The sequence below is a fragment of the Aphelocoma coerulescens genome, chromosome 7 (assembly GCF_041296385.1).
Source record: "Aphelocoma coerulescens isolate FSJ_1873_10779 chromosome 7, UR_Acoe_1.0, whole genome shotgun sequence".
NCBI lineage: Eukaryota > Metazoa > Chordata > Aves > Passeriformes > Corvidae > Aphelocoma > Aphelocoma coerulescens.
Genome location: NC_091021.1, coordinates 2,713,391 through 2,834,748, shown reverse-complemented (window position 1 = coordinate 2,834,748; position 121,358 = coordinate 2,713,391). Strand labels below are relative to the sequence as shown.

Genomic DNA, 121,358 nt, shown 5'->3' with positions numbered 1-121,358 from the left:
TCTTCAAACTCTTTTGCTGGATCACAGCAACATATTATTTAAAATAATCATTTGGAAAATTACCTGGCAAAGGACATTGCTATTATTTCTGCTATGGAAAGGAGCCAGATTTGCTAAAGGCCTGCAGGCAGGCTTGTGGTAATTGATTACCTTGCTCTTTTAGTCTCCAAAGATGACCTGCGACTCTCACCCAGGCACAGCTTTATCTCTCACCCCTTCAACAAGGACACGGTGCTACATTTGTACAACATTTATTCATTAGAGCAGTGCTCAAACCCCAGATGCTCCCAGAGGCCTTGGCAGGGGTAGGTGGAGTCCATGGCTGTTGGTCTCCTGGATGGAGACTGGATTTTCCTGAGCTTTCCTCAGCACAGTTGGTCACTGCTCATGAACACAAGAACTCATGGTTTAGCACAGGAGCTCCCACTGAGCAAGACAGCAACTGGCACAGAGGCCTCTTAGACCTGCAGAGGTACAGGTACCCACTTTGATGGTGGTGTGATTCTCTTGTACACCTCAATGGAGAGTTAGGTGTACAAGAGAAAATTAAAGGATACGGATACTGCCAGAGGAGAAGGCTCCCTGCTATGGGAAGCTCCCCCAACACTCCCTGCATCCCTCAAGCCACCTCAGGAGTTACACCCCTCCCTCCCTTCATTCCCTCAGGAGTTACACAGCTGGCTGAACCAGCTCCTGGTAACCACAGAGCACCAAGGGCAGTAAAAGAGCTCTCTTATCCCTACAGGCAGAACTTCTGGTGTTGGGGCCACAGGACCAAGCATCCACCACTCTAAACGTGTTGCAGGGTAATTATCCTGCTGGCCATGAGGGAAACTTTAGAGCAGGACACTTTAATCTGGAAGCACCGCTGTGTGAATATCCCTGCCGTGTCTGTGGTGTTTGCCCTTTGGGATCACCAATTACAACCCTGCACACATGGACATTTTCCTCGCATCTTCCTCCTGATCTCCCACATCCTCATTCCCATGCAGGGCATTGACTTGCACACCGATTCAAAAATGCACACTACAAACCTCACTGGATTGGTGTCCCTACCAGAATGAAGCGTCAAAGACGTGGGAAGCCATGAGGCCTGGGATGGAGGGCATAGCCACAATGATGTGTAGGAGCTGGGAGGGAAACGGCTCCACCCTTCACTGCCCTCCACATCTACCAATGACCACCAGGGCCAGGAGATAAGCTCATGTCTCTTAGTAGACCAGGAGCAGCTAAAGCTGTGTAACTCCTCAGGGAAAGGCTGAATAGGGAACACAAGGATGGGTCTGGGGAGCACTGGTCTTCTCCAGAGACAGTTTACAGAGGTGATTAACCAAAGAGATCCTGATGAATCCAGAGCAGAGGAAGACTCTTCATTGAGGTACAAACAGCAATAACAAATGTTAGAATTGGACTCAAAGGTGGCACACTTTGAACTAAGTGGGCAATTAAACAATCAGCTGCTCTATCACAAGCGAGGTGTTCAGTGTAAGAGCACAGTGATGATATCGGCTCTTTCTTTTCTTTTGAAACAGCAGCCTCAAATATGAAGAGCCAGGAACTTGTCACCTGAGGTTTGGAAGTGCTGCCACTCGTGGTGGTGGCACAATGCCTGTGAAGACCTCGTTGGCCCATGAGGTTCTGCCAGCTCGCAGCAGATGCCAAGCAGTTTGCTGGCAGCTGGATGCAGCCATGGGGCCTGACCCATCCCTGAGTCACTGCAGGCATGAGCCAGTGTTACCCCATGATGCTCCTGGCACAGGGGCAGTGGCAGTGCCAGGGTGGATTCTTTTGGAAGAGGCCTGGGCTCTGACAGCAGCTAGAGAATTAAGGAAGCTTTTTGAGAAAGACGATGACAGAGAAAATTCCAAAATGTCTGGGCCAGATTTCCATGTGGTGTGAGTTAGAACCATGCTGGTTCTCAGCCCTACATCCTGCAAAGGAAGGAATTTACTGATGCCAAGGTGAGTCATGAGATCAATGCTCTCCCTGCTCCATCCTCCCTCCCTCCATCCCCTTGCTCATGGTGAGGAGAAGTGACCCCACAGAGCCACACGGGCAGTCCTGCCCACACCAAAAAATTCCCTGCTGGCCCTGGAACCACTGCCTGGATGGCCAGGGAGGAAGCAGCTTCAGGAGACCTCTGTAACTACCTGTCCCTGCCCTGGCTGAGGTTTATCCAGCACACCACTGACATCAGTACACAGTGTAAGCACCAGCTAGGAAATGTGACAGAAGGAGAGTTGTACTTGCTCTGCAAATTTTAAAGGACAGTCCTTCCATGGCGATAGTTTCCCAATCTGAAGTGTAACACCCCCACTGGAGACTTTTGCAGTATTTCTACTGTTGGGAATCCCTTAGTTTTCCACAGGCAGCTCCTTCTCCCACTCAAATCTATGGCAATGCCATATCCCAGCCCCAAATTTATGATTCCACATCCCACAGTAGAACATATCCACAACACATGACAACTTTTTTTCAATCTCCCCACTGCCTTTAGCTTTAAACCTCTTAATTTGCTAAAACTACAATTTCCCTTGGGGGGTTTCACTACGGAGCCTGTGAGTCAAGGGGGAGAGATCGCTGCACCCACTGCTGCCACATGTCTGAGCTGAGAGGTCACCCTCTCACACTTCTGGTCAAATTGACACCTCTGCAATCAAAATCCAAGCCCAGATCTGTATCCTGTTAGTAAAGACTGACTTTGGGTCTGCCAGCAGCAGAATCCCAAGCCCAGAGGCTTTTACTGTGCCTTCTCACAGAGAGCTTGGATTTCCTATCCCCACTAAAAGCAGGGCTCCAAAACTGAAGGAAAGACAGGCATCCCAAAGGGCAGAAGAGGCCAAGGGCTTGGTGCTGCATGGGCTGGTTCTCCCTGTTCAGTAGCATCTAACCAGGCCAGCCACATCTCCAAGAGCTGGAAAGAAACAAGGCATGCAGAGCAGTAATAATAAACATAAGATACCAATTAATGCTCGCATGCCACTGGAAATTCTGGCATTTCCCCATCTGCTCTCATTCAGAATAAAAACAAAGAAAATTAATTTCTCCTATTTTTCTGAATGTTGTAAATTCCAGCACACTTCCCTTCAACACGAGCAAAACCATTTTGTTTTCTTCAGGTAAAGGTGCTTGGTATAATAACAATGAGAAATGTCACAGTGGTTCTAAATGCCATACAAGAGGGATGAAAATGACTATTTCACTATGGTCTGTAAGATTAATTGAAACTGACCCAAATGTTTAAACCTAAATGGACCATGTTTCATGTGGCCACATTGATTTTGCTGCTTCCATTGCACTGAGGTTTCTGGCATTTGCATTACAGCTGAGCCCAGCCATTTAGCTGATCCAGCCAGGAATCCAGCAGATCAGAGGCACAGCACCATGAACACAGCAGCCCCCAGCCGAGTTTTTCTGGTTTCTATCCACTCCTAGCTTAGGGTCATATCACCACCACTCTCCTTGGGCATGAAAAAATTCTCTTGCCTTCAGAATTCACACACTCTGACATTTCATATGCTGTAAGTCCTTCCAAATTCCTCCCACAGTTCATAAAAAATCCATACAAACCTCAGCTCTCCTACTGGAGAATTAGAGGCATTAATGAGCAAATGGCTTCATCAGGAAGTATTGTGTTTAATTGAAAATGCATTCAATCTTTGCCAAATCATATGAGGGGACATCATAGCTGGGACTTTTCAGCTAGGGAAAAGATGGCCAAAATGTGGTTTGATAAAGAAATAAATAAAGTCAGGAATCAGTGATTAAAAGGGTGAGAAAATTATCACCCCTCACAAAACGGGCACAGCAGAACACAGCGAGATCAGGAGGTAAACGGCAAACAGGACTGAAAAATACCTTTTTGCAACAAATATCAAAATGTTGTGAAACTTACTGCCATGGGATAGAGACACTGATTTCAAAAGAATTAGACAAATTCACAAAAACGGATTTGTCAGCGGCTACTAAATATGATTACTTGGATTAAACCCCTTCAGCTTCTGGCTGAAGAAACCTTAAACCTTCCAGGACTTTTGTAGTGGAGGGAACACTCTATGCTCTGTGTTCCTACACACTCTCTTCAAATCATCCTTGAGCAGTGGGGGTCTAACCCACAGCAGCAAAAGACCCCAAACTGTTCATAAGCTGTGATCCATATTTATCTCAAGAGTCACCAAAACTTCTGGTGAGAATATTTCCTGCTCTGGTGACCTCCTCCCAACTTTCCATGGCAAATGTCTGGCTGTGCTTGTGTACACACAACCTTCTCGCCTCCCTTCTAGTCTTCCTCATTGTCACACAGCACCACTTTAAACTTTATTCCTCTGCTTTTTCAACAGTCAAAAAGACAAAAGGGCCTGTTTCATGACATGACAAAGATCCTGTTTCCCTCCAACCACGTGCAACTTCCCGTTTCCAGCTTTGTTCACACCTATTTATCAGCAACAACTTCAGCTGCCTGGTTTTTTTGTGGAAACTTTATGCTAATGCTGGGACTTTGAACCTCTCTCCAAAAATTAAACCAAATCATCAAATCTATGGGATGAGATTAATTTTTAAGCAGGGTACTTTTTACACGTGAATACCCAGCTGGCTTATGCCTTACCTATTAAAAGAGAATATTTAATTGCCATGGCACTTCTATTGCTGTGACATTTCAGTGCAATTTTTTTTTTTTTCTAATATCTAATCTGGCCCTCCCCTGGCACAATTTAAGGATGTTTCATCTTTTTACTTGAGACATGGCAGAACAGACTCATCCCCACCTCACTACAGCCTCCTTTTTCATCTCCTGTTTTTTGAAATGAAAGCTCAGCAGGACCCCAGATAACTCCACTCAACCCTCCCCCAGGACACACACGGTGCCTGGGTAAGATTCAAAACCCCGCATTTTTTTATCTTTACAGCAACAGGATCCTTTTTTTCTCATGATGTCCTCAGCTGCCTGCCTACGACAGTGCAATCAAAGCAGCAGACAACTCACAGCCAGGCTCCTCCCTCCCTCGGTGGCCTCCACGGAGGAAACATTTCATTTCATTGCCTAATTCTTCCCCCAAGCACTTCAGGCTCTGCAATAAAACCAGCCCAGAGCAGACAGCATCTACTTCCACGCTTATTAAGACTGGGCAAGCTGGTTTTGCTCGCCCACAGACCTTCCACTTCCACCTCCTTATTTAATAAATTAAAAATCAGCACTTGGATCTGATCGCAACAGGTTCACAGACTGATCAGGGAGAACATAAAGAGCAGAGAGCATAAAAATCACAAAGGAGCCAAAGAGCAGCAGGTGTAAAGGGAGGAGAAAGAATCCCCAAACCAAAGACAAGAACAAAGGAAGGGAGGTGGAACCTGGAACCCTTCAAAGAGGTATTGCAAACTCAGTCAAGGTGGGGAAATGAGAGAGCTGCTGTCTGCACCACGGGGCAGAGCTGAGGAGGTTGGCAGTGCTAGGAAGGGATGCTCCACTGCCTGAAGCACAAACACACCAGGAGAAAGCAGGAACTGCACACAAGCCCTTTTCCTACAGGGCTTTTTAAAAGCAATATTTAATGCAGACAAGGCTAACCTGGTCTTGTAACGCAGCCAGCTTGCTCTTGTCTGTATGAGCAGCAGGGGACTACACAAACAGGACCTAAGAAGAGAGTCAGGACACTGCCCAGCAAGAAGCTGGAACCTAGAAGCTTAAATCCATATCTAGACTCTTGAAAAAATACCTGCACAGAAACTGTGTTTACCCAACCACCATCTTTCAATGCTGAGTGCCTCCAGAGCCCAGGTTTAGATTCTTTAAACAAAAGTGACCTCTTTTCCAGAAACACAGGCACCAACAACTAATAATTTCAGTCTAAGCCAAACTGCTCAGCACCCTTGGAAAAATACTTCTGCCCTTTTAGATCCCAGCACCTGGACTGAGATGTTTCAGGAAGTCAATTAGAATTAAGTGACCGCCCCAAGGCCCTGCTTGAATGGGGAAGGAAAAAACACAGTGGTAAGTCAGGAGTTCCCATCTCCAACTCTGAACATCCTTCAGTCACACCCCAGAAGGCAGAAGAGTCTGTGGAAAGAAAAGGAAGTGTGGAGATTTATGACAAGGGAGGCATTACAAACATCACAGTGCTCTCTTTAGGCAACTGGTCTCCAAGCTAAGGGGAAGACAAGAAACTATGGCTGGGCACTGCTTCTACAGGCAAGGAGATCAATGTGTATGACTGTTCCAGCAAATGTGGGGTTAATTAATACAGTCCATACCCCCTTCAGCTCTATTTTAATGGAACAGAGGGTTATATGGCAGTCTGCTCCCTGGCACAACAGCATGAAACAAAACAAAGGTCATGCCAAAGCCAGAGACCTGATGAGACATTTTGCTAATCACTGCAGATGAGCACAGACAAAAATCTGATGTGTAGAGAAAGGAGGACAATGAAGCAATGTAAAGGAACACAAGCAGTGGGGCTGCTCCACCTCAGGCAAGTGGTGAAAGAGCCTGAAGTCTGATGTGTGCTTGTCTGTGTGCAGAATAGGCTGAACCCTGGGGGTGGATTATGACTTGCATAAATACCCATGACATCCAAATGAATGGAGTGGCCTGTGCAGCTGAGACATCATCCCAACTCCCTGTAATTAGCATGGGAACCTATTAATTTTTCCACATTACTGGGAAAAGAGATGAGTACAGGTCCCTCCAACTATGAGGCAAATTCCTATAAGGTACAGCATATTTTCAGAGTTTTCTCACCTCCAGGTGAGATACCTTCTAAGGCATCGGAGATCTCTGCTCAGGGATCATTTTTCCAGCCAATTCTGGAGCTGTTCAAATCCTAGCTACCCATCACAGTAATACTGAATGAGATGTAGCTCAGAGAGAGCTCCTATCCTGGGCCTTCCTTCTCCCAGGAGCACTGGAGCCAAGAATGAGAGCAGGGTATCTGTTCCTACGTAGTGTTGTGCCACACAGCTCTGGCTCTAAGCTAGACCCAAACAGCTGTGCTGCTACTGGCCAGCAGCCTACTGCCCAATTCTGATGATATTCCCCCAGAATACTGGCTGCAAAGAGCAGCCTCGTGGAGGACTCTGCTGCTGAGTCTCTGACAAACATCTCTGAGTGAATGCAATGCCTCCTTGCAGGCATCTCCACAACGCTGGGGAAATCTGGGTGGAAATTCTGGGCAGAGCTGAAGGGTAGAAAGTGCTTCACTGTGAATCCACCAGATTCCCTGGCAGAATGTGGTGGATTTAAGACCAGACCCGAGAGCACAGCTTCTGTCCATGAAGAAGAACTGTCTGTGAATGAGGCATGGGTTGCACAGCCCAGCTGTCCCTGGGAGTGCCGCAGGAGTAGACTTGGGGTCTAACAGAGTGAGGTTTGTCCCACACCTTCCCCACAGCCCAGCTGAGCAGGGTTTCTGAGCGAGTGGAGGACTCACCACACCCAGGAGAGCTCCGACCGGGAATACTGATGAGGTCGAACTGACAGCAGGGGAGAGGAGGCCAGCAGGAGAGGAGGAAAGCGGGCGGGGAAGGTGTGACAGGGTGTGACAGGGCTCGTTAAAGCAAGGAGCGTAATTGGGCTCCTCTGCAGACTGAGTGGGCTGAGCCCTGAGGGACAGATTGTATCTCGTACACAATTCCCATACCTTGCTAAAACCTGGAGGATAGAAAGGGACTTCTGTCCCTACTGTAGAAAAAGGTGATACAGGCACAAAAGTCTGGATGATACCATCAAACCCAGGGGCTTTCACCTGCAGGCTTCCAGTCCAGAATTTCCTGTTCCACACATACACATCCCAATGCCTCCTAGTAAAGACAAAGGCTGAAATAAAAAGGTCAGAAGTCACAACTGCAATGTGAATAGTAAATTGTGTGGGGATTTTGTTTGTAAGACTCTGGGATCATCACAGAAACTGGGTATGCAATGAAATCTCTTTTTCATTTCTCCTGACAACAATCTCTGCTGACCTGGAAACACATCATCAAACAGAATCCCTGAATAAAGAAGAGAGACGGGTTTTTTTACCTCTTAGATACAAGATGCTTTAGTTGTGAAGAAAATTATTTATCAGATTTCAGCTCCCTGTTTTCCTCAGTTCTTAGTTCTCCTATGAGCATCTCTTGAGTGGTGACATTTATTTGGCATGTCATTTCCCTCTGAAGCTCAGCCTGGCACAAGCTCCCTTTGCATTAAGTGCTACACAATGTAATTCAGCACAAGCAACTTGCTCCTGCAGGAAACCCTTGCCATTTGTTCACTCTTGACTGATATTTGCCAGGTAATTTCTCCACATAATCCTCCATCTACTGAATGTGTATTAGCTGCCCTTCAGAAGAAATTACTGTCTCGAATTGGAGCTGTTTTAATTGAAAAAAAAAAAAAAAAAAAAAGGATTTCATGATATTTCTGTGGCCCTGAATACACGAGATAAGCTTACAGAGTGGGATTTTCTGTGGGGTTATCTCTAAGGCTCCAAACCTCAGCACCTGCGTAGCTTATTCCATCTCTGTGCCATTGATTCTGTGCTTCCTGACTTTTGTCTAGCTGCAATAATCTCTTGACAGCAGAACTGGAAACAGCTTCTTGTCACTACTTAACAACTGTCTTAAGGCAGGCACTGGAACTCAGCATAAGGTGAATTTTATGAATAAAATGAATAAAATCCCCTCCTGTAATAGAGTTCCTAGATGTGTCCACCCCTGCTTGCTTTTCTATCAAAAAGGAAAGTTCCCAAGTGATTTATCTTTTGCTTGTCAAGCAAAAAGTTTGATACATTTTTTCCAGTTGTCACAAAAAAAAAAAAAAAAAAGAAAAAGAGTAATCGTCAAGCAACTGTTCTTATTTAACTAGAACAGCAGCAGAGACTGGGTGTTTGATGCTCTGGTTAACAGCCTTCTCTATCCCCTCGGGATTCTTAGATGGTCTCTGAACATCTGGATCACAAGAATACACCAAACCCATTATTTTCCAGCAAAAAAAACCCTCTCTTGCAATAGAGAGTTCTTATCATCCACTTCTAAGAGAGACAGACGCCTACTCACATACTTACTGAGAATTGTACTAAAATAAAATTAATCTGCAGAAGGAAAGGGAACTCGTCCAAAGATACTGCCCCATCTTCCCTTTCCTGCAAAGCACAACTGATGGAGCTGCTTGCAGTTCCTAAGATTATTCCTGTTAATTCATTAAGGCAGAGATGTGATCATCCAGAGGAAAAACGCTCCAAATAAATACAGATTCAAACTAATAACTGTGACAAATAAAAGAATAAATATTTCCCCATCCCGATGGCTCTCCTGACATCCAACTTATGTGATTTATTGGGCACAGGAACTACAACTGCTGGGGCAACGTGGGAGGTTTGCCATTTCCACACTTGGCAAAATCCAGGGTTTTCACAAAGTACAACGTGTCCTGTCTTGCCTGCTCCAACTGGTTCAAGGGAATTTGGGAGAACTTGGAATATACAACGTGCCTAAAGATGTCTTTTGCTGATGGCAGATGGGCTTGGGGTTAAAAAATGATCCCAACACATCAAGAATGTCCTTTTCCATTACAGAATTCCTACGATACTTTCAGGAAGTACTTGCTCTGGCTCTCCATCCCTGCCTACAGAAGGAGGCACACAAAGTTTCACTGGGATTAGGCTGTAAGCTCTCTGCAACACGGGCTATCCTAACTGCATGTCTGATATTGGCCACTGTGTGCTCCTTTCTCACACCTCACAGAGGATCGAAGAGTTTCTAATCAGAGAATCACACCTGTCACTCACCAGGGTGAACATTCCCGGTGTTCAGAGGCAGATCCCTCCCAACCACATCTGACACATGGGATATAAACACTGGGAGCCAGCTGCTTGTCTCCTCTGCTGCCAGACACTGTCTCCTCTCCTCCTGCCTCAATCTCCCTGCCCCAAACACAAAACCCCAGCATTGCCCATGCCAGGTCCATGACAGCCTGATGTGGGTCATCCATGGCAGTGCCTCTGCTATCAGCCAGGTGTTGAAAATCTTCAAGGTCCCTTCTAAGCCAAACCATTCTACGGCTCTATGATTTGATTCAACTCAAAACTAACACTGTGAAAGGTAAAAAAGCTCCCACCTGGATAAACTCCTTGCTCTGCTTTACTCTGTAACTTCATGAACAAATGTGCCCAGGGCTGGGACATGCTTCTGATGGTGGCAAGGACTCACTAATCAGCAGAAGTGCTGTAGCGCACATCCAAGTGCATCCCTGCTCTGAGATGGGCACTTCCTGACCCAAGGAGCAAGGCCTGCAAGCAAGAACCAGCTTGTGCAAACTCTTCACCCATTTGGCTCCCAACAGCTACTGACCAACCCAAAGAGCTGCTACTTTTATTACAAGGGCTCACCTACACCATCAGGTCACAGGAGCCAAGCAAGTTACTGCTCTTCAACTGAGCCTTAGCAGCAAGATCCTTTAATGTGCACATTTTGCCTGTGGCATTCACGTTGACCAGTCTCATATTTCTACCTCACCTCCATAATCACACTTGCAGCCTCTGCCCTCACTCATTTTACTGAGTAAGATCTCCCCCAGCTACCCTCTTCTCCCTCCATTTATCCTGGAAATTTATACTGCTGTCTACGCAGCAGTATCTGAATAAATCTCGATGAGACAGTTCTTTAAAGTTGTTTTCTAATTATAAAGCTAATTTGAAAAAAAAAATCACGAGCAAAAACAACCTCAGAGGAACACACACATTTTATTTACAGCATGATGCATCCCAGGAAATCTCCACTGGAAACTACATGGAGCCAAATTTGTAAAAGTAACAAAACACATCAAATGAACACATCAGTCACTGAAATGAGAACTAAACCCCACAGACATAAAAACAAACCAGTTACTTACAGTTTTGCTGTGGTTCTGGAGGGAATTTGAGACGGATAATGGCCAAGATTATGAAAACAACCACAGGCCAGGAAATTAAAACAAACGACCATACCTATAAAAGAGCAATGAAAATGTATCGGTTACGTTTGTCACACTGATGTGTCCCAGAGCCTGTCTGGAATGTACAAACGGTGCCCTAAATGAGTTATAAGGTGCATTGTAAATCACACCTGTCTTGGTATGCATACAATTAAAATCCAAGCTTTATCTATTCAGGAAGAAAAACTACCGAAGATTTTAAGAGCAAATAACAAGGCTGGAAGCAGCACAAGGTTTCAGTCTGGCTGATAATTATGGGGGACAGTGTTTACCCAGCTTTAAGACACTGCTATGTCACAGTAAAGGCACGCTGAGAAGCACCAACCGAAAGATTCAGCAGCTGCAGTGTGAAAGGTTGGTTTCACTTTCAGTGAGATTATGGGTTAATAGGACTTTGTTTGAATTATACCCCAAAATTAAAGTGTTTGACAAGCCTACAGCATTTTTTCCCCCAAAATTTTGCTCTTCTTCACAAACAGTTGGGCCTCGTAGTAGAGCTGGAAGGAAGGATTTTCCCAGTGGTCATTTACAAGATGGTAAAGGAAGGGGTTTATGGAGTTGTGCAGCCAGCCTACAGAAGGCACATAGGAACACCCATCATCAAAATAAGATCCCTTATAAGAACTTCTGACCCTAGCAGCCCAAACCCCTGTCACCTTTCCATCTCCAGACTGTAGCAGTCCATACAGGTGAGCTGAGATGAATCCCAGAATGGTTTTGGTTAAAGGGACCTTAAAGCTGATTCAGTTCCAACCCCCTGCCATGGGCAGGGACACCTTCCACTATCCCAGGGTGCTCCAAGCCCTGTCCAACCTGGCCTTGGACACTCCCATGGATGGGGCAGCCACAGCTTCTCTGGGCAGCCTGTGCCAGGGCCTCCCCACCCTCACAGAGAAAGATTTTTTCCTAATAGCTAATCTAAGATGGAAAAGAAATGATGTAGAATTGGTCTAGCGTGTTGAAAAACACATGAACATGTAAAGAACTCTTTTCTCTGACACGAGGGTTGCCCCTTTCAGTGGACAAGAAATAAGAAAACACAGTCTGCTAATCATCTAGTACGGTAAACCAATCTAGGGAGGAGGCCCAAAATCTTAAAATACAAACCTTGGAGTTTTGTGAGCTAGGAAATCACAATTATTCAAATAATCCCCTGCTTTTGCATTAGCTGGCTAGCTTGCTCCCATGCCTACTAGATTAAGAGTTTTCCATCCATCAGTAGTTAAGCTCAAACTACTCTGTGCTACAAAATTGTTGTTCTATCTTAGTGCCAATTTTTGTAACTGCAAAGATGTCTTTCTTCAAAATAATCCCATTTTTCATTGTTGTGTTGCTATTTTTTTCAGATCAGCACATATTACCCAAAACTGTTTTTCCAAAGTAATTCCAAGCCCATAACCGTGTTTTCAGTTCCTGTAACACTCACTGGAACATAAAGCCAAACAGACAGACAAACAAATCCTGGAGAGCAATTCAGCTTAAAGATGGTTGTTCTACAGCAGCTCCATCCCTATCATCCCTGATGAGGTGACACAGGCTTGAAAGTAGGAGCAAATTCATGCCCCAAAATAGGCAAGTGACAGACATCAAACCACAAGGCACCTCCTCACACACCGCTTCACAGGGTGCTCCTGTAATTTCAGCATTCAGCAACATTTTAGCTCTGACAGACAGTACCCTTCCTGCTTTTTATGTATACACTGCCAACTTGTAACAAGATCCATCACTGACACTGACATATTTTAGTAATTTTTTATATCAGATGCTTTCCCTATAATCAGTCCCCAAACACGCAGTTTAACTGTGATTAATTCGCATGCAAATGGTATTATTAATGTGTCTTCCTTGTTTAGCACCACACAGGCTAAAGTAAAATTATGGGGTAACAGCACAGAAACTGATATTAGTCAGAAGCTGCCTAAAGGAAGGGCCAGACATCTGTCACATTCCTGGGACAATAAATGAATACTGATTGTTCCTACTCAGGAAAATCGTTGTCCCTCCCCATTTTGAGCTAAAATGATGCTTATACTCCCCACTTTCCAGACATCTCTTCCCTCAGTATCTCTATCCTTTGACTTAATTGGGTTTAATAGTAGCTGGACACATCAGTTGCAACATCACAGTATTCTCACTGTCCCAGGCATTTCTAGTGAACAAAAACAAGACAACCACCCTGGCCAAACTGCTTGCAGGTGGAACATGTTGACTCGAATGGAACCACAACCAGCCTGGCTCTTGGGACATTAAGAACTGTGATGTAGGTTGCATAATCCCTTAGCTGCTGGATTATTTCACTGCTAAAAGTTGATTTAATCTCTCAGAGCTTCCTTAGGATCTCTGGGTGAGTGCACATTTTCTCTCCCTCTCCTGCCTCTGTTTAAATAATGAAGTGCAGCATGCAAGAGGCACCAACATCTCCAGTTCCCTTTGGCACTCAGGCCCAACTTTGCTCCCAAAAAGATCTGAGTTTTCACTTCCTCACACTCTCTCCAGTCTGAGCAATCTCCCTAATTTGGAGCAAGAGAAGGAAATTAAGGAGGGTTGCAAGGCATACGTGCCATAAAATAGTCAGCAGTGGCCAGATTTTTATTTTAATTGACATTTCAGTTCTACAGAGTTGATATTTCAACTCCACAGGAAGCCAGAATTACAGCAAGTCAGACTGTGGTCAGAAGCACAGGTAGGGCTTAGTTGGCATTTACTCTGGGTACACAAGAGCTAAGAGGGACCCAAGCCTTCTGCTTTTAACGAGGCTGTTACAATTTCTCTTGAGAAATTAGAGGTAATTTATTGGGATTCTTCTGCATCTCAGGAAGAGTGTATTTTGCAGCAGTGAAGAACGCTCTTAAGGTGAACAGCATATCCACAGCTCCAATGGAGCACCAGGAGGAGTCAGAGGCACTCAGCACCTCTCTGAATCAGGCCTCAAACCAAGAGATAGGGCAGGGTGAGCTGGAACAGACCTTGCAGAAGCACACAGTCATACAAGGCCTTTCACTTCACCCTCACATCATGCCCTCCATGGACATTTCTCTTTGGTCAGCATTTCCTGTGCCTGCCAAGGCATCCATTCCACCAAGGCAAGTTTGAAGCCCACCATGTTTGGGTTACCAGAGCACAGGTTATGGTACAGCTCCCTGAACTGCCCAGGCTTCTGCTGAAAATACCACACGCAGCTGTACCAAAACTGGCCTGGGACAAGACTACTCTGCCTGGCCCTGCAATGCCTCCGAAAGAAACATTTGCCTCCCTGCTGCTGCTGCAGCTCAGATCACTCTCTGGACATTGCTGGCAATGCTTTGTCTTTTGGACAGAAAGACCATTGGGGTGTTTGATTTGCAGCATACTGGACTGCATTGGAAATCTGTCCTACCTGCATCTCTCAGAGCTACTTTTTTCTTTATCCATCCTTTACAAATGGCTCTGTGTAAGGGCAGCCCCCATCACCCCCAAATCCCGGGTGCTCCTCAGAGGCTGTACACAGGGTCTGCTCACACAGCAGCAGGTACAGAACTGCAGCCTTAACTCAGGTCTGCCCACGAGTCTGTGCATGGTTTTGTTTGCACAGACATTGTCCCGAGGGAACAAGAGCGGCATCCATGGTACTCCATCTGGACTCCTGAGCCCTCATGCATGAGCTCCAACACAAGATCCACCTTCACTTCCATGCCATTCCCCTCCTTCCTTCTGCCTCTACCACCACCCTCCCATTCTAATAGCACGACCTCCCTCCCTGCAGTGCCCCCCTCACTCCTCAGCTCCCGGTGTTTCCAGGTTCCCCCTCCTGCACTCCTGTGCTCCCACACTCACCGGCTGCCTCTTGACACTCAGCCAGTTCTTCCAGAGCAGGATCCTGAGGTGCTGAGAGAGCGCAGCCATCCTCGGCTGACGCGACCGAAAGTGAGGGGGCTGCGTGTTCCTCCTCCCCGCGCTTAGGAGGCAAAAGTGGAGGCTCTAACCCAAAAGGGCATCCAGTGTCCGATATCCAGGCCTCTGCCTCTTCCCCACAGCATAGCTCTGAAGCAGCTACTCCATCCACTTGTGGCTGCTGTACTCCCAGGAACTGTGGCTCTTGTCCTCACAGCAATAGCTCCTAGCAAATTCAACAGGTTCTTCCTCTCCGGGCGGGCGGGCAGATGCAGCAGCCTGCCTCCACTTGTGTTAATTACAATATCCAGCCTCTCCTGGATGCTCCCTGTCCAAGCCCTAACCGATAAAATGGATAGCATTCCAAAAAGATGCTTCTGCTTAAACAAAAGGTGATGCATGCCTCCTCCTCCCCATGATGAAACTCCCTGTCTGCCCACACACCACTTCTGCTGGAGAGGTGTCATCAGCAGCAGACTTAGGCCACTTGCCAGGCCAGTCTGACTTCCCCGAGTTCACAGGGAATGGCTGGGAAGAGAGCATTCACAGCCACAGCATGCATCTTCCTGCCATTGCTGATTTGGAATTAGGGGGGTTTTAGTTCTTCTGAATATCTCAGTTAGACCTACCTATCCAAGTAAATTAAATGAAAGAGGTGAAAAATACATATATAAGTCAAAATCTCAGGGACTGATCTAACTGCTCAGCTTCCTGCATCTTCCCTTCCCTCCAGGAAATCAGTCCTGGGGTTCTCACTGACTGATTTCCATGAAACACACCAAATCCACCATATGATCCACCAAATGAATGGATCAGATTTCACCAGATTTCAGGGCACTAATCTGTCTTGAACACTCATTATTCAACTAATCATTGAATTTCCCAAGTTAGTGATACCTAAAAAGAACAGCCAGAGATGAGAGGAAAGAGAAAAGGTAGGTACAGAGGGAAACAATGACAGCACAGGGAACTGCTCACTGCACAAAAAGACCAGCACAAATCTGAAATATGGACTTGTCTAACGGGCTCTGGTCAGCTGGAAGAGCTCTGGTTCCCCTCAGGTGTCTGGTAACACCGAGATCGTCCTCGAAGCACTTGGCAAACAATGGAAGACACCACTGTTCTCAACAAATTCCACAAAGGACATCCAAAAATATTCCTGTACAAGGCATTTCTTTCCGCCACAAACCAACTTCATGCCTCAAAAATGAAAACCATCTTGAAGGAGTCCTTGCCAAACTCCACCCAGGGACAGAAGAGGAGCAGAGGAGTTTTCATCCAAGGGCTGCTGAAAGCACCAAGAGGAAAAGAGGAAGAGAGAGATGTGGTACTTGGTGAAGAGAAACAGCTTTCTGGATTGGTGAGGAAGCTCTGGAAAGGTGGGAATGGCAACAGATCCAGAGCAGTCCTTGCCCCACATACCTTCAATCTAAATAGATTGGACATTCCAATGGTGGGAAGTGAAGCTGAAGCTAAAATTAACCTAAAAGGCTTCCCTAGTATAGTTTTGATAGCAATGGGAAGAAACCTAAATGTCTAACCTCCCAGGTCTACATTCCCTTATTTTTTTTCTCTACTAAATACCCTTAGGAGGGAGAGGGATTTCATTTGGGTCTGTGAGTTGAGAACAAGCACTGCTCCTTGGGACATGGTTCTGGTTCAGCTCCACATAGGAGGCACAGCCGGATTCACTGCATTTGGTCCAAACACGATTTGCAAACTTCATTCACTTCCTCTCTGGGGCTGAAAAAAGAAATCCAAATATAGATAATTCTGCTCTGAGGGGGAGAGAAGAAATTTATAATTTCACCATTCACTGCCTTGCCAAAGCCTTCTAAAGCAAGTGTCTGATTGCTTCTTTTTGGTATTCAGTCAAACAACTGTTTCAAAGAGCACTATGATTTGGATAATAATTTTCCCAAGCAAATGTACATCCTTACTTCCTTTGTGAACTGAGTCAACAAACATTCCCCTTGGGAAGTACCCAAAGGATAATTTGTTCGAGATCACCACTGTAAAATCAGAATAACTCAATGTCAGTTGGCTCTCAGAGCACCTGCATTCAACTCCCCAAACACCACAGCATTCCCGTTCCAGAAGACAAGATGAGGACTTTATTAAACCATTATACTCTTCTGCTTTTTAATTCCTTTACTTGGTAATTCCTGCAGATGGCACAGGAGGCTGTGGACAAAGTGACCAGAGCAGGAACATGTCCCAGTGTGCCAATGTGCAAATAGCCCGAGGAGCAAAGGAGGGAAAGGCCAAATTCTTCCCTCTCCTAATACATCCTCAGTTAGTTTATTCCTCTGGTTGAACAGCTAGAGCTCTTCTGGGCTGAAGGGCAAACCCACTGAGGGTGGTTCAGATCACTGAGAAGAAAAGCAGCATCTGTTTCTGTGCCCATGGAGCTGAGGAAACTCTCAGGGGAGCTCTGCTCTGTGATTTTACCCAATGCAAATGATTAGAGCCGTGATTCATCCCCTGTACTGCAGCAGTGGCTGTGGCTCACATCACCCTGCAGGGGCTGCAGCTTACAGGGCAGAAGGACTCTCCCCACACAGCCAGAATTCACAAACAGACCTTTCCTTGGGATGCTCTTTCAAGTAGCAGGAGGAGTTTTTATTTCAGTAGCAATGAGTGCACTTGTGCTTCCCAAGTGTGCCCAGTTACCTCTATGAGAAATGAAAACTGAGGCAAGTGATACAAGACAGAAGAAATCCATGAGTGAACGACCTGCAAGAGTACTGGAAACATTCTTGCAGGAGGACATGTCCTTACGGGTCCTGACGTGTCAGGGCTGGCAGCTGTGAGTGCCACAGGCAGAAACAAGAGAGGGATCCATGAGTGGAGAAAATTGCTGTGGAGGAGCTGCTGCACAGGATCAGTCAGGGAGCTGAGGGCTCTCTCCAGCCCTAACACAGCGGGGGGATGAGAAGAAATGGCCACACTTATCGTTCATGTCTCACTGGTTTCTTGGCCAAAGTGGCAGGTCCTCACAGCAGCACCATAAAATGCAGCTGACTGCTCATGAACACTCCTGGCTTGGCTGTGAAATACAAGGGGAGCTGGAGTAAGCCTGACAGGGCAGAGTATTTACCCCCTTGAAGTCAGTGCCAGTCACTGTTCCTGGAAGTGTTCAAGAAACGTGTGGATGTGGCATTTGGGAATGTGCTTCTGTGGTGAACATGGTGGTGCTGCATTGATGGTTGGACTTGATGATCTTTGAGATCTTTTCCAGCCTTAACATTTCCATGGTTCTAACATCACATGCCCTTGCAGCACCAAGGAAGGTACAATTTAAAAATCTGCAGCCAACTAAAAGCCCTGCCTCCCTCAGGTAGAGCAGCAGTTGCCTGAGGACTTGACAGCATTAGACAACACAGTGCACAGCCCTGGATGATGCTGCAATTGCAGACAAATTCAAACACCACTTGAGTGTTGTAATGGTAGAAATGGAGAAATGGTAAAAAAAAGGCTTTTGTTGAGCAGCCCACGGCATTCTCCAGGAGAGGCTGCACATACTCCCTGAGAATTGCTCCTAATTCCTTCCAAGGGCATGGCAGGAGCCTGGAAATGCAAATTCCTACACATTTCCTGGGTGCCTAATTTCAGGCACTTGACCAAGACACAAGGTTCTGAGAGAGATGCTCACTCAGCACTTTTTTAAAAATTCAGAGCACTCAGAAGAACTAAAATGGGCAGCACTACTATTTTTAGTCAGTATGAAACTGCAGGTGATATGGCACCACCACGGTCCCATTCTGCCACCAAACGCATTTCCACTATTCATTGGTGATTTTTTCCCCCTATTAAAATGCATTTGCAAAGCAGCCCCTCCTGGAAGCAGTTTTTCCTCAAGTGGCATGTCAGTGTCATACAAGGATTACATCACACAGGGCCTGCTCCAAAGAGTTCAAGGAGAACTGTGCAGCTGATTTTTGGCTCAAAGTTCTTGGATATTACCTCTTTATTCCTGCAAAGCAACCTTGTTTCCAGGAACAAGCCCCCAGACCAGAGAGTTTTGGGATACTCTAAGAGCAGTTAAGCACGAAAATAAATTTTATTTTAGTCCAAGCATCCTACAAATGAATTAGAGGCATGACAAGCTGAAACATCTGGGACGGGATTTGCAGAAGAGCTCATCATTGGGGTTTTTCCTCTTATGTCAACAATGCTCTGCTGGAGCAGATTTAGGAAAAGGCAGGAAAATGCAACTTTTGGTTTTAAAGCCATGGTGCCTCTGTTCAGAAGTGCCCTGTTCCAGCCAGTCTTTCACCCTACTCCTTTGCTCCCAAGGTCACCTTCAGCCACATCTGGTCCTAGCAAACCTACAGGTGCATGAATCACTTCCCACCACGCCCAGCACTGAGGGCTGGATTTGTGAGGCTCCCACACGCACACCTACCTTGCCACAGGGTTGCTTGCAGGCTTTGCACTCCCCCTTCTCCAGTGGTTACAAACTCCTGTGATCCCATCGACGTGCAACGCTGGATCAGGATTAAAATTTAGTCAGAGAAGACTTGTGGGCACAAAACGAGCAGTGAAAGGCAGCTGCTGCTGGTAGATCCTGGCAGGCACCAATAACCCCAGTTCAGTCTCTCCCTGCTCCGGCAGAAGGTCACCAGTAGAGCCACCCCCCACTCCATTCCACCTTCCTGCTCGCCAAATAAGCCCAGCAAGGTACAGTTCTTCAGAGAATGCACTGAAGCCGCTAAGCTGGGGTCTGTTGTGCTCACACAGTTAATTAAATTAAATTAAATTAAAGCTTAATTAAAACCCTTCCTCAAAAGCCTTATCCTTGGGGCCAGGGCCCAACTCCCAATCTACACAAACCCACTGAATCCCAAGGCTGGAGCAAGTGGGTGATACGGGAGTTTCATTAGGATGTCCTTTAACCCTTCCTTCAGATCATTAGCAGTGTTAAACCCAGATCTGATGCCAACAAGAGATGGCTACCAGCCTCCAAATCCTGACATTTCTCATTTATCACTCTTTCTGCTTTCAGCTGGTTTCACTCCTGTCCCATCATGTGAGCCTGGACAGCTGACAGATGGACTAATTAGGGATCACACTATTCATGGCAAGACTGGTACCAAGGTCAAATCAAGGTCACTGTGAAAAATAGATTTGACTTTGAGAAGAACAATCGTATTTTTAAGGCTGGGCACAACTTGTGCTTTCCAAACTAAAGTGTCAGCAAAGCTGCCCAAAAAAGCTCCAAAAAACCAGCTTCCAAGCTGAGAGGCCTAAGAACAGACTGTAAGGATAAGGAAACAGCAGAGGCAGGATGTGCTTGGGACAACTGTTTCATGGGTGGGCTGTTCTGTAGGCAATGGAAACACACTTCCTGAAAGATTAAAATTGTATCAAATTAAAAATTAACTGTATTTGCACATCAAACAAAGTTAAATCCTCAGTCTTGGGGATTTAATGAAGGGTTTTTTTCTATGTTCCATAATGCAGTGGTTTGACCCAATACACATAATCATGCAAAAACCAGGAAAAACCATGATTTTTTATTATATTATGGGATAATAAAACACCTACTTATAGGTTTGCTCAGATTTAGTAACTGAGTCATGAGCAATGTTTGTTCCCCCCATAGCTGGGGTGCATTCACACATGTTCCTTCCCACATGGACTTTCTACAACAAGCACAGGACTCCCAGTCCAGGCACTTCTCATATTTTTTCTCTTCTACCTGGTTGCACATTTCAATGAAGTATCTACAGGGCTGATCATTTCTGTGGGATTTATCCATCAACAGGCTTGGGAGCTATGGGGAAGGGCAGACAAGCAACCCCACAAGCTCAATTTCTAGAAGCAAACAGCAATCTGAGAGCACAGTCTAAGGACATGGAGCCACTACACTCCTGCTGAATAGGTTTCTAGGGTGACTATCCATCACCAAGTCACCTGGGTGTTGTTACAAAATCAGCTAATTAAAACCACACCCTGAGATCTAAACGAGCATAGGGAGTGCTGATGAGTAATGACAAGTTACACAAGGCCTGTCAGCCTCCTGGAGCTGGGAACTTGCTTGCTGTAGAGAAAAATACGTGTTGTAATAATCCCTCACGAGCACCGCAGTGATGGAGGAGCACCGACAGGAGCACAGAGGGGCTTGCTTACCTACAGAATATTTCTGTAGATATTTCTGAGAGCTCCTTCATTCCTACCAAAGGAAAGGTTAAAGATCTCTTTTTCCTGTTCAGGTCATTGATAAAAGGCAGCTGTCCCAAAAGAGAGTTTGATTCTCTGACTCACACGGTGGAGATGGGCAATCTTCACTGAAGGGCAAGGGAGGGTGGCTCTGCAATCAGCCTGGGAGAGAGTGCTCACCCCTCCTTTCCCTAATGACTGTAGCACCAGGCACCCTTCCTGGGAGGAATCAGCCTGGTCCTTCAGGAAGTGCAGTGCACAGGAGAAGGGCTCATTATAAGGCATGCCCTGAGTTTATGGCCATTTCAAAACCCGTGTGTGCCTGAGCACAAGGCACACAGGCTGATCCTTGGAGAGCCAGGGAGCAGGCGTGGGACACGTGCTGGGAGAGGCAGCTCCTTGGGAGGTGCTGTAGGATGTGCTGGAAGATGTGCTGCCACCCACCTGGGCCTCACCCACACACCCCGAGTTTGCAGCTCCCCTCTCCCTGCCACCTGCATCCCTCACTGGTGCTTCCAAGATGTGTCCTCACCTTGGGAGGTGTCCTGTGAGATGCACATCCCTGGATGTCCAAGCAGACAGACCCCATCAGAGAGCTGACTTCTGCTGCAGTTTCATTTTTCAAACAGAAATGACAGCAGGATGAAGTCTTGTGTTGATACTGGGACTTTGCCATCACATGAAAGTTATCTTGGGCATGGAACAGAGAAAGAAGAGAAACTGAACTCCAGTACTACTGGATAGATTTGCACAGCAAGTCCAGCAGCTTCTCAATAGGCACAGATGGTCGATCACACCCAAACCAAGCCATGCTTGGTGGGCATAGAGTGATGCACCATGCAGGACCTCCTCAGCAGGTCAGACAGGTTGTGTTTGTGCCGGTCCCACTACGTGTGTGCTGTAAAGCTGAAAGGCAAGCTGTCTACAGACATTGCTCCAGGACCTCTGGATGTCTGGCAGGCCTGGCAGACCCCTCTGACTATCAGCAAGGTAGATTGCTCCCTGTATTCTGAACTCCCTGGTCTGAAGTCCAAGACATCCCAAATACCTTGCTGGGTTTTGCAGCTTCTGGCCTGTATTCCCCTCACTGCCAATCTGGATGTCTGAAAATCTCCAAAAAGTGACCTTGTTACCTCTTGGTTTCTTTTCCTGGCCCCCCAAAAATTTCTGTCTGGAAAAACTTTCACATTATAAAATACCCCCCAAACCCATCCCAAAGGATGAGTGTCCTTTTGGATGCCATTACAACTACCACAATCAGAAATGTAAGCAGCAGGACCAGTGATAAGAGAGGAGCACAGGACAGACACTGTGCCTGTGTGTGAAGATTAACACCTTTGGGCAGGAAGTTACAGTCTGTCTACAAAGGGCCCTGCAGAGATTTATTATTTATGGGTAGTATCATTATTTAGAGTCCAAAGGTCTGCCCATTTCCTCCAGCTTGTTTCAACAAAGATCAAAGGAAGATTCACCAGTGTCTTCCTCTGCATTGCCAGAAGGTAGTAGTAACAATAGTAATTGGGGCTCTTTACAGTCAAAATGCTTACAAAAAACCTTTTCTAATTATTTAATAATGAGACACTTGGTGATGCACTGGAAGCAACATTCATTGCCTCCAAGAAAACAGAAGTAGCATCAGATGTCTGCTTGAGGAAAAAAATGCCACAGAAGAGGGTGCCCTCTGTAGATATTAATCCATGTGACCCTGGGAAGGAGCTAACTGATGCCTGGCTTTCCAAAACTAATTCCAAGACAGACTGTGATAGATATATACCTGTATCTCACTAGAAATGGGTGAACAAGGCTCAGTTTGTGCCATCCTGACAATTGAAAGACAACATTAAGACTACTGAGGGCAAATGGGATTGTGTATTTATCTAGGATATAACTTCTTCCTGGAAGTTAAACCAGAGGATAAATGTGGAGGTAATATCCAGTGTCAGGCAGAGGGCACAGCAAGGCATGAACCTTCTCGCCAGGTTGTATGAAGGGACCTGAAGTGCACAAATAACCTAACAGGTAATAGCAGAAATCAGCAAACAACAGATAATTGTCTCCCATTGGGAACATTTTTCCTCTCAGCCCAAGAACAGCAAATTGGGGACTCCATGATACCTAGACATGGTCTTCATTTGACTAATCCAGCTATTGTAGAATCAACATTTTATCTCCTGCATTTACATGAAGCAAATTGGGCACAGATTCATTGGGAAAAAGGGTGGGCTAGCAATGGGACAAAATACTGCAAGCAATTCTGTGCTGCAGGACTATTTTCAGATTGCTTTGGGCACAAAGGCTGCCCAGGAGCTCATCACTTGGAGGCAGGCAGGAGCCTCGGGGCCCCATTAATGTAAAACACTTCGTTCCTTCGACACTGGTATTTATGGAATCTCCCCCAGTCCCATATGTTAATGCCATTTGGATGCAATTGGATATTTTGTGACAGTGAAGTTATCTTAAATTCCATGGGAAAGATGATGAAAACCGTGATTTAAAACATCCTTATCAAGCATTGGTTAAACAGTGGGTTTGGGAAGGGAGAAAAATTCTGGAAGAAAAACTGCCATACATGGAAGAAGGTGGAATAACTCACATATACACACACATAGCTACACACTGTGGTGTGAGAGCACAGGGATTTTCAGCATCGCCTTGCCCTGAGTCTTGACGAGTGCCTAGTTTTGCTTTGATTTTTAAAGGCATACAGAGCTGTGGCTGTGATGCTGGGAGCTCACTGTGAGCTGAGCTGGAACAGTGTGTCAGCTGACTGATGCCTTTTCCTGGTCTTAAAATCAAGAGTCAAACACGGTTAGAAGGGAGAAAGGGCTTTTACCTCTGTATTTATTATAAGGATCCTTAGCTGCACCACGCCCAGGTGGAATAGGCCAGAATGCGCCCCACAATGCACACACACGATAGATCGAGTATAACATTATAGATCTTACTAATTAACAGATCTATCAAAGATTCCCCAATGAGAGCCTCAAGTGAGCCCCCTCCCCAAGGATCCTTCCCCCTGGATGGTCCAATCTTAGTTTACAAAATGTGTTCTGGAGAGGACCTTGGTGTCTGGTGTTCCTAAGATGTTTAGTCTCCTAGCTTAACAAAATAAGTCTAAGAATGTAGGCTAAAAAACACTAAGAATACAAAAAGCTATAAAAAGGTATATAAAAGGGGTATGAAAGAAAAGGCATCATAACCATGGACAGACTTCCACATTTCCTCAGTTTTCCTTGGAGTACGAGCAGGGCAAACTCAAATCTGCCTGCAAAATCCCTGGAAGAAACCATCTTAAAATGTACAGCCCTTACATAAGCCAAAGTTTAAATAACCCACTTCTACAATCATTTCTACATGTGTTTAAGTCCACAGACAACTGAAAAGTGGAACAGCTCCCCACAAAAGGGAAGAACAGCCTGTGGAAAAAATCCCTGCAGGTTTGGGGCACCAGGCTGTGGGAGCCAGAGGCCTCTCCTTGATAGCAGGAAGGCTCTTGGCACACTGTGGGTGCAATGCAAAGCACCACCAAAGTCAAACCTTAATATAAATATTGGTTAGAACTATTTCATTATTCAGATCTCAGGAAAGCTGGGGAGTCAAACATCTCCTTTTTTACAGGAGAAAATGGGAAAACCCCACACTGCCTTTTTCCTGGACTGGATGCTGGGAACTTCCAGACAAGAGCCTGTATCATGCATTGGCTATGAGCCTTTTTTTTTTACTCAGTTTCTAGAATCACAGAATCACAGAATGGCCTGGGTTGGAAGGGATCTTACAGATCATCTCATTCTAAGCCCCTGCCAAGGGCAGGGACCCCTTCCCCTAGACCAGGCTGCTCAGAGGATGCACAAGCAGCATCTCTTGCAGTAATTTTTTTCCACAGGCAACAATCAACAGCTCTCATCTCAATTCCAAATGCAGCTTGGTTCAAGTTTCAAAAAGCTCTCATGTTCTGTGTGTCTGTGGGTGTGCACAATTTACTGTGGCTGCAGCCCTGCATCTGTAGGACTACATTTAGTTTTTTCTTTTTTAATCTCCAAGGCAGTTATCTCTGACAGTGAGTGTGTCACAGGACACTTCTTGCAGGGATTGCACAAATAAGCCTCCAGCCTCTTGCCTTAACAAGCTACGCGACCCAGCGATGTTGAGCATGACACTCCTTGTGTTTTATTGCTGGCTGCAAAGGTTTGTTTTGAGCCTCTTTCAGTGCCAAAGGTCTTTATTGCTAAACAGCCCTTGCTGTTGAGAAATACGTGAATTTAATGTACTCATACTGGAATGCCTGCTTGGAAGGTCGTGGAAATGCAACTTAAAACTGCAATCAGCTCTTCCTTCCCCTCTTTTTTCATTCTGTCTCTGAGTTTTCTCTTTGCTGTTTGTAAACCACTTCCTGAGCTGTTTCCCATGCTGTAGCAGCTCTTAATGAAGCAGGCTGTCACCTCAGTGCTGCTCAGGCACATGAAAGGGATGATCTGGAGGAGGAAGATGCGGTGGCAAGTCTCACAAAAGCAGCATCCTGCTTGTGCTGCTTTGACAAGATGTGAGATAGTTCCACTCATCCCAACCATTTTATTAATAATCAAAATCCATCCACAGAAGAAAGCAGTGCTGGTAACACTTTCCTTGGCTGTTTGGCAAGATGCCTGTGGGGAGGACATGGAAGAATCTTATGAAGAAGAGCACCAAAGCCTGTCCTGGACTATTTCATATCTGGAAGAGGTCAAGGAAAGTTTCTGGGGACTAGGCTTTGGAGAGGCAATAGAAATCAGGCTTTTGAACATTCTGCATCAAAGCTCTCTTACATGTGCCAGTGTTGCCTCTGTACCTTTCGCTAGGAAACAAAAGGCTTCCATGACAGCTACCAGCAGTTACAGGAGTGGAGCTCTCTCACTATACCAGGAGAGAAGTTTAAGTATGTAAACGTGGCTGTGAATTTTTAAACAAGTCTGGCACCTTTCACGTTGCTTTTCAGCAAGCACTCTCCACTTCCAGCAGGAGCACTGACAGTTTCCTGGGAGCAAATCCTGTGCTGTATTCTGAAAGTACATCTGGAGTTTTATGTTCTCAGGTATTCAATTTTTCTCCCTGATGTGTCTGGTGCTGGGATCTGGGATATAAGTGAGAGCTCTTCTTTACTTGAAGCAAAAGATTAATTTTTAGCTCTCACAACTGAAAAGTAAAGCTGAAAACCATAGACTCTAAAAAAACATGGACATCTGAAAGGCCATCACAATTTTTGAGTGGTTTGGAGTAGGGAAAGTAGTGAAACTTTAATTGTGGTTGTCCCTCTGACTGTTGCACAGGAGAAATCTGAGTCTAAGAGTTATGCTCTCATGGTCAGTGAAGAGAAGCACACGAAGTAGTTAAACTATCCAGTTAATGCTCCAAATTTGATCACCAAATATTGCATAAGCTGCTCTCAAACAAGTTACACATTCAGTATTATCTGCAGAAATAATAACAACCAGCATTTGGCAGCCTCTGAGAAACCTACTAGTTTCTAATGGGCTGTTCACAGTGACCCCAAATAGACAAAATTAAGCTAGTAAGGTGTTCATTATGTATCATTTACCAGCTTGTGCAAGTGTCAGCCTAGAACTCAGGACCACACCTGACCTTTTAATAGACACGTTTTTCTAACCACTGATTTCTAGCAGGATGTGCTGTAAAGCAGCTTAGCTTTTATCCCAGTGCCTGATGGAAATATCCCTCCTCCCCTCCAGCACTGAGCATCCCGCCCCATCAGTGCTCCACAACTCTTATCACACCTGCTCACTCCTGTTCCTGTGATGAGGTGCACTGTGTCTGCTGGGCCCTCTCAGAACACCTCTATTGCAGGTACAGGCCATTGGAAATGGGACAAAAAAAGGCACCAAGCACAGAAGCAGTGGGGTGATGAGAGGAGGTGGTATCTGGCAGGGCAGGGGTGTTGGGATGGCCCATACCCGTCAAGGCCCAGGGATCAACGTGGAACATCCCCCAGGTCAGGGCCCTGACTCACACGCGCTGACGCAAACAACCGCAGCTGCTCAAGTGTCACCGCCTGTCCTGCCCCTGCAGCCCAGGTGACACCCGGCAGGGAACAGCAGCAGCCTCTGTGCCAGCACTGCAGCACACCCGTGGCACTGCACATGCACAGCAGCCAGCCTGAAATCACGAGCTGGGAACACCGAGATGAGCTCCCTGCTGCAAGGAGAGTCCCCTTTGGTGGATGCTTTGTCAGCAGCTGGGACTCCTCAGTCCAGTCTGGGGGCTTCCATGGTGCAGTGAGTTCAAGATGCTTCAATACCCTTAAAACTAATCTCAACAGCAAAAAGTGGACAAGTGACACACCAGTTTCCTATGAAAGAAATCATCACACTGTCAGGAAAACTGACTCCTGAGCCAGGGCAGCAAAGCATGAAGCCATAACCTAGGTTTGCCAATACCCAGCAGCCCTGAAAATCTCGGGGCCTGTTTACAGCTACTGCACGTGGTTTAGGAAGTTCTTCTTTTAAGGCTTTGAGGGGGGCTCAAAGTATCTTCCTCACTGTGCAGGAAGAGAGAACTGTGTGCTCTAATCTGGTGAGACCCTGCCTGCAGAGCTGCCTCCAGCCCTGGGGGCCCCAGCACAGAAAGGACATGGAGCTGCTGGAGCCAGTCCAGAAGAAGCACCAAGATGATCAGGATGGAGCACATCCATGGGGAAAGGCTGGGAGAACTGGGATTGCTCAGTCTGGAGAAGAGAAGGCTTTGGGGTGACCTAATTGCTGCCTTCCAGTGCCTGAAGGAGCTGACAATGAAAATGCAGAGAGACTATTTACAAGGGCCTGGAGTGACAGGACAAGGGGGAATGTCTTCAAACTGACAGAGAGTAGGTTTAGATCAGATGTTAGCAAGAAATTCTTCCCTGTGGGGGTGGTGAGGCCCTGGCACAGGGTGCCCAGAGAAGCTGTGGCTGCCCCATCCCTGGGAGTGTCCAAGGCCAGGTTGGATGGGGCTTGGAGCAACCCAGGACAGTGGAAGGTGTCCCTGCCCATGGCAGGGGGTGGAACTGGATGAGCCTTAAGGTCCCTCCCAACTCAAACCATTCCATGATTCCATCTCAAACCCAGGACAAAACTAGAACCATTCATCTGAAGTGATGCTATGAGGTGCTCCCACTACTTGTTTTGAACTCTGTGGTCTCCTGCATCACCTTTCCAGAGTTCTCCCTGGCCCTGTGTGTCTGCCTTTACCTTGGCTGCTCTGTGAGGTGACAGTCAACTAACTCCTAAGTGTGCTGACCAGCAGAGACACAGAATCATAACCAGCTCGATCTGTGGCACACTAAAGACCAGCCCACATGGGCTGGGGTATTTTTACTATGGAAAGTCCTTTCCTTTGGGGTACAGTTTCCTCTCACTTGAATCAATGATCATTTGTTACATTAATTCAGAGACAGAAATCAGCTACACTGCATTCATGCTCTCTAATTGTCCAGCCGGAAAAATCAATGCTTTTATTGAATTAGCCAGTTGCCACAGCAAGTTTTCTTTGATTTCTATGGTTCCCATGAATCAATAGGAATCTGTCATTGCCTCTAAGTGGAGCAAAGTCAGGCCCCAAGTCACATGGCTGGATGACAACATAAATCTTCCTGCAGAGTTCTGTGCATTAGGTGGATATGGGACTGCTCGGCAATTTGCCAAAAAAGTACCTCCAATGACTTCCTCCCCTGCCTCACTGACCGTTCCCAGCTCATAACTCCACCCCTGCTTATCAATTCTCATCTCTCACACTTCATATCTTCTGTTTTCCTGCTTCCTTGTCAGTTTTTTCTGTGCCATAGGCAGGACCTCCTGCTGCTGTCTCTGTATTGTCTTAGTACAGGTGTCTGTGCCAGAAACATCTTTCCCTGCATCTGATAAACCCAAGTGCCTCCCCAGCACTCCCTTCCCTGTGCTATTGGCAGTCAAGTTCATCTTTAATCAAACTGCTGGTCCAAATACTTTGGTTTGGGTTGGCTTTTTTTTTCAGAAAGGTAATTTTGTTGTTCTTTTCCAGCCTTCCCATAAAAGTGGCCATTTTTTATCGGCACAGCTGGCTGGGAAGCATGACTCATACATAAATTACCCCTTTTACTGCCTTCCTTCCTTTTGTCAGCCCTTCTGCTGTCAGCTACGTGGGACAGGACCATTATTCTTCAGTGTTTAGCAAACACTCTACACATAATGGGCGATGCTGTAAACAAATGAAAATCAGACCTGAAATCAAAAGCGAGCTGACTGACAGGACTTTTGTGAAGCCCTCTGAGCTTTGCAGGGGTTTAATCAGCTGTGCTGCACCGTTACACGGCGCTCACAATGGCTCTGCCTTACTTCTGTGCTTAGACAGGGTCCCAGGGGGATGGCCACGGAAATCAGGTCTTTAGCTCTGTTACCCGTGGCACACTCGGGTTGATTAAGAACGATCTGTGCTTTCCAGGCTGAGAAGCACCGTGTGCCTTGTGACTGGCATGAAATGATGGATGGCCCAGCACTTATTGCCTAATCAGAATTTCTTCCAGGGAAATTGGGGGAAGCGATAGAAATTAATGCTAAGGAATGGCAGGCTGCAGGAGATGTCAAAACTGATGGGGGAAACTTCCCAAGACAAGTTGGCCCTTTTTTTAATGAGGGCAGAAGCTCATAAAAATCCTGTGCAAACAAATTTTGGTCATGCTGTAGAGAAGAGAACACAGGGAAATGCAAGGATTGTAAAGATGACTAAGTGCTAATCTGAGCATGAGTGAAAATCAGGGGGAAACAGGAAAGCAAGTTCAGAGGGCTGCAGTATTTCAGCTACCAAGTGTGAATACAAGAAATGAGTAGCTGTCCTGGGGTGACTGTGTGATACTGTATTCCCTATCATCTGCCCTATGCCAGATATGAATCCTGTGCCCTTCTGTACTTTCAAGAGAGTGGGGGGGAGAGCCAGTGGAATTCTTTTGGTGGCTTGTGTTAAAAACAGAGATAATCTGCTGCTGCTGCAGAGCGGAGGAAAGCACCTTCCTGCTTTTTTTCCTCAGCTCTCAGCTCTCTGCAGCAGGGAAGAGGGTGGCACTCCTTTTGCTCTTTAGCTAGGTTCTGGTTCATTAGCTAAAGCAAGGAGTTTCCTGGGACTTTGGCTTCTTCTCTTCTGGGCTGTTCAGCAACACCAGAACATCACTGGGAGGCCCTACACCGTGGTCCGGAGAAGAGAGAGTCACACCCAAAAAGGACTTTGAAAATCTTCCCAGGTCTTCTCCACAGCGAGAGGTTTCATTATTTAACATTATTCATTCTTTTTTCCGTGCCTGTGTGCACTTTGCTTGTTAAAGAAATAGTTTTTTTCACTTTCCTCCAAGGAAATTTCTTTCTGAACCTGTGGGGGAAGGGCTGCAAGAAATCTGCCTTCTATTAGAGGATACGTTCATTTGGGACGTTCCTCCAAATTTGTCTCAAACCAAGACAGTAGCAAAATTGGTGCGTGGCATGACACAGCTCAAACTGGGGCATCAAACCAGTATGAATAGTATCACATGGTATTATGTGTAGGAGAAACAGCAATGCTTCCACAGTAGCAACAGTGAGAGGCTTGTGAATATTCGTGTGTTGGAAGTGGATATTGTTTGTGTGATATTGCCTACCCCAAACATTCATAATTTTCAAGTTAGGCTCGGGAAACTGGGAAAGTGGCTTGAAAATTGATGGGTATATAACAACACTCCATACATTCTAAATGTTTCTCTTCTAGTTTTCAACCTTCATGGTTTCTTTCTGTTGTGCAAGGGTAGAGTCTGCTCCAAGTGTCACACTGGAGGTCTGCAAAAGAGCCAGATATCAGACTTCAGACACTGGACTTCCCACAGGCTTGCTGTTTATCCCTTCTTGGGAATTCAAGTAACCCCATAAAATTCAGCATTTAGGGTCTTCCCAAGATGCCTAGAAGAGGATCTCTTTAGCCTAAAATGTCTGTGAAGAAAAGAGCCACCCTCTTTCCAGATGGGACGACGCTGATAATCCAGTAAAATTATGAATGGTGGGTCAGCAAAGGGGGCTTTTGGCAGGGAAATGTCAAACCTGACCAAAAATACAGGATGTGAAGAATTAACCATCCTTTCCCCAAACCATAACATTAGACCCAAGTCTCTACCACTAATTCAGGAGTAAAAACCCTTTCACATGATTCAATCAGGTCCTTAATTCCTGCTGTCAGTGTGCTCCTTGCCATGGCTTATGGCATCAGTGGAGTTTGATGCTGCCTAACACTGGGATTTCAGTCCCTTGCTGTGGTTAATCTATAAAAGGAGAAGTTCCCATGTTCTATTTGAAGGATTTTTATCTGACCCAGTGGATTAAGCTGCCTCTTGCCTGGAGAAATCGTTCTTCTCCCCGTGTGTTTGTTATGATGCCGATGTGTGCTCGTGAGATGAGTTAAAAGGACTCTGTTCCCAGGTCTGACAAGGTGTGTATCTACATGAAAAACAGTGTAACTGAAACCAACCAACAAGTCCTACTTTCCAGCTCTCCAGACAAAGCTAAATGTTGCCTATTGTCAGCAGAATTTTGTTTTGGAAATTCTGTCCCCAGCATGTTTGCTTCTTTTCATCTAGTCAATAAAACACAGCAACACAAACTGAAGTGTGACCCTGTCCTTATTTGTCACCCAAGTCTTAACAGAGAATGAGATGAGGTCATAATTATGTGATTGATTATATTATCATGAATTAAAAAGCAGGGCTGGAGGAGACATTAGTTAGGTAAATTGAAGAAAGTCAATTGAAAGTCTGTAGCTGTGTTTTGCAGGAAGTCCCATTAAATTCCCTCTAGCCTTGCTGCCTTGGCCTGAGTCCCAGGCTCAGTTATTACCACCAAACTCATATGGGGCCAAAATTGTCACCCCCATGCATCTGCTAATTTAGCCCAGGAAAACAGCTCCACACAATTAAAGCTCCAGTGGCTCCAGAGCCACTGAGCACAGATGGGCACAGGGACACAGTTTCCATGCCTGAAATGCATGGAGACAGGTGGAGGAAAACGGGGGGGAAAGCTGCACCAAGCAGAGCCAACACTGATCCTGCCCTCACCCCAAAAGGGTCAGGAATGTTCACGACGAGCCACGAGCAGCACCACTGCAGCTCCAGGTTAATTAGTACCTGCCTCAGCTCTGCCTAACGAGGGGTGGTGTTTGTCATCCCCATACTGAAGGCTCCCTGCAACTTCCAGGTGGATTTGCCACATGAACACAGGAACTCTGTGCCCAGGATCGATGGCACTCAGTCCTGCCCAGGGCTTTTCACCAACTGTGAACAGGCTTTTCCCCCCTGTTACATGCAGGGAAACACCAACACTCCTCACCAAATTTGCACAGGCTTATCATAACCTTGCATTTCCCAAAATCCAGAGCTGTACTAAGCTAGCTCAAAATATTTACCTGGGAGGGCCTGAAGTTAATGGAATAGAAGCTACATGATTAAATCCTACTTTCCTGAAAAGTAGTATCTGGAAAATGACAGTGTTTATTCTAGAACCTGGAAATGTTCATTTTAAGGCCTCCTGAACAATTTCAAATACTTGGTTTTTAATGAAAAGCTGAAAAACTTGGCTTTGATTGAAGTGAAAAATGAAAAGGCTTGATTTAATAATGTTTTCTGGGGGGAAAAAAAACCCCTTCTTTTTCTGGCCATAAAGTATCAGGAAGATGATTCTCAAAAGCCAGACTTTGTCCTGTTGTGACTCGAGACTCTGAGCAAGGAAGGTCAGAACAGAAAGAAGGAACCAGAACTGATTATGAATGCATGGCATACAAGGTAACAGCATTTCCAGAAAGCACAAGAAGCTCCTGGAGAATCCAAAGCCATTGGGTTTTGAACACAGAGAAGGGATAACATTTATTTTCAATTTTTTGTCTCCACAATTCTCCAATAAAATGTTATCCATGTTTCTAAGGCCAAAATACAGTGACCTAGTGCAGTTACTTGGGAGAAAAAGAAAAAGGAAAGGAATAAGTGATTTATGAAAAAGAAGTCTCACTCTTTTCTTCTGTTATTAAAATTAGACTGTGTAAAATCAGCAAAATCTGAAAATGGATGATTTGCTGCAACTAAACCCATCTGCCAGCTAGAGACTGCTCCAAGCCTCGCCGGCTGTGGCACTGCCTGCTGTGTGATGCTGGCCATGCCTTCTCACACAACTCTGTCTCTTTTCCCATCCTCCAATTTAGCCATGATTTCTATTCAGCTCACAGGGTCTTGCGGCAAGCCCTGTTTTTATCCTGTATCCCGGCTCTCCGGGGTCTGGATCTCACTTAGCTCTAATGTAACAGATAAATAACCACCTATGGCTGTCTTTCCAGGAGAGCCTCCTCGTGCCACCTTTGGCAAGCCGCTGTTTTCTCAGGCATGGTGGCAAATGGCAGCTCTGCCTGCATTTGCTGACAGTCTCCTGTGAGCCCAACAGTGTTCCCAGGGTCCCCCAGAGCGCTGGAACTGAACACAAGCTCACAGCACTTCCTTCCCTGTAAGCCAGCTCCTGGATGTCAGACAGACAGATGAGTCTCATGGAGTGATGGGGTTTGTGCCTAAACCCTTCACAGCCAACATGGGCTTGTCTTCCACTCAGGGAAATCACTGTTTCCTCCCTGCCTGGAGAGTCTCTCTTCTCTACATAAGTGTGTCGAGGGCTTTCTGAACCAGAGATGACTGGGGCTGGATTGCTGTGTAAAATCACTGTGCTCCTTCTTAATCTGCTCACCGGGCTTCAGTGATTTCCAGATGCTTCTCAACTACAGAGCCATGACTCTTATTTGCATTTTGTACTGAGAAAAACTCCTCATTTAGGATTTTTGCTTTGCTTTTCACCTTTGCTTTGCTTTTTGATGTAGATCTACAGGAGATGATGCCTGGTGGACAGTAAAACTATGTCACCTATCGCTCCAGGCTCTCACTGGGACACAGGAGAACACCCCGCCCATTTCATCATCTCCCAGATCCTGTTGGAGCAAATTCCAGCTATCAGGGGAACCACAATGAATTAACATGCAAATTGAAACCTAAGCCAAGATTCATGTCACTGTCATCTTTATGTATTAGACTGTAGATCATGAAAGGAATTATGCACCAGCTGGCTAATTAAGTAAACATGAAGCAAACTAGGGTAGCAGACAGGGGTCTAAGAGCTTGGGCTGAGGCAGGAAATTCTCCTGTGAAGGTGGGCAAGTTTGTTAGGGGTGGTTTCAAAATGCACAAATGACAACAGCAGACCAACAATGGGGCTCTGAGGTGGACTGCTGTCCATGTCCAAGTACTCCACTTCCTCTGCCTTACAGAGCAGCAAAGGGACTGTGAGATAGGCCAGGGCTTGAGGACAAAGCTCCTCCCTGCCCTCCGTCCAGGCTGGGGCTTCCAACAGGTTTTTGCCAGTACTTGACCCAGCCCAAACCTCAGTGCTCTCAGGCAAGCTACAGCTGGCTTTGCTGCACACTCTTCCAGGGAAAGCGTACCCAAAAGATGGGGAACCCAGCCAGAATCCGTGCTGAGAAACAAAAGTGCCATTCCTTACACAGGCGTCTTTGATGGTTCCGCCCTGATGCCAGCAGAAAACCAGCCCCATTTTAACTGTCCTAGCGCGCTCTAGTGGGAGCCGGCTCCCTGCACATCCGGCAGCATCCCGGCAGCATCCCGGCAGCATCCCGGCAGCATCCCGGCAGGACTGCTCTCCCGGCAGCAGCCCTCTCACCCAGGGACACAAACGCTGGTGTCCAAAGAGCTGGGGGCAAAGGGAGACGCTGATAAAAACAGCTCCTCTGGGAAAGAATCAGTGATTTCAATTTCCCAAAGAAGCTGTGGCTGCCCCATCCCTGGAAGTGTCCAAGGCCAGGTTGGACGGGGCTTGGAGCAGCCTGGGCTAGTGGAAGGTGTCCATGGCAGGGGGTGGAACGAGATGAGCTTTGAGGTCCCTCCAAGCCAAGCCATTCTGGGATTCCATGGTGCTATGAAAAGGTAGAGCAGCCTGTTTATTTGTGGATAAAGTAATTTCTTCTCACCTACAGCAAAAACACCCGAACAAAATATTTCCTCCTCTTTTCTTTTCTCTGGGAATTCTTCCTTTCACACAAATAGCTCCAAGAAGCCAAGGAACCTCAAAGTGGATGGGATTCTTTTTTTTTACTGCAAACCCCATATTTGCAATTGCAAACAGACCTGCTCAGCCACAGCCTACATGTGGGTTCAGCCCATAGAGTAGGCACTGAGTCGCCAACAGGAGAAACTATTTCTTACTTTTTTCATAGTATTTTTCCTTCTATGCTTGGATAGGAACCAGCCTGTGGGAGGAAAGGAATGGGAACGTTCAGAAAATAAATCATGGTTCGGTTTATGCACCTTTGGGCCTCATTCATAACCCAGAGCATTAGGAGAATAACTCAGGCTGAAATCTGCAATATTTATTCCATTAGATGGAAATTGATTCTTTTGCAGGAAAACCATTAGACATTGATATCACAGGTTTGGGAAAACCAACCACTGGTGTTAGTGAGTGAAGAGGGGATGTAACCTTCACACCCCAGGTCAAATTGAACGTGCAGAGCTCTTTGGTGTCTCTGAACTTTAGCTAAAGGCTCACTGTCACCTCAGCAGCTCCGTGGGACCCTGAGCGGGGATTTACAAGGACAGCTGACAGCTGGCATACCACGGATGTGATTTAACTGGGACCTCCAAGGAACACAGTAAAACAAAAGCTGCTCCAAGCTGATAAGGGCTGAAAAAGAAACTCAGAATAGATCAGGGCTCTTGAGCCTCTCTGTTATTGTGGAACACTCCTGGCCAGCCTGTTCATCAGCTCAGGGCTGAAGCTACCCCAGAGTTAACTGGTAGCTATCGGCACAGGCAGTGTGATGCAGTTCTTGAACAAGGTTCAACAGAGCAATACTTAGCAGCTCTTTTTCTCCTGGAATACACCAAAGATTTTATCCTGCAGTTCTCATGAACCCTGAGAGCAAAAGGCAGACAAACCAAAAGCCTGGATATAGCAGTAACCCTTGAGAAACAGCCTGGATTCAATTCCACTCCCACCTCTACTGTTGTGCAGCATGAGACAGGGCACTTGAAGCCCCCACAAGACCTTTGCAGTAAGCAATCCCATAATACTGAGTGAGGAGCATAGAAAAGTACTTGCAAGGCTGTGGTCTCTGGGAGACTGGAGAAACTGAGGCCCAGTACTTGGCAAACAGCATTCAAGGGAGATACGAGATACCAGAACAATGCAGAGGAAGCAGTGCCCCTTGTGAATGTAACATATTGCTCATCTGCACTTCTTTGCTTCCCATTTAATAACTGCCAGGGGAGAAAACAGGAGTTTGAGTAGGACAGAGATGTATTTGTCTTACATCATGCTGAATACCACAACCTTTGCTTGAGGGCAACACAGAGCATAGCAGAGGCAAGGGGTTGTTGAGGAAAAGCGTGGGGTGGTATATAAATGAAAGCAGGGCCTGGTTAAAGAAGATAAGCTTGGCATGATGAGGAATTTCAAAGCTGAGGACTGTGTTCATACAGGCAGAGATGCCCACAATAACATGTTTTTCCAAAGCAGCCTCATGGTGATGAGACACCTTTCCTGAGCTAGGACAGATCTAGATCAGACCACTGGTGTAACACTCACTACTCATGGCACTCCATCTCTGAAGCACCAAACCAGGCCAGCCACCGACTTCCACTTCAGATAGAGTCCTACATTTTGGCTGGGTCTTCCTTGTACACTGGCAGGCCCAGCCCACCCTCTGCTAGCCCACAGACAGCTGCAGGTAGCTGGAGAATCCTACCTTGTTTGCTTCCTACCCTAACAGATTAACCAACAGCCAAACTGACCTGTTTTTCTACACTCTTCTTGGTTTGCTACATGAAAAAAACCCAACAACTGAAAACAGACTCACAACAGAGATTCAGAGCCAAGCTAAAAAGCATTGCTTGCTCCCTACAGTCTCAAGAGAAGGGAATCTAGGGTATTGTCCTAACAACAGCAACACCATCCCTTTTGTATGCTTCTATTCAGCTTCATCCTCTTTTTACTTATTAACACAGCAGAGCACACTGCATATTAAGCCTGATTTTTCTTTCTTGGATGTATGCCCTAGCATGATTTAGAAATAACCTTAATGTGGTATTTGTAATTCTAGCATTTACCTCTTCCCATTATTTCCAATATGATGTTACTGCATTCTTGGCTCAGGACGAGCTTCTGTAATGCTTTAAAACACCGGGAAAAAGCTCCAGAGAGACCTCATTCCTATTGAATAAATGATGGGACATGAGCAGAGCACAGGGTATTTGAATATCCTCTAAACATCACCAAAACCAATTAAGCTCTATAAAGCAAAACTAAACCTCTGGGGAGGCAGACTGTCTGATTTCCCCTGCAAAGCCACCCCCAAACCAGGACCTATCAATCACATCCAACTCCAGACACCCCTCTAGCACACAGCCAGAACATCCCTTCTCGGATGCAGAATCCCAGAATGGCTTGGGTTGGAAAGAACCTTAAAGATCATCCAGTTCCAACCCCCTGCCATGGGCAGGGACACCTTCCACTATCCCAGCTTGTTCCAAGCCCCATCCAACCTGACCTTGAACACTTCCAGGGATGGGGCAGCTACAGCTTCTCTGGGTAACCGGTGCCAGGGCCTCACTGCCCTCACAGGGAAGAATTTTTTCCCCAACATCCAATCTAACCCTGCTCTCTTTCAGTCTGACCCCATCTCCCCTTGTCCTGTCAGTCCAGGCTCTTGTAAGTTGTCTGTCTCCATCTTTCTTGTCGGCTCCTTCAGGTACTGGAAGGCCACAATTAGGTCACCCCAAAGCCTTCTCTTCTCCAGGCTGAACAATCCCAATTCTCTCAGCCTTTCCTCATAGCTCCATCCCTCTAATCCTGCTGATGACCTCCTCTGGGCTGGATCCTCTGTCCTTCCTGTGCTGGGACAGGGGTTAAGCCCAACCACCCCCTGCCACTCTTGCACAAACAGAAACCTCACTTCAGGCACCAAGGGACAACGAACTGCTGGACAGGCAACAGAGCCAATGCCATTATTGACACTGATAACGTCCCTCCCACTGTTTGTCCAAAGGCAGCAGCATCCCTGTCCTTGTGCACAGGCTGACAGGGCCACCCTGCTGGAATACACAGTCGCTCTCTGGAATACACAGTCGCTCTCTGACGTTGGATAAAAATGCAGCGCTCTGTCAAATTGTTCATTTGCTCATACATTAATCATCACCAAAGCCCACCTCAGCTGTACTCTTTGCACAACTTTTATTCTCTCCATGGTGTGTATTTTCATAATGATAGTGCTCATGTACCACTTAGCAGTATATTTTCATTTGGCCCCAGCCACCCTCCTGAGCAGTAATTTATTACTGCTTGTCACTTGCTGCTACTGAGAGTAATACACACACTGGGTTTACTCAGCCTGTTTGGTATTTCTGGCTTGACTCTTCCTCACACAGACAATACTGCTCAAGCCCAGAGACTCACAAATCAAAACAGCCAGCAGTCTGGGCCTTCCAGCTACACTTGCACTGTACTTCCCACCTTTTTGCCTGCAAGAGCTAAAAAATTTCATTTATCCCTTCTTTTTTTTAATGCAAGTGGAGAGCTTAATGCAGTTTGAGTGCTCTGGGAGCTGCAGGTGTACAGTGAACACCTGTGTGGTCGATGAAAACGCGACACAAGTACGCAGGGATGCCTCAGGGGCCTGCCCATGCTGACATTATTGCTGATTCAATATTACAGGTGGGGCCAGGGCTTGTGCTGCAAATTAATTGCAGAGCGCTCTACTTGCAAAGCACTGCTGTCCCAGTGCTGCACCTAAACCCTGCTGGGGTGTACAGGGGCACTGCACAGATTTTAACCTGTTAAAGCCAACATGTTCAGTCAGTGTTACCTGTGAACCACAGGCTAGAAGGAAAACAAGCAAAGCTCTTTTGCAAGGATTATCAGGAAATTTGGAGGCCCACAGTGGAAAAAAGCTCCCCGTGATAGCTCTCCTTATGGAGAGAAAAATAAATAAATAAAGAAAAGTATAATTTTACTATTTGCAAATGATTTTTTACCTCAGACTTGGTAAATGAGTGTTTTGCCTCTGCCCGTGTGGAAGCTCTGCAAGAGGATTTTCCACAGATGAAGCTCCTGTCCATACTCCTGGAAAAAATTAATGGTCCTTACTGCACCACCTTCCACTACGATGAGGTATTGCCTCACTACACCTCGTTTTTCACCTGTGTACTAAACTGGGTTTCCCACCAGGGAAAACTCTGTATGTCTGCACACGCGTGTCCGTGCACATACACGTACCTCTGCGTGTGGGTGGTGCACCCATGTCAGTGCACGTGTATATATATATATATATATGTGTGTGTGTGTGTGTGTGTGTGTGTGTGTGTGTATGTTTGGTGCACCCGTGTCGTGCACACTTATGCACTGAGCACATGTGCAGCAGGAACACCCGCTCGCACACCCGTGGCGCACACAACACCATGGGCCATCCTCACCCTCCAGGGCACCGCACCCCGCTATCGCACCCCGCTATCGCACCCCGAGGACACGCGTGTGTCCCAAAATACACGTGCCCGCCACCCAAACCGGGCACCGCCGCCCCCCTCCATTCCCCGCCCCGCCCGGGCCGCCCCCTCCGGCTCCCGCCCCCGTGCGCCCAAATCCCGCCGGGCCGCCGCCGATCGTCCCTTCCGTGCTTCCGCGCCCTCCTGTACCCACCGACGGCGCCATGGCCGCGCGGCAGCAGCTCGGTAACGCGGGGCGGGCGCTGGCCGCCGATGGCCGCGGAGAGGGTGGCCGTGAGGGGTGGGGGGGCTGCCCCGCCGCCGGCCCCGCAATGGCCGCCGGTTCGCCTCGGCAGGGCCCCGGAAGGTGCCTCAGCGGCGGTTCCGCGGTGTGCCGGGGGCGGGCAGGCGCTGTCTGTGTCCCCCGGGCCGGGTGTCCCGTGTTCCCGGTGCGGGCCGCTGCGGGGCTCGGGGAGCGGGAGCGCGCTGAGGCGATGCAGCTCCGCGCTGGGCGCCCTGAGGCCGCGGCCTCGCCTGAGGAGAAGCGCGAGGCTCTGGTGCTCCCCTTCCGCTCCTCAGGCACCCGGGGCCGCATACGCTGCTAAACTACGGAACTTATAAAAGCTTCACTCGCTTAATCCTGTCGTTTTCTCTGTTCCACTGTTTAAACCCAAACACTCGTGCTCTTCCCGTGTGCCAGCTTTACTCAGCGTCTCTGACAAGACCAACCTGGTGGAATTTGCGAAGAGCCTGAATGCACTTGGCCTGGGTTTAATTGCCTCCGGAGGAACAGCCAAGTCGCTCAGGGATGCTGGCTTGCCTGTCAGGTACACACACTCCCCCGTACATCACCACCAAAAATGCTCTTTTGGGCCCTGAGGTTACTTAAATTGTTTTCTCTGTGAACAAAAGTGGCTGAAAACTGACATGAAAGCAAGTCTTCCCTTCCAAAGGAAAAAAAAAAAAAAAACACAAAAAAAACCAAAAACAAAACAAAAAAAAACCAAAAAAACCCCCAAAAAAACCCAAAACAAACAAACAAACAAAAAAAAACCTACCCCAAAGCAAACTTCAGAACCTTCTTACTCGGGGGTCTGTTGGCTGAAGCTGAGGAGTGTTACTGTGCAGAGAGGTGTTGGAGCTTTTTGTTGGGATGCCTTGTCTGCCTTGAGCCAGCTTTGTTTCCTTGGGAAATCTGTTACCTTGCTGTTCATAATCTGCCCTGAGTGCAGCTCCTCACAGCCAGGTGAAGGCTGATCTTTGCCTAGTCCTGGGACAGCACTGATGTGTCAGGAACATGTTAAAGCTCACTGGAGTTCATTGGTCACAAATAATTTTTCCAGCACAATCACTTAATGCAGATGGAGCCTTTAAGTGTTGTTCATCCACTGTTAGAAAAAGGTCAGGTACAGTCACTGGCTGTTTTAGCCCATGGTTCTGGGGAAATTTGTTCTGGTTTCTTCCATGCTGTGATTTAAAAAACAGCTCTGGCCAAATAAAAATGGGTTTCAGTGCAGTGATGAAAAAAATGACAATTATTTGGCAGGACAGGTGACTGACTCCATTTTTGTTCCCTGTGAACACAGTGGGTGGCTCCTGGGACGCACCAGCACAAATCTACATCACCCCCAGAGCTCACTGTTACCCAGCACTTGGTTGTGTCTCTCCAACTTCTTTCCTTGGCTGTGCTGTCAATGAAGCCTGAAGCAAAGGATGCTCACATTTCACCTTCCCTCATTATTGTTATCTGCCACCCTAAACAGTCACAAGGAGTGGTGAAACTAAGCTGGGAGGAAGAGCACCTCCACACGGCCTTCCATTCTCTCTGCAAACCATTCTGACTTGGGGTTTGTTTATCTTGGTTATTCCAGTGTGTTCAAAAAATAACTGCACTTCTTAGCTGGGTGTGACCCATGAACTCCATTTCCATTCATGGGAAAAGCAGTTGTTGTCCCTTTGGCGTAGGTGGATTTTGTAGTGAAATTTATACACTTTTTTTGGCTTGGGTCATTCAACCTCTAGATAAAGTCAGTGTGGCACATCTGTTACCCTGCTGTTTTCTTCTTGGGCAGAGATGTTTCGGACCTGACAGGCTTCCCTGAGATGCTGGGTGGACGTGTGAAAACCCTTCATCCTGCAGTCCATGCTGGTATGTGTCTGCTAATACATTTTTCAGTCTAAAAGAGGGCAGGGAGGGTGGGAAGGAGGAGTTGACAGATGTCTTTTTTAAGGGTTGTGTGGAAGAACCGAGTAATGAGAACAGATTTGCTCCAGGAACAGAAGGAGAGGTGAAAAGCCAAGGGGTGGAGAAGTGCAGGGTGGCTGAATTACCTCCTTGTTGCTATGCTGGCATCTCTGCAGTTAGCAGAGCTCTCTCCCCGGGGCTATAAGTAACAGAGCTTCTCTGTGAATGCCTTTGCAGAGTCAGCTGCAGACGTGCTGGGGCGGGGAGCTCCACGGGGTTTAACCTGTGGGTGGGTCTGGTGAGCAGCATAAGGAACACAACAGCGTAGGCTTTGGGGGTGATTTCTGCATGCTCTGATGTTCTCTGACTCCTCTTCAGCAGGGAGGGTCTCTGATCAGTGGTCTGTCAGCACATTAATCCACCTGCTCTCTCATCTCCCGTTGTTGTGCTTGAGTTACCTCACGTGGAACCTGTTGCCCATCTATGTGAGGGCTGGAGACAATCTCCCATGACCCTAAACACAGGACTGTGCTGTTCCTTACACTGTGCCACCCTGTCACCCTCGTGTTTCTCTGAGTTCCCAGACCCCACCAGCCACCTGCACTGCTCATTCTCTCTTGCTTCCCTTGTCTCAAAGGGCAGGTGCCCTTTTTCTCTCCCATGAAGTCCTTAATGATGGTTTCAGTGTTTTAAGGGTAGCAACTGAGTGCTTAGAAAGTACATTGTTGAGGTTGCTGGTCAGTACCTGGAATGCTCTAGGATTTGGCCTTCAGGGAAGAACACCTGTTAGTGTGGAATTTGAACAGCCAAAGACTCCCTGAAGTGGAATAGAAGCAGGGGCTGAGGGTGCTGTCTGAACTAGAATGAAAATGTTACTATAGAAAGTCTCTGAGGAAGAAAGCACAATGTGAAGGGAGATGTTGAATTAAAAACCTGTTAGTGATTTAGTTCTTTTTTAATGAAGATGTTTTTTGTAACTAGGCATCTTGGCTCGCAATATTCCAGAGGATAATGCTGATATGAAGAAACAGGATTTCAGCCTTGTAAGGTAAATGTTGGGGGATGTGATGTAATCCATCAGTGATCAAAAACCAGAATTAGAGCCCAGTCAGCACCAAGGAAGGGGAGCAGTAGAGATTGTAACATCTACACACCAGCAGATCTGCAGTCTCCTTTCTTTGCCCTGGCAGGACATACTATGTATTTAAAAGTATAATTTTCTACAGGCACCTCTTCACCATTTGGAGCAAGAGAAAACTAAACTGGGAAGGTTATGTTGTGGTTTCCACAGGGGACTTGGAGGTCAGAATTTCTCCTGGTTCCCTGGGAATTCTGACACGTTACACACAGTCAGTGTAGGGCCATGTTACACGTGTTGCAGAGTTGAGTTCAGTACTTTGGGAGCTGGCTCATCTTCCCTCAGGTTGGTTCCACGTGTCTGATCAGATGGCAATTCCCGATTTTGAAATGCTTGTTTAGTAAATATACCCTTTGATATTTGCATAATGTTTACTGAATTTCAACACATAAATAAAGAACAGACACGGAAAGTGGGTCAGGAACACGGCGTTTGTTCAGACAGAAAACACACAGATAAGAGACAGAAAACTTAAAACTTTGTGAGCTGTCTTGGGAGCAAGTGAGCTGCACCCAGAAACTGAAGTAACCCAGTTTGTGCACTAATGTACCAAAGATTTATTTCTTTTTTTTCAGTTTTTGTTGGCATGTGTTTACTTGGTGCAGTCACACAGGGTAGTTTGGGGCTGTATGTGACTAACTGGTGTTAACATCCAACTACTGCTTGTGAATAACCAGTTACATGACAGGGAGTAGCTCCTGGTTCAGAAACAAATGGCTGAGCTGGACATAGCAAATTGTAGGTGTAGCCAGGGTGGGAGGTACAGTATGATTGTGGGCCAGAATGCATCTGGAGTTTTAAAATTACTTTTAAAAACCGATGGATGGATTTCTGGGCTGAATTTGAAAACCTGAAATTTAAAACCACAGGAATCCTCTTAGATGGCTCAGCAGTGGTGGCTCTTCAGAGCATGCTGCATATTAAAGCAGGCTCTGCTGAATTGCAGGGGGAATAACGTGCCCTTACATCAGTGACTTATTGTGCACTTGCATGCAGACTGATAATTTGGATTCAGGTTCTCTTGCAAAAAGCAGAAGTAGTTGATCCTCAGCAGGACTGTCTTTGCATAGTTGCATAAAATTTGCATATCCAAGTCAATGAAGGAAAGCCTGATATTGATTGTCTTGGTTTGCACAGATAAAAGCATTAGCAGTGTTAAAGTCCACAGATTCCTGATGGTTTGCAACAGGTCAGGAGCATGAATGGATTGGGGGGAAGGGGGCATGAGAAACAGAAAAGAAAATAAAATACATTGTAGGAAATTTAGAGACATGGGGGGTTTTGAAAGCCATACTGGAAGCTTATCATCCCTTCTGCTGGAGTTCACATGGAGTGGGAACAAAGGAATGTTATAAGTTGGGTGCAAGGGTACTCATCACAGCAGTTCTGTGCCATACTGAGCACGCCTTGGACTTTGATACCTTCATGTACTCAGATCAAGAAAGTAAATGAATTCTCTTGGATTAAAAACCCTGTTTGTGAAGGTCAGAACAAATCCCGCCTTTCACTGCAGTTCCTGTGGCTCTGGTAGGATGGGACAGGCAAGTTATTACATCATGCTTGCTGCAATACAGACCTACTTCTAGATCAGATGGAAAAACTAATTCCAGTAAGGTCCACTCTTAGCTTGAGCGGGAAAAGTCGATTTTCTCCCCTGCTTTCATGTGCTACAGAAGCTTTATGGCATTTGGGCTGCACACTCAGGCGCCATATGTTGTTGGTATTTTAAAAGTCCAGAAGGTGACATGTAGGTCATTTTCTGCTCTTGGAAAAGTTGTGGAAAATTAGATTGATTGCACTTTGTTTGCTGTGGACCTTCCCTGGGTGCTTACTCTCTTACAAGAATTGGTGGATGCCCATTTGCAGTATTGCTGAGAGCCCACTTTGAAGGCCTTTGAAACGGCTCAAGTGTGGACTAAAATGACTAAACAGTTATATTCAGGCACATGTATTTAAAGAAGCTCTTCCTTTAATCTGATGGCTGTAAACTGTGGTACTGACATTGTTTGATACACAGAGTTCAGTTACATGTCCTAATGCACTGTACCATCACCTGCCCTTGGGCTGAGCACCATTCTTGGCCACAGGATTTTATTCTGGTCCCTGATCTGAGAGATGACCATAAAATCACTGGTGATATCTTGGGCTTGCCAAGCCCAGTTTGGCCCTTTTATTTCTTCCTGAATAACCCAGTTTTCCCCTTCAATTCTCAGAGTTGTAGTGTGCAACCTGTACCCCTTTGTGAAGACTGTATCTTCTCCTGGTGTGACTGTACAGGACGCAGTGGAAAAGATTGATATTGGTAAGTTACAGGGAGAGCGAATCTGCTTTCCAGACAGACTGTATGCTTCTGAACTCTGAGTGGTCTCAGTTCTTCTCTTTTTGTTTGGTGGCCTTGCACACCTATAAAGGAAGTGAGCTCAGGAGCAGCAAGGAGCAGACTGAAGGCATAGTTGGGTAAGCCTTGTTGCTTTTAAGCAATTAAAATGGCAATAACAGGCTGGCAAGGCATGCTGCATGGGGGGAAGTCATGCACTGCCCAAAAGAAGGAGCCTGAGGGCTGGGCTTGGAAAGGCCTAGTGGACCATGCTTCCTACTGAAACATGGAGAGCAGACTACACCCCTTTTGCAGCCTGACAGAGTAATAGAAATTTAAAAAACCATGAGCTTTGCAGAGCAAAGCTGAACCACTGAAAGTGCTCTGAGGATGGCTGAGAGCTTCACTGCGGGAAGCCATTGCAAGGAAAAGGGTTGGTCTGAATATGTGGGAGTGTCCTCAGGACCTGAGTTGGGAAGCATGGACACGTGCATTAGCATGTTTTCTCTTGCTGCTAGTTATTAACCCCAAAGGCTTGCTGTTCCTTCACTGCAGCATCTCCGCTTGGCAGCCTGTGAACAGTACAGGTGCAGTTTTGTGCCATGCGGTTGGGTTGGGATTGGATTTTCTTGCAGTAGTTTAGTCCAAATGATGCCCAGCAGAGCTCTCTATTAAATGTTTTATGGAGTAATGCTTGCTCTGCATGAAGCAGTGCCAGCCTCTACTTTTCCTTTGCAACAGCCTAGTATCTTGTATGATTTAAGGAGTTGCAATAGCAGTGCAGTCAGACTGAAGGAAGAAGTGTGGCATTTTATCTCACACAGAGGACCTGGGCAAGACTCATTATTATTTGCAGAGACATTTGGGAACCTCTGTTGTTTAGCAGCGTGAAAGCAAATCTTTCTTCAGACCCCTGCCTGGCCCAGCGTGCAGAGGATGGTGGTTAAGCCATGTGTGGGGACAGCCATCCTCTTTGGGATGTGGCTGTGCTGTTCGAAGACATTCTTGCCCCCACCTGCTCATCACAAGCCACATCCTGTTTCCTCGCCCCTGCAGCTCTGCCTGGCTCTGCCAAGGCCAGTCAGTGTGCACCTTCAGCAGCAGATTGAGTCAAACTCACCAGCCTTGGGCATTTTGAAGAGCATTCTCACTCCTCTCTGTGCTGGAGAGAGGGGACACATTCATCTGGCACAAAGGATTGATGGTGCACATCTCTTCTTGGCCTCAGCCACGCCTCCTGATTGTGCTGTGTCCAGGAGGGAAGTGCTTCACGCCTGTGCCCTTCTCTTGCAGGGGGAGTGGCCTTGCTGCGGGCAGCTGCCAAGAACCACGCCCGTGTGACAGTCGTGTGTGACCCTGCAGACTACACTGCCGTAGCTAAAGAGATGGCAGCATCGAGGGACAAAGACACTGCCATGGAAACCCGGCGGCTGCTGGCACTGAAGGTTGGTCACATTTTCCTGCCCTGAAGGGCTGGGCCAGGCTCATGTGCCTTTGGTTCTTTACCTCTTTAAACACCAAATCCTCTGTAAGTTGATGTTTCTAAGTTGACAAGTGTTCCCCACTGTTTCCCCAGGCCTTCACCCACACTGCTCAGTACGATGCAGCCATCTCTGACTACTTCAGGAAGGAGTACAGCAAGGGAGTGTCCCAGCTGCCCCTGAGGTACGGCATGAATCCTCACCAGAGTCCTGCGCAGCTCTACACCACCAGACCCAAACTGCCCCTGACAGGTGAGGCCTCGGCTGTGCTGGCCAAGAGGGAGCTCTGGGATAGCTGGGAATGGAGATGGTTGGACATGTCTTTGAAACTGAAAGACTGTCGTGTACCTTAGTCCAAGGGATGGCCAGCAGTGCCTTCACAGCTGCTTTATTACTGAATGGCACTAACTCAGCAATTAAAAAGTTGAGCTGTATGAGACAGGAAAGCTGCTCTGCTGAGCCCTACAAGACCAATTGCAGCTCTGTGTTCTCTGTCACTGTAGGATTGTGTGTCTAAGATACTTTGAACAGATTTGTGTAGTGTACTTTCTGCTTGACATTAGATCCAGATTTTGCAAAGGAAAACCTTGTCATCCTTTTAAGATGTTTTTCTACTTGCCATTTTTCCTTGTTTAGTATCTTCCCCATTTTTTTGTGTGTCACTGTTTACTCTGCCTAGAAATCAAGCTGTTTTTCTCTAGGTTTGAATTGGTTTTGTTCTTTTTTTTGTCTTTCTTTCTTTGATGGTTTTGAGCAGGGGGTTGTTACCTTGGTTTTGTAGAATGCTGCTTCTGCTGATGGTGGCAGCAGGAAAGGATACTAGTCCCACCTGCAAATTTGAGACACGTCTGGTGTGTCTCTCTGCCATTTTACAGGGTGTGCGACTTGCCACAGTAGTGGGGGAAACCCCTGTTTTGGAGGGAAAGTCTGGCTACTCTTGTTCTCGAGACTGCTTTCAATGTGTGCAGGCATTGTCCTGCTGAATAAGCAGTGGAGCTTTGTGTTGCAGCGTTTTCCCCATTTCAACTCCGGGACCTCTTAGGAAGCTTTTCCATTCCTGCACTGGAGGTTGATTTGCTTGCAGCTCTGCCTCCCAGTATGGCAGCAGAACAATGCTATGTTCACTCCTCCTGGATTATTGTTAAAATGGTCTTTTCTCCTCCAGTCTCCTGAAATGCTCACAGTGCTGCCATGTCAGTGCGAGCAGTTCTTCTTTCAGGGCCAGAGCAAAGCGTTTTGAGAGCAGACTTTTAAATGGCCTTTACTCTTGGTGTGCATTTCTGGGCACTCCACCAGTTGCTGAGGAGCCAGGGTCATTGAACAAGAACAGTTTATAGTGATGTGAGTGCTTGCTGGGAGAAATCCTTTGTGCTGGCTCTCCAGGTTCTGGGGAGAGGGGTTTGCCTGCTATAATGTGTTCACATGCTGTGTTTGCAGTGGTGAATGGCTCTCCCGGGTTCATCAACCTCTGCGATGCCCTCAATGCCTGGCAGCTGGTGAAGGAGCTCAAGCAGGCACTGGGCATTCCAGCCGCAGCCTCCTTCAAGCACGTCAGTCCCGCAGGTAGGGTGGGATGTGCCCCTCCCCGGCTGTGTGGGCAGGTCCTGGGGCAGGCAGCAGCAGTCTGAGTGCCCTGGCTCGTGTTTCCCACTAGGTGCTGCTGTTGGAGTTCCACTCAGCGAGGAGGAGGCCCAAGTGTGCATGGTGCACGACTTCCACAAGACCCTGACGCCCTTGGCCTCTGCCTACGCCCGGAGCAGAGGTGAGGGCTCCAAATAACCGCGGCAAACCAGCCTGTCCAAAGAGCTGAGCTCGGGGCTCAGCACCTGAGCAGCATCCTCAGCTCTTCCCTTTGCACCACACTCCTCCTCCAGAGGGGTTTTCTCCATGAGGATCTGCCTGATTGCCTATCAAAAGCTGCTCTCCAAGAGAGCAGCCCTTGTATACTGACTGTTTCAAAGAGCTAAAACCACTTTGGATTCTGTTCCTTGGTGAATATAGAAGACCTGTAAGATGATACATTTGTAAGTTTAAATGTGTGCTTACACACACACACACATGGATGTGGGGCTTTGACTAAAGGATCTGGGTGAGCAGTGGTGCTGGTAGCACACTCGGCATTGGCATGCTCAGGAATATTTAACTTGAGTAGAGATGTTTCTGTCTGGTATTTGATGGGGGTTTTTTTAATGCTTTTGTATGGCAGAGCTCACAAAAGAAGCTAAAAAAAGTAGACAAAAGCAGCTTCCTCTGCTTAGCTGAGATACTTTGCTACATCTCTCGTTTTCCATGGCATTCCTAGAAAAGCTGCACAGATTATAGAAAACAAGGTAAACTTGCTAAGGAGCACATTGCCTTGGATTCATTCTTCACAGACCACCTTAGAGTGTTGCAATCACAAAACAACTGCACGATTGCTAGAAAAATAAACCCTTAGAATGGCAGGGACAGAAGAATTGACCTTGCTGAGTAGTGGAGCATTTGTGATGGGAATTGAGTTCACCTTAGCTATGCCATTAAATACAGAAAATACTTATTTAAAAAAAAAAAAAGAAGAAAAAAGTTGCTACATTTCTGGGTCTGCTTTCTTGCAGGAAAAGCCAGGTGGGAGCATAGCCGTCTAAAAGCTTTCCTCTTTTTCCAACTGTCTCCCATCTAAAATCTTTCTGTGTGATCCTTGCCTCTCCTTGTCCTCTTGCCACCAAGGGTACAGCTGAGCTGCTTGCAGTGCTGGAGGTAGTCATTAGAGAGTTAGAGCTTTGACAGAGGCAGTGAAGAAGGAAGAATATCTCAACTATGTGAGTATTTAAAGGTCCATGTGTTTGAGGTAGGATTTTTCATCCTTCTTGCTTTTATGGCCTCTTTTTTTTTTGGTTCTTTTTGCTGTGGGATTAAATTCTTACCTCTCATAGCAAATGACTGGACTGTAGGAGTGAAGAGTTTTCTTTGTGTGATGCTGTAGTTTGATAAAGGAGTGAAGTCAGGATTTTTCAGGTGCTGATCGGATGTCCTCTTTCGGTGACTTCATTGCCCTGTCTGATATCTGCGACGTGGCTACTGCCAAGATCATCTCCAGAGAGGTTAGTGACAGCAGAAAATCATTCTAGGATATCAAGGACAATCATTCTAGATGCAGCCATGGGTTTGTAGCAGCCTTTTCACTGGAAATCAACCTATTTTACCTGGAAGACTTTTACTGGTTTTTGTAATTTGTGTAATCGCTGATCTGGAGTGCAGAATTTACACCAATCTTTTGATGCATTTGTTTTTCCTACCTATTAACACCTGGCTGTGTGCTAGAGCCTGTGAAATAGCAGAGCTGGCAGTGCTGCTTTCCACGAGATGATTGCAGACCTCTGGAAAGAAACCCTGCTTAGGCTGTCAAAAGTTTCTGGTTGAGCAGATGTCATGGGAGAAGTAAAGGGCTGGAATGTTGATGGCCAGCCCTTTGCCCCAGGCAGAAATTTGGACACAGGTTGCTACCTACCAGTTACAGGTAGGGTCAGCCACTTCCCAGGCTGTGCTTTTACTTAGAATCACAGAATCTTTTGGGTTTGGAGCAACCTGGTCTAGTGGGAGATGTCCCTGCCCACAGCAGGATGGAATGAGGTGGTGTTTTCCAAACCAAACCATTCTGTGATTTTATGATGTCAAACAAATGAAAGAGCACATTCAGCTGGTTTGTGAGGGTAACATTTGCTACAGTGCTGCTGAAAACTGAAAAAATCTCACCCACACTGTAAGACACAAATGTGAAAGTTGTGTATCGCTTCATGGCACTGATGAATATAAACTCTCAGTTTCCATGCTCTTAACAGCTCTTTTGCCAGTGGTTTTACCTCCTCAGGAGTGTCACTGTTGAAATAAGAATGTATTGGTTTTTAAGGCACGTTTACTGTTAAGGCTGAGAAGTGGGAATGTCATGGTCAAGCTGTTTTCCCCCGGAGGACGATATTAGTTATTAGTTCCATTCTGCTTGAAGTGATGTGGGGTGCTTTTTACTAACCCCTGCCAGGAGCTCACAGTGCTCTGCTGGCTTTTGTTTCCAGGACTGAAACCTGTAGTGTAACAGTGCTTTTGCTATTGTAGGATGCACACAGACCCCAGGAGAGGTGTGTGTGCCTCTCTGGGAATGGCAGGTGGAGCTTTCAGGCTTAACCCCCCTTTCATTTTTCTCCTGTGGAAGCTGAAATCTGTGTGTTGCAGGTGTCTGATGGTGTGGTGGCTCCTGGCTATGAGGAAGAAGCTCTCAAAATCCTTTCCAAAAAGAAGAATGGTGCTTACTGTGTTCTCCAGGTTTGTACCCCTGCTCCAGTCAGGGATGAAGCTGGAAGCTTCACAGACACTTTGGACCTGAGATGATGCACATTTACATGCTGCAGCCAGCATGCTTGTGAAGAAGGAATATTAATATTATGTGGCCAACTCAGTGTCAGGTTTCCTTCCTAGTTCCTGCAGTGATTGTTGGGACTTCAAAATCACCCAGTTTTGGTGAACAGGACTAATAGATCAGATTGCTGTCAGGTCCTATTTCTGCTGCCTCTAAAAGACAAATGAGCAAAGAACTTCACGGTAGCATCACAGAAGGAAAATGCAAGGCTTAGCTGAAGTTCCAATTGTAGTGTAGCTGCCAGGGGAGCTGGAGAAGATGGCTCAGGAGCTTCAGGCAAGAAGGAATGAAATTGCAGACAGTCTTGGCAGCTGATTACCTCTGGAATTAATTAACTTTGCAAGGATGAGGTCGTAGTGGTGAAGCCTGTCTCTTGAGGGCTGAATGCAGAGCAGTGCTAAGGAAAGTTGGTCTAAAACATTTCAGTGGATTAGGAAAACCACATAAAAGCATGTGCATGCTCCTGTTTAGAGCTGGTCACCTTAGTCTGGGTTGTTTCCTGTCTGAAACCTCAGCTGGGGCCACCAAAATTCTGAATAAGGCCATGCACAGGTGGACCTGAGTGCAGCGTCACAGTTGCAGTTAACCTGATCCCTGTGCTGGTGTAAGTTAATTGTGCTTCCAGCTTGGATGGAGATGTGCCCCAAGAGTGCAGCTCTGGAAATAATCACGTTCGCTGTTCCCTTGAATGCCACAGGGGGGTGGGAGTTGTAGCCTGAGGCATGTGGGAAGCAGCTCCAAATATTTCTGCCTTCCTTTGGAAGGCTGGAAGATTCTGTGTTTTTCCCCTTTGTGTGAAAACTGGAAGACTGTAGGTTTTGGTCTAAAAGTGCTTTATTGGCCTGTCTTTGGCTTTCAGATGGATCCCCACTACGAGCCCGATGACCTGGAGGTTCGAACCCTCTATGGGCTGAACCTGATGCAGAAGAGGAACAACGCGGTCATCGACCGGGCACTGTTCAAGAACATTGTCACCAAGAATAAAAACGTGAGTTTGGAAGATCAATGTGCTTAAACACACATGGAATGAATGAACTGCTGTGCCTTCATCAAGGAAGTCACCACTGGGCAATTTTAAGAGCTCCTAAAATTTTTTAATGAGATTTAACTGGCTCTTGCCAAACAATGCAGTGGACTTTCCGGACCTAATATACTTGGGTAAATCAAGATAGCTTTCCTTGGTTTAGATTCCTTGGAGGAATCAAAGAGGAGCTGGACCTTTCCCATTATTTCAGACTACCACAATACTTGTAAATACTCTTTGTAAACAAGAAGCTACTGTGTGCAATTTTTTATGGTGAGACAGCCATGTGCCAGGGATCCATCACATCTCCTGACTCTTTGTTTACATCACCCTTTTGTGTGCACTGTGTTGTTTAAACTCTGGCCTGGCTGCTATTGCTCAGCAATTGGAGCCCACATCACCAGAAAGTGTTCAGTGATTTGTTTGTCTCTGATCTCGTTCTCATTAAAAAAACAGATGTTAATGAGCACATGATTAGTCATGGGCTCAGAAGCAAGTTCAGACATTGAGGTAATAAAAACTGTTTTCATAAATTAGGAATGGAACTTAAAAATAATACAGATTTTGGGAGCTATTCTAATTGCTGTGGTCCTGGTGTTTGCCTATGAGCACATCTGATGACAGTAAATGCAGAGGAGTTTTCAGGCTTAAGGCCAGTGATAGAACCTGGTGAGATTGAGTCTTACCCCTGAGAGTTGGGAGATCAGCTGCCAAACCAATCATTTATGGGTTTTAATCTAAACAAAATTTGCTGGTAATTGAACAAACCAGGGTATTTTTAGCTACCTTGTTCTGCCTGTGTCTGATTCAGTAACTGTGAGGGCTGGGGTGTAGCATGGCTGCTCATGGGTGTCAGAGTGGTGTTGACAGTGGTGTTCTGTTCCAGCTGCCCGAGGCTGCTGTCCGAGACCTGATTGTGGCCAGCATTGCTGTCAAATACACCCAGTCCAACTCGGTCTGCTACGCCAAGGATGGGCAGGTAACTGCAGCAGGGCTTTCCCCACCCCACTGCTCACAGGCTGCTCTGGCAGGCCTGCAAAAGCCTCCAGCACACAGGGAGCTGCTGCACAGGGCTGGAGGAGCTGCCCTGCACAGCGCTGTGCCGAACAGTTGTTCCTCAAGAGGCTGCTTCAAAACCTTGCTGTCATTTTTTCATGGTAATGGCAGGGCTGGCTCTTGCATTGGTGGGGTTGGAAAAGCTCTTACATGCTTCTGCACTATGGCCTTGAGTAATTTCTTTCTAACTACTCTGTTCTTTCACATCATTTTTCTCAGGGAGTCTTGTAGTCAGTGTAAAGCCTTAGGAAATTACAGTAGATTTCACAGCTGGATTCTGACTGTCCAAATGCTTCTTTATTTTCACTTTTTACATAGAAAGATGGGATATGCTTTCTTTTTTTCACACCTCCAGGGCAATAAAAATCTTCTGTTCTTCCTGATTATATTTTTTTAAAAAAACTCATGATGGATGTTGGAATTTATAGGGGTATTATCAAATGTGTAATTGAGATTATGAATCATACGGCCACAGAGTGGTTTGGGTTGGAAAGGACCTTAAAGCCCATCTCATCCCACCCCTTGCCATGGGCAGGGACACCTTCCACTAGCCCAGGTTGCTCCAACCTGGCCTTGGACACTTCCAGGGATCCAGGGGCAGCCACAGCTTCTCTGGGCAACCTGTGCCAGGGCCTCGCCCACCCACACATGGAAGAATTTCTTTCTAGTATCTAACCTAAATTTCTCCTCTTTCAGTTTCATTCTTGAATTTAAAAAAAAATCCTTTCTTTCCAAGTCATCAGCAGGCATTTGGCCCAAATCAGCTATCTAGAAGTTGGTGTAAATGTAATAGAAGTTGTATTTTTGCTCAGCAGATCATTCTTGTAATGGTGCTGTTTAGCTGGTTCTTTGTTCTCCATGGAAGTTTTTCAGTAGGCATGGATTATTTAAAAAAAAATATGGAAGAAAAAGACAAAGAATGTTTTTGAGCTGTAGTAAATCATAAATCAGCAAAATGGAGCAAAGAGTGAACCCTACAGGTGGAGACTGAGATTGAGCTGCAGTGCTCTCCTTGCATTGGCACTGATCTGTTTTTGTCAGGTTGTTGGTACAGCCTGAAAATGCTGCAGGGCTGTCTCAAAGGACTTCCTGGGGCTGTGTGCTGTGTGGTTCCTCAGAATATGTCTTTGGAGAGCCAGCATTTGTCTTTTATTCTGCTTTATGTTGTTTTTTTTTTTTCTTTTAAATGATTCTCTGCACTCAGCAGCGTTAGGTCTCATACCCCCAGAACAAAGGTGTCTCTGCCTTTGCTCCTTTTCCCTCATCACAGCAGATTTCCCCCGTGCTTTTGCAAGTCTGGGCTGAGCGTGGTGCTGCAGATGTTTCCAGAGTGTGTGTGGTAATGGATGTACCAATGGAAGGGAGAGGGCAGGAGGGAGCAGGGAGAAGCAGCCTGGGCACCCAGGCAGGGGTTCAGCTGGCTGGGCTGCAGGGGTGGCTTGCAGATTTTAATCAAATACGTTCTGGAAAGCAGCTTCCACATTGTTACACTTCAAATGCTCTTCCAGGATCTGACCTGGTTTGGGTTACATGAGCCAAGTCTGGCAAAGTCCACCTTGCTTTCAGTCCCATTGCTTTTGGTTTTCCAGGGCTTATTTCAGCCTCACAGCATCCCTAGGAAATGGGGATGCCTAGGAAAACTCTGGTGTATGAGACCTCTGGAATGTTTAACAGCTTGGCTCCACTGGCTTCAGGAGTGGATCAGCCCCTCCAGTGAGGTAGCTGCGTTACTACATCCTAGGAAAGTGTGGAGTGGGAAGCATTTCTGGACCTGAGTGTCACTTAATTTGCAGGAAGCCAGCTGCCACTAATTGCAATAAACACTTCCACTTGTTCTGGCTGACTTTCAGCTTGTACCACGCTGATTTACACTTGCTTTAATGACACCATCATGTTTTAAATTAGCAATTTAAAATTATTCTTTCTTTATTCTCTGTACGGTAGCATAAAACAAACCTGTTAATTTACCTTATGCTTTCCCAGTGACTTCACTGTTTTGTTTGTCTTCCCAATGGTCAAGTCCTTTATTAGATTTTTATATTTCCAAGTGTCTTTAGGGTTTTTATTTTCATTCATTATCCAGGGTAAATCTGAGTAGGTATTCATTCATTATCCAGGGTAAAATCCAGAGCAGGTCTGGATTGTTTTGCAAGAATCCTTTGGGCATTATCCATCTCATCCACTCTGTGCTGTTGCACAGCATTCCAGCTATGGAGTGTGTTTGACTCTCCTATGAACTAAAGTGTTTTATTCAAGTAGTTCTTAATTTTCACCCAATCTTTTTTCTATTTAGTGATAGATTTTTTTTCTACTCACCCTGTGCTGCTGTCTCCTTTCACTGCTCACACTTAATAGGTTCTGCTTAAGCACTTTTGGATTCCCAGGAGATTAAACTCTGAAAGAAACATAATTAATTTTTGTGTAGGAAAAGGGGGGAATGGCTCCTTTGTGGAGGATTTTGAGGTTTCAGCTGTGTTTTTGTATGGGGGAAGGGCACCATGTGGGGCAGGGAGAGATGAGGTGTAGGAAGAAGGATTCTATAAAGTGAAAAAGGCAGGGAATAGGTACAGGCCAGTGTGAGGGGAGAGTCAGGTCCAGGTCTAGAGGCTGCATTAAGCAGAAGCTCAAGCTACTAATTTTTTTATCTCTAGACCAGAAATTTCAGGCTGGATTGAGGAAATCTTCCCCAGCAGGATTCCATCAAAACCTGTGGTTTTAAGAAAGGCAAAACAATGGCTTGAACCTGTGTTGCAGATGAATCTCTGTAGATTTGGGGATGCTTGTGAAGATGTTACAGGCTGCATCACTTTGATCAACTGAAGTACAAAGTCCCTGCCATTTTGGAGTTGTTGAATACAAGCCACAATTTAGTTATTAATCTCTTGACAAAATGTAGGTCACAAAAAAAGTGAAATATTTTGAGTGGTTCACAGAGGAAAGGAAAAGGCTCTTTCAGAAAGGTTCTTGGGTGCGGACAGGTAGCAGAACACCCTATTCCATCAAGGAGTGCCAGGCCACAGCTCACAGGGGTGTAATGAAGATGAGGCACTGTTCTGGCTGGGAAGGGGCACAGAACATCCCAAATGTCAGAAACTTGGGAATGTTTTATGGTATTTTGGCCCGTGCTAGCAGCAGCCAGTCCGGTACTCTGCAACATCTGCATCCCCAGCTAAAAATTCCTGCCTTAGCCTGGCCTTGCTAGTCCCACTCTGAAGGGCTGGGTGGCAGTTCCTGGTGTGCTGTGGGACACAGCCAGCCCTCTCCTTTGTGCAGGGAGGGAGGATAAACCCCTGTGGAAGTGATAACACACCAGTGTGCAGCTGAGCTCCTTCGGGGTCCAGGGTCCCCTGCAAGTTCTAAGTGGGTGTGTTGGGAGCAGAGGCTGGACATCAGCAGTGTTTGTTGGGGGGAAGGTGCCACTAAACCATAAGAAACTTGGCATCTGTTCCGTGTTTGTGCTGCCACCAGTATCCCTGTGGGTTTCTTACGCACTGATGACTTCAGTTATGGCTGAGCAGATCATATCTGATGGCAGCCCAAGCCTTTCATTTGCTCCTTGGGGGAACAGGATCCAGCAGAATGTTTTATGGTTCTGGTAAGAGGTGAAGTCACTGTGTCTTGATGAATGGGAAGACAAATGACTCATTCCTTTGAGGGCAGCCTCTGACTTATGGCTTTACCATCTGTCCCAGTCTGCGCTGGGAGCTCGGAGGCACTGGCCAGCATCTCGAGCCTCAGCACTGTGTCCCTGGAGAACAGTCTGGGGAACAGCTCAGCTGTGGCTGAGCAGGAAATGATGGGAGAGACTTTGTTTCCTGTCAGATCTCCAGATTGAAGTGGGAGTGGGACCCACAGGATGGACAAAAGTTACCAGCCCAGGTCTGCCATCCCTGGTGGCTGAGCTGAGCAAGTGCTGTATTTTCTTAGCAGCTTCCTCGAGATAAAACCACTGTGTGGATTTTGCTTATCTGTTAGAGATCAAGCCAGAAGTGTTATTAAACGGGGTTAGCAGCAGCTATCTTAAAAAGCCCAGATTCTGGCAGATGGCAGCACAGGAGATGTGTGGTGGGTCCAGGGCCTTGACAATTCATGGGATGTAATGGTGCCACTGACCAGCATTCCTGAGTGAGCAGTGGGGTTACTTTCTTATCAGCCTTGCAGACGAACTGCACCTCTCAGCTGGTGTGGTTAAGCTGTGTGTGCCTGACTCAGCGGAGAGATGATGGTGTTTGGGTGACCTGGGCTCAGACATTAATGCTCTGACTGAAGTGCCCTTTTCCAGAAGGGGCAGGAAGCCAGCCAGCTCTTGGCAGTCACATTTGTTTCTGTGACCTGCAGGATTTTGTTTTGCCTTAAAAGCCGTAACTGTATCACTCTCCTGAGGTTAAGGGTTTGACTCTGATGGCTGGGGCTGTGTTACTTAGAAGGGGGAAAGAACACACCTGTTTCGAGTGTGACTGTCAGCTCAGCAGAGCTGTGGAAGTTAGCAGTGCAGACAGCTGGCCCTGTAACCAATTTACAGGATCAGGGATGCAGGCATTTCCCAGGTTTTCCCTGCTAATTACCTACACTCTTCAGCTGCATGGGTGAGGAGCAGCTAAATTGTGGGAGGCCTTTCTTAAGGGTTTGTCTGGAATGCAGCTGTGGTGGTGATCTCAGATTGTGCTTGGTACCCCTGTGCTCCAGGTCATCGGCATCGGCGCGGGGCAGCAGTCCCGGATCCACTGCACGCGCCTGGCTGGGGACAAGGCCAACAACTGGTGGCTGCGGCACCACCCCCACGTGCTGTCCATGAAGTTCAAGGCAGGCGTGAAGAGGGCCGAGATCTCCAACGCCATCGATCAGTACGTCACCGACACCATCGGAGAGGTGAGGGCTGCTCACAGCTCCCCCTGCAGCACAGCTCTGCCAAACGAGGTCTTGGTGCAGGACTTAGACCTGCTGGGAGTGTTGTAATGGGTGACCCCAAAGAGCTGGGGGATCCTGGGCCCTGGGTGGTGATCCCCCAGGGTCATTTACTGGCCCTGTGGCACAGTGTCCTTATTTGCCCCTCCAACACTGCACCCACAGCCCTGGGAGCTGGAACCTGCCCTGTGCCTCAGTGAGCAGCTTGGCTTCGGCTCCTGGTTCTTCCCAGCAGTGAGGATGGGTTAAAGCTCCAGCTGATGTTCCAGTTCTCCCTGTCTTGTCAGTGGCACCTTCTCACACAGAGCTGTTTGTTTGTGTGGCATTTCAGATTCTCAGAATCCTTCTGACCTCCCTGTTACAGGCCATAGTGAGACAACAAAATAGTATGTCCTTTTTAAGTATCAAAAGCCAAGAGCTGGATTAGGGACCTTGTGAATCACCTCATCAGCAGTTGCTTGTTTAAGGGGGTAAGAACTGGAGCAGTTGCTGTTCAAGAAGGTGAATCATAAACTGAGCTGCTGTCGGTCATGGGTAAAGTCATCTACCAGATGCCTGCTGGCATTTATGGAGCAGCACACTGCCGGCAGAGCATCTTGGAATTGAGGGAGAGAAGGAATCCTTCAGGCCCTGTGGTGAGGAGAAGGAAGGAGTTAAAAGGATGCAAGAAGTGCTGATGGTGGGGGTGTGTTTTAAACACCCTGGTATGAAGTTCCCAGCAGGAGAAAGCCCAGTGTCAGAGGGATGCCATCACTCATCCCCTGGCTGGGATGGAGCCGTGTGCTCTGGGGCTGAGCTGGCTTCTTGTGCCTGCAGGATGAGGACCTGGTGAAGTGGCAGGCCCTGTTTGAAGAGGTGCCCAAGCAGCTGACGGAAGCAGAGAAGAAGCAGTGGATTGCCAAGCTGTCTGCTGTGTCCCTCAGCTCCGATGCCTTCTTCCCTTTTAGGGATAACGTTGACAGAGCCAAGCGGGTAAGGTCATGGCAGGGCCAGGAGGTTGGGGTGGCTCCAGGGGAGTGTCTGTGCAGCTTGAGCTTTTCATTTTGTGTGCACTGCTGAGCAAAATCCCTGCACTAGGATAGCAGATCCTGGGAAGGATGTTGCTGATGGTTACTGGTCTCACATGGACAGTAATTATCCAGTCATTGCTCAGTTTGTAGATTTGGGATGAATAGGGGATTAAAGTTTATTAAACGATTTAGGAATATCAAGCCAAGGCCTGTCGCTTCCAGAGAAACCATTTTGGGGTTATTTCTGAGCAGCAGGGAGAACTTCCTGCTCCCCTTGAGGAGCAGCTTTGGGGATGGAAGCCTTCATTCAGTGGGATGTGGATATAGGACTGGGACTGCCAACTCCTTCCAAGGGGGATTTTGGTTTTCCATCCTCTGATCCCTCCACTCCTCCCTGTGTGTGCAGAGTGGAGTGCAGTTCATCGCTGCCCCTTCGGGCTCGGCTGCCGATGACGTCGTGATCGAGGCCTGCAACGAGCTGGGGATCACCCTCATCCACACCAACCTCCGGCTCTTCCACCACTGAGCCCTCTCTGGGCACAGCCTCACCAGCAGCCAGGACTGGAATGTCACTGGTGGAACTGGGAGGCTCCTGCAGCCTGTGCTTGGCAAGAGCTGGTCACTGTGAAGAGGCCTTCCCCCATGTTAAGGGAGAAGGATGTGGCACAAGTTGGCTGCCAGTGTAGAAAATCAGTGTCTTTTGCAAATAAACATACAGTTGTTAGCTATGTGCAGTCTGTGTGGTCCCTGTCACCCAAATTCTGTGTCCTCAGGAAAAAGGTTTCTTCTTGAGGTAGGTTTTGTGGTCCAGACTCTACTAATGCATTAGATGGCCTGTGCAATGGTGTGAAAGCCTGGCTTCTGCTCAGCTTCTCATAGAAGATAAAGATCTGAATTGGGGTGGTGGGGGTTTTTCTGAGTCAGCAGGTGCTTCTAATCCATTATCCTCTTCCCTGTGGGAGAAGGGGGAGCAGGTGGTTTGCAAGAGGCACTCTGTCCTACAGTCTGTGCTTTGGCAATGCCATGTTGCTTTCTTCAAGGTGAAAGACCCATTGACAGGCCTGTTCCCATACTGGGAGCAGAGCAGAGTCCACAGCATGGAATGGGGGAAGTGGCCGGAGCCACTTCCCTTCTCTGCTGTCCACAGTTAGCATTAAGCAGATTTGAACTCTTGATTGGGAAAAGCAAAGTGGAATTCTGGAGCACAGTGAGAGGAGTGAAAGATGAGCCCAGACACATTTTTGCTGGCAACCACTGTGCCTGTTCCAAAGGGATTTTCTCTTTTTGGTTCCATTTTACAAAATCTGTTCAGTTTTGCCCAGGAGCAGCCCAGAGTTTTTCAGTGAACACTTCTGTGGGCTCAGCTCTCAGCTGGTGCAGAGCAGGGAGTGTCCACATGTGCCTTTGGCTCAAGCAGGGCTGCCCAGGTGGGAGATGGACCTGGGAGAGGGGAAATTCTGGGTGTGCTCCTGGCTCTGCTGCTGACATGCTGTGACTCTAGCCATGAATTTTGTTTTGCCTGATTGCCTGTTTGATCCAGACACTTCCTAGGAGATAGGAGGTATTCAAGACTGGTTTTCCTTTAATGCTGTCATTTCATCTGCCCTTGCTCCAGCCTGAAAGGGAGCAGACTCCTCTTTTCTGATCTCTCCAGTGGCTTATTTCCAAGTGACTGGATTACACGGGACAGGGTAGAGAGCATTCTACTGTTTTGGGACGGGTTAAGACAGCAACCCAAAATAAAAAATGGTCCATTTCTTCCTGGCCCCTTTGCTGTGCTAACCCCATCCCTGGCCTCTGACTTTCCTGTGCTCTTGCTCCCCAGGAGTTGTGATTGCTTGGAGTTTTCCTTTAAAAGTTGGGGGTTGGGACTCTTCCACAGAGAAGAGTCCACAATGCTCCTTACATGTGTTTCCTGTCCCACTGTTGTGGCTGTAGCTGGCACAAACCCTGCTGTGAGGTTCTCTGGGGAATCTCTCTGTCCATTCTTTACCTGCATCTTCTCTGGCTAAACCAGAGACTGGCAGTAAGAATCTGGCAGCTCCTGTTCTGTGTATTCCCCTGATGCTTTGTTTGCTGTCCTTGGGGCACTGTTTATTTGCTGAAGGAAGTTAATAGGTACTGATCTTCCAGGTGAGATCTGCATGAGATAGGAAATGTCAGCCTAGGGTAATACCTTCCTAGGGCCTGTCTGCTGTTTTGCTTGTGCTGCATGACTTGTACACATCTCAGCACCTGTAGAGGGATGGTTTTGCCTCCTGCTGTGCCTGTGGTAAGGTTAAAGGACAGGCAGGAGTTGTCAGAGGGGGTAACTTGGACTGTTTAATGTCCCAAACAAGAGTTCTTGATGACCCTGCCTCACTTGAGTGGATAAAGGATGAAAAAAATCTCTGGTCTGGTTCCAGGTGTGGGGTGACTTCATAGGAATGTCTCTGGGAATGGCTTGTCCCCTGGGCTGCAGTGACAATTTCAACTAGCCTGGCACCTTCCTCCAGAAGGAAGCTTCTCCTGAAGCTGTGAGAGTGGTTGTAGGAAAGGGCTGGGGTGCTGGGAAGAGCCCCTCCTGAAGGCTGCTGCTCTGCTGGCTGAAGGAAGGACTTCTCCCTTGGATGTTTGCAGGGATGAAAAGGGGACTGTGAGCTCTGCTTGGTGTCTGTGTCCCAGAGGAAAGGGAATGTCCCTGCAGCTGATGTGTTCCGAGGAGCAGCTGCTGCCAGGCTGGGATTTGCACCATCACTGGCAGGCCCTGTGCTGGCAGCACAAGAGCTCCCAAAGCGTGGAAGTGAACGGAGAGCAGGGAGGAAGCATTCTGGGCCTTGGCAAGCACTAACAGAGGACTTGTTTCTCCAGCCACCAGGGGACTTGACCCTGGAGCAGAGAGCCCTGACTCTGGTTGGTCCTGGGCCCTACCAAAGCTGAGCAGACAAATCCTGTGGAGATGTGCCTCCTCTTCTGGAGAACTGCTAAGGGCTTAAATTCTGCAGGGTTTGGCATTGCTGTGAGCACCCTGTGCTTTAAGGCATGGACAATCCTCTCTACAGGGACCTTGGGAAAATGTGCTGTTCAAGTGATTTTATCTTGAAATGCTCCCTGTGGGGAAGGGAGCTGGTACAAGTGATGTGACAGAGGAGAGGAGGGGGGCTATGACTCCTCTTCTGTGTATCAGCAAAGTGAATTATTTACCATGAAAGGATTGTTGCAGAGTTGTTCTCTGGTCCAAAATATGTAGCCCTCACTTGGGAAAACCAATCTAGTTTAATGGGAAATTACTCAGTGTCTCTGTCTAGGCTAGTTCCAGTTCTCAGGTTTTTTCAGGGACTTGTTTGGCTTTTGAACACTGGGGGGGTAGAACTGACTGCTGCTGTAACCACCCCACTCTTTGCAGAGGTTTTGGGTGCTCTCTAGATAGCAATCCCTGACAGCAACTGCCACATGTCAAGAAGCCAAACCATGTTTTCATGTGATGCTTTATTGGATCCAGAGAATCCCAGGGACTGGAGCAGTACAGTGCATGTGTAGCCAGGGGAGGGGGCTGAGCAATCCTGACAGGACCTGTCCTGTTCTGCGTTTGCGAAGGCTGTACAGGTCATGGCAGCGCAAGCAAAGGGACTCACTGCTGGCTTGGTTCACTCTAATCAAGACTGGCTTTGTTTGCAAAAGGGCTGTGAGGAGCATTTTTTTTACCTCCCTCCCCACCATGAGGTAGAAGCACAGGAGACAAGAACACCCAGGCTTAGACCCAGTTGGTGCCAGCTCCTGCTGGGTTCTGAATCTTTGAACACATTCAACTTCACAGGTTTGGGTAGTCTCGCTAATTCTGGCACCTGTGCCACTGAAAGCTTATTTAATTCTGAAAGCTTATTTAATTCTAGGTATGGAACCATCCCTAGCTCAGTTCATCAGCAAAAGCAGGGGCTGTTTGCCTTTCCCTCCCTTCCCCTGTTGCCCCAAAGCAAGCCTGTGCCTCCTGCCCGTGCCATACCTACCCCCTGTCTGTGCTCTATAGGGCCAGGGGTGCAGCAGGAAGCCTTTAATTAACAAACTGCTCTACCAATATTCTCTCGAGGTTTACTTCACTCTTCTCGGGGATGTTTGTTCCATCTCGTGTCAAGGCAATGTTACTCCAGCTCTGAATCATCCCGCTCAGAATTATCCAGCTCAGAATAATGCAGCTCAGAATAATCATCTTCATCCTAAATTCCACGGCAGCAAAGAGAATCACTTAAACTGTATGTCTGGTTTGTAAATCTTTTTATTAAAAGAGTTGGTTTTTTTTCTTTTCCACAGTAGTAAAGCTTTGGCACTTACAGTATAAAAATAATCACTGATCATAATTACACCAAATTCCTCTTTGTCAACTGCATACTAAGTGTCTTCCATACATTTTATTCCCATATAAAAACACTTGAAGGTCAGGGGAACAAAACTGATAAATAACAGTATGAGATATAAAGATACAGCTAGAAAAATACTAGGATCATCAAGAAAGAATTAGGACTGTGCATATTTTAAATATCACAGTGATTGGATTTGCTGTTCCTATCTTATTGCTGGCTGCACGCTTATGTGAAAGCAGAAGTGTTTGGTGGACTTTCCTATCCCTAAACCTCAGTAATGTTGTACTCAAATGTTCTTGCATAGCACAGGAATCTTGAATTTGTACACCCTCCCTCCCCTTCAGTATTTTGATCCCCCACCAAATTTGTGATTTACCACATCTCCCCCTCCTCCCCTTTTTTTTTTGCCCCCTTTAAATTTGAAAATATTGACTGGATTTCAACACTTTGAGCAAAACCAAGACAATCGCTGTCAATCATGAGAAAAGTCTGAAACACTCCAAGAGTGGCGCTTGGAGAAGCTGTGAGTTGAGCTTAAGCTGGGAAAATGGCTCCAGAGCAGGGGCCATTCTCACTAGATGCAGTTTTGCTAGCATCACTCCAGTTTGGATGGTAATCGTGGCACATAGGGATTTATACTTTGGTTTGTCTGTTGCCATGGCCGCAAGAAGTCTTGCTTGATGTTACTTTCCCCGTGGATGTTGTGTGTCTGCCTGTACATCTAGGGGCATGAAACACTCAATGGGGCAGTTGACGTTCTGTCAGGAGGGAAGGAAATCAGTTAGAGCTCTGTCCTGGGTGTGGTTTGTGCTGGGAGCTGTTGGCAGCTCATGGGGCTGTTTCCCAGCACAAAGCACACAGCTGGAAATCACTCCATGCACTGTGGCCTCGGAGCATGCAATGAGGCCCTGCTGGGACTGAGGCACTGTGGGACTGTGTGTGTGGGGTGAGCTCAAGCAGTGTGTGTGTGCACTGGGGGCCATCATGCACTGCTGGGGGAGCACGAACCCACATGCTGCTCTCGCCCTCGAGCCCTACAGCGACCCCACCACCTGTGCCAGAATCACACCAGGACAGGGCAGACAAGGAAAGTTCTACTCACGGTGTTGGTGGCCTGGTGGTACCTCTGTGTGAACTGTGTGTAGGTGTGGCCAGCAGAGCCTTCGGGGGCCACCTCCACGCTGGGCCTGCGGCAGTTGTCACAGCGCCAGCCCTGTGGGGACAGAATGGGCACGTCGGTGCCACTGCCAAGGAGCTGCCAGGGCTCACGGAATCCCACACTGGTTTGGGTTGGAAGGGACCCTAAAGCCCATCCCATTCCACTCCCCTGCCACGGGTAGGGACACCTTCCACTGTCCCAGGTTGCTCCAAGCCCCATCCAACCTGGCCTTGGACACTCCCAGGGATGGGGCAGCCACAGCTTCTCTGGGCAGCCTGTGGCAGGGCCTCACCACCCCCACAGGGAAGAATTCCTTCCTAATATCCCATGTAAATCTACCCTCCTTCATCTTCAAGCCATTAATTCATGAACATTCATATGTGTGGCTATAGAGCCACCACCACCACTAAGGCTGCTCCTGTGTTACACCACACAGGCACCGATGCAAGTACTTCAGCTCTCCTCCTTACTTTTCTTCTTATATGGGCCCTTTCTGGCCCTTTCCATGACCTGAAACCCAGCAGTCTTTGAAGTGCAGCCAAGCACAGCCACCCCTGTCCCCTCCCTGTGTCCAACATAACACATCCCTCCTGCTCACCTGCTGTCCTCCGTAACAAGTGCAGGAGCAGATGGCCCCAAAGTACTCCTTCTGCCACTGCTCCCCAACGTGGTACATCTTCCCATCGTCATAGCATGTGGTCTCATCTGTGGAGGAACAGGCAGAGCTCAGCTGCAGGGCCTGGGCTTAGCTTTAAATATGCTCAAAGCAGCCTGGTGATCAGAAGGGGAGCCCCTGGGCAAGCATGCTCCCCTTGTCTGACCAGAGGCTCCCTGACTGGCAGGGGAACATCAGTCATGTTCACAGCTCAAACCTACAACAGGAGGGTATTTTCCTGACAACAACAATGAAGTTTAAGCCACAGAGTGAAGGCCAGAGGAGCTGGAGTGACAGGCCCTGCAGGAAAGTTCAGCTGGGGTAATCCACCCATCTGAGTGCAGTGACATGTCCCTGGTGTGCAGCTCCAGGGCCAGAGGAAGACAAGTGCTCAGTATGCTGTGACCTGAGCTAACAAAAGGTTTTCTTCTTTTCAAGCTCAGGAATGTGAGATTTATGCCTTCAGCTCTTGTGAGAACAGACCGAAGCTGTCACAGTTCAGCCTGAATCAGACACACTGATACACTGGTACTTTGCTTGTCCCCCTGGCAGGACAGAGTTGAGATGCTGAGATTTCCTGAATGAGAGCCCAGACTAACCAGCAGAAAGACACTTACGAGGTTCACACTTGAATTCTCCTTTTCCATTCCCAAGGCAGGTGCAGCTCATCATCTGGCCATTCTCCCCTTGCCTGTCCCACTTCTCCCCAATCTTGTAGTTAACTCCATTGTCGTGGCACCACTCTGGAGAAGGCAGAGGAACAAGAATCAGTAGTTATACCACATGCAGCAGGAGGAAAATAGCTTGGCATTGTCTCAGGAAGGGCAGGAGAAAGAATCTTTTCAGCTCATCTAAGTCCCAAGGAGGAAATGGGTTCAGCTCCTGCAGTTTGTAACTGCTGAAGGCTGTTCCAGCACTGGGAAATGTGTAGAGGCTGTTGGGAAAAAAGTAGGATGTGACAAAGAATGGGGAGAGGAGGTTTGGTTCATAGGAGAGGAAAAGAAATGAAAAGGAATTTAATAGATGTGGGGCAGGAAAGGAGAGAAAAGTATTTTAAATGCTCTTTTTTTGAACAAATACCCAGTATAAACTTCACCACAATCTTGCAAGACACAATGGGTAAGCCATGTGTATCAAATAATGAAATATAAATATTAATCCTGTAAAATAAGTGTCTTTTCCTGTAAAATTAAGTGTCTTTGCATAGACTCCTCTGAGTCTATGGAAATTGCAGAAATAATCTCTTTGCTGAGCTTATCCCACAATTTACAAGCCTAATTTTAATTAGCTGGGTATGTGTTGTGTTAAACTGCTCAATCACAGACGTTTGTTCCATTCCCTGACATCAAATAGGATATTCTTCCATGTAAACCACAGTTCTGCAAAGAATAAAACTTAATGCCCTGGGCAGAAGTGTTAGAAAATTAGAAAACTGGTTTTGCAAGCTGCTTTGCAAAGGCTGCCTGCAATGCAAGCCAGATTTATTGTAATACTAGCACTGGCTGTAAAACCCACTGAAATCCACACTTCCCCATATTACCCAGACATGTCTGGCAAGGTAAAAACATCACTTATCAATACAATATTGATTGTTGCTGATGGCAATTCTAGATTAGCTGCACAGCTCAGAGGTAACCAAAGTTTTCCATCACTTCTCATGATGCAAAACACTGCTTTGGTTTAACGACTTCAGATCCTGCTTTCATTTGCATCATGTTTGGATGAGGCTGGTTCTGTCAAACATGGCACTGGTGCTGGGGGAGAGTGGGGATGGGGATGGTTAACAGCAAGCTACTCACTAGAAGAGTCACATCTGAAATGGCCACTGCCAAAGCCTAAACACTGGCACCAGAGCTTAAAGCCAGTTTCAGATAAGCGCTCCCATTCCTCGCCAATGGAATAGAAGGAGCCAGTGTAAGTATCAAAGCAGGTGTCGTCAGCTGGCTGGTTTAGTCCTTCAGACACTGGAACAAAAAGAGAAGAAACAGGCATCACACACAGCATGGGAACTGCTGAAAGACAGAATGATTTTCAGTGAATACACACTTTCTTCTTCTTGCAATATCCTGGCAGTAATGGAACTACCCCATGGGCATATACTTGATGGTTCTGTCAGCAACCCAGCTCCCTGTGATTTATTTTCCATCTGCATGTGTCCAAGCAGTTGAATGATAAAAAAACTGACATGAAGGCTATTTTCGTTTTGATTTGCCAAGTTTCAAGCAAGTGTGAGTTTTTGCATTTGCTGCTGGTGAGCAACACTCTGACTCTGCCTGTTTTTAGGAGAAAATTTGCTGTAAGATGCTGAGAGAACAGCAGGGGGTTGGTAGCTGCATGATGTGCCCTTTTTTGGGGTGCTGCAGGTTCTATCTCATGGCAGGGGGCTGGGAGAAGGAGAGCAGACCCTGTTGTTGGGCAGAGTGATTTGACACCTTAGGTGTGTGCCTTGGCTGGCAGGTGGGTGGCTTCACAACCACGAGTTCAGTGTGTGATGATCAAGGTAAGAGCTGATGGTCCAGTCTATGACAGATATGAGACACCAGTGACTCTGACTCCCTTTAAGCACAGCAAGTACCAGATCTCTCTTGGGGCCTTGGGGTGTGCCTGGAGCCTCAAAGCACATCCTCTGTGCTTACACAGCAGCTCAGGATAGCTCTCATCCCACCATCAGTGTGTGTCAGTTATCCAAAACCAGAGGACCTCACAAATCACTTGTCCCAGGGTCCTGCTATGAACTGTCCTTGTCAGGAGAAGTTTCCTTTCTGAACCATTGTCAAGCTTGGGCACCAGGTAGGTTACCTGGAGTACAGGGAATGAGGCAGGGGCTGCACAGATTCAGCCAGACTCCTAAGATTGGTCCTTACCAGTGTTGCCAACTGTGACCACCTCCTCCAGCACCTTCTGCCTCCGGTGATCCTTCAGGGCTTCCACTATGATGTTGTAGGTGGCCCCTCTTGTAAGACCCTTGAGTGTGGCACTGGAGGAAGTGCCAGGAACCCTGAACTGCAACAAGAGACAATGCCAGGTCACCAGAAAGGGAGGAGGGAATACCCTTTAGGTGTTACTGCTCTCATAGGAAAGACAAGGTGTTTAGGATGACCCCTATGCTCTGTACCATGATGGAGCCAGACCACTCCCCTTAGATATTCTGAGAACTTCAAACAATACCAAGTTAAACTTGGCCACTCTGCACTATGGATCATGAGGGTTAGTTCTGCCATTTCAGGGAAACCACAGGAAACATAGGAGGAGTATTTTAGCTTGGACAAGCAGCACCTCAATCTTTGAAACTCCCACTTGGCTTACTGTCCCCTGCCCTGGTGAAGTGTCACTGCTGACAGCATTTCAAAGCCTTCTGGTTTTGCAGTTTCATCCAGAAGTCTTTTCCATAAAGGAGAGGAGGGAGGCTGTTATCCATCCTGGTCTCAGCTATGTGTTAAACACACTCTTTAGGTTGATTCCTGCCACCTTCCTTAGCACAGCAGAGGGACTGGGGGCTGCCCCAGGTGAGGCTACACTGTCCCTCTGCTGAGACAGCCCCATTACCTGCAGAGTGTCCTCGTCCTGGCTGACGGGCTGGCAGGAGATGATGTACTCAGAGCTCTCCAGCAGCGGCCTCCAGGAGATGGTGGTCTGAGAAAGGGCTTCTTGCCCTGTGGTGTCGTTGCGCCGCGGCCCGCGGGAGTGCGGGTACGAGGGCTCCACGATGATGGGCACCTGGTACCCCGGGATCTCGATGGCTTCATCCACGCTGGGCAGCGGCCGCCTGGATCCCGGCCTGAGGGGAGTGGCTGTGGTGGGTCCAGGCCGCCTGTAGCCGTGCTCCTCGAAGAAGACTTGCTGCCCCTGGTGTCCTACTGTCTGAGGGTGCCCTGAGGAGCCTGGAAGTTGGATACCGTTGCCATTGTCATACCTATTGTTCGTGAGGTAAGGGGTCCCCTCATCAATGGAAGGCACGTCCAGGATGTCGGGCTGGTTGGGGTGTGGTCTGCTAATCAGCGTGGGGAGCTCATCTGGCCAAAGAAAGGTTAGAAGCCATCAAGCAAAGCATGGCAAAGGAACAATGGCAAATGAAACAGCTGTATTACCCCACTCCAAGCATCAAATATTAGTAATTATCCCAAGACACAACACACTTTTTATGACCTTGTTGTGATTGTAAAGGTAATTTCTATCTCCCTCTTTCACACATAGGCATAAGAAGTGTGTTAGCATAAAATTTTCATACAGCTGAGCAACACTTCCAAACACTGCAACCCAAAGATGCCACCACCACTGCTCAAATTGAGAAGAAATGATTACAAGAGATAGCTGCAGATGATCATTTTAAGAGGAATCACTGGGGAGCAGGAAGAAACTTGCTCCTTGATCGTATTTGCATGCCCAGCTGGTATTTTGCTTGCTATAGGTATCTCAATCTTGTACTGTGAAAGTTGCAAAGTAAGAGAAATGCAACAGGAACAAATTGAATGGATTCTGCATTTGATGCCATCAAGTTTAGACAGTAATGTTAACCCTGATTTAATTATCAATTAGGTACCCAAGCAAGAATCCAGCACCAAGCACACTGTTTTGTTCCTAGTGTTCAAACACAGATAAATGTGATTAATATAAATTTAGAAGTGTACCTCCTGCATCCTTAGAAAGGAAAATCTCCTTACAAAGCCTATTTGACTCAAAGAAAAGGTGTGGCTGAGTGGTGTGAACAGGATATTTTTAAAAACACTATTATTTCAGTCCTCCACAAGTGTCCTTCAATGTCTCCCCAACTGGAAGACATCTCCTGTTGGCACAGAACAATCCAGAGCTTTGTTTTACCTGTCCTTTTTCTGCCAACCAGTGGTTCACTCTTTTGACTGTTCTTCACAGCAATGATGTAGATGATGTATTCAGTGCCAGGTTCCAAACCTAGGCAGGGAGGGAGGACATAAAACAATTTTAGACTTATGAGTTGCTTTTCTTTTATGATTATGTGTGAGATCTAAGGCCGAGTGAGAGGTATGGCTACAGTATCAGGTATGTGCATTCCAGATCTGAGGTTTTCAGGACAGTGCAGAGAGTTCAGCCTCCTGCTCCTCAGAGCAAGTCTGCAATCTGATCACGTCAGCTGGGATCACAGACTCAAACTTAAGGGATCTTCAGCACGTGTGACTGGTGGGGTGCCAGAATCATGGGCTTTTTTCCTTGAAAGGACAATGATTGTGGTGACAGTGGAAGCAAACACTGATCTGTTCAAATGTGGTGGTTGTTCTGACCAGTGCATTGGAATGTGTTTATAGGACAGGTGTGCTTCTAGGACCACTCTCTAGTACTGGAAACCACAATAAAGGAACACAACTTTCTCTGTCTACTAGCTAATCATCAACACATTTTATAATTAGGCTTTCCCCCTCCCTCTCTCTTTCAATTCAAGAGTTTCAGGTGAAGAGCTCCCAGACAAAACAGTCACCAGTAATGGTAGCCTCGGTGGTGCCGGGCCGGGGGCGAGGCACGATCTCCTTGACTGGTGAGCCAGGTTTCTCATATCTGATGATGTAGCCAGTGATTTTGGCTCGAGGAGGCTGCCAGGTGGCCAGCAGGGAGTTGCTTGTGGTTGTAAGGAAGCGCAGGTTAGAAGGAGCATCGATAGCTGGGTGGAAACAAAAGAAAACAGGTCAAATACAGAAAAGACCAGCTTCACCCGAGCTACACATGCTTGACACCCTTCTCAAACTTGGGAGTAAAACCATTGCTCTAAGTCACAGGGAATATTAAATGTGATCAGATATAGACAACTCCTAACTACCACATGTGATTACTCAGAAGAGCAGAAAGGTCAGACAAGATCATTACCAGTGGAGGCATCCAGTACCACTGGGGAGCTGCGTGCATTCTCATTCAGAGTGTACAGGTAGATCTTGTAGTCAGTGCCAGGCTGCAAGCCTAAAATGAAGTTGAAACACAGATGTTAGCTAAGGAGAGGAAGCCACCTAAGATGGCCATCAGAATGTCTTTCAATAACCTCTTCTTGGAGCCTAGTCTTGATACCTCAGATGTCTTTCCCACCTTTTGTTCCTACAGTATTTCTCATCAAGGATATTCAAGTCCCAAAAGTGTACTTTCTGCTATGAGCCTGCAGCTGCAGAAGCCCTCACTTACCAGTGATAGTGTAACTCCTGAGTTCAGGGCTGATGGTCCTCTGAATGGGGTTCTGGCCACCCGCAGGAATGGCTTCCACAAGGAAGCCAGTGATGGTCTCAGTCTTGGTTCTCCAGGTAATGGTGATGGTTGTCTCGGTGACATCTGTCACCCGGGGCCTGCGAGGGGGACTCACATCTGCACCACAAGGAAAAGGGGTCCTGTCAGTACAGTGGGGACTGGGAATCATCAGCCAAGTGTTGGTGAAGCCCGGGATGGAGCTTTGGATAGAGCCCCACTTTGGACCTGGAGCAGGCTCCCAGCCTCTGCACCCACACAGCACTAAAGTGGTCATTTGGGGAGGGCCCACCACTTACTTTCAAGGGTGGTGACCACCCCCTGGGCTGGTCTGCTGGTCAGGGAGTCCTTCAGGGCATACACACTCACTTCATACTTGGTTGCTACCTAGAATGGACAGAGTTACACCATGTTACGAGAAGGCACAGGGGGAAATACTCCTGCCCTCAGTCAGTGTTTGGTGGAGCCACGTTTCTCAGTCACCACTTACTGAAATAGGAAGCCTTAAAATAAATCAGGGAAGGACTGATGGGATAATTCTAATTATTTCCAGCTGTAATAAAACAGCAGACATGGACCCTGACAAGCAGTGCACATGTGCACACTCAGGAGCACAAGAAATCCTGGAAGAAGCTTATTTATCACCCCTCATTTTAGAAACTGTGCTTCAAAGCTGATTCTTCAGAAAAACTCTAATTTCCCTCCTATTTTTCCCAGTTAATGGATGCCATTTGCTATGATAAGGAATAAAATAATATGAATAAAAGAGAACTGTGGAAGTAACAGCATGGGGGTTTTTGTCCTTGCCTGCATCAGACCATGGGTCCACTTAGATTAGAATGTTTTTAAAGGCTCATTTCTGAAAATGATTCATAAAACTCCTTAAAAACAGATCAGTATCTTTTTAAGATTGCAGGAACCATAAAAGCAGTGATTTTCAGCCTTCTCCAGTTCAGGAACTCCTGAAATGTTTCCAGTGGAGAAGATGGCTATATAGCAAATTTAAGCCTACTCACAAAAGACTTGCATTTTTAACTTATATTTTGCAGATGTCTTAAAAATAGGGAATAGACTGCCAGAGCTCCCATATCACAGCTTGAAATCTCCACGTTGCATCACTTTATCTGACCTCTTTTGTGAAAGATGAGTAAAAGCATTGTGCTGGGTTACTTTTGATTGTGAACCTGATAATTTGCATTTGATTAGGCATCCACTCTGTACTAGATGAGGAAGGGGGTAGAATGCAGATTCAGCTGGCCAATTACTTGGCTTTTAAAAAACTTCTGTACTGAGTAGCTGCAGTCTGACTTGCCATCAGCTTCAGAGCCAGACCCTCAGGAGCTGTAATGATCTACTCCAACTGAAGTTCCTGACCCAGGAATCTGAAATTGCTTCCAACATCTCCTTCCCACAATACAAAGAAAAAAGTTACCATCAAGCCAGACACAACTGCAGATGTGCTGTCTGGAGAAAGGTTGATTTCTTTCATAGGACCAGTCTTTTCTTTGGGGTTCACTCTGACTCTGTAACCAGTGAGGCGAACATTTGGTGCATTCCAGTTGATGGTGAGACTGGTGGGAGTTACCTGAGTAAACTTCAGGTTTGTTGGAGGTGGAATTGCTGCAAAAATCCAGATTAGCGTGTGGTGAGTTTAAGAAAAGACAGTCTTGGATAAGACAATATTCTCTCCTGAACATGAGACAGGTTTAGGCCAGGAAAGTGGAGTGCCTTGTGCAAACACAGGCATAAAGCACTGTGGGAAGGGACATGGCATTCAAGAGGAGATTCTCAAATCTACAGTAACACTTTTCAGCAGAAATAAGGAGATATCAATGCTTCAAGCCTGAAGTTAAGTGAGCAATGACATTTGCTATGATATAAGGTAAAGGCTTGGGAAGGTGCTTCAATCTCTAGTAGACCAGTCTATTTTAATTATTCTACCAGTCTCTGCTTTTCATCACACAGCTCACGGTTTAGTCCTGCTCCACTTGTCCCTGTCTGTTCATTTCTAAAATACAATGGATGATTTACAAAAGTAAGTAGGAAGCAGGCTCAGGAACTGCAGAGAAGATATAAAAATACTGCAAATGGAGAGGGGAAGCATTTTACAGCCACTTACACAGCGAGCAAGACAATGGAAAAGCAGAGCTGTGGTGGCCATGAGGCTCATGACACAAGAGCCTGTTCACAAGCTAACACATCCAATATCCTTACAAACAAATGTTTGCCTAAAAAAAGGAGTGTCCATTGAAATATTTTCTTGCCTTACTGTTGGTAAGCCTGGGGCTGTAAACAGAACAAAGATATACCTTACCACAGTGCCCACTATGGCACATTGCTGTCAAAGCCTTCCAGTTTTACAAAGTGGAAATACAGGATAATTCTTCCTTCTGGCTTTGCTCAGAGCTCAATCTAAAGCCCATGAGAGTCGATGGAAAGTCTAGAATTACTTCAAATCCACCTTTGAACAGCCCACAAAAGGCAAACCACAGAGGGTGGGTTTGAAAAAGTACTATATTGGCATTTCTGGCAGGCAGTCAGCCAGATGTTCCATCATTACATCACTTTGCTTCAGTTTAGCACAGTAAATCTGTACACTAGGACCCACTGAATTCATTCCATTTAATTCCCCTGGAATTAAAGTGCCAGCTTTTCAGCCACAAATGAATGGGAGACCTTTATTACACAGGTGCTACCTGTCTTTGTAATAAAGCCACATCTGGTAATGCTGGAAACTTGCAATGGATTCCATATTGCTGGAAGCAATGTTAAGCTAATTCCTTGCAGTAATTTTCCTTTTTCATCAAGGAATTTTCAATGCATGGAATTGTAGCTGGATCAGCCTGGCACAGAAGGGACCCTCCTGTTCTCATAGAGGTGATGAGGGTGCAGGGTAGGGGCATGCACTGGGCTGTGGTCCCTAGAGCAGTGCCAGTGAGGGATCTGCAGGCTGTGTGAGATCTGAGGGTTCAGCAATCTCCCAGCCCTTCCTGCTGACGTTTGGCTCCATCCAACAGCAAAGCCCCCAGGGGATGAAATCTGCCCTCAGCTCTGTTGTTGGTCACTACCTGTGCTTTCAGCTCTCCCATAACCTAAAGGCAAGACAAGAGCGCTGTGAGAGCACTCACCATGGACCAGGCTCTATGACCAGGGACAGGACACCCCTCCCTCCTTTCTCTAGGATCTGCTCCTTCAATCCCACTCTCTTTCCTGCCTTCCCTGATGTGTGTGCAGGCTGACTCTGCTGGCAAGCAGCTCTATGGCCCCAGCTAAGCCACCCCTCAGGAGCAATCCCATCCCCTGGGCTGCCCTTGGGGCTGTCCCGGCACGAAGCAGCAGTTGCACATGGAAGCACACTTTACCCCTCGGGGCAGAAGCCGCTGCTGCCATGGCCTGCTGGGGTGGTGGGAGCTGTACCTGTGGACTGGGTCCCAGTGAGGGGCAGGCTCTCCATGTCATCGTATATGGCAACGATACTGATAGTGTACTCAGAACCTGGCCTGAGGCCATGCAGCTCAGCAGTGTCTTCTTCGCCCCCTGGGGCCGGCAATAGCTCATGGATTCCATCCTCAGGGCTTGAGTAGGTCACCCTGTACCTGGTGACTTGCCCCTGCGGGCTTTCCCAAGCAATTTTGATGGAATCAACATCCACCTCAGTGAATGTTAGTCCTTTAGGGCGGTCAATGTCTGTTAGGCAAATTAACGGTAAGAGGTTAAGTGATAAAAAGCAGGTTGTGGGTGAGGAAAATAAAAAGCATTTCGATTACATGCAAAGCAGTTTTTGGTTTGGCGTGGCAAGGGGCCACTGGATTCTCCTCTGTGCTGCACCTTGCACACATGCTCACATCCCTAAGGCTGAGTTTGCTGGTGCCAGGCAGCAGGAAGGCAATCTTTGCCTTGTGGAAACCAAAAAGACCTGCACTGCCACCTTCAAAGCAGCCAGGACACCAATTCTTACCTATTTTTGAGTCCACTTGGCACCAAAACCCTTTTCACACAACTCTAGTAGCATGAAGCTACTTTAAAAGTAGACAAGAGGAAAAAAAAACAATGGGAATTTTAAGACCCATTTCTCCCACATAAATGGTTGCTAGTGCTAAAAGCAGCCAGAGAACCCACCTGACTCTGTAAGTTTGGGTTCACAGCACCTGCTGTTCATCACTGTGAGCTGCTGTGCAAAGTGCCAGTCCAAGGAGAATCCACCCCGCTATTTTCTTTCATAAATTAATATCCAATTAACACACTCATCAAGAAAGCAAAATTACTCAGCACATGATACTGCAAAATCAGTTAGAAACATTTCAGCTTTGTATTGAGTGCACAGGGAATGTCCACAGGTGCAGCTGGGTGATATGCACACCTCCCAGTTAAACCAATTCATGGGATTTTCCTGGCAAGGTGGGAGCTCAGTGCAGGACAGCAGGGGAAGTGAGCCTTGCTCCTCAGAAGTCTGAGTGGCTATCACAGAAATACACACATCTGGTTACACAAAATGGGAGGATGTAGCATGTCATTTTTATATTGGATCAAAATCCTGCTTTTCTGTAAGGTTTCCAATTTTTCATTTGCCATTTTGTATTAGTCCTCAATTTTCTACATTTTCTAGTTGGCAAAGGTGATTTTTGTCCAGGAATTTGTTGGTTTGAATGTGGACTTCACCCATCTCTGCAAAGGTCTGGAGAAGCTCCTGTTGTCTATAGTGTTTGGGGCTGAGTCATGGTTTTGAACATAAACTTGAGCAGAGTAACAATCACACAAATCCCTACCCCAGAGGTGTCCCTCAAAAGGGACTTTACCTCAGAGATATCCCTGAATTACAAGGTCCCTCCTGTGTCCCGAGCAGACTGCTGCTTTGTACAGGGCACCTCAAACCTGGAATTGTTCTTTCTTTTGCAGTGCTTCATCCCAAATTCTTGGTATAATCCATGTAGTTTCCTTTACTCCCTCACACAGGGCAAGTGCTCCCAATCCCAGTCCAGTTCCTTAACAGCAATCACCTTTGCCATCTAGCTCCACACAAAGGAGATCTTGGCACATTTTATCCACTGATTGGCTGATGGCAAACAAAACCCCAAAAGACTTTGTGGCTTTAGTGAAAGAAAATGAGAAGCGTAGCATTTTGAGGAGGCAGGAAATTGCATTTTGGCAGTGTTTGAGGCAGAGGGACTGCATTTGTGCCAGCATCTGCAGTTTAGGTGCATGGTACTTCTCACAGGGCAAACCACCTCACTCTCTCCTGGAGACCAGGACCCTGGTTTTTGCTTTCCCTGGGAACATGATAGTAGGTTCAGACATCAAGAGAAAACACGTTTGTTCCCATGAAGTGAAATACGTACTGGTGACAGCTGTATCAACCAAGGGCTGGCTCTCTCCGTTCTGATTCTGAGCAAAGACACTGACCGTGTACTCCACTGTGGGCTGCAGACCTTCAATAGTGACTTGAGTTTGATCTGGCAGGAAAGAACACCATCAGTCAGAAAGAAGAGCAAAAAGCTGCAGAGAGCTGGCCTCAAAACAGCCTTGATTGAATGGCCTGTCTAAGCCATACCATGAATAAGTGTAATTAAAACAAGGTGGGATTGACAAATTACATTTGCCTTTAAATTGCACCATGGTTCTCTGGCAGTGCACAACTGCAATTTGTACCTGCTCCAAGGCTCCACAGCTGAAAGGGCAGGTTGGCACAGTGGGTAAAACAAAGCACAGGGAGACCAGCTTTCATCATTTTCCAGGGTAAAGACTGACCATCAACTCAGCTGCATCACAAGCATCCCCAAGTGCTCTGCTGATCCCACAAAATGCAGTGCTCCTGAGAGCTGACACAGCAGGTTCCACAGGTACTACACTACAAACCTGTGGTGTATGTGACTGAGTCCATGCTATGAGCAAGGGTCACATTATGTGACCTCCAGAAGGATTTCAGAGCAAGTTTTGCTGGATGCTAGAAAACCAATAGTATTTCTTTGAAATGCAGGTGCTTTTCAGGCACACTGAGGCTGCCAAGAATAAACTTTTGCAATACAGTGGTGTCAAAGAAATACAAAACTTTTGGGGCAAAAATCTGCCCTAGCTTCTCCTGCATGAGACACAATGGAAAGTCATCAGGATGGCAAGAAAAGGTACAAGCAGCAGCAAGATTTTAGTGGTCACATCCTGCATTCTTTACAGATCCAGTGAAGAATGACATGACTCTTACCTGCAGGGACATTTTTAATTTTTGTGGGCACGTGTCCCTTCTTGGGGACAGCAGTCACTCGATACCCTGTGACTGGGGATGTTGAAGGGAGCCATCTGATGCTGATACTGTTGTCCTGGACATCAGTGACTTGCATCTGGGATGGTGTGTCTATTTCTGGGCAATAAAAATAATTTTTCTGAGTATGTTGGTACAGGAAACCCTCCCTCCACTGTTGTGTCCTGGCTGAATTTTATTCTGCACTGCTTGGAAGAGAAAACACATGTTGCTATTTATCTGTGCCTCATGCTAGCCCAGAGCAAAAAAGCCTTAACCACGATGTGTGGGTGACTGATCTCTTAGCAATGTTAGTTGAGGATTTTTGTTGTTTAAAGGCTATTAAATGCCTTTATCTGCAGCTACAGCAGGAGTAGGATTAAGCTATATCCAAATCAGGAGTGAGACAACAGTCTTGGAGTTAGAAAGTTAGGTCTCCTCAGGATCACATAATCTGACAGTGATGCACTAGAGTTAAGATAGCAGTGACCCCGTGATAGGAGAGCCCAACAGGATTTCCACTCTGCAATGAGCAGTCAGGCACTGCTTTTATCCCCATCTGGACTCCACAGGGTTTCCCCTCCTCCACATCCACGATCCCCTTCTGTGCCCCATCACTTATCATGCTGGGCCACCAAGATACACAGCTCCACTGAAACTCATGGCCCTATAGCCCATGGCTTCTAAAAGAAACCAGGGATCAGTGAGGATCAGTGATGCACATTTATGGGGAAAAGCCAACACAAAGCTGTGGGGTTTTTTTTTTGTTTGATTTAATGAGGTCTCACCTGTTCTGTAGGTGACAGTGACTGGCTTGCTGCTGGCAGGGCTGTCTCCACGGCCAGTTACAGCATACACAGTGATGGTGTATTCAACACCAGGTTTGATGCCAGTGATGGTGGCAGTAGACACGGTGCCAGGCACTGTGAACTCCTGTACGGGGCTGCTTCCACCTAGGAAGAGTAGGTTAAAAAAAAGAAATGTAATGGATCTGTAAAGCACGCATTTAAAGTCACTACAAAAACTAGGACAGTCCTATATCAACATCAAGCTGAAGACAGAACCCTGTTGTTGGGTCAAAGTTGTTTTGACCATTCCAAGAATGAAATATGTACACAGAACCACTTCTAAAATTACTGGAATACTCCAGATGTTCTTTCCTTTGGGTAGACAAAATAGGATTTGCTCTTCTTTAAAAAAGGCGCCTATGTGTCCTCTACAGTCCAAGGTGCCTTTGCTACTTGCTTTCTAATGGTGTCAGAATAGAGTTTCTGGTCTGTGACTGGCTGTCACAGCCTGCCCTCACCTGTTTCACCATAAGTGATCCGGTAGTATCTGACTGTCACTGCAGGAGCATCCCAGGAAATCCTGAGGCTGGTCGGGCTGGTAGGAGTGACTTCCAGGTCCCTTGGAACATCAGACACTAGAAAAACAGAGAATTGAGAAGACAGTTTCAACACAATTGTACATCAGCTACATACTCCACTTATACCTCTGCTACTCATCTGTCTCTCCTCTGGCTCAGTGCACACTCCTCTCCAAAGAAATGGATCTGGTTAAAAACCATATAGCATTGCACTGGATTTAATGAAAATAGTTCTGCTGGCCCTAGAAACATCTGAAAGTAGCATGGGTCCTACCACCTTTCTCTAAATCAGGCCCTACCTCAGTGCACAGGCATTTCCTCACAAGTGAAGCCAGTAGGGGAGATGTGGTTTAACAGCAACTGCCTTGCTAGAGGACACTCCAAATCCAGCATTCCCTCAAGGCTCACCTGTTGTTTGCTGGCCAACCAAGGGCAGGCTCTCCTCCCTGCCATTGATGGCGATGATGCTGACCACGTACTCGGTGCCTGGCAGCAGGTTGGTGAGGGTGATGGAGTTCCTTGAGGGAGGCACACGTTCCTCCTTGGGCCGGGCCCCGCCCTGCTCCGGCTGGTAGCGGATCCTGTAGCCCGTGATGGTGGCACGAGGAGCAATCCAGTGCACGGTGAAGGAGTTTGCGGTTATATCTGAGAAGTCGAGGCCGGTGGGGGAATCGAGACCTGGGTGTTTCAAGAGACACAAGACTGACCTCAACCAAACTGTTTGGTGTCATCACAGGAAAAAAAGCACTGAAGTCCCATTAATGAATTCTTAAGGGATGGCATTAACCACATGTGCATCCAAGTACCTGTTTTCTGGATTCCATACAAAGGCGCACTCTCGCGCTGCTCGGAAACACTGTAGACTTTCACCAGATATTCAGTACCAGGGAGCAGGTCTGTGGAGTTGAAGAACAGGAATTTAGATGTACTTCTTTGCTAACAGCAAGAAGTGAATCAACCTACACAATTTTAACTGCGTTTCTTAGGAGACAATCAGGTTTTGCTTGATGGAAGATCTGAGCCTCCAGGGCAATCAAAAGTTTAAATCAGTTATTTTTGTGGCCTTATGGGTCCTTGCAGTGCTTTAGCCTGAAGGAGCATGATATCCTATGTCAGTGCTCCCTTAGTTTGTGGAGACTGACTAGAAGCAACTACCTTTTTACAGGGTCCCTTCTAGTTATCTACTAGTTTAGTTATGCACCAGGCCACAGCTTTAGCTGATATAAACTGAAAGGATTTCCAACACAGCTATTCTAAGTCAGACAAGCTCCAGATTTAGTTTTTTATTCTGAAAGCAGGTATTGTCCCTCCCTTAACCAACCTGATTCTAGGATAGTGAGAAAAAAACCCAACTATAAATACAACACAGCTTTTGCCCCAAAAATTAATGTCAGCTTTTGGAAAATGCCCACATTTTGTTGCCATGTCCTGTAAGGCTCCAAACAGTATGGGTTTTCTGGTCTGAGCATACAAAGTCAAAGGAGCAATGACCTTTTGCATATTCTGATCCTCTCCCTGAACCTCTGCACTGCAAGTCCTTGACATTACTGGCAAACCAGGTGAACAACACGTATTTATTGTTAATAGCTAACCTGGCTGCAAATCAATGCAATTGCCTCATAGCCTGATTCACCACTGACCTTGGATTGATAGGAAAAGACTTGCCTGTGGTTTGGCTTTAACTTGGGTAAAGCTAGAGGTCAAACCACACTTAGTGTGAGTTTGTATGACGCTACTTGCAACATCAGCTTAGATCAGCTGAGAACTTGGCCAGCCACATTTAAACAATTTTTATTTTGCCTCATCTTGTGTCAGGTGGACCTTCTCACCCTCTACAACTACTTGAAAGGAGGCTGTAGGAAGGCTGGGGGTCAGTCTGTTCTCCAGGTAACAAGTGATGGGACAAGAAAAGACGTCAAGTTGCACTAGGGGAGGTCAGGGTTGGATATCAGGAAAATTTCCTTCACTGAAAGGTTGGTCAGGTGTGGAGTCACCATCCCTGGAAATGTTCAGGGGGTGTGTGGATTGGCACTTGGGGACATGGCTTGGTGGTGAGCTGGGCTGATGGTTCAACTCAGTGACCTTGGAATTCTTTTCTCTTAGTAATCAATCCTATGATTTTATGATGAGGGGCCTCTTATGCTTGACTTATGTAGGTAACCCACTCACTTGTTAAGATGACCATGTTGTCTGAGGGTGAGACTGTCACCTCTGCAACATCCTCCTCCTTCTTGGCAGGGGAGTAGCGCACCAGGAAACCGCTCAGCACGATGGAAGTTGGGGCAGTCCAAGTCACCCTCATGGTGTCAGGCCCCACATTGGTGAAGCGCAGATCAGTGGGAGGAGGCACAGCTACACAGCAAAGAACAAATCTACCTCAGTTCTCAGATTCATATCGATCAAGATGTCTGTTCTGGGAACCAATCACCAGAGAAAGTATCTCATGCACAACAGACTACGGCATCAGACTCATGCAAACAGACTTCTAAACTACATTTGGTTCTACTACAGTCAAGAGAAAAATGTGTCTGCACTACTGTCAGGCTGCTTTAACCTCTTGGCAATTCCTGATATGTTAAATGTACCCCATGGGGCTAATTTAAAAACAAGGTAGCAAGTTTCAGTAATGTGCTTCTAGCAGCTGGATTTTGTATTACAGATGTGGTGCCAAGAAAGGTTTAAAGTTGCCATACAGCAGCTTACAGATGGAAAAGTAATCTCATCTAGAATCCATACATGCACACACAGGAGAGGAGAGGGCACATCACTAATTTCCTATGACTCTACTTCTACTCGTGTCGAAGGATTTACAGCCTCAGGACTTTCAAACAAAACAAGATTTCATGCAAGAACCAGTTTCCAGCTTGCCTTCAGCTCATGCACTATAGAGACCCTTGACGGTGTGGCATGGCTGTCACTGGCATGTACTCAGGGAGTGGTGTCCATCTGCATCCTTTGGGGCATTGCGGAAAGAGTGGGGCCAGCACAGAAACGAGCTGCTGGAAGCTCAAACAGCTGTCAAGGCTGGAGGGCGTCTGCTGATCTACTCCACCTTTTAGCACCCCTGTTTTGGGGAATCACAGTTTCAAAGTCTGGCGAACACACAGCTCATGTTTCAGGCTCTTCATTCCAACTGGATCCTGGAAATCTGACTAGCAGAAGGTGAATGAGCCTGGCAAGTCTGCAGCCATTCATGGCATTAATATGCCTCCAATTCGAAAGTGAGCAGTGCACATCCATCCCCAGCTGCTATCCGGGGAAAGCAGCGAGCTGGGTCTGTCTGGCCTCCTCGCAGCGAGCGGCTCAATTCCTCTTTGACAAAGCCCCAGCACCCCGACAGCCAGTGACAGCCAGTGACACCGCCCACAAAACACAGAAGTTTTCAAAATTCACCCGTTTGCTGTGTCAGAGTGGTAGGGGCGCTCTCTCCGCCATTAATGAGTGTGATTACACTGATGTCGTAATCAATGCCCGGCTCCAAGCCTGTCACTGTGTAGTATCCTACTGAGGAGTCCACAAAATCTTCAAATATAGGGACACTCTCTCCTGCCGCAACTACTGTGATGCGGTACCCAATAATGGTGGAGGCATTTAACGGGGTCCACCTCAGGCCGATGCTCGAGTCAGTTATGTCAACAAAGCTTAGGTCAGTGAGCTGGGGCACCTCTAATGAGTTAAAGAGCAAACGGGAGAGGCAGAGACACACGGAGGCAAAAGAAAGACAAGGGAGAAAAAAGCAGTGTTCATCACTATTAACATCGACAGAACTTTGGAAGCAATTGCGGTGATATGCAGAATTTCTCTTGGGGTTTGGGGGAAAAGGGAGGATTTTGGTGGGGTTTTCTTGTTGTGTTTTTGCCTTTATCCAGTTTGTTTTCTTATATTTACCCTTCAATGCAGTCTCCAGCTGCTCCCCTGGGCAGGCAGAAGCTGAAACCCCGATCCCCTCAGAAGCTGAAACCCCGATCCTCTTTAGACATACAATTTCCAAAGAGCCCTACAAGAGGCACTTAACTTGCAACAAATTTACTTTCAGCAATGATAAGCCACAAAGACCCATCATTTTCTGACAAAAACAGAAGCAGAAGAAACACAGCCCTTTTTTCTTTTTACAGGTAAATTACAAGAGAGCAAAGTTTACTAAAGTGTAAATAAAACAACTCTGAAATAATAGTTGATCAACCTCTAAAATTCTTGTTTTGTTCAAATGATGAATCTAACTTTTATCACAGGGATCACAAAAATATCAGCTCATTTGAAGGGGCTAAATCAGACCCTCAGCTGGTGAGAGCCTTCACAAAGCTCCAGGGCAGATCATCCACTGTCTGAACTACTTACACTGCACTTGGAAAAAAGCCTCAAATCCCTGCAATGGCTTGAGGATCTGGCCCAGAATTCCTCAAGTTCTGCTTACCAACTAACTGCTGCAATATATGTGCTAAAACCAGACGATATGGAACAGTAAGTAATAGAGCACTTCCTTGGAAACAGGGTAAATGGTTAAAAATGACCTTTAGATGATATTAATTCTATCAGAGTGACAACATCCCCAAATTCAGAGGTTATGCCCAGCACATGATGTGGCCAAGAGCCTGACATATGTGGCTAAAATCGTTCAAAATCTCAAATTTTAGCCACTGAATAAGGATGCTCTTTAATGACCTTTTAGATGCTGCCTAAATTTCTGTAGGGAAAATAAGCACAGCTGTGACTGTTTTCCCAATTGATACGCCATTAGCAAAGGTGCTCATTTCCTGCATGTTATGACCAGCAGAACTGGGCAGGGAGTGGGTAATTTTAGAGGCATCTTTAATTGACAATGGCCAAACCTTCAGTTGCTCAAGTCAATAAATTGGTATTGATTTAAGCCACAAGATTTGGCTGTGTAACCTCTATCAAGGTGATCCTGAAATCAGTGGGAACTAATGGATGCTCTTCCTCACTCAGGATCAGACATCAGTAAGTGAGTCAAAGATGCAGGACTCTGTATCCATTCTGTTCATTACAAGTTAGTTTGAAAAGGAATTATGGACAGAAATATTGCTTTAATAATAGTGGTTATATTCTATTTTGATGTCCTTCTAGGAAAACACTTATTTTACGGAATAGGTGCAAAATAAAAGCCAGTTTTCTGTAAAGTAATTGTTTATCCACATGGAATGCATGTACCATATCACCTTTAAAGAGTTGTAAAAGCCAGACACATACATTCTTAGCTTTCCCCCACCAGAAGATGGTGAAGGGCTAAAGCTATTACTGCATAATTATGCAGCATCACAGTATTAGTTCACCCCAGGGAGCACACAGCACTTCAGTGAAGCACAGAAATTTTAAAGCAGTGTTACAAGAGCAAGCAAACACAGTAGCTGGCATCATCTCAGAGCAGAAACAAAAACAAACGAAGCCTCACAAAGGAAAACTAAATGCAACCATTTAGGGAAATGCACATTAATTTTGCTACTGTGGCTACAAAGGCAGTTTCTGCAGTCCCCACAGATGTTATGTGAGGTGGCACACATCACTCTGTGTCTCTAGTGCTACAGTGATGGACCTTTCCATCTTGGCTTTCCTCTCCGCTGTGCTCAAGTGATCTTCTGCCACTACTGCTGCCAGAATTTCTCCTGTGCTCACTTCCCACTCATACGTCTGTTCACCTACTTCCTGTTCCCACCAGCTGTGCTCCAGATGCTGGGGCACTTCAGGGCTAAGTTAAATCCCTGCAGCTGCCCAGCTCAGTGTACTGACAGAGCAGATCCATGTGTTTACCACCACCCTGTGACACACAACATAGGCTGCCCGTGCAGAGAAGTACACAGGTGTTGTAAGTTCTCTCGCATGTTGGAACATGGCTATTCTGCTTCTTGAGACTAAACATGAAGTCTAAGCCCTCCCACCACCAGACTAATAGAAGTTCTGCAATGTAGAGCTCTTGGGCTCAGCCATTTGACCTTGAGCAGCTGAAAGTGCTGCTCATCCTTTCGTTACCTGGGGTGATGGTTTCCGAGATGGGGACGCTCTCCTGGTCGTCCTTGACAGAGTAGACGCTGACGTTGTACTCCACGCCGGGGTTGAGGTTCTCAAAGGTGCAGGTGGTCTGATCTGCACCCACCACCTCCTCCAGGGTAGAGCCCTGCTGCCCGTCGGTGGGAGCCGTGGTCACGCGGTACCCGCTGATGCCTGAAATACAGACAGGGAGGCCAGTGTCAGGAATCTCCTGCTGTATCCATTCGTATCAGAGGCCTCAGTGCAACACCTGAAGCAAACACATGACATTTCACAAGTGATTTTGTCACCCTGAACCCAGCAGATGAGAGGTTGCTTTGTCAAGCACTCCAAAATGAGCTTCCCAGGAGCTAGCCATGCCACCCTCATTTCAGTTCCCTTTGGGACCTCACCAAACTGAAAGTCTCAGGACTTTTGAGAGGAACTCAACTCTCAGGACTCTGTCAGGGAAAGATTCAGCTACCAACAGACAGGGGTTTTCAAAAACTTTCAATCCACCTCTTACAAGAGTCAATTGTGCAGCTCCCATCAGCTATTGTGGGAGAGGAGTTCGTCCTGAACACTTTCAGAACTTCCATGCTCGCTTTCAATTGCACAAGCTCATTTGTCACTTCCAGAAATCTTTATGGTCCATTTTGCTTTCCTTGCCTTGGACTATTTTTCAACCACTGGAGATACCTGAAGAAACCCTTCAAATCCTTAAAACAGCTGAAATATTCCAACACATTCATGTTCCAAAATAGCATTTTACATGGACTGTAAATCATTTAGAGTCCTACTGCAAGTTGTAGTTAACTGTGAATTATATCCTTAAATGTATCTAGAAACATGTAAATTTTTCCTTGAATTACTCAACAGCAAGTTTCCCACCAAACTGCAAGGCACCACAGAACAAGTGTTAGCATTCTGCTACAAGAGGAGGTTTGAGCACAGTGTGAGTTCACATGGTTACCTGGAGATGTGCTTCTCTCCCACGAGACTATCAGGATGCCAGTGTCAGGATTGGACCTCAGGCGCAGGCCGGTTGGCGGAGCCAGTGCTGCAAGTGTTCAGACAAATGGGTCACTGCTGGCACTGAGAATCATGCTGGCTGCCTCAGCACCCCTCTCCCCACAATATCCTCATCCTCTGGAATTAGCTAAAAACACTCTCCTGAAGCTGTGACTCTGCACTGCACGAGACAGTGCTACTGTCACCTATGTATCAAAAAGAAAAACCAGACCACAACAGGGAGAAAAGACCAGAACTGCCTCCCAGAAGGCAGCCATTGATGTGGGGAGCAGAAGGAGGAATATGGTGGAAAAGCAAGTGTCATACGTGTAGTGACTCTCCTGACGATGGGGGTCTCTCTCTCCTGGCCATCCATCAGCACTGTGAGGCTGTAGGTGTACTCCACGCCAGGGGTCAGCCCGGAGATCACGATGCTGCCGGAGTCCGAGATCACCTCCCGAGGAGCCTCTCCGCCCTGGCTTGGGCGCACTCCCAGCTGCAGGGGAGCGAGGTTTGCTTTTCAGTCACAAGCTGTCAGCATCCTGACTGATCATCCAACAGCAGCACTATGGGCCCTTGTGCTGAACTCCAGCTGTTAATCCTGTAACTTGTGGTTTACATGTCCTGCTTGACCTGAAGCCCCATGACTGCACTGACCTCTGTCATCTAGACCCACTCCCTGTAAACAGCAGGCCCTTTGCACCTCTCCCCTTTGTGCTGCCATCTTCACTGCAGTCCACAGGAAATGCCTTTAATCTGCCCTCCCCACCACAGCGAAGCAAGAGGAAAAACCAACATGGGACTTAGCTCCTCCTACCTTGAAACCAATCCTTGGGGCAGGTGTCCAGGTGATGACAATAGAGGTCTCAGTCACTTCTGTGTTAAAAGGAGGAACAGAGCCAGCAGGCTGATCTGTGAAGTGAATTGACAAGAGTTGAAGTCTACCTGCTGTGATGGCTCCAAACAGTTTGAAAACCTGACCTCCAGCAGTACAAACAGCCAGAGGTATGAAATACGTGCTGAACTACATCATTTTTGAAAATCCAGTGATTTGGGAAGGATCTGACAGATGATTTTTGTCTGCTGCTGGGCTTGACAGACACAGTATGCAAGTGGTCTAATCATAGCCAGAGCTTTTGTTCCTGAGGAAAACAAAAATATTCAACTGGATGCATGATCCTCTATGCATCCAGCCCCAAGAATTTGGGGAATCCTGGTTTTTGGCATGATATCTAAAGTGTTCCTCAAAACTCAGCTATTTTTTTGATTCACCCACCATATGCCTTCCAGTCAGCAGAATATTACACCCCTGTCTGTCATCCAGCTGTCCCAGCAAGGACCATATCATCCCTCACCAACATCTTGAGAAATCAGCAGAAAGGAGCTCAAAGTCAGTCTGAGGCATCTGTGGTTTCATTGATATCTGTCAGAAGCATCACACAAAAGCCAAAGCCTTTGTGCATGCCAGAATCAGCCTAAATAACACCACTGAGTTTAATCTGAAATGTCCTTGTTATTAATGAAGAGGCTTGGTTAATCAATTCTATAGTCTTAAACTGGACTGGTTTCATTCAGACAAGCCAGAATTTGAAGGCAATATCAAATCTAAGATACCAGATCGTATTCTAACTGAGGAGTATTTATAGATAAGACTGTCAGCAAAAAGCACTTTGCCAATATCAACAATGTTACTCTGATTAAAAGTCTAAGCCCTCATTTTAGTTTCACATTGTTCTAAAAGAAACCACATTCTCTTTTGAAAAGAGGATGTGGTTCTGGGCTTGGGTGGCTTTGAGTTTTGCTAGTGTGCATGATGGCTTCATCACTATTTAAACACTGAATCTATTTGTTCTTTCTAGATGTGTGGGTTCTTACAGAAATCCCTTTCCTTCCAAAATTTGCTTAATATTTCTTCCAAGCTGGCATCCCAAATACAGATGACTGAAATGCAAAAAAAAAAAAAAAAAGATAGAATGAAATGTTTGTGTCAGTTTGGGTAACTGCAGTTGAGCTGCCTTAGATGGTATGGCTGGGCTTGAGAAATGACTGCTTTCAGCTTTATATAAATGACAGACTAATTATTCCTTGCCCATTTTAAGAGAGTTGTATGCTTTCCTTGATTTGTCATGCCAAAACCAAACAATTAGGAAGATCAGGTAAAATTAAATTTCTCTGACATCCAGTTAAGCAGAAAGTGAGATACCAGTAGTAAGTTTTCCCTCTTGTTTTTAATCATCAGGAAAGCTGAAATGTATTTTACTGAAAGATTTTGATGCAGATAACTCTTTTCCCTGCCAACTAGCTCAGAAAGAACAACAAGGAGTATTTCCCAAGCTCTTCTGCTGGAATGCTACTTCAAAAGGTTGCTTCCATAAATCAATTCACAATAGGCACTTTCAGCACAAGCTCTGAAGAAGGGCAAGGGTATAAAGGAAGAGGAGCATGTGGTGTGTGTGTGTCTCACTCACAGGTGGTGAAGACTCCGGTCTCCCTGTTGCTTTGCAAGTCGCCTTTAACCGCCACGAGGTACACGGTGTACTCGGTGCCAGGCTGCAGGTTCCTCAGGAGGTACTTGGTGGCAGAGGGTCCCACGTTGTAGGTGCGGGGCTGCCCTCCCCTGGTGGGCCCTGCTGTCAGCTTGTACCCCGTGATCACAGCACGGGGCCGCGTCCACAGCACCAGCACCGAGTGCTCCGTGGTGTTGAGGAACCTCAGGTTGGTGGGGGCATCGAGCTCTGGAGGGGAAAAACAGAACGGCCATCAGCCTTCCCAGCTGAATCTCCACCTCACCCCCGCTTCCAAACCATGTGTGTACACTTGGCCTGTACTTCTCATGCCTTGTGTGAGGGCAGCAGTAGGGAAGAGAGAAGGTGGGACTGTCAGAGAGCTGGAAAGTTATTTCACGTCTACATCCACGCCTCAGTGCCATCCATTAATACACTGAGACACGCAGACCAGACCTGAGCATTCTGGGCTGCACTGATTTGGGCTGCAGCCATCTCTGCATCCCATGGGGAAGGCAGCCTAAAGGTTGAGACGTGACAGATGAACCCAACACACTCAGGAATTTCAACAGTTTCTCATGAGTGCTGAGCATTTTTTAAAAACCAGCTCAGTTTAGACTTGTCAGTGTAAGCACAGAAACCTAATTTTAGCTCTCTTCCATGAAAAAGATTAATTCTTTTAAATCCTTGCCCAGTCCTCTCAAAATCTCTTCCCAAAATAAACCACCCCTACTTTGTCATTTGAATGTCAAAATAAGTAATAGTCAGCGACTTTCTGCAGAAAACCAGTTCCTAGATCTACTTAAAAATACTCACACCATGGAACTGACCATACAACAATTCCAAGAATGCTCATTTTCCCCTGGGACTCAGGGAACAGCTCTTACCAGGCTTCCTCCCCTTTTTATCAGTGCCCCTGGGAAGCTGCTGAAGCTGATAACCCAGATAACTATAGAAACAAGACGCTGAGGCAGCACAGCTCCTTCAGCACCACACGGGAGCCCAGTGACTGGAGGAGATGTCACTGCCTTTAGCTGAGGCAAGGTGAGGCTCTGGAGGGGAATTTGCCCCCACAGCAGGCAGGGTAGCACTGCCTGCAGCAAGGAGTTCATAGTGTTCGCACGGCAGGTTTGCCCACCTTTCCCACGTTCTAATCACATGTTGAAATTAAGAGCAGTGAGGTTTCATCAATTCTCTTTTTTGCTGGCAAATGCTTTTTTCTCCTTCTGAAGAAGTAATATTTTGGTGAAAAAAATTAATGCTTTCATCACTCTCCCAGTGATTCAGTGGGAAGATGCTTTTGTCCTTTTTGTTTTCTCTATTTTTGAGGAGGGAGGAAAAAGGAAGTGAGGTCTTCCTTCTTCCACCACTGGAAAAAACAGGGGAGAACTCTAAAAGAAAAAGGATGAGTGTGACCCTGCTTAAGCCCATCTCCAACCCACAGGCTGAAAGTCAACTTTATCCCTTGTTGGTACTTACATCTGTGCTAAATCTCATCTGACAAAGATTGTATCTTCCTAAAATGTGTAGCCTAAAGTCAGTCCCTCTCTGCACAATTTAATTTGCCAGCTCTATTAGGCTTTTATCACTTCTCCTCCCCATACAAGAGGAAAAAGCAGAAGATTAAAAAGCCACACACATACACTCCGAGTTTATTTGTAGACTGCTTTTTAACGGAAGGCCAAAAAGAGAATCACATTTACACCGTGGGAAGAGACTTTTGCTGCAGGGTTTTCCTTGGGAACCCTGAATGATTTCTGTTTCCCAGGACTTTCGATTACAGGATGCAATTTATGTGAATAGTTTCTGCAATGTGGTTTAGGCAAAGCAGTTAAGCGGATGATCACAGCCTATGGAAAATAATTCCAGACATTTGTGACTGACACTGTGCTGTCTGAATTACATGTCTATACTCCAATGTACACCTCTATGTGGAGTTTCAGAGGAACCCTACACCTAGCCCAGGCTCCTCAAAACAACCACAAAAAATTACAGATCTAGCTGGGAACTGGGCCCTTCTTGTTCTAAATGCTTCCAACAGAGTTCAGGTTCCTAAGTCGCATCCTTGCTTTTGAAAGCCTCACTTGAAAGAGGAGGGAGGGTGCTCACACCATCTGTGCTATGCTCAAATTAGACACCTATGTCAAAGGACAGACATAAGGATCCCATTCTCCCTGCACAGTCAAAGGACAGGCACTGTTCATGGCTTGTAACTTAATGGATATAAGTAAGGATACTTCCCAAACAGCGTGGCTATATTCACACACTATCCCATTTCCTTTCCTTCCCTCTCACATTACTAAGAGCCGGGTTGGGTTCTCAGAAGTTGCTCTTATTTACTGAAAAGTAGAAGAAGAGCAGCAGATGCACATAGCTGCATTTTGTCCCTTTGAATAAAGTGATCCAGTCAAAGAACACCACAAACACCCACTCACCCTTCTACTGTCCAATAAACAGGATCTGATCAAACAAACCATGTCCCATGTTCTGTCTGATCTGCTCCTCTTGGATCAAAAATGGAGATAACCACTCAACCCAGATTAAACTTCTACTCTTCCACCTGAAAACCTACACCTTGCCCAGCCACTGCTCCTCTCTCTTCTCTGCACTGCTGCAAAGCAAAAAACAATGCCTGACAAAGTGCATTTTTCCTGACACTGGTGAAGTGCTGCACTGCCTCTAGATCATTAGCTGCTGGGTTCTGAGGGATCCTGCATGATCACTGGCAGGCACAACTGCTACTGCTGCCAGTGGAGCCAGATAGGTATGGAGCTGTCAGAAGGGGGATGAGGATTTTCAGAGGAAACTCAGCAAGGCTTCTAAGTCATACTGAAATCTGCCCTAAGGTACCAGCAAAAAAAAAAAAAGTTATAAAAATCACAGGCTGTGATCTGTGCTGTAAAAGAACTGCAGGGTCCATCAATTCTCAGTCAGTAATAAAAAGTTGAATTCCAGCCATACGAAATTGTTTTAAAGTGCCATGAGACTTAAACTCCCATTGGAAAGCCCCGGAGGAGGATAAATCTGCTGAAGAGATCATTGTTAGAGTGAATGAATTCCCAGCCCTGTCATCCTACTGATGGGATACCTCCTGGGCTAGAACTGTTGCACTTCAAGCGCTCTGTTTATACATTTCCACAAGCGACAGCAAAATACGCGCCTCAAAAGGCTGAAAAAAGCACGGAGGAAAGACACTTACTGGTGGTTTGCTCTCCAGTCAAAGGTTTGCTCTCTCTGCCCTGGTTTACAGCAAAGATCTTGAAGAGATAGGTTGTTCCTGGGATCAGGTCAATGACTTCAGCAAAAGAGCTCCTGGTGATGGGCAGTCTCTGGCCGTGCTGGCCAGGGCGGTTGACAGGGATCACCTCCACCCGATAGCCGGACACTTGGCTCTGGGGTGGGGTCCACATGATGGTGATCTTGATGTCAGAAACCTCCACAAACTGCAGATCTCTGGGGGAAGGCACTTCATCTGAAAGCGTAAGGGAACAGTAGTTGTCAGAGGGAGTCCTTAGCAAGAGGAGAAGCTATAGGTTTCCATGCAAGGGAAAAAAAAGTGAATTTTGCTTGAAGAATGGCTAGCCCAAGAATATTTACCAAATTAAAAAGTCAGGGTAACCTTACTGTAAATATGCCTATACATGTCCCCAGACAATATTCAAGCAGACTACAATTTCAAACATCACTATCTACTTTAAAGTCTATTATGTCTTCAGAAGGTATCTTGCTATGACAGAAAGAGAACTGAAAAACCAGATGTAATATGCCACAGAACTTCAAGTATATGCAAAACCAAAGCCTGAGGGGAAAAAAAGTACTCCAGAGATTGGAAACAGTAACCTCCTTCTAAAATTAAAAGAGAGGATTTTAAAAAACCCACAGCATGTTCCGAATGTCTATGATTAACTTGAAATCCACCTTTTATAATTAAACAAGTACAGGGGCTGATTTGGCCTTATTATAGTCAAATGCAAAATGCAGCTCCCTCAGTGCTAGGCCACATTACTGCACCCGTGAATTCCTGTGTCTAAATTAAATTTCTTGAGACTAGGACTGATACTGCCCTAAGGGTAACCAGTGCACATTTGTGGAAGATGCAGAAGCCAAACCATAAAAAAATCATTGAGCTGAGTTCATTCCTGGTGAATTCCCATTTGCAAACACGTGCTTACAACTTGCAGGACCATCAAATTCCACTGCTTACCACATCAGATCCCAATTCTTTCACTATCCCTTCTTTTGGTTTGGTTATTCAGTCCAACTGGATACTTAAAAGAACTGAAACCAGTAGTTTTTTAAATATTGGGTGCCTCAAGTTTAGAGCCTATGGTGGTGTTTTGGCACATCAGTCAATGCTGAGTAATCTCCCATACCCACTGACTGCAAAGGAAAATAATGGGTAGGACTGGAAGGGAGAGTGAAAAGTCAGGTGAACATTTGAACATGTGCTGTGGTGCCTGAGTACATAACCCTGAACATCTGTGAGCCAAGAACTGGGGCAAAACAATATACCAGGCACTTCAGGAGATTTCTTAGCAGGATTTCCCTAAGATAACCTGAGAAACTGATCTCTCCTGCAGATAATTCAAGAACTGTTCAATCCCTAGGAATTAAAATCCTCTTAATGCAGAGCAGTGTCTTGACTGTGTCAGTAAGTTCAATTTTACTACAGAACTTCAATACCAGTGAAATTTACAATTCAAAGCCACAAAACCATAACTGAGTTCATTTAAGCATTCATTTAGCTAGCAACAGAAATCTCAGTGACTGAAATCCAGAACACAAGCATTACCTGTGCGTGGGACCCCAGTGGTTTCCTGCTGGATGAAGACAGGAGTGCTCTCCTGGTTTTCTTCCACTGCATAGATGCTGATGTTGTACTGAACCCCGGGCATCAGGTCACTGAGTGTTACAGAGGTGGCAGTGTCAGGCAGGTTGAGCTCTGTGCTGCTGCCTTCCACAGAGGGTACGTAGACAATCCTGTAGCCTGAAGCAAGACAAATATGTAATCCTCAGCACAATCAGTAAGCACAAAGAATGCTAGAAATGAGGGCTGAACTGATCTTGCTACTGAGCTTAGATAAAAATAGCCCTGAACTTCAGCAGGACCTGTGGCCTGCCCGTGCTCACGTCCCATCTACAGACCACACACTCACAGCACCTTCCCAAAGCCCAGTCTGACCTGGGTTAGCATATTTCTGAGGTCTGACATGTGGATTTAGGCATGTACAGTTCTCATGCTCCCTATGGGATGGTCTGAACAACAGATACAAATATAAGGTCTTGGGGCTTGTTTTTCTTTAACACAAATGCAGAAGGAACTGTTTTGCATCCAGCTGAATTGCTTGGTTCAGTCACTGAAGCCACGGAAATGCTAAACTGCCCATGTGCTTTCCAGCTGGTCTCTCAGACCAGACAATTTTGCACTAAGTTTGTCCCAGGGTTATATCTCATTTTCTTTTTCACCTACACTTCAGATTCTACCAATAAATGAGAATAGGTGCACTCCAATTGGACAAACCTGTGATTGGAGCCTGTGGTCTGCTCCAGCTAATGACAATGGATGTGTCATCCACACTTTCCACTGTGTGCTCGGGAGGTGCATCAGGAGCTGTTTAACGGGAATAAACAGAGGAGGACAGCAAGTGTGAGGATAAGAGGTAACCAAAAATTCTTGAGCAAACAGTAACAACAGCTTTCAAAGCGCAGCAAGAGCCACCCACACATACCTGTAGTCTGTGAAGTAGACAGGATCAGATTCTGCTCTCCTTCTTCAGAGATCTGATAGACATTAACAATATACTTGCGACCAGGAAGCAAGTCAGGGATGTTGACAGAAGTGGCTGTGCTTGGAAGATCTGAGGAAAGCAGGGGAGAAAAATTTATTTTAGCAGTTCCATCTTGCTTTCTCTCCAAAAAAAGTAATTGAGATGTCTGTTCTAATCTGGGCTGAAGCACAGTCTTCCTGCAATAAAACAACAGTTTTTCTGCACCGTCTTCGGTTCACCTCAGGAGAGTTGTGTAGAGAGTTGGGACAAGCAACCAAAGACAGGAGGGCTTGATGTGGGATATGGCAGGGCAGCTTGAGCAGCAGCCCCCTGCACACTGCAGCCATCTCAGCTGAACACTCATTTCATATCCTGACTGTTGCATTTTCAGTACAGAAATATATGGAAAAACTTTCACATGAACAGGTTATGTGGAAACACTGACTCATGAGTGAAGAAGAATGACATTATGAGGGCTGGTGAACTTCTCTCCCGGCTCCCAGATGTCCACCTACGTGCCAGATGTAGAAAATTCCCCAAGAAGGAGCTCCTTGCTGGCCAGACTGAAGCCAAGCATCTTAAGGGAAACTGGGAATTGCCTTTCAATCTGCCTGTAAATCTCTGTCTGTAGACAGATGAGCTCAGGAGCTGCTTCACAGCACAGCTCAGCTGTCTGGGCAGAAAGAAAGGTGGTGACAGTGCTGGCAGCCCCCCATGTGAGCCACTTCTGCTCAGTGTCCAAGCCTGTGAGTTCAGGGGAGCAACAGTCCAGGGAGAGTTATTTAGGTCAGGAGATTGCTACTCTTTTTGTCATGTTCTTCTACCACACTCATAGCCCAATAACTAGTATAACCTCAAATATCTGAGGTGAGATATTGCTATTTCCACTGTCAAGATAGGAAATTAGGTAAAAGAAGTTAAGATGAAATTACATGTGGTACAAGGGGTCTAGAGCAGATGTTGGAAAAGCAGTTTCGACTCCTGTGTCTGAGTCCAGTGCCTTTAACCAGCTTCCCAGCTCAGCTCAGTTGCCATGTTATCAAAGATGGGGAAGATTTGATCCGAACAAAACAACTGACAGAGCAGACTGGAACATGAGATATCCATGAGACAACAAGCAGCCAAGAGAGGGCATTTGGGAATGATTTCTCTGTCCGTTCTGATGGAAGGACAAAGGTAAGCCAAAGGAAATTAACCAGGAGGCAGGTTCAAAAAAAACAGATTTGGTTCTCTTCTCATTTGCATTGCTGCTCACTTCAGGATGCTGTGGAAGCCAGTAACTTTACATGATTTCAAAAGGAAAAAGAACTGAGCAAATTCACGGAGATGAAAAGAATAATTATATCTACCCAGAGTTATTACTCATCCACTGCTCCTGGCTCAGGCAGTTTTCCTCTGCAGAATTCTGGGACAGTATTCTGAGGGGATTGCCTTGTTCTCTTACAGCTCTTAATGGAGAAAAGACAATGAACTGAGTTTCTAATCTGAGCTGGTTCTGCCACTCTCATATCCTAATTGAGTCCTACTGAAAGACAGGGAGATGCTCAGATGTTTACACCAGCTCTGCTGACTGCCACAAAACAGCAATGCACTGACTGTGAGCAATGCTTTGGTCTGGCACACTCCAATTTTGTCTCACCAAGGTACTGTGGTTCATCACCCTCCTCGCTCAGCTCATACTCAACACGGAACCCAGAAACGGTGTCAGAAGCAGAAACCCAGGAGACAACAAAGCTGTTGGATGTGATTTCAGTGACAGATTCTGAGGTAGCAACCACGGGAGGAAGAAGAGTTGTCTCTCCTGAAACAGTGTTGCCTGCAAGAGAGAAGAAACAGAGGTTGCATTAAGCATCACTACTTTGTGTTAACTGGGATACACGAAGCAAGGACGTGGGTGAAGGAGGTTTTCCTGGATTCAACTCACTTGTCACTGCTGTGGTGCTGGTTGTGGTAAAATCAAAGCGGGTGACTTCTTTGTGGCCATACTGCTGGACACTGATGAGCTGTCCTTCATATATCACACCAGGCTTCAGGCCTGAGATGGTGTAGGAGTTCCGGTGGCCAGGGATGGTGGCTTCCTTCCACTGCCTTCCAGAGTTTTTCTGCAAGAAAATGGACACTCAGATAGTGAGAGACTCCCTAGGCTGTAAGCAGGGGGATCTAGTGACCTAACCTGCTGTGTGGTTACTAATCACTGTAATATTTAAACAAAGGTATGACTTGAATGGCTTTAATGCACAGACAGAATCAAGTCAAAGGAGATGAGAAAAGTATGCCAAGAAGCAAGACTAGTGGCATTGAGTTATTAGGTTTTACGGGAGTAAATTAAAAACAACCTAGCTTTGAACTTTACCCTTTGAAAGGAGCATTATTTGTCACAAACTCAACTCTTTCCTTCATCAAAAGCACAGTAAGGCATGAAGTAGTGGCTGGAAAATATATATTTGAAAGCTGTTCATAAAAACACTCTAACCCATCATCTGAAAACAATATACAGAAAAGTTCTTCCCTTTTACCCTGTGTTTGAACTCTATGGGAAGCTTTAAAATAATGCTCCATCCTCTGAGGTTTGTATTCCAGTGCTTTAAAGTCCATTTCATTCAGGCCTTCATCCAAGATACACTGAAGTCAGTAAAAAGACTTGAGTGCCTTGATTGGCTTTGGATCAGGGCCTTTATTGTTCTCTTAATAACAGGCAGCATTGAGGTACTAATGCTCTTAATCATTAAGTGGTCTTTTGTAAAGCTGTACTCAGGGGAGCTGGAACACAGCTGATCTGCGTTGGTTAAACCAAATCATTCCTCACAGAGGAATCAGCCAGCAAGCAGTGGTTAACCAGTTTTGGTTTAGACTTTGGAGAAGATGGGAGTGACTGTTTATTTAATCCTACACTGAGCTGTTTATGACTTCACATCCTACTCATTTTTACCTCCTCATTAATAGAATAAAATGTATCCCAGTTGTCTCTGGATATGCACGTTACTAAAACAGCATTTCTTTGGAAGAAGCAGCTTCCACAAGGATTTACATTCCTAAGGTAAGGAAGGATATAAACTTGTCTGCTTGCTGTACTTAGTGCTTTATTTAATAAAATACTTTATGAACACAGCAACCACTGAAGTTCAGGCAGGAGAACATTTAATTGTTAAACAGCACTGGCTCTTTTTGATGCTCAAGAGTAGCTGTTGACCTCAACAGGACAAAGACACTGAACAAGCAACTCAATTTTGCTGAAAGTGTGTCAGCCACTTCTTTCAGCCACCAGAAAAAGCCAAATAAAGTACTCTTGATGAACAAATGATGACAAATGTGGCACTCACCGGTCTCCAGCGCAAGATGTACTGGGTGATGTGAGACCGTTCAGGAGCATTCCACTGGATGGGGTGGGAGTTTGGCTGATTCGTGCTCTCTGTGATGATCACCTGAACAGGCCCAGTTGACCCTGAAAAAAAGAACTGCCAGTTTTAACATACTGGGGATGTCGTGGAGTCACCAAAAAGCAAGAAAGCTGCATGGCTCACATAGTATTTCTATACATGGAAAATCAGTTTTATTGCCTTTCTATCCTTAATGCTTCATTTCTACCTAGAAAACCAGTGAATCACAATATATTCTGTGGGAGAGTTAATCTGCACTGCTTGGGTCCATTTCCTGTGAGCTATCAGTGAAATGGAAAATGAGAGAGGTCTAGTACAGAAAAAGTCTGTGATGCAAAGTCTTGTTGTTCAAAGAGACAGGGGGAACTTCTCAGCAACTATTTTCATCATTGATATCTTCTGCAATGGCAGCAGGGAAGCTGATAAAAAGACATCTGCCAAATCCAGGTCTAATCATGCAGCATGGTGAGGGAAAATTCCTGATCTGACATTGAGTACACCCTGAAAAAAAACCACTAATCTTCTATGATTTGACTAAATTTCTTAATCAGTTCATTTGAAACATTGAGTTTTCATAACTCTGTGGAGGACTCTGCAGATAGTGAGACTTGTCTCCTGCACACAAACCCCACCAGAAGGATTGGTGGAAGTTCTGAGACAAAACAGGCCCACGAACTCATGAAAATACAAGTTCTGCAGCACTCTAATGCTTAAGACTACTGATTGCATTCAGCTAGGTCAGGCTCAGGCCTATTTTCTCCATAAAGCTCTCCAATAGAGAAGGATAGGTCTTATGATCCCATGGGTCTCCTTTCAGTACCTTCCAGCCCCACTGGGGAGGTTTCACTGAACACTCAACAGCATTGTCCTCACATTAGTTCTCAGAAAATCCCAGCAAAGAGATCCCTGGAATCTACAGGAAAGTTTTTTAGCCATTAAATAGCTGCACACTCACCCCATTCCCAACATTTCTAATAATAATTTACTTGGACAACCATGTAACATATATACCTGATCCCCATTTAAGAGGATTTCTAGAAAAACAAACTTGTGCCCACAGGCAGAAAATTTCAAAGCTCACCTAACCCCAAACCTACATTCAGAAATATTAGATTTGGTTTATTTACACATTTTCAGTCACTCTTGTGTCTAAAGCAGCCCAAAGCCCTGGTCTCCAGGCTAGAGGCATGCATATTTCACATAGCTCAGGGAGATGTTTGTTTAAGCAGTCTGACAGGACTCAGTGAAGCTCAGCAAGCCCTAATACTTCATCTTATTCAGATTAAGACAGTGGCAGTTGCAACCTCAAACAGGAAAGTAGAGAGGTTCCCCTTATGTTCTGTTCGGGGAACTGAAGCTGAACAACCAACAGGCATTGCCCATCCCTATAAAGAGTTCCTGGAACTGCCTGGACAAACAAGAGTTCAAATATTTAATTTCTTTGGGGCATTGATCAGGAAAAACGTTTCATTCCGTGGTGGATTTTGCTTCTGTAATGAGCAGAAACGGAAGGGCTACACACGTGTGAGTTTCAGGCAATATAAGCTGAAGATTACACGTGTGATATCGCTAAATACCAAGAGGCAATGTAAACCCAAGCTGTTGTGTGCACTGAAAGGCACTCTTTGAACTAACCCTGGCCTCAGGAATAGCTGCAAATAGCTTGGGCCCCTCTTTATAACCCCCTGACACCTGCTTGTGTCTGCCAAGGGACAGGGAAAATCTCTTCAGTTTTAAAAGGAAACCAAAAGGCATTACTTACAGAAACCTGAACAGTGAGGTGAGGGGTGGAAAGCTGGCTTTCCTCAGGTCTCACTCAGCAGCTGAGTTCATTTTCTGTTGGGTTTCTTACCTGGGTAGGTCTGCAGAGGTTGGCAGTGCCATTCTCCAATCCCACGGCCATAGCAGTAGCACTGGTATCTGACCCCATGGACATACTTCTCCCAGGAGTCTCCAATTTGGTAGAAGGTGCGGGTTTCCGAGTCCTGGCACTGGTCTGAAGGCACAAGAGAGACTGTTCACCACTGTGTGTTACTGAAACCACACTGAAATATCTACAGAGGAAAGCTCCAAGAGACTTTTGCACAAAGAAATGCAGCACCAATGTTTATTTGCAAATATACATAAAATGTATATAAATGTACATTAAGTGGCAACAGAACTTGAATTCCAAATCACTGCATGTATTAAGTTAGGTATTAGGGGGCTAATTCAGCTGTGATGCATTTCAGTGGGGTGTTCCTTCTAGAAAGAATTTCATCCACTCTGGAGCCCAATTCTGCTCTGGCCAACTGAGTTCATCTCTCATCCAAAGCTAAACCATGCTGCTCTCAAGGAGATCAAAGGCAAAAGTTCCTCCTGCCTTCAACAGAATTCATTTGTGCTTTAAAAGTCCACGAATTTTCAGCAGAATCTTTCCCTATTTACCATTGTAGAAACCAAAGGGGGACAGATCAGATCCTGAAATCAGCTTAAGTAGTATAAATACAGCACAGTACAGCACTTCAGTACACCTTCTACTCTGACAACTGCCTATATGCCTGGCTCAATGGAAATTCTCAGTGAGAACTAGCATTATGTTTGCTTGGATAAATAAGAGCTTTGTTTAGAGAGAGCAAACAAAATTAAAACTTTAATTGCACCTACATAGAAAGCGGAAATCATCCCCCCACCCCTTCCTTCCAACTAGTAATTTTCAGGAGCTTTACAAGCCATGTTCCTTGAGTAAACTCGTACAGATATTACTGTAAATAAAGTAGAACTTCACAACTAGTAATTTCCGATAGATTTTCTTGGCAATAGTTTGAAACTCTCTTGGACTTAGTAATTGCAAACCAAACAGCCAGGTCTTATCTTCCAATCAAGATTTGCTAGGGAAGGAGGGGAGGCAGAAGAGATGAAATCTCCTTGTTCCTGAAGAGAACCATGATGGTTTTAGCTAACCTCCAGAGCACTATTAACATGTGCTCTCATCCTGAGCTTTCCCTCTTTGCCAGAACAAAGGGCAGCCAAAAAATCAATTCAGTCCAAGGTAAGTTAATATGTGCTGGTCTCCTTCCTCAGCTCAGGGAGAAAACTCCAAAAGATTTTAGGATAGAGAAAGGCAAGAAAACTGATCCCAGCATCAGTGCCCAGCTGCATGTTTTATCAGTGTTCAGGCTGAGAGCCCTGCTCAGCTGACAGCTCAGGCACCAGAATCCAGCCAAATCCCCACAGCCTGGGAACCTGCTACACTTTAGAACACATGCTGGCCACAATCATGATTCCTCTGTGGCAGGTGTGATAACCCAAGCTTATGTTCTTAAATTAACAAATGCCCTTTTCACTTACCCTCCAGCAAAAGCAGTGTTGCTTCTATTTTTGCATTTGTACAATTCAGGACAGAAAGTGGACAAAGACTGGGCCCAAACTCACACACCAGTTTCTCTATACCAGTTTACATAGAGAGCCACAACAGGTGTTTGGCAAGTGGGGGCAGCCAGTGACTCACCAACAGGATCACACTTCCATCTCCCCCGGCCCTGGCCAAAGCAGGTGCAGTTCAGCATGTGCCCCTCGTCATGACGCTTGTGGAAGGTCTGGTTCACATCATAGGTGATGCCATCCACAATGCACTGGTCTGGGGGAGAGAGTAGAGAGTTTATCAGCAATTGGTCTAAGTATTAAGAGAGAACCCTTCTGCTTGGGACATCATTTCCTCTGCTTGATCACCACACAGACTGACATGACAAGCTCCATTCAAGCAGAAAGGAGCCCTCCTGTAATCTGTGACCCTCACAGTGCTGCACACACACCCCTGCTCCCGAGTTCATCTATCAGCAGTGTGCAAATAAGCAACACTTGCAGAAAAGAGGTCTGCAGGACCAGCTACAGAACTGCCTTGTTGTTCCTTTGGACAGATTCCACATGTGAACAAAAATCTAAACCACCACACTGATTCTCCAGTCATCTCCTCTGAGGAACATCTCAACTGAAACTCCTCAGTGAGTACTGCCTCAAATGACTGGAACTACACAAGGAGAAAAGGGCTGCTCCAAATTTATAAAGATATAATGAGGAAGTACCAACCATTCTCATGATGCTATTCTGTTGGGTATCTCTGCTACCCTTTGTAGTGATCTGAAGGCAGAGGCAGATCTATTACACACACAAGATTCTCCCAGTGCCTACCAGTCTACTCTTCCCTCAAAACCCAGCAACCAGACCCCATGCTTTAGTACAATGGTATCACTCTGTTAGGTTCAATGTCCATCTGGGATCTGGCCCAGAATTCCTAAAGCCAGTCTAATCACAGCAAGGAGCAGAAAGACAAAACAAACATGAAAACCACTCCAGAAGCAAGTTGTTTTGTTAAGTGGGACCCAAGAGACCCAAGTTCAGTTCCGGAGTCACCTCTGGATCATCTGTCCTTGGGGAAGTGAGTCCAGGCTTTCCTTCCCTATCATTTTCCCACACCATGGGCACAGCATCAGGATAAACCAAGGAGTGCTCAGACTCTCCTGCAGGCGCCAAGGTCTGGCTGCTCTGTTTAAACAGCTCTACTCAGATAACCTTTGCCTTTTGAAAAAGCAAAGTATCTCTACCCTCTCCTCATCAAGAAAGACCACTTCCACTCCAGAATGAACTGCAGAGAACTAGCTGTGTAAGTGGAAACAGGAGTTGCACAGACCAGAACTTTGAGCAGTGCCTTTCTCACTGTTCTGAAGGAAACACATTAAAAAAAACCCTTCCAAAGCCCTTGAGTGAGCCTTTCCCTATAAATTATATCCCATTTCAGCAGTGGTGTTAAAGAGTCCTTTCTTGGCCTCTTGACAGCAACCCCCCTGCCTTTTCCAGACATGAAGCCAATGCTGTGAGCTAGCTGTAGGATGATCAAATGTCTGTGCTTTTAAGTCTTCTTTTTTTGGTATTGCTTAAGTACTTCTCCACTTGGACCACTCACACAAATGAGTAAATAAATAAGAGTAATCTCCATGCTTTCCTGCCAGCTTTTCATATAGATTAGCCAGCAAAAGGCTAGTCCAGCACAGAGGAATTGAAAATTGAACAATAAAATAGAACAGCTCTGCTTTCAAACTTCAGACTAGTCTGGAGTTTTGTCTGTTCTCGAGGCAGGGAGGTGCCTATACTGAGCTCTCTGTAAAATCACAGTAGTGCCAATTCCTAAATTGGACAAAAGGAAGGAGGGATAGCATGATCAAGATAATCAAGGTTTGCTTCTGCTTGAGCCTGTAAAGGCTGGAATATACTTTTCTAGCACATAACAAGTAAAGAGCTTCACAGCTCCTCTAATTCCCTTCCTACTCCAAAGAGTAAACTGCAGTTCTTGAGCCTGGGCTCAAACCTGCAATGACAGAAAAGAATACCAATTTTCCCACCTGGACTAAAGTGGGGATATCAACATGAAAATCAGTACCTCTGAGCTGTGAATAGGCAATGCAGGTCCATTCTCCACGGCCATTTCCTACACAAGTACATCTCATCATGTGGCCCATGTCGTGCTGCTTATCCCACTGGTCCCCAACACGGTACATGACACCATCATTGGTTGTGCAGATTTCTTCATGGGCTGGGTGAGAAGAAAGCAGGAGGATATTTATGAGGCCAGAATTTACAAGATCTTGAGGACTGAGACCATTTGCAATGCCCCATCATACCACTTAGTGGTTTCTGCATCTTAACAAGGAAATTTTGGGACCCACTCCAATTTTAGGCTCTCCAGCAGATCTCCACCAGTTTGCACATGCTGAGGAGCATGCCTAGCACTGCCTTGTAGCAAAAAGTAATGAAAATTGCCTTCTCCCGACATTGCCTAAATCTCTGCTAGAGGTGGTCAGTGGGGAAAAAAAGGACAAAACAAAGCTTCAGAGATGCCTTAAGGGGCTTTGGGCTGGGACACAGCTCACTGGAAGTCATCAGTAACTGACCAACAGAGAGGTCTTCACTTTCCAGCTCGAAGAACCACATGCTCCGTAACCCCTTTATGGCTCTCAGCCTTACCAGCCATGGGGCAGAATCCAAACTTCTGGTCAGCATCGTAGTTCTCGGTGGTTCCACACCACTTCATGTTGTCCCTCCGTCCCTCAGAAGTACAGTCGGTGTAGTTGCGGTTGTTGTACAGGAAGGGGAAGTGGCACAGAGCACCATTGGAATTGCCACCACGTGTCTGGACCAAAACTACAAAAATGAAAAGAAAATAGATGCAAATGCAGCCTTTGCACTCTCTCTTAGCATGCATGGAAGAGCTTGGAAAACAAACCACTAGCACTACTTTTTCCCATGTGTGCCCTGTATATAATCCACAGGCTTCTTTTCTTGCCTTTAATTAATTCAGATGTGGAAACATAAGCTTTGCACGAGGTCAGTTCAGTTGGAAGGAGCTGCAGAGACAGCCATGAGAACTCCCAGGAAATAGGGAAAACCAAAGCTTATTTTGTGTGTTTGGGAAGTAGTTCTGCACATCCCTTCTCCCAAGGCCTAGGGAATGAAATAAACTCATAGCTCTCAGCATATCGGTATTATCTCACTGAAGCTATTTCCCAGCAGTGCCTTTCAGCTCTAAGGGAAGCCTTCACCCTCAGGAAAGGGTTACAGTTCAGTTATGTACAACAGGACAAGCCAAAACCTCTCTGCAGGCTGGAAGCTTCATGTTTTGCAAGCAGCAGTGGAAAGAGGGCTGTAATCTACCTGAACTAATCACCTCTTGAGCAACTCTGCTTTACAAATATTGGTGAAGAAGACATTTACTGAGATTTTTTCTCTATCACATTTCTCTTTTCCACAGTGTATCACAAGAAGCCTCTCAAACTTGAATGTGTGCATGCACAGGGACAGTGTTTGGTTTTTCATTGGGGGGGGGAGGGGAGGGGTTTTGTTGCTGTTGTTGCTTTTGGGTGGCTGGTTTGCTTGTTTTTTTTAAAAAGAAAATATTATATGCCCGTCAGAGAAAGGCTTGACTTTTATCAGGAAAAAACAACCAAAGTAGAACAGAATTTTTTTAGAAGTGCCTATGCAGTGTAAAAAGCAGCATTTTCATGGCGGAACATGAAATACTCTTTCCAAGGTCAGATCCCAAAGAAGCTGCCTGGACACTGCTCCATGGATGTCTGACAGGCACTCCAGAAAGTGCAACCACACAGGTAGATGTGTGCTGCAAAGGGAACACTGACCATCCACAGACAAGAGGGAATGCTGCTGCATTAGTCATGCCCCAGCTCTTGACTGGTGACCACAAATCACATGAAGATCACTGCTATATATGGCAGACTGGCTAGATAGCTAGGATGGAGGGAGTGACAGGACTGCACAAACTGTACTCCATGGATATCCTCCTCTTTGCAGCCTAATATGGGCATTACTTGCAGCAATTCACCCAAGCAAAGTCAAAGATAAGCATCCTTTGGGCCAAAGCTCCACCCTGACCAGGTACTCCCATTCTAAGGTCAGCTCAGAGGTGAGAGAACAGGACTCAAAGGGTACATCTGTAGCACCCTCCAAAGATGCCAAGAGCACACAAGTGCTCTGTCATCAGGCAGCCCTCCTTTCACAGCACTGCCTTACTACCTTAAGTCCCTCCAGACTGCTGGAATTGGTCAGGCAGCCTGTTCCTGTGTCCTCTGCTCATTCCTCCATCCCTACACCAGGGTCACATGCATGTGAAAACCCTCTAAGAAGAACTCACCATTCTGCTCGGTACAGAAGGAGTATCTCCTGTCCTGCTCGAAGTTGGAAGTGGTGCTGCACCAGAAGTGCCCATCTGTGCGGCCTTCGGTGGTGCAGGAATAGAAAGTCCTTCCATCGTAGGTGAAAGGCAGGACACAGGGTTCTCCATCAGAATTGCCACCATACGTTTGGGTCACAGCTTCAAAAAGAAAATCACAGCATTAGACTGCAATCCCCAAATCTCAGGGCTCTAAAACAGCCCCTCCAGGCCAAGTTGCTGGCCGCTGGGAACCCACACTGACTGCCATGGACCCAGGCCAATACACACCAACAGACAGCTCCACAGCTGTGGCATTTTTTTACATTCTTTTCCAAACATATATTATCGCAGCTCCATTTGAATACAGTTATTAATGCTGCTCCCCAAGGGCTCTGTTTCCCCTCAGCAGGTTATATATAGCTCACTGGGAAACGTTTCTGCCCTACAGAACCAGGCTTTGAATAACCAAACCATGTCTTCCCCCCTCGCACCTTTCTCCAGTATGTCTTCTTCAGAGTACATTTCTGATGCACACAGAGGGTTCTACTCGGAAATTACACCACAGGACAGTCCTGGAGACCTCACAGGCGTGAACAGGCACTACACACCAACTCATACCTATCTCCTGGCAGCTGACTCCGTTGCCCAGGCAGGTGCACAGCATTTGCTGGCTGCCCTGTGTCTTGAGCCACTGCATGCCCACGGAGTACACGACGCCGTTGTCCGTGATGCACTGGCCGTAGGGCTGGGGCTGGGGCTGCTGCGGCTGGGGCTGGTACAGCGCCGTCTGCACGTTGGTGATGCTGGGAGAGCCAGAGCCTGCGGCACAACACGAGACACGAGGCACATGTGGCATGAAAAGCTCAGCAACAGAATGCTGCCATCAAATGCTGAGATAATAAAACCTGAGGCACTCCATCAGATGGAAGGCACAACACTCTTTAAGCTTCCTGAGATGCAGCTTAATTATTCCACTCAGCAATTTTCAAACTTAAAAGAACAACTCCCCCTTCTGCTAATGACAGCCTCTGGTTTCCAGCCCTGTAGAATGGCTTTAGAAAGGATTTAGAAACTGCTTTTCACAGGAATTGTTTAGAAAACCTTTTTTTTTCCAAAAAAAAAAATAGTTAGTTGAAGGAAATGCAGAACAGAAAAATCAAGATCAGTGACAAGACAATAAAAAATTAACAAGGAAGTAGCGAGATAAAGCAAAAAGGATCAGTTTTGAATTTTTCATTGAAAAACAAGAAGAATAAACTGAAAATGTATTATTTTACTGAGCAATTTAAAAATTTTTAATCAAAGTTTTTGGCACATTATCATTTGGAATAATACTGAGAGGCAAAGAGGCTTGTTGTTGTCTACATCGTATCCATTTTTTGCTAATGATTCCCACAGGAACCTCCACAAATTTAGCTCTGCTGAAATAGGGAAAATAATAATGGAAACAAAATACTGGCACCCTTGAAGTGTTATGCATTTTGAAGTTTAGACCTTCTGAGAGTTTGAATTTAACCCGATGGTACCAAACAGTTAAAGGTCATTTACCAAGAAAACTTTAGTGCAGGCACTGCAGGAAAACAGAAGTTCTACATTGCATTCACTGATAAGAAACCCAGACCCTTAAAATGACAAAAAGAAGGAATTTAGGAGCTGAAGATTGAAACCTTGGGCACAAAAGATATGCTCTCTGTAAACTAGGCAATATTTCATACCGAAATTACAAGCTCTCTCACGTACATGTATTAGACAGCGTTGTATACATTCCTTGACATTTTTGGGTTTTTAAAGCTCACCCATTAGTAGGTGTATTTATCATGTCAAAGAAACCAGATGGTCTCAGTGGGGTTTAAATTAAGGAGATTTCAAGAAAGTTACCCTGAGGCAAATACATAAAGTTCAAACATTAACGTGGCGTGCCATGCTCCCAAGACAAAGATAGCTCCTGTGGATGCAGGGCCCTAGATGTGATTTACTGCCCTGTGATTGTGCAGGCAATCCCAACTGTATGTGCCAGCCCCATTCATGCATGGAAACAAGGTAGCAAGTGATCTTCTCTCCACACCACAAACAAGGAGCATCTCCTGAACTCTGACCCTCTCTGCTGCTGATCATTCCCAGACAAGACTCTGAAATACCTGAATTAGGATGGAACAACTCAACTCCAAGTCCTAACCTGTCAAAACATGCCATCCATTTTCCCTTTCCCTACGTTGCATGCCACGATGCCCCACTTACCAGTGCTGGTGGTGTGCAGGGACGTGTGTCTCTCGCATTTCCACTCGCCTCTGCCGTTCCCGGTGCAGACGCACTGGAGCAAGTTCCCACGGTTATCCTTCTTGCTCCAGTTGTCCCCAATTCTGTAGGAGGTCTTGGTGTCGTGGTCATTGCAGCGATCTGTGTGAGGAATGTGACTCTCAGCTGTGCCTGCTCTGGGTGGCTTCACTGGGCAGTTTCTAGCACTCAACCACCAACTCTATCAAACAAGCTCATACTTTAAAGACTGAATTAAAGGCCCACCTCATTCTCTGGAGCCCACTATTGCAATTCCTACATGCACTAAACTGCACAGTCTGAGAGCATCCCAAAATCCTGGTGCTTTAGCCTAAGGAAAAATTTCCATTCCTTTCCAGAATTGCTCTTTCACTTTGCAGCCGTTGTCAAAAAGCTACTTTTTAAAGTCATTCTAAACCCATTCTGTCCAGCATACACCGTTAAAGCTTAACTTTTTTTAATACCCCTTTTTTTTCTTTGAAGAAAAAAACAGGAGTCTTTGTAGCTGGGTCATTTCATACTACACACAGGGCACAGTTCAATTTCAGGGCTCTCTTTCATCTGGAAGGGACTAAAACCTGTTTGAGGGCAACATGTAAAATCCTACTTCTTCCAAAATAAGCCTGCCTGAAGCTGCAGTGAAGTTAACACAAGCTGCTCAAGTCATACCAGGAGTACCAGACTTTCTAAATCTCTTCAATAACCCACAGCCCACGATGAATTGAGTAAAAGGGTTCAAAGGACAGCACAACAAACTACTTTTGTCTGGATGCCAGATCCACATGGATTAACTAGTTCTTCTTCCATTACAACATTTTACCTTCTTATTCAAGGGAAACTTGATACAGTGGCTCAAACATAATTATGATCAATGAACACGGATTTATGAAGAACTGTGGAAGGACATATGCATTAAGCCAGATTGCCACTGAGAGAGCACAGGGGATAGAATGTGAATGCAGAAAACATGTTACTGATTCACAGTGCTAAAATGACCAGAAATTGAGCATTTGCCAGAAGAATGGTAAATTGGTGAGGTATTCATCATGCAATTTTGCAAATGTGAAAAAAACGTGTCTCATGGACACTCTTCTCAATGAAAAGCTGAAATGTCACTGAAGCAACCAGCTGTGATTCTGGAAAATGCTGGCCATAAAAGATATCTAACAGCAGCACCCACTTGAAGTGTTAGGCCACTTTGTGGGCTAGAAGTATCATTTTATATACATAAATTTGAATTTCTCTATTCAAATGTAATTGGAAAACAAAATGAAAAATGAACAGGTCATTATATTGCAATTTCCCCCATGATACAACAGGGCAGACCTCAGTTATGGAAAGAAAGCTACTGCCAAATACATTTTATTAGTAATAATAAGTCCTCCAAAATTCACAAACAACACATTCTGTTTTATTCATTCCTATTTGACAGCTAATGATTTTTCCTCATATGTCTTTAACAGACTTAATATTGTCAAGGCTGGGTTGATTTTTATAGCTTATTTCTTGAACAAGTCTCTCCAGATCTTCCATTTTAATCTCAACTCTCCTTAGTGTCTTATTCTTACATGTCTGCTGTTTGTATCAGCAAAAATCCATTACTTGTGTGCCCTGAGGCAACTGAAAGGCTACAGAAGAGTTTCTCAAGCCTTGCATAACCAAGGTGTAAGGTACAAAGTTAAATTTTCTTGAGGCAACTTGTGTAAGCCCGAGATAGGAGCAAGCTCTGTGGTGGAGCTAACAGGACTGGAATAGAAGGTCAATAAACAGGCAAGATTTTGGATTTTAAGGGCCCTGTTTGCTTTGCAAATACAAATAAAGTGGGAGTATTTACGGTAATGTCCCTCAATGATGCAAAAACTTTAAAAAAACAAAACCACCTGTGCTGCTGGAGCAGGAAATGGGGTGGGAAAAGTGATAGGAGAGATGGTGTAGCAGGCAAAACAAACCCTAGTTTAGCTGTCACATAAATTAAAACAGTAATAGAGAGAAAGAAACAAGAGAACATTTTAATCTTGCAGATCCTGCTGTTGGAAAGGGTATTTAACTTTAAAAACTCCTGATTGTACCTCAGAAGGCTACCTGAAAGCACAGAAATGGGCATCCTGGGCTAAACTCTCTGCCATTTTGTGGGCCAAGCGATTTCCCTGACTTCCTGGGAGATGCCTGGCTATGGCTCAGCTGACCTTAAACCCTTCTCTCTCCATGAGATTAAATCCCCAAACAATCCAAGCACCTCTGTCCCCAGCACTGATCACCAGCTCTGGGGGGTGTTCCCAGACTGCAAATGGTGACTGGGGCACCACACAGGCCTCTCTTCCCTCAGAAGGGTCTGCTTCCCGCCACTTCCCAGGGCACGGCCATCCCTCTCCAACTACTGTTACTTGCACAGGGCAGATGAAGGAATAACGTTCCTTTCCCATGCAGGATGAAAATAAGTAAGAAAATAAATGAAAAATTAAGTAAGATAAATAAAACAGAGCAGCCAGCAGTTGCCAGGCTGGCACTTACTTCTGGAGGTGCAGGTGATGCGGCCGCTGCCCTCACCAAGGCAGGTGCAGTCCACCATCATCCAGCCCTGGTAGGGCTTCTCCCAGGTCTCTCCCACCACATAGGATGTCCCAGCTGTGTTGTCGTAGCATCGCTCGGCTGTGAGGGGAGAGTGGATCAGAGCCCACCCAGGGCATTCCCACATGGGGACACCACAGTGAAGACAAGGAGAAAGGGCCCACACGCCCTGACTGCGCTGAGGGAGAAGCAAGGAGCAGCCACTTACCCACAGGTTTGCAGGTCCACTCGCCCTTTCCATTGCCCAGGCACACACACTCCAGCATGTACCCGCCCGTTTCGTGCGGCCGGCGCCATGTATCACCAATCTTGTAGGACTGGCCACCCTCATGGCAGCGATCTGTGGTGGGAGAGAGGGGAGCCAAGGTGAGGGACACATATCAGGAATGGCATGATGGTCACAAGGTAAGGGCCACCTGGCCAGGGGCAAAGGGGGTCAGCTGGGGTGGGGGCAGCAAGGAGGGGGAACAGTGAGGAGAATGAGGGGGGACATCAGCCTGTAAAATGGTGCTCGACCTTTCCCACTGGCACCCACCACTTTCCATATTTCCCAGGCCCTGTCCTCCTCCCTCAGCTAACTTCTCCATGTTCCAAACCACAGCCAAAGCCTGGCTGGTGAAAAGGGAATGCCAAGAAGTGATGAGGTGCTGTTTCTCCCTCACACACTGTTCTCAGGCTGAGGGCTGGTGGGGGAGGTATTGCCTCCATCTTGTTTGAGGTGATGCCACTTGGGCTTCTCTGTGGCCATTCATGAGGGACATGGTGGCCAGGCAGCACGTGGAGGATAAGGAGGTGCTTGGTGTGACAGGCCAGTGGGAAATCAGACCTCTTGGGTTTGGAAAGCCTGCCCTGGAAAGGCAGATTCAAGCCCACCAGTGCCCCACAGCTCTGAGGCAGCCCAGGCTGAGGCAGGGAAGCACAGTACACTGCAGTTTGCAAACACAGGGCTTGTTTCTTTGGAAGAATACAAGAAAAAAAAAAAAAGCAAGCAAGAAAGAAAAAACACCCACATCCCATCATTTATTAAGAGCCAGTAAAATGTTCTATGGGCTCATTTGTGAAAGCAGGGAATGTAGGAGTTCTGAAGATTGATTCAAAGCCAGTTGCAGTCAGTGAGACTCTCCAGTGAGCTCTAAACCAGGCCGATGATGAGGAAACAAGGCTGCTCTTACACTTGCAATTTCCTTACTGACTCTTTCTTACAACACTTATCATCCCTGCCCAATAAAATGCCATTAAATTCAGAAGGGCTCCAGCTCTATTTTAATGCATTATTTTTTTCCCATGTTACAATGATGGCTGGTTTCCGAGTCCTCTGTGGCAAAACTACTAGGATCTGCCTATGTGTCTTAAACAAGAAACTGGATAGTTTTAAGAGCAAGACTTTTCTCAAAAGATACTTCAGAGACTTTGAAATCTCAGCCTAAAAATCCTTACACACAGCAATCTTCCTCTGTGCTCCCAGAAAGTTTAATTATGAACTAAAGGGAAATTGTGAACAATCCAGTGACTCAATAAGGAAAGGATTTCCGGACAGAGACGTGAAAGGGGAGCTGGGGAGAAAGGACCAAGGGAAGAGAGAGAAGAGCAAGAGGAAAGTATGGGTCAGGCTAGTGAAAAAGGAGTTGCAGAAACACATTAAGCTGCTGTCTGGATATCAAATCCCAGCTCCCTTAGGGACAAGTGTTCAATGACATTTTTGGAGGATGGAGAACTGGCTCTCAGTTGGCATTTATTTATTATCATTTATTCTGAGTAGTCCCATTAATGCTGATGGTGTTATTTTGACTCACCAGCTGCAGAGCAGACTTTTTCCCAGTCAAAAATCTACTTTCATAATTGCATCTGTGTATTATATACACTCTTGTATATAATAAATTACTAATCTGTATGGCTGGACACTAGCAGTAATTTTTGACCTATGTTTTCTCACATAGCACTTGACCTCTTGAATAAAAGAGGAGTTTGGTTGTGTATGTACATGGGGCAAGGACTTTCAGTTTCAAAGCTTTAGTGGGCTTTGGATTAAACTCCATTCAACTTTAGCTAATAGGCACTGGGAATATTGTGTAAATTGCTCTGGAAAATATGACACGAACAATAGCTCCAGGGACAGGCTCTTAGTTACATACTGGCAATGGTGCAGCTGATTCTCCCACGTCCAGCTCCAATGCAAGTACAGTCCCAGATCATGGAGTCCTTGGGGCGCTCGTAAGTCTCCCCTACCCTGTAAGTGGATCCAGTGTATTTGTCAAAGCAGGTCTCTTCAGCTATGAGGGGGGGAAAAAGAATTAAAAAGAAAATCAACTTCATGTAACCACACCAGTAACATGTACAGTCAACAGAAACACATTCCTTGCCTCCTCACACAGATACTCCTTTTTTCCTGGAGAAAAATGTCTATGAGTCCCCTCTTTCTGCATAGGATGAAACAGCAGAGAAAAAGTTGGGTAGAGTTTGCCCCCTCAAGGTCCCCATGATGCTGAATAACCTCAGAAACCTCTTCTTCCCTCCCTCAGGGAACCAAAAGTTGCACATGGCAGGCACGCCTGAAAGCATCAATCCCAGCTGTCTGAAGCCAACAGTAGAGAAGACAGGAGGGAGCAAACAACCCCTGGAAACTGTGTCCTTTGTCATGCTAATCCTCCTCCCTCTGATTTAGCAAAAATTAAGTAGATTAATCCCAAATTCTGCAGCACTCCCACCAAAGTCAACAGCAAAGTTCACTACTTGTGTATTGCCCACATTCATGCCTGAGTAAGTGATTACAGAACATCAATGCTGCCACCAGACTCAAGATGTGAAGCAGAACAACTTTCTTCACTACTGGGCAGATAAAGTTCATTGTGTCATAAGGAAAACGCGCTATTGGACTTCAAAACTGTAAAACTTAGGAATCTCTGCAGAGGAAGGAAAAGTAAATCGAACCCTCTTTTATGGAGTAAGGGGACTGAGCACTCCTTAAAATACTCCAGCCATGAGGCAGGCAGCACACGAGCCTTGCAAAACAGATGGCTGAGATGCTCACATCTGTCTTACATGAACACTGTCAGCCAGAAACCAGTTTTTCATCTCTTCTATCTCCAAAGCAACATAAAGGAACTATGGCAAACCAGTGGCTTCAGACCAATAAATACAGATCGATTGCATCTGATAATCTGAACTACACCTAATCCTGGAGAGATGCAGCCTCCAGCAGACCTTGCATTTAAACTTCTTTCTGTTCCCTAAACTTCTTCTGCACAGACTAAACAATCTCATTTTACACTCAATTATAGAAAGCTCACAGCACGGCCAGGGGGCTGCAGAAAGTTGTACGTTGAAATATTTTTAAACAAGCTGACGACACTGCACAGCTATGAAAAGTTGGGGTGAAGCAATCAAACAGAGCAGAGCCAGAGCTGCAAAGTGACTCCAGATTTGAACTTCCCCGTGAGAGTCCAGGAGTCAGTTCAGTTCATTATAAAGAAGAGGCTGGCTCCAAAATTAATGTTTAGATCCAATCCTCCAGAGAGATGAGTGATGTTTGGCTCAGGATTCTGGTGGCAGGCCCATTACTAATGAAAAGCATTTCTTAAAATCCCAAGCCAGATCTTCAGTGTAATTGAGTGTAGATCCCATTACTGACCCTAAGTACCAAACTTCAGCGGAAAACCTGGGCTGCCAGCCCTAACTCGTACAAGGCTTGGCTTACTCAGCACCAAAAGCCGTGCTGGGGTCTCGATGCAGACAAAAGGGGCCACCAACTTACGTTCGGGTTTGCTCTCGCAGTTGAACCCTCGGCTCCCACCGTAGCAGGTACAGACTAGAGTGTTTCCCAGGTAAGTACGCTCCCACTGCTGGTTTATCTGATAGTACCGTCCATTGTCATAGCAGGTCTCTGGGGGGAGAACAGGAGAGGGAGGAATGGGGATGCAGAGGGGGATCAGAAAGCAAAGTTCGGCGTTACCGAGGGCAGCAGCCGGGAGGGAAGGGGCGCGGGGCGCACACGTGTGCGGGTCCCGCCGAGCCGAGGGGCGGCCAAGGGCGAGCGCGGGGCACAGACAAAGCCCCCCGGGGCCACCGGCGCTGCCGTGCCAAGCCCCGCGCCGTGCCCTGCCCGCGGGCGGTACTCACGCTTTCCCTGCGCGGCGGTGCCCTGCGGGAGCGAGGTGGTTTGGGTCTGCGCTTGCCGCCGGCTCTTGCCGCCGGCTCCGCGGCGATGTCCCCCCACCGCCGCGGCCCCCAGGCAGAGGGCGAGCAGCGCCAGCCGCCACACGGCGCGGCCCGGCATCCTGGCACGGCTGGGCTCGACGCGGCTCGGCACAGACAGCCCGACGGACGGGACGGCGCCGCTGCCCGGGCTCTATATAGGGCGGGCTGGGCGGGAGGAGGCGGCCGCCGCCGCCCCAGCGCCCATTGGCCTCGGCGCCGCCGGGGGCCGGGCGGGGGCCGCCACCGCCCCGCCGAGCCCCGCCGGGTGGGAGGCCCGGCCCCCCTCAAGCACAGCGGCCGTGCCATTTTGTAGAACATCTGGCTGAACAAAATGGCTATTTTTGAGGGTAGAGGCAAACTTTTCTTTTTTTCCTTGGAGCAGCGCTGCCTGTAAGCGGATACTTCTCCGTTCAGGAGGAGTAATGTTCTGCACGGGGAGAAGGTGAGGTGTAACGTACGGGTTGGAAATAGAAACCCTGAGTGATGTTTTATCTGCTGCTGGGAACTCAAGGTTAAAAGCTTTCACACCTCACTTGGAAAAATCGGTGCCACTGCATTCAATTCAAAATAAACTTAACACCCTCTTTCTCTGACTTTATTTCTTGCTGTCCAAAATAAACCCTGAGAACAAAAGAAAAGTGAAAACCAGAAATTTTAGGTGTTGAACCTTTATTAAGTAGAAGGGTTCTTCAGTGTGATGCCCTAATGTAACCCTGCTGTACACAAATTTTGTCAAACTCTTTCTTGTGTCTTCTTCCCGTGGGCATCTCTGCTGCTCTGGGGGGGTTTCTTTTCCCTAATTTGAAGGAATACTGCAAAACAGAGCACCTGCACAGTAAGTGTGGCTCTCAGGCTGCCAGTGAACAAAGCATGGTGCATGCCTCATTCTGCTGCAGCGCCTGGACCAGCACCCAAATTCAGATCATACAGGAAGGTTGTGTTGCTAACCATTTTCGTGCTTCTCACACATACTCTGTCTTGGCGAAGGGATTATTAATCTAAAAAGTCTGCTGTGGTTCTTAATGTATAAAAGCAACTCTTCAGGCAAACCTGAGTGTGAAGTAGTCTACGGTGTTTCCAGTCATCTTTAAGGTGAACATCCACAGTTTTCCATGAGTTCTTTAGCATGTTGAGCACCATGCTCTGGTTCCACTTCCTGCAAACCCACTGTGTTCTCTTTACTGACGTGCAAGCAGTAATATCGCTCTTGGGATGAAGACTATGTCAGTAAGCAGAGTACGGATCCAGCGCGTGCTCTGTTCCAGGAAAACACATAGTTGTGATGTCAGGTATGTTTTCAAGGAAATTTCTTTTCCCCTGTATGAGGAGTGCCCACAGATACATTTACACAAGCTACTCTGCTGAAAACTTACTGGAAGTTGAAACCTGACCTGGCAATTGAGGTGAGCTGTGGTGAGCTAATTCCCACCTTTCCTAATTTTTATTTTTAGATCCACCGCACTGCCTTTTTTTTTATTATTTATCTATTTCTTTGAGTCACCAGACACACATTATCCCTCAGAATATTCACAGAACTAAGGTGGCCACAGCAAGGGAGAGTGTTAGCTTTTGAAGTAGGACTCAGCATCATAAACCAGCAAATATCCATTTTCTTGAAATGAGAACCTGCTTTCAGAAACTGTTCCTGCTTTTCTGAGACCTAAGATATGATGTGTCATCCTCAAATTCCATCCCACATTCCAGCTTATGTCTGGAATTCTCTGATAAAAGCGAGGTGAAAAGCACATTGTCAGAAACGTTGCTGTATGAGCATTGGATGTACTTTACCTAGCCTGCTCCAAAGGAAGAATTACTGAGTGAAAATCAGTGGAAAAGAGGAGTTTCCATCCTAGGAAGCACATACATGCAATGAGGAGGCAATTTGAGGTCATTTTTCCAGTTACTGAGTATAGAGCCAATGAATGTGTGAACAGATCCTGCTGCTGATACAAGCTGCTAATTAAGCTCAATTGACATGGAAAAGGAAAGGGTGATGAGAAGTCTTCAAGGACAGGAGGGTTATGATATATAACATTTGCAAGGGGAAAGCTGCTTAAGTGTAGGAGCTAAGTACCTAAGGAACAGGATGTGGTGGAAACACAAGGAAGAAATATCTGCTTTTAGCCATTACTTGCAAGTGGCATATAAAAGGTTCATATATCAGGTATAGTTCCTGTAAAGGTTAAATTATTGACATTGACCTAACTTCTGTCTGTTTTAAGTCCAGTTCACGTCATTTTGCACTGCTCTTAGGTCTTAGGGCAGTATAAGTATTTACACAAACTGAAAATTGTATTGTCTGAAACTTGAATGAGAAAAGACAGTGTCAGCAAGCGTGTGACTGTGTCTAATGCTTTCCACATAATTAGTTACACAAATACAGGGACAAATGTAAGATCCCTGTTTGAGAAAACATTACTGGAAGCACACAAAACAAAATTATAATTTCCAATGATGCTCAAATTAGTTTCTTGCATAGCCATCATTTACAAGCAGGCAGAAATAGTCTTATGAGTAGTATTTCAAGATGATTTGGAACAGCCGGGTTTCTTTTTTAAAGGAATCTCTGACAGTAATTACAACACAAGCATGTAGTAATTATTATATTGCATGCTGTTAAACTTTGTGAGAAGTCTCTTATTTATTTCAGGAAATGGATGTAGCTCATTTGTCTGTCCTGCTGTCAGCTTGTCTCTCAAGCTAAGAGGAAATGAAAGGAAGATTCACCTGAAGTCTTCCTTCAGATGACATCAGTTTGAATTTATAAACCACCCGTTCATGGTTTCTGCATCCAAATAAGGATTAGGAATGTCCTAAACCTCTGCTTTAGCCATTGGTATTCTGATTCATGTTCTTGGTTTATTCAAATTTTTTTTCCTACTGAAATCCTACCTTTTTGACTCTTGGCTAGGAAAGGCAGATGCCCTTATAAGGTTCTCCTGACTTTGTTGCTCCATTGTATTGCTCTGCAGATAAACCTCTCTACCTGGTTTCCTTTGCTGCACAGCCTTGTGGGGATCCACATGTGACTGGGAGCACGATCTGTCCCTGTAGTCATTCTTCTGCAAATTCCTATAGCAAAGAGAAGGTGAATCAGAACAGAAAGGACCAACCCAAGTCACTTGTTATTCTATAAGCAACCTTAGGAAAAAAGGCCACCCGGGCTTAATCATCTCCTAAAATTATTGCTTATAAGGAACAAGAATCATGAAGAGAAAAGGTCAGGATTCCTCTCCTCGACATAGGGAGACCATTAAACGCTTCCTGCAGTTCCCAAATATTTTGCAAGAACCCCTGTTGCGAGCTGAAAATTTCTGAATCATCACAATTTCAAGTCTGTGGTTTTTGTTAGGTCACAGCAAAATTCACTTCAAGGCTGCTGAGGCTCTACTGCACAGTGCTTTATTCACTGCTGAGTGTCTCATCCAGGAATCCGGAACATCGCTCTTGAAATGAAATCCATTCCTTCTGCCTGTTAACTGCAACTTCAGGGAGACGTAACTTTATGCCGGCTCTCAGCACAGGAATGAATTTCATCGCGTATAAATGCTCCGTGACAGGACATTAATTGCATCTTTGGCACTCTCAGTGGAAATTCCTTCTCTTCTCCCTCCTCCTTAGTCCTTCCCAACGAATTGTTCAGTGTCATCAACACAGAAAAACGCATTTCCTTTCTCTAGCTGTCCATGGATTAGGGTATTTAGTTTGGTTTACCCAAACTGTTGTAGTTTGCCAGTGATGAGAAGTTTGCAGCCACAGCTCTTGTTTTGCATTAGAGTCTGCAGTACTGTCAGCCCCAGGCATTTAACCCTCATGAGCTACTCCCTGCAAAATCAGGGGAGTGGCTTTGGAGGGCAAGGGGGAAGAGATTTTCATTCTTTCCCAGGTAAAGGAGTCCTCCTGGGGCTTTCAGGCTGTTTGTTTGTTTTCCTGACTTTTAAGGAGGTGTTTACATCACATACAAGTGACTTAAGAACAGAAACAGAGATCCTGACATGCTTCCTGATGCCAAAACATCAGCAAAAATGAGAACTCTCATTAGACCCATGACAATGGGAATTGGCAGACAAGTGGCATGGCACAGTCCCTCATTCCCAGGTGAAGCTTCTGGATGGGCAGCACCAGCTTCAAAGAGCTGAAAACCTGTTCTTCATCACATCTTGAGGTATTTGGCAGAGACTTTCACAGATGCCTGAATCCTGCTCACATTGCCCCAAATCCTTTGGAAACCACATCCTGATGCCCCTGAGAGGGGAGCTCTACAGCACCTCTGGGAACTCTCAGGACAGCTCTGGAGGTCTGAGTCGGTGTTTCAAGATGTGTCATGAGCATCACTGACTGGGACTGTGGGACCTGGCTTGGTGTCTGACACCAAGCACGATGGGGGCAGCTCTTGAAAGATGTTATTTTAGGCAGAGCTGGAACTATTTTGTCTCAAGGGCTGTTCCATCTCCCAAGTTGATGTCTGCCCTGCTCACATTCTGGTGGCTGTTTTTACTTAGTCATTACGGGTTTCTAGCAATAATTAGACTTTTGACTAATAAAGGTTTTTTCTTTTAATGAAATGACAACTGTTAGTTATGCCTGTGTTGTTAGGATCACTTGCATCTCCCTCAAAGATCAGAAACAGAGCTGAAACCCTCCCTTTTTCCAGAGCAGTTTTAAAAGTACTAAAGTAAGTGAAATAACAGTGATATCACCACCAGCAGCATGAGGTGAACTTGGCCACAAACCCTGGTGTTTGAGTGCAATTCTTTTTATTCTCTCCCAGTGAATATGGCAAACCAAACTGAGTCTTGTTTGGTTTTAGGCAGGCCTGGTTAAAATCCAGAAATAAATGCTAGTGCTGGGTTGAGCTTGGCTTGCTGTGAGGAAGTTGAATACACTGAGCAAGCAAACAGCCACATATTATGATGATTACAGGGGAGTGCATAAGGGGTTGAAATTGAGAGTCACAAAGGGCTGAACTGAGCCAGGAGCATCCCAAAGGAAATGTTTTGGCTCCAAGCTGCAGTTTGTCCCCTGTTTCCTTCTTACCCCTTCCACCCAGCATTACATGGAGCCAAGGAGTGTGGATAGCTCTTTGCTGCCAGTTTTGAGGAGGTTTTCTTTTTTCTTGTTTCCTTCTTCTTCTTTTACTGTAAGTAATCTGATTTTTTGGCTGCATTCTCAGAGATGAGAGAAGCTCTCACTTTCACTTGTTTTTCAGCCCTGCCCAGAAGTTCTCATTGGCCTCCTGCTCTATACTTTCCAGCTTCTGGGGTAGAACTTGAGTCTTTTCCCTGTCTTCATTCTCACTTTCTTCTTCTTGCTTTTCTACCCTCTGCCTTCTGATACTCCAGGCCACCAAGATGTTCCTTGGTTTCTGATGTATTTATTTTAACTTGGCAGTTTCTATGGCCCAGCAGTAGTGTCACTTCTCCTGTGGGACTTTCACAACTCTTTCTCTTCTGTGGATGGGAATCCAGCCCAGAGAGAGGCCCAGAATAAGGCAGAAGGGCTATTTCTGACTTATTCAAACCCTGTGTGGAGGCTGAGCTTCTAGCAAGAAATTGTAATAAAGCAGGCTGGACTTTCATTTTGTGTCAATCTGTCAACTCGTAATTAGTCCGAAGTCAGGGCTTCTCACAGGTATGATTCTTCCCTGGGGAGCTTTGCCAAGGGACAGTTTTGGTTCTTTATAGGCATCAGTATTGAAATTATTTTTTCCTCCCATCACTTCCATTGGGAACCTGTAATGACAGTCAAGCTGGCAAATGGAGCTACCTTAGACCTACGTCTCATTGTTTAACTGTTTCTGGGGTGGTTTCATGTTACCTTCTAGTTGTGCTTGGATCCATTTTGGTTGAAAGCTGGGCCTCATGGCAAAGGACTTTCAAGACTGACTCAGAAAATTTCTGCTCTGTCATTAATCCTTTGAATTCTTTCTTTACTTTCAACTGGTGATTATAGTGGGTTAGACTTTTTTTCTGACACTCAAAACTGATAATAGTCTGCATATGTTTTTTGATTCTGGTCCTTGTTATGCTTTGGGGGTTTCTTTGCATCTTGGACTGGCTTGGAGCTCGTATTTTCAGTCTGTAGTGAGCTACCTATCCATGAAATCTTTCAGGTTTGGAGCATTCCAACAGCCATCACTCACTTCATTTACCTTTCTGACAGTATTTCTAGAGTTTCATTGGCACTCTTGAGACGATGAATTACTGTAGTAACAAAAATATACATGGTTTTCATGGGCCATTTTACATTATTCTTTTTGCCATCTACCCTAATACACACCAGAGGAGTTCATGTGAAAATTGAAGTTTTGTCACTGATAGGATTCAGCCATGACATGTGTGGGATTGGCTTAGCTAGAGATGCTGCAAGAGGTTTTCCACTGGGACATCACAAGAGAAAACAAGTCAGTTTGCCCAGAACAAGGAGCCATGCCCATATTCCAGGAATCTGTTTCACTGCTTCCAAACACTTACACACTGATTTAAAGCTTCAAAGTGTTTTGCAGGAAAGCTGGTGATTCAAACACATCTCTTCTCTTGCAGAATTCTCCTCTCAAGACCAGCCAGCACCTTTGACTGCTGGGTGGAGGGATGGCTTTGTAGTTTGGCCTATACTTTCTGGGTTACACTTTCCCTGTAATGGCATGGGAGCAGTGGTCAGGCAGGCACTTAGGCATGTAATGGGTGGAAAACTAAATCTCTTACCTTACAATAAGATGGTTGCAGTCCAGCCCCTTGAACTGAGCAAGAAAATTCACACTTTTCTTAAAAAGAGCAGAATTTCAGCCTGTTAGCTGGATAATTTAGGGTAATGATTAGCATTTCTACAGACATGGAAACAGAGGGGAAAAAAAAGCTGTTTCAAAGGGGGGAAAAAAAGCCTGAATAGTTTGACACAGTCTGAAGAGGAAAGTTTCTCATTATGTTTTCCAGGATAGCTTCTGGCAACACCAAAAAAGCTGAACATCATTATTAAGTGAAGTAGGAACTTTTTCAAAGATGCATCATATCTTGTGG

The 121,358-nt window shown here is 46.2% G+C and overlaps 2 protein-coding genes across 7 annotated transcripts; one reads left to right on the top strand and one right to left on the bottom strand.

The window, feature by feature from the left end:
• Positions 1 to 39,651: 39,651 nt before the first annotated feature.
• ATIC (5-aminoimidazole-4-carboxamide ribonucleotide formyltransferase/IMP cyclohydrolase) lies at positions 39,652 to 59,746 on the top strand. The gene is made up of 16 exons (XM_069021761.1): positions 39,652 to 39,758; positions 40,213 to 40,339; positions 41,585 to 41,661; positions 42,679 to 42,745; positions 45,049 to 45,137; positions 46,446 to 46,597; positions 46,729 to 46,885; positions 48,071 to 48,196; positions 48,288 to 48,395; positions 49,628 to 49,713; positions 50,840 to 50,929; positions 51,883 to 52,011; positions 52,934 to 53,026; positions 57,790 to 57,972; positions 58,825 to 58,980; positions 59,425 to 59,746. The coding sequence occupies exons 1-16, from the start codon at positions 39,737 to 39,739 to the stop codon at positions 59,542 to 59,544; spliced, it is 1,782 nt and encodes a 593-aa protein (XP_068877862.1). The 5' UTR covers positions 39,652 to 39,736; the 3' UTR covers positions 59,545 to 59,746.
• Positions 59,747 to 62,467: 2,721 nt separating this feature from the next.
• On the bottom strand, positions 62,468 to 114,465 carry FN1 (fibronectin 1). 6 transcript variants are annotated; one of them, XM_069021755.1, is made up of 46 exons: positions 114,265 to 114,465; positions 113,900 to 114,028; positions 112,281 to 112,418; positions 110,357 to 110,488; positions 110,092 to 110,229; positions 107,545 to 107,703; positions 105,925 to 106,125; positions 105,286 to 105,465; positions 103,605 to 103,781; positions 103,021 to 103,173; positions 101,095 to 101,223; positions 99,457 to 99,600; positions 97,548 to 97,669; positions 96,152 to 96,329; positions 95,867 to 96,043; positions 94,189 to 94,317; positions 93,981 to 94,070; positions 93,252 to 93,446; positions 91,659 to 91,931; positions 88,424 to 88,690; positions 86,773 to 86,867; positions 86,283 to 86,451; positions 85,918 to 86,004; positions 84,948 to 85,139; positions 82,356 to 82,628; positions 81,132 to 81,314; positions 79,769 to 79,858; positions 79,371 to 79,640; positions 78,903 to 79,019; positions 78,385 to 78,549; positions 77,561 to 77,716; positions 76,701 to 76,814; positions 74,782 to 75,051; positions 72,797 to 72,984; positions 71,664 to 71,751; positions 71,308 to 71,484; positions 71,002 to 71,091; positions 70,619 to 70,798; positions 69,988 to 70,077; positions 68,716 to 69,182; positions 68,034 to 68,172; positions 66,969 to 67,133; positions 65,787 to 65,912; positions 65,113 to 65,219; positions 64,458 to 64,568; positions 62,468 to 63,211 (listed from the first exon to the last, which is right to left on the bottom strand). In XM_069021755.1, exons 1-46 carry the CDS (start codon positions 114,419 to 114,421, stop codon positions 63,137 to 63,139), a joined length of 7,452 nt encoding a protein of 2,483 aa, XP_068877856.1. In that variant the 5' UTR covers positions 114,422 to 114,465; the 3' UTR covers positions 62,468 to 63,136. The 6 variants fall into 6 exon arrangements, with proteins under 6 accessions (XP_068877856.1, XP_068877855.1, XP_068877857.1 ...); XM_069021754.1 differs by lacking the exon at positions 62,468 to 63,211 and adding an exon at positions 63,253 to 64,113; XM_069021756.1 differs by lacking the exon at positions 62,468 to 63,211 and adding an exon at positions 63,253 to 64,113 and having other exon boundaries at positions 68,716 to 69,050.
• Between the last annotated feature and the right edge of the window lie 6,893 nt (positions 114,466 to 121,358).

What these genes read in the sequence shown, in the direction of transcription:
- ATIC (XM_069021761.1), top strand. Translation starts at nt 39,737, where the DNA reads ATGGCCGCGCGGCAGCAGCTCG. An exon ending in CCAAGATCATCTCCAGAGAG is followed by an intron (nt 49,714 to 50,839) that starts GTTAGTGACAGC and finishes TGTGTGTTGCAG; the next exon opens with GTGTCTGATGGTGTGGTGGC. An exon ending in TTGTCACCAAGAATAAAAAC is followed by an intron (nt 52,012 to 52,933) that starts GTGAGTTTGGAA and finishes GTTCTGTTCCAG; the next exon opens with CTGCCCGAGGCTGCTGTCCG.
- FN1 (XM_069021755.1), bottom strand. Translation starts at nt 114,421, where the DNA reads ATGCCGGGCCGCGCCGTGTGGCGGCTGGCGCTGCTCGCCCTCTGCCTG. An exon ending in GACCGGAGTCTTCACCACCT is followed by an intron (nt 86,868 to 88,423) that starts GTGAGTGAGACA and finishes TTCACTTCACAG; the next exon opens with ATCAGCCTGCTGGCTCTGTT. An exon ending in CTTGTTACGGAGGACAGCAG is followed by an intron (nt 64,569 to 65,112) that starts GTGAGCAGGAGG and finishes CTGTCCCCACAG; the next exon opens with GGCTGGCGCTGTGACAACTG.